Source organism: Sinohyriopsis cumingii, chromosome 2 (assembly GCF_028554795.1).
Source record: "Sinohyriopsis cumingii isolate HCF-2022 chromosome 2, ASM2855479v2, whole genome shotgun sequence".
Lineage (NCBI taxonomy): Eukaryota > Metazoa > Mollusca > Bivalvia > Unionida > Unionidae > Sinohyriopsis > Sinohyriopsis cumingii.
In genome coordinates, this window is record NC_142962.1 from 129826851 (window position 1) to 129963348 (window position 136498).

General features: G+C 38.8%; 1 protein-coding gene across 1 annotated transcript; it reads right to left on the reverse strand.

The window, feature by feature from the left end:
* Nucleotides 1-48351: 48351 nt before the first annotated feature.
* Nucleotides 48352-97933, reverse strand: LOC149805827 (glutamate dehydrogenase, mitochondrial-like). Its single transcript, XM_089950541.1, has 12 exons — nt 97440-97933; nt 93122-93322; nt 89677-89763; nt 87346-87434; nt 85657-85755; nt 81326-81463; nt 72612-72749; nt 68403-68483; nt 64812-64935; nt 61595-61686; nt 59935-59997; nt 48352-52491 (listed from the first exon to the last, which is right to left on the reverse strand). The coding sequence occupies exons 1-12, from the start codon at nt 97834-97836 to the stop codon at nt 52372-52374; spliced, it is 1629 nt and encodes a 542-aa protein (XP_089806667.1). The 5' UTR covers nt 97837-97933; the 3' UTR covers nt 48352-52371.
* Between the last annotated feature and the right edge of the window lie 38565 nt (nt 97934-136498).

The following is a 136498-nucleotide window of genomic DNA, read 5'->3' on the forward strand; positions in this document are numbered from 1 at the left end:
ATATATATGTTATTAAAAAAATGGTTGATATTGGTGGCAATATTGTACATTACTTTTACAACTTAAGCACAGACTTATTAATATGAAACTTTATGTATATATTTAAAAGTGTACTTACCAGTGCTGCACGTGCAATTTTGTCAAAACCCACACACGTCACAAGCAATCGCGTGCTGTCTTGGCCTAACTTCCCGAGCACAATGAATACAGTGAACATACGCCATTATACTGTTTGCTTATCTTTTTTATAAGTCGTAATAAACTGATAGACGGGTATGGAATACAGGTTATGGTGAAACAAGATGAAACAATTAGTACCAAAATCTTAATTGTGCGTCGGTGAGATAAATTGTACACAGCAGGTAATTTAGTAAAACAATGCTAAAATTAAAATACATAGATTGTAATAAAGTTAGCATACAAATAAGTCCCTAAGCACCTGAATTAGTGATCACCAGTAAAGACTTTGCCGTTTATATATGTAATACATGTTGTAATTATCTTATTACTTGTTGCTGCGCATGCGCATGCACCTTAAGGAAGTAGATGTTTTCTGGTCCCATATGAAGTTTACAGATAATCGCCTGCGGTAGTTCAGTAAGGAGTGTCTCAGTAATCGTTACAAAAACTGTTAAAATCGTATGACACATCAAGCGCTGTTGAGACTAGAGGCATGGGAAAGAGTTGTGATTGTAGAGACTTGTATTTGCGTCTTATTTGTGATTTACGAAGTTTCCTAACTTATTAAATAAATCTGAGACAGAAAACAGGTAAAGGAAGTGTGAAAGTACAATGCGATCGCTGATTCTTTCGTAATATCGGTACTACAATCAACGTAATCGGTAAAGGTCTGTTGTTAGTAGTATATGGGGACACCCTAGGGACAATGGGACTTACCATTAAAAAACACCTTGGGACACTCTGGGGACAATGGAAATTTAACATGGGAGAAATTGCTGGGACACTCTAGGGACAAGGGGAATTAACATGGGAATCTATTTTGGGTCAGTCTAGGGACAAGGGAAATTTAACATGGGAGAAAAAAGCAATTCTAGGGACAAGGGGAATTGAACATGGGATTTTTTTTTAAAATAAAAAAAATAAATAAAATAAAATAAAATAAAAATAAAAAAAAATATAAAAAGGGGTAGGCAATTGAAAGTCTATCTCTTTTCGAGAAATGTGGGTGGCCCTGAAAAGGGCCTTTGGGTTTATATATGCCCTTAACATAAAGGGCATCTGTGACTTCTTCTTGTCCTTAGGCTTCGTCTCACTGTAGGACCGTAAATCAGGACTCTTTTGAGGCATCCTTGCCTCTCCACGTAAATCCTACGTATCCATAGGTTGCCGGCGGTTCTATGGACAACTGTTCATTCGGATCGGACATACATCGGTATGTCCGTCCTGAACATCATCGAAGACACAAGGGTTGATGATTCGACTGTGGTCCACATCTTGAGGCGTCGAGAACAGGTAAATCATGCAGTGAACTGCGCTTATTTATAGGTAGAGGAAGGATTGAAACGGATTGAGTTCATTGACCAATCCAAACACGCGTTACAAAATTCAGTCAGCTCGCATCCAATCCGAAGAGAACAGTCTGTGACGTCATGTGGTCTATATAGATTCGCTACCGCCTGTGTGCAGTCAATCGATGCGAGACAGTGATTCAACATGACGCAAACTCAGAAAACTATCCATTGGGGGTGCACCAGCAGTGGAGACTACACAAGGGAACCCGGACTTACTTTCAGAAGAGGTAAATTGGGATTTTGTGGATTTTCTTACCTCGCAAGGTTCCGGAACCTTCGTCGCCTTCATTACCACACGTCGAGAATTTTAGACAGAGACAGAAAGAAGAATTGGAGAAATTTATACAACGACAAAAGGAAGCGGAACAAGCTTTTCTTTTACAGCAACAACAGCAAGAAGAGGTAAGAAAAAAAACAACAACAACAACAACAAGAAGCAGCAGCAAAGAAACAAGAGGGTGAAAATCAAACGGTCACGGTACTGTTAGACATTTTAGCGGAGTTAAGAAGTCTGAAACAAATGTATCAGACTTCTTTATCACGACCGAAGAGAATACGACCTTCCCGAGCTAAACACGCCAACCCTGTGACTAAGCCTACCGTACCACCCTTAGTGATTTCAACCAAATCATCATCATCAGAAGTAGGCCTCGGCCGTGGCAAAGGCTTAAGGCAGTTAAAGTTGATTGCTTAAACTCACCCCTACACCAAAAACCAAAGGCCCTTTTCAGGGCCACCCACTTCTCTCGAAAAGAGATAGACTTTCAATTGGCAATAACTCAAAAAAAACCCCCAAACATTTTACCCCTATAGTACGTGTATATGAGTGCGTGAGTGTAGCTTCTTATTTAAAATCAAAACTCAAAGACACTTACCTTTTTATACTTAATTTATTCTTTTATCAATAGTTACAATCCAATTCACAATTCACAACAGAGCACTTTAAAAAGTACATTCACTTCTTCTGTCTCACTGTTTAGTCTCTCTGTTTTTTAAATTTCTTCACCGTCACAGTCTTTTCCTCCTCTTCCTCCTCACTTTCTTCCCTTCTTCTTGTCTTCTCCTGTTTCTTTTTCTTCACCTGTCTGCTATCTTCCTCCTCTTCTTCTTCCTCTGAAGAATCCCTCTCTTCTTCTGACTCTTCTTGTTTCTTTTTTGGGCAATCTGGAGACCAATGTCCTTTTTCTTGACAATAATAACAGGTATCTTGACTTTTGTCTCTTTTAACCCTTGTTTTTCTTTTTTGACGGTCTGGACACTCTGAAGACCAATGCCCTTTCTTCTGACAGATATAGCAAGTATCTTCACTTTTATCTCGAAAAGAAGGAGAGTAGTCCGAAGGCTGGTCTGAAGAAAATTTTCTAATGACCCCTCGCAAAGCTCTGATGAAACGTTCGATTTGGCTAGTCTCTTCCATCGTTGTGCTCGGTTAGAGAGTGAAATGAATAGTGAAAGGACAAGACACACACCCTTTTATATACGCTGGTCTGCCATGACTATAAATTAGTCCATGCTGTTTAAAATTTAGTCATTTGACGTTTTTCACTCAAGATGAAACGAGCCAATTCATATGAGAAGAAAGAAGAAGAAAGTAAGAGGCAGAAACGTGATCTATCGCCTCGTACCAAAGCTGAAGTCTTGGCACAAATTCATGCCAGTTTTTTGAAGAGGAGATGAGTGAACCAGAATCCAAACCCTCTAAACAAAGTTCACCACCCTTAGTTAACCCTGAAAAGTACTATGACATTCGAGAGACGGAAAAGCGCTCCTCTAGAAAATTTAGAACCACGGCTTACAAATACACGGTGAAGTTTAAAGATTTCAAGGCCCAAGTACCCTTAGAGAAAGCAGAAGGGTTCATCACCGGGGTGTGGGATTCTTTACTCACCACACTCAAGCGACAATGTCAACCCAAAGAAGACGATCGCTTGAGACTTTCCATACAACACGACGGTTTGAAATCCCCTGTTTGGATCGAGTTTAGCACCCCTGCAGAATTGACCGCTTCCAAAGTCATGGACAAGATTCAACATGTGCAACAATCTAATGACCAGTTTGACATCACCGATGGAAAAGCCACACTGGACATGACCCACGTCTCTCCTCCTCAAAGGACTGGACGCAAAAAGATGTTATTGGTGGACGAGCTTCGCAGCACCAAAACAAGTCTCGTCCGAATTCACAACCCTCAAGACCAGATGTGTTTAGCCAGGGCTATCGTGGTGGGACGAACCTATGCCAACAAAAACAACACGGTAGAATGGAAAAGAGCCTGTGAGAATATTCGAAAATCGGACCGAGCCAAACAACGAAGTGAAGCAGAACTCCTGTTGCAACAAGCCGACTTGCCCAAAGACACACCCTGCGGCATTCCTGAAATGCAAAAGTTGCAAGACGTCTTAGCTCCACGCTACACCTTGAAAGTGTACCCTCAAGAAATGCGTGGCCCTCTGTTGTTTCGAGGGAAAGACTTTAAGGATGGAAAATACATTCACGTCTATCATCACGATGACCATTTTGATACCATTACCAGTATCACCGGATTCCTGGGCTACGGTTATTATTGTGAGAAATGTGACTATGGTTATAAAAATCGAGAGCAACACAAACATTGCGGATTGAAATGCTCAGGATGTTTGGCCTCTCCACCCTGTCTGAGCGAAGGGCAAAAACCAGTGCATTGTCCAGCTTGTCAGCGCACGTTTGTCAGTCCTACCTGTTACCAACAACATCTGAAGATGCAAGGTTCACAGCAGAAATGTGCTTGTCAACTGCTGAGATTGTGCCCTACGTGTGGACAAGGTCTACGTACCAATAGTACCAAGGCACACGTATGTTCAGGAAAGAAAAAATGTCACATTTGTTACCACATCGTGGATTTGGAACACCAATGCTACGTGCAAAAATACCAACCCCCACCAGAGAAAGAGGATGGACACAAGAAGAAAGGCAATTTCATCTTTTTCGATTTCGAATGCATGCAAGAGACCGGTATTCACATTCCTAATTTCTGCGTGGCTCATCGAGCGTGCGAGAAGTGCATTCAGGAACCTATCTTCAGTCATTGCCCTCACTGCAGTAAGATTCCCGGAGGGCGTGAAAAAGTCTTTCGAGGACCGAACACGTTAGCCGATTTTGCACAATGGGTCTTAGACTCCATCGACAAGACGTGGAGCCAAGAGGACATCGAACGTTACAGAGATTGTCATCGTCATGCCACGGTGATGGCTCACAATTTCTCCGGATACGATGGACAGTTTCTTTTGAGGTACTATACGGAACATGGTACCCAGCGTCCTAAAGTGATTTTGAACGGAGCCAAAATCATTTCCATGCAAGTGGGACAAGTACAGTTTAAAGATTCGATGAGATATTTTGCCATGCCTTTGAGTCGAATGCCTAAAACATTTGGAATGACAGAAATGGCTAAAGGGTACTTTCCACACTTTTTCAATACGGAAGCCAATCAACACGCCGTTCTACCCCATTTGCCTGAGGCTCACTATTACGACCCTGACAACATGCATGCCGAACAACGAGACGCTTTCTACGCTTGGTACCAGGCTCACGCCTCCGACCCTTTCGACTTTCAGGAAGAAATGTTAAAGTATTGTCGTTCCGACGTGGACATTTTACGACGTTGCTGTGGAAAATTTCGAGAACTGTTCATGGAACACGGAGGGGTCGATCCTTTGAAAGAAGCTTGCACCATTGCCAAAGCGTGTTCCTTAGTGTACCGGCAACGATTCATGCCTGAAAACACCGTAGCTGTCATCAGTCCTCAAACGACCAACTATGTCAAACGTCAATACTCGGTCAAAGCCCTACGCTGGTTACATTACTTGTGCGACAAGGAAGACAAATGGATTCAGCATGCCCGCAACGGAGGGGGCGAAAAGACCATTGGAACGCATTCGGTCGATGGCTGGGACTTAGAAAACCCCAAGATCGTGTACGAGTTTAACGGTTGCTCATTTCACGGATGTCCTGTCTGTTACCCTGACCTTGACACTAAAATTCAGTTTTTACAACGAACCATGGAAGGCTTGTACCAGGCCACTTGTCAGCGACGCCTAAAGTTAGAACAGGAAGGATACCAAGTGGTGGAAATGTGGGAACACGAATACGATCACCGTTTGAAAACCGATCCCGAATTTAAACGCCTCGTGGAAAGTTACCAGTTCATGGACCCCCTGAACCCGAGGGATAGTTTGTACGGAGGAAGGACCAATGCCACCTGTTTGCTGTACCAAGCCGACGAAGAGAAAGGAGAAGAAATCAAATACTTGGACGTGTGTTCGCTGTATCCCTACGTGTGCAAATATTGTCGCTTTCCTGCAGGGCACCCACAATTGTTCACGGAACACATCGACCTGAAAAACATTCGACAATACGAAGGCTTGATCAAGTGCAAAGTTTTGCCTCCCGCGGACTTGTACCATCCCGTCTTACCTCACCATTGTCAAGGCAAACTGATGTTTCCTTTGTGCCGTACTTGTGCCGAAACGTGCAACCAAGACCAACCTTGTCAGCACACCCAGGAAGAACGGGCTTTGACGGAAACCTGGGTCAGCGTAGAATTGTTCAAAGCTCTGGACATGGGATACCAACTGTTAGAAGTGTACGAAATTTGTCACTTTCCCAAGACACAACAATATCACAAGGGTGACCCCACTCAGAAAGGCATTTTCGCCGACTACGTGGATGCCTTTTTGAACTGAAGCAAGAAGCCAGCGGCTATCCTTCCTGGTGTCACACTCCCGAAGACCAAATACATTTCAAAGAGAAATACTGGGCACAAGAAGGCATTACTTTAGATCACATCGAGAAAAACGAAGGCAGGCGATCGTTTGCCAAAGTGATGTTAAATTGCTTGTGGGGTAAAATGGCACAACGACCGTGTTTACCCAAGACGGAATATTTGACAGAACCTTCCCGCTACTTTCAGATGATTCACGACAAAACCAAATACATGAAACATGTGGACGTCGTTCGTGAGGATTTGATCTTGGTCAATTACGAAGAAGATCTGGACTTTGTACAAGACGACCCTTTTGGAAATGTCATCATTGCAGCTTACGTGACAGCCCATGCTCGCTTAAAATTGTACGAAGCTTTAGAACTGTTAGGGGAACGCGTCCTGTACTTTGACACGGACAGTTGCATTTACATCCATCACCCGAGTCAACAGCACCCTGACATCGAAGGAGACCGTTTAGGAGCCTGGACAGACGAGCATCCCGACGACAAAATTCTAAGTTTCGTCAGTGGCGGTCCCAAAAATTACGGCTACGAATACCGGGACAAACAATGAGAAGTGCACACGAAGTGTAAAGTGAAAGGATTGACTCTGAATTATCGTACCAGTCGAGTGGTGAACTTTGGGGTATTGAAAGAAGCCTTGCAATCTGGAGAGGATGAACACTTTAAAGTGACCACCTGTCAACCCAACAAGATTGTACGTTTACCCACTCACCACATCGTCAGTCGACCCTTGGAAAAAGTCTATCAAATCGTGTACCAGAAGCGAGTGCGACTTCCCAATCATTTCACCTTACCGTATGGACACGTCGGTATTGGTCTGTATATAAAAAGGAACCCTAGGCAAGATCGATAGTTCATTGTGACTACCAAGACCAAGCGAACAGGATGAATACTTTCAGAGAAACACAAAACAAGTTTAGAAAGGCACAATTCAAGTGTGGGGTTTCTGAAGTGGAATGCGATTGTGAGCCTTGCGACTTTTCAACCTGTGTTAGTGACAGTACCAGAAGAACCCGTCACCCAGGACATCCCTGAAAGACCCTTTGGGAGGACACCTGTGTGACCTTACCCCCTATAGAACTGGTCAGAACACTACCCAAAACATGTTGTACAGACACTTGTTTTTATTCCACGTTGATGGTTATCATGTGCCTTTTATCGTTGTTCTTAAGCCTTTGGCTTTTATGTATTTTTGTCTTTCGTATTCATCTTTAAAACATTCAATAAACGTGTCCTGAAAAAAGTATATAAACTCTCGTCTTCTTTGTTTTCGTGTCACAAGTGACATTCCTCACACTATGGCTACCTCTGCTGTCTCTGCTCCCTCTTCCTCCACTGTCAAAGTCATCGACGAACACTTAGATCGTGCCATTTGGGAGGCTTTGTATCTTCGCCATCCCTTTAACATGCTCATTGCCGGACCTACCGGTTCAGGCAAAACCGAATTCGTCAAACGTTTGATCGAACATAAACATCATTTGATCGATCGTCCACCTCAACGCATCGTGTGGTGTTACAAAGAGTGGCAATCGGCGTACAGCCTCTTGCGAGAAAGTCAAGGCGATTCCATCGTGTTTGTGGAAGGCATTCCTAAAGAAGACGACGGCATCGTCTCTGACTCCCGTCAAACCCATTTGGTCATTTTTGACGACATGTTAGGAGAAGACGAAGAAGAAATTAAACTGTGATTCACGCGCAAAGGGCATCATCGTAATGCCAGTGTCGTTTACATCACTCAAAATTTGTTTCAACAAAGTAAAGCCCATCGCACCATCAGTCTCAATGCGCATTACGTGGTCTTGTTTAAAAGCCCTCGAGATAAATCGCAAGTGCAAGTCTTAGCCAAACAGTTAGGAACACCTTGGCTGACTCAGGCGTACGACGATGCCACTCAAACTCCACACGCCTATTTACTTGTCGATTTCAAACCTACGACCCCCGATGATTTGCGATTTCGTACCCACTTGTTTCACCACTGGTGCCAAGACGGAGGGCCTGTCCTGTACACGTCTCCGTCCTCGACTTAACTTCATTCCACACAAAAAATCTATAAAAACCTCAGACCCTTTTCGTCTGTCTCACACACATTTTGAACATGACGTCCCTTCAGTCGCATCTTCCCGTCAAATTGATTCGTGCCTTGTATGGCATCAGTCGAGAAAAAAATCCACAAACACAAGCTCGTGTCTTAGAAGCTAGTCTCAGAGAAGTCTTACGATGGTTCACGGTGACGGCACGTCAATTACTACAAGGGATCATTCAGATTCCTCATCAAACCAAACGCTTTTTTGATCGAAACAAAGTCGCTTTGACCCAACTGGCCGATCCCCGCATCGACACTCAAACCAAAAAACAAATCATTTTGAAACCTGGAGGGAACGGTACTCTAGGAGGGGTCATCATTCGCTCTCTCTTAAGATGGGATCCTAATGCCCCCAAGATTCTCTCCAAGAAAAAAGTCAAACGAAGCTCCAAGAAGAAGAAAAAGACCAGGTCCCCAAGAAGACCCGTGTCTGCAAGAACTTCTCCAGTGGCGGGACCCTCCTCTTACCAGACACCACCCCGGAAAAAGAAAAGAAGCCCCCAGAAAAATAAACAGAGAAAAAGCCCCCAGAAAAAGAAAAGTCCACAGAAGAAAACTAGTCGCAAGAGAGGTACTTCGGCCAGGACGCAACCTTACACTCGCAAACCACGACCTGCCACGGCGGTGACTGCGCCTTCGGCAGCCTCAAGTTCATCCACTTCTCCGTTGATGACACCAAGAACTGAAGAGTACTTGGAGACGTTGATCACACCAAGAACTTCTCCGTTGATGACCCCAAGAACTTCCCCAGTGGCAGGACCTTCCAATTTAGTGGCAGTGGCTGCTGCTCACAAAGTACCTTCTCCCAAAATCAAGTCCAAGAAAGATCGGGCATGTTACAAAGTTTACTGGATTTGTCCAAGCAAGAACTGGCTCGATTTAGTCCGTTACGTACCCCTGCACGACGTGTCATGCCTGTCCTCAAGTTGATACGACGTAAAGACAATCAGTGGCGACGCGTTCCAGTATAAAAAAGGTGTGTGACCACGTAGGGTATCAGTGTTTTGGTGCTCCTGAAGATGTCACCCTCCAGAAAACATCCCTCTTCTAAACAACCCCAAGGAAAGAAAAGGAAAGGACTGCCACCACGTTTAGTCAAACATGGGGACATGTTATCTGTCCTGTCCAAAGCTTCTCCACCCCTACGAAAAAAACTCATTCAATCAGCTTCCAAAGAGGTCATCGATACCGTGTGCGAATGTTGTTTGAACGTCTTGAAAGGTACGATCCCTTTGTCCAAACACCAGAAACAATGCTTAGGCAAACATCGTCACGTTCTTCGCCAAATGGTTCAAAAGAAAATTCCCCTTCGTCAAAAGAAGAAGATGTTGGTCCAACGTGGAGGCATTTTACCCCTCTTGTTAGGCCCATTGCTGAAAGGAGTCTTGGGAACCATGTTGGGAAGACTGGTGGGAGCAAGATAAAAAGGCCCTCTGAAGTCCCAAGATCTCAGAATCGACCCTTGACAATCCCATGGAAGGACGAAAACTAGCTTCAGTGCCTTACAAACGATGGATGGAATACCATTCTTGGCAAGAACAACGCACCCCGCATTTACCTCCCAATCCCCATTTGAGCGAGATGTCCCAGGTACAACACGAATTGCAGTCCTTGATGGATCGCCAAGATTTGTCCGAAACAGAAAAATCGCAAACGTACGGTCAACTCTTGCAACGACTGCAACTCTTTCACCAGGAAGCTTTAGACGAAACAGCTCTACCCACTCTGAAAGATTTTAAGACCTTGATGAAAAGTCCAGCACCATCACCAGTACCACCACTACCAGTGACCAAGACAGAAAAAGAAGAAGAAGAAGAAGGGTTTCAAACTCCACCAGAAAAAGTACGCAAGTTAACAACACCACCTACCTCCAGAATTGGATGGATTAAAAAGATGATGACCACCCCTTCTTTATCACAAGAGAAAAGGAAGGTGAAGACAGAAGTGAAACAAGAACCGATATCCCCTGTTCAGACATCCTCCTCTGCGACACCTATTGCCGGTCGCACACGCAAAGCATTGCAATCCAAGAAAGTACCCCAAGAGAAAAAGAGTAGCATCCTCCAAGAGTGGGTGCCTTATTAACACACAAACCAACAAATGGAAAAAGTCTTAGCCAGCATTTACTACTATCCGTCCCATCCTGCAGGTTATGCAGGAGTTCAAAAATTGTATCGTGCTGCCAAAACGCGACTGAAAAGTCTCCGTTTACCTCAAGTGCAACGATGGTTACAAGAACAAGCTACCTACACTTTACACAAACCCATTCGACGCAAGTTTTCCAGAAGTCGCACCCAAGTGGAAGGCATCGATCATCAATGGCAAGCCGATTTAGCCGATGTCTCTCATTTGGCCAGCTACAATCGTGGCTACAAATATTTGTTTTGTGTCATCGACGTCTTTTCCAAATTTGCCTGGGTCGTACCCTTGACTTCCAAATCCAGCAGCGAGTTAGTGCGAGCCCTGCAACGAGTGTTGAAACAAAGCGGTCGTCACCCTCTTCGATGGCAAACGGACAAAGGCACCGAATTTCTGAACCAAGCTTTCCAAAAAGAATTAAAGAAACGTGACATTCATTTTTTTACCACCGAGAATCCCGAAACCAAAGCCAGCATCGTGGAACGTTTTCAACGCACTTTGAAAAAAATATTTTACGCATCACCACACTCTGAAGTACATCGACATCTTACCGCACCTGGTGCAAGCGTACAACCAATCTTACCATCGAAACATCGGACGTGCCCCGCAAGAGGTGACTCCCGAAAACGAAGTGTTGGTGTTTGAGCGCCTGTTTGGTACGTCCCCGACGAGGGCTTCCCCCAAGAAAAGTGGAGTGTTGACCGTAGGAGATTGGGTGTGCATTGGCAAAACCAAACGCACTTTCGACAAAGGTTACTTACCTAACTGGACGACCGAATTGTTTCGTGTCACTGAACGAGTGCATGGCCGTCATCCTGCCGTCTATAAATTGGAAGACATGAACGGAGAAGTGCTCAAAGGAACGTTTTACTTACCCGAGTTACAACGTGTCACCAAAAAAGAAGACGACGTGTACGACATCGAAAGCATTCTCGAACGCAGAACCCGTAAAGTGGGCAAACGACGTGTCAAAGAAGTCAAAGTACGTTGGAAAGGATATCCACCCAGTTTTGATTCTTGGATCGACGCTTCGCAAGTCATCGACTATAAAAAGAAGTGACCATCATGCCCTTTCACACAGACGCAGCTACTACTGCTACCACTCCTTCACCCAGTTCTTCTCTGCAAGATTTGCAAAAACAACCCTTGTGGGTGTGGTGTGGAGAACGTGTGCCTAAAACGCAAATCGTCTTTTTCTGCCAAATCTTCGTGGTGTATTGTGTCATCGGGGCAGCCATCGCCAATTTAAGTTTGCAACAAGGAGACAAACAATTGTGGACCATTTTATTGAGCAGCTGCATCGGTTACCTGCTTCCCAATCCCTCCCTGAAATTCTCTTCCAACGGGAACCACGGGAACCTTGTGTCCAGTGCCAGTGTCAGTCACCACTCCAATAACAACAACAACAACCCTATTCTGGGCGGAGACACGCCTCTGACGTCCAGTAACCCCTCGGACAGCCACATAACTCTGGAATTATGAGTCACCAAAACCAATTTTACTTAACCTTACCCAGTGACAGTTCCATGGAGGTGTTTCCCAAGAACACGTTGTGCTGTTACACGGCCAAATTACCTCAGATCATCCCATTAGACCACGAAGCCCATTGGGAAGTGGCTTTAGTAGAAATCATTCACCCGACTCAAGTCCTCAATGTCCTTCCCAATCAAAATTTATTTGATGTGGAAGTTCATGACGAACAATTGCAACAATACTTGGATACCTATGGCAAATATGACAAGAAAACCCCTGGCACAAAAAATCAAAAGTACACCACCTATCACTTGTTCGTTCCCCCAGGCTATTATTTTAGTGGTCAACATTTGGTGAGCACCATAACCTCCAGGTTTAATGTCGTGTTTCTGAAAGCTTTGGAAAGTGTCAAAAAAAGTGTCACCATGGAATACCACAAAGCAGCTCGTCGCTTCTTAATGAAATTTGACGGGGGTAAAATCGTGTCCATTTTATTTTGTCCTGAATTGTTTGACATGTTGGGCGGAGACATGGACATGAGAAAGGCCATGCTCAAGAAAAACGAATTACCAATCATTTACGACAACGAGTCTTTTAGCAAGTTATTTAGTGCCCCGGTAGAACTGAACCAAGGACTGAATTTGATGTTTGTGTACTCCGATGTGGTGGAGAATAACGTGGTGGGACACACCTCCGTGCCGTTACTGCGTGTCATTCTTTTCAAAGTGGATTCTGCCACGGTCACTGACGAGGAAGGTGGAAACACTTACCACGTTCACCGCGAATTTGTACATCCTCACTATTTGCCTGTCAGCAAGTCGTATTTGGACACGGTCAACATTGCTATAAAAGGAGATTTGGGACAAAATATTTCATTCACCAAAGGAAAAGTCACTGTGAAACTCCATTTTCGAAAACGGTTCTCTCATGACTCGTAAGTCATGTATCCAGTGTACCGAGGGATTGCTCGACAGCGAGGACACGGTTTAGGAGATATGTTGAAATCGGCCTTTCGTTCGGTGGCTCCGGTGTTGAAACCGATGGTGACACGCGGATTGCACGCCTTGAAAGATGCGGCACTGACACAAGGCAAAGAATTTCTCCAAAATGTCATCATCGACAAACAAAATCCTAAAGAAGCCTTCATGAGGGCAGGCAAAAATGTCTTGCTGCAAAAGGGCAAAGACGAGACACACCTATAAATGCCCTGCACGCTACCGAGTCAAGCATTCAGCAAGGACAAGGCAGAAAGAGACCTTTCAACAGACTTCACACGTCTAAAGCTAGAAAGGCCAAGAAAAGAAGAACCGTTCGAGACTTAGACGTTTTCAATTATTGAGAAAGAGAAAAAAATGATGCACCGAGAGTCTTGCGCTTGTTCCAAGTCAGAACTGGATCTGTTTGCTATGCCTCCCACCATGATGACCATGCAAGAATCCCAGTGGGTGGAATTTCATCCCGTCTCCTCTTTGACGGATTCCGCTCCCATCGAGTTTGAAATCAAAGGACAACCCGAAGATTACATCGATCTGAATAGCAGTTACCTGTGCTTGAAAGTGAAAGTGATCAAAACGGACAACACCAATCCAGGAGGCGATGCTAGAGTAGCTCCTGTCAACAATTTCATGCATTCCTTGTTCAGTGAAGTGGACTTGTACTTGAATAACAAACTGGTCAGCAGCAGCATGGATACTTACCCATATCGTGCCTACCTGGAAAATCTCTTGACGTACGGAAAAGAAGCCAAGAATACTCATCTGGATGCTTGCGTGGTATGGAAACCTGACACGGCAGGTGTAGGCACGTTTAACGACACAGTCCTAACAGAAGATGAAAATCCTCACAATGTGGGGTTTAACGACCGTCGTAAGAAAATTCTGCAAGGGCGAAGTTTAGAACTGATGGATCGTTTGCATTTGGACATGTGGTTACAAGAAAAGTATTTGCTGAACGGGGTGGATATCCGTCTGAGATTGAATCGTAGCAGTGCCGCTTTCCATTTGATGGCCCATGCCAGTGAATACAAAACTATTATTCAAGAAGCCCGACTTTACGTGCGTCGTGTGGAAGTGTTACCTAAAGTGGGAAACGATGTCAGTCAGACGTTGAGCAGAACGACCGCCAAGTATCCGTTACGACGCGTAGAAGTGAAAACGTTCACCATTCCCGCTGGACAGCGATCTATGATCGAAGATCATCTGTTCCAAGGACAGTTACCCAAGCATTTGATTGTTGGTATCGTCAGGAATTCAGCCTTCAACGGAACCCACGATCAAAATCCTTTTGAGTTTCAACATTACAATGTGTCCAAGATCGAAGTCAGTCGCGACGGCAAGACCTTGTGTACCCGACCCTTTGAGCCCAACTTTGTTGTCGCGATTATTTGAGATCGTACTTGTCCCTGTACGAAGCCACCGGACAGTTAGGAACCAACACCAGTCACGGTATTTCGTACGACGATTATGCAGGAGGCTACGCTTTGTGGGGTTTTGATTTCACTCCAGACCAAGGCAGCGACGAGGGACATTTCCACCCTATAAAATCGGGTCAGATTCGTGTGGAACTTGCAAATCCACCTCCAGATCACACAGTGAACGTCCTCCTGTATGCAGAATTTGACAATACCATAGAAATCAACAGTTTGAGAGAAGTCATTCTAGACTATTAGAAGCCATGGAAGACTGTTATCCCTCTTTACCTAGTGGAGAAACTTTGAAGATGGAATGTGAGGAGACCGGGGAAGAAGAATCTCAAGACAAAGACGAAGAAGTTATCATGATGAAGTCAAGATGGCCAGAACAAGAAGCCCATTTAGTCTCCTGTTTTGCCAAACACTTGGTCGAAAAAATGACGGAATTGATCAAGAAAGATTGCTATGGATGTCAAAACGATCATCCCAGTCAAATTCAACACGATAAATGCCTAATGCTGAGTCAAGAAGAAAAATTGAACGAGTATCTGGACGAAGCTTGGAGTCTCATCTCGGACGAAGTCGTGTTGCATCAGTGGTATAAAGACTTGCGTGAACATTCTTGTCCACTATTAACCACTCAAGAGATCCATCGTATCGAAGCTCTCCTGAATCAGAGTGGGGAGACGAAACGAAAAAACGGTTATTTGTCAGACATTTTCAAGCAAAAAGTCAGGATCGAATTGATGACTTATTATTACCTGTGAAGAAGAAGAAAAAAAAACCACACAAAACATGGATACCTGGGAACTTTAGTACCTTTTGAACCACAGTTCGTACACGGCTTCTTGGAATCCTGTCGTATGTGCTAAAGATGAACTCCCTCATCGCAAAGCTCAAGACTATCTAGCTTATGTCATCAACACGGACGACAGTCATCTCCCAGGAACCCACTGGGTAGCCGTCTACTTTCCTCAAGAAGGATGTGTGGAATATTTTGATTCGTATGGATTGCCCCCTTTGGAAGACGATATCATTTACTTTATGAGAAGAAATGCTCAGACCACCCGATTCAATAATGTGAAATTACAAGGAACAGATTCCTTGGTGTGTGGACAGTACTGTGTGTATTTTCTTCATCATCGCAGTCTGGGTTATTCCTTAGAACATTTAGTGACTCATTTTGATCCTCGTTCTTCTTCTAGAAACGATGTGAAAGTAAATCAATGGTTTTGTGACCATTATGCTTATCTTTTGTCTCAAGCTATGAAACGTAGTGTCCATCAATGGCCTAATGACTTCCAACAGTGGAAATCACAATTTCATTCACAACGTTGTCAGCCCTGTCCAAAATATTGTGTTAGTTGGAAAAAAATGTTTGTCATTTGAAACAAAATGTTTGATGTTATATTGTTGGATTATTGTTAAAAATGTTAGAGTTGTTTGTTAGTGTTAAGTGATTTTGAATAAAAAATGTGGTGTTTTGAAAAAAATGCCTTTGTGGTTTGTTTGACTATAGAAATCTTGATTCATGCTCTTTGACTTCTTACTATCCCTCTCATGACACTCATTGAACGTTCCGGCTCGAAAACCGTGGAGGGATGTTTTCCTTCACGTCCGCGCTTTGACTTTAAAGCAGGGGTAGCAACCAAAACACAAGCTAATCCAACCACTAAATCAAAACCTAACGTGTGGGATGGCAAGGGTAAAGGGAAGGGATCCATGTTTACCAAGAACAAACCTGCCCCCCAAAATAATTCAAACTCACCCCCCCCCCCAAAGAACCAAAGAAACAGGCCAAATTTTCATACCACCCCATAGAACACACACTTTATATCAGTAGCAACTCCAATAAACTGATAAATTTAACTGTTAACAGTCTCACACAGGCCCTCCTTAGGGTTCATCAAGGACAATTCAAAATATTTAGGCCAAACACAAGATACATAATAGTACACTGCAGCACTCGCAGTCAAATGGCCAAATTCCTAGAAATTGAAATTATTAACAACATTAGGGTTAACGTCGAAAGACACAAACAAATAGGGACAAAGAACATAATAACCAAAACACACAATAGCAACCAGACCCTCATGGCAATAAACAATAACACACGAACAAATGACTTAGCCACACACTCCCGCACGAACAACCCCACATTTAAAGCAGTTCTAAAACTCACAGGACAAAATAAAGGGATAAACAATGAAACCCTCACTGCCAAACTCAAAGACAGTGGTACCCCCATAAATAGGGCGCATAAACTCAAAAATCATTTAGGACAGGAAACCAATACAGCGATACTAGAATCAAATTCTCCACTCTCAACCATGATAAGACTAGATCACTCTGGGGCACGCCACCGCCTTGAGACCTACATAAACAAACCCAGGTTCTGCAGCAACTGCCAACACTGGGGACATTTCTCTAACAGATGTAGATATACCCAACTATGCTACAAATGCGGGGGAAACCACAAAGGTGTATGTCGTAGAACCACACCCAAATGTACCAACTGCAGGGGCCCCCACCTACCTAAATCCCACGAATGCCCCAACACTATCAAGGAATATCAAACCATAGATATCATGAACAACAAGCAAATCCCGTATCATGCGGCGAAAAAACTAACCCCCAGTAATAAAAATCACCACATCATGACCCCAAACAAACCAGCAACTGAAGCAACCACAGCCCAAACGCCCAACCAACCAAGGTCAAACAAGGTCAAACAAGATCAAACAAGATTAAATAAACAAGATACATTCTTAATCAAATCCCACAAAGACTCACAACTAAACCACGAGGAATCAGATAACACTAACACCAAAAACAAATCACTGTCAAACCCGACAATAGAAAAGTTACTCATAGAGATCAAAGCCGAACTTATCAACAACCACCACTCCATCGTGGATAAAATAACACAGATAATAAGCGGGCCACTTCGTCAATGCCACAAGACCAGGTGTCCTAATGTGACGTCAACGCTGCCGACCAATCGTAGCGGGAGTCACATACTGCTTGGTTTGACACCTGGGGCATTTCGATCCTACTAAGAAACACGAATGTGTGGTGTGACTATTCCCACTCATGCTTATTAGCCTTTCAGTCAGGTTGTTAAGGACTAGTTAGTCCTACACCTGAGTGGCTAAATTAAAAAGTACTCTTTGAGTACATAAAAGCCTGGGGGATGAGGCTCCTTTTCCTTCCCCCAGGAGTAATTAAAAATCACGCAGTGCGTGAATAAACAAGTGGTACATGTTCAAAAGAACGAAAACCACTATAATCCAACTAACTAACTAAGTCTAACCATACATTGTCGACTCATCCTCCTACGAAGATGTGCTCCAAACTAGCTAAGCTAAACGAAGCCTACGTGAATTTGCACAGGGTCAGACACAGTCTGATACCGAAGCCAGAAGAGACAGAGAATGTGAGAATGCTAAAAGTCACTGAAGACCTGATAGAAGAGCTCTTCAGAGAAGCAGTGAACAGGGAGAAAGAAGAATGGACAGAGAAGTACAGACTTCAGAAACAGCAGAGAGAGCAGCAACAGCAGCAGCAGCAACCTGAACCTGACAGAGGCTTTGTCGATTGTCGTATCGACACCAAAGAGTTCTTCTTCTCTTTCCGAAGAAGCAGACCTATCGTCAGAAAGTCTATCGTCAGAGGACATCGCATTCTTAGAAACGAAAAGATTGCCATAGCAAACAAAAAGAACAGCCCTTTTCAGGGCTACCCAATACTCTAGAAAAGAAATAGTAATCCATTTGCCAATGTGTGTAGGTAGAGTAGTGTGAATATAAACACTGACTCTTTTTTTATAGTGTGAGTGTATGTGTTTGTGTATATGATTGTGTGTTTGTAAGTGCTCACGTACGTTTGTGTGGATAGTAGATTATGATGATGGGTTTTTTTTTTTGCTGTTTGACGTGTGGGGAGAGTAGATTTGGGGTTTGATTGGATTGCTTTGCGTATGTGGATAGTATATTATTTGTTTAATAAAATTTTTAGAATAGTGATGGGTAGTATAAAAAGTGAGTGTTTCTTTTAGGTCCGCGCGTTTGTTTGATTATGATCTAGGTAAGATCAATTTTGTTTTAGGGGATGTTTTCCATCACGTCCGCGCTTTCAGTATAAATTAAAAATCGTTCGGCAGTCTAGCTACCCTTGTTGATTGATCAACACCACCAGAATGAACGCCAGACTAGCTAAACTGCTTGAACTTCATGTACACCTGGAATATGCCAGGCGTATAGTGAATGAGCTGGCTACGGAGGCCATCGTAGAAGAGGGAAGGATGAAAGAGGAGGAGAGAAGAAACAAAGAAGAGGAGGAGAGAAGAAACAAAGAAGAGGAAGAAAAGGAGAGAGGAAATTTCAGAATCCCAGAGACAGATTGGGGTTCTGAAGCCACTTATCCCGCCTCTGCTCTCCCCCAAAAAAGAGTGAAAAGAGACTGGGGAAGAAGATGTGTGTGTGGTGCCAGGCCAGGAAGGTGCCAGCATTAGATAGGTGCATCTGGAGTTAAAAACAAACAGCCCTTTTCAGGGCTACCCAAACCTTTAGAAAAGAAATAGTAATCGATTTGCCAATGTGTGTATGTAGAGTAGTGTGAATATAAACACTGACTCTTTTTTTTACTTCGTCTCAAGACAAGTAACCAGCCTCCACTTAGCCATCGATATTGTGAAAGAAATGATAGAGGATGAGGAGAAGAGAATCAGAGGTTTCATTAACCCACCGTATGTGAAAGTGGGCAAGTTGAAAGAAGCCATAGTTTATGTGACGAGTGTAAGGTGTTTTTTAGAAGACATTGTAGAATGGATAGATTGGTCTTTTGTGAAGTGGGGCTTAGACAAGCTTAAGAAAGCGGAAGAAGTACTGAGGAAAGTGCTGACCGAAGAGGTCAAGAACATCAAAGAAAAGTGGTCTAAGGAAAGAAATGAAGAAGAAAATGGAAAGAGAAAAGAAAACTTCGACAAACTCAACCATAGCTGGATAAGAATACAGGAGAAATTCAGAGCGCTGGGTCACCCGGACTGGATACCGGAAACAGAAAAGAAGAAGAAGAAAGGAATGATGGAAAAAATAAGGGGATGGATAAAGAAGTTAAAGAGTTAGAAGAAGAAGAAGAAACCCAAAGGTCCTTTTCAGGGCCACTCCAATTTCTCGAAAAGAGATAGACTTTCAATTGCCTACCCCTTTTTATATTTTTTTTATTTTTATTTTATTTTATTTTATTTATTTTTTTATTTTTAAAAAAAAAATCCCATGTTCAATTCCCCTTGTCCCTAGAATTGCTTTTTTCTCCCATGTTAAATTGTCCCTAGACTGACCCAAAATAGATTCCCATGTTAATTCCCCTTGTCCCTAGAGTGTCCCAGCAATTTCTCCCATGTTAAATTTCCATTGTCCCCAGAGTGTCCCAAGGTGTTTTTTAATGTAAGTCCCATTGTCCCTAGGGTGTCCCCATACACTACTGCTGTTTGCTATCCGTGCTTTATTTTTGTCTAAGTGTTAATCCTCACTACACCAGTGCTTCAGTTTTGGCAGCTCAGTGTTTTAGCAATATATGTAAAAAGGTCATTGATTTAGAAGTGAATAGATATGGATATTGTAGAAAAGCTGTCTTTCTTTTTCATTTTCTTCTTCTTCTTCTTCTTCTTCTTCTTCTTATTATTATTATTATTATTATTATTATTATTATTATTATTATTATTATCATTATTATTATTATTAATCAATCTTTAAAACTGTCTTTTTTAACCCGGGCCTTTTCCGTCCAGGTCCTTTGTGACCCAATACTTGCCTCTCTGGACCGGGCCTTTTTAACCCGGACCTTTCTGACCCGTTACCCACATGACTATCTTCTTGAATGTTCGTCTTTTGATAGCTTTAACACAAGCAGCAGAGAGGGCGAACAGACCATAGAATTCCGACAAAAAAATAAACAAAAATAAAATCATCTCGTAGAAAGGTCCAGATTTTTACAAATAAACGTTTCATTGAGATGTTTTATTTTTTTGTTGAAACCAACCCCATCAATAAAACCTTAGTTCGAAAAGGTAGCTGAAAAATAAAGTATTCTACGTGTTTATTTATTTTTTGTTTATTTACTGGACGACCAACTTTGGTAGGCGCCCTGTCTGCTGCTATTAATTAAAAATTGTTATATTAAAAATAATGGTACATCCAGAATCTCATACTGCAAGAATAGCACGAGAGAGACTAGAAGCAATTAAAAAATTTCTTCCCGTGCGAGATTCATTTAGAAAAAATCTACAAGCGCAGCAAGAAGCACAAGTTGAGTATGAAGAAGACACTAAAAAACTGTTTAAGCCCGTCACTGCAGCTACTGAGAGAGTTACAACAGTCATCAAAGAAGATCTTCTTCCGGTATCAAAACAAACAGCAGAACAAACCGAAAAAATAGCAAGAAGAACGAAACAGACAAAGAAGATTTTACGAGATCTTCCACCTGGCATAGCCAGGGAAATAGCTGCGGCTCAACCTCCACCTGTTGGTGAGGAAATACTTGAAGAAATTGGAAAACTTCGTGCTGAAGTCGCCGACGTGCAAAAAGAACATACACCTGAACCCGAACTAGTAGAAAAAAATGAAGAATTGATTGCAAAATTTAGGAAAGGGTTTGTTGAAGAAATTAGAAATATTTAAAAAGAACAATTACCCGAGGTAATATTAAATAGTATATTTTATAAATCTAGTATTTTAAAACCCCGTCATGAAAAAGTAAATAATGATAATCTTATTAAATATATATATCGCGTATATTACAACAAAAAACAAGCTAGAGGTCAAGAATATAAAATTATTGAAGAAGAAGTAAAAAGACTTTATAGAGAGAGACTGAAACAACAAGAACAACTATCCCAGTATCAACTTCCTCCACCTTTACAACGTAAAAAAATTTCTGCGCCGGCAATGACATATTCACCGGTAGAATCACCAAATGGATTTCAAAGAAGCGACTCACCGGTCACCACTGAATCAATGCAACCACCAGTATTTAAAACACCTCAAGATGAACCTAAAACAGGATCTGGTTTATGTCCTGATAATATTATTAATGATGTGTCACGGTTAGAAGTTCTCATAGGAGGAAAAAGTGCCGGAAATAATTCACCAGAAATAATTAATGAAGCATCTGATATTTGTCGGCGATTATTTCAAGGTGGTATCATGGATATCGGCGTTTACCGAGAACTTATCGATGAACTTGTTGATGACTAGTTGTTAGATAAATAACAAATAAAAATAAGATGATCATACATAATAATCATCGTAAACCCGTACAGGTCAGAGCGGTAAACTCACGATTACCAATCTACAGGGCTACTTAAGGAGATGGACTTGGTGATGTTATTCAGGGATTATTTACAAGGATAGCTCCAAAAGCAGTACCTGTTGCAAAACAATTATCGATGAAAGCCATTGATATTGTTGGTGATAAAGCTCCTGGAGCAATTGTCAATGTTGCTGGTAAGGCGTTCTCGGCGATCAAAGAAAGACTAGCACGATTATTGCGACGAAAACAACAACCGGTAAAATTACCAAGTACTGAGGTGATGCCAGCAGACGTAAGTAAAATAATAAATCAGGCTGCAAATAAAAAACTGGCGGAATTATCTGAAGAGGCAGAAAGAAATTTGATAGCAGATCAAAGACTCAGTGAACCAGGGAATAATATTTCAAGTTTGATATCAGGAAGTGGAATTTCCCGAACGCGATAATCAACATGTTAAACGAAAATAATTATAATAAAATGTTCAAGCGTGAATCAGACACAGCATTTGATATGGAGGCACCTGTCCTTAAAGATGAATCGGTACGTGATTATCAGTTTTACTCTTATGAAGCACGAATACCAGGTCAACGTGGAAGAATTGAACTACAAGTTCATGACACAAGTAGATACTTTTTACCCGCTGAGGCTTTTCTTGAGGTAGAAGGTACAATTGTAAAACGGATGATACTAATTATGCAGATGCAGTAAAAATTGGTTTTGTCACCAACGGGATCATGGCACTGTTTGATAGCGCCACTTATATGATCGATGGAAAAAATATCGAATCGATTCAGAAAGATGTCGACGTTGCTACAACAATAATAGGATTAGCAAGATATTCTGATGATTATACAAGATCAGCAGGTCCTACAATGATGTTTGTAAAAGATAATTCCAATCACCCTGAAAGCGATCCGTATAATATAAGACGACCAAGAAATTTTGCCAATAACGCGGATGCTGATGTGTGGCCAGTGGTTCATGGTTCTGGTGAAAATTTCAACTTGGGATTTGCAGCACGTAGAAGTATGTTGATAGGAGACAATAGAAGATTTTCATGTGCAATTCCACTATCGCATATTTTTGGATTTTGTAGAAATTTTAGAAAGGTTATTTTTGGAGCTAGACACACGGTTGTTCTTGTAAGAAAGGGCAATGATGACGATGCTCTGTGGAGACCTGCTGGTGATGCTGGTAAAGTAGTACTATCGAAACTTTCACTATGGATGCCGGTAATGACTCCAACGATCGCAGTAGAACAAAAATTAATTTCTTTCATGGACACTGGTGGTAAATCCTTATTGTCATGGTTAACAACAAGCACAGATAGTATGCAAACTAACGTTAACGGCCAGTTTACATGGCATATAGCATCGCAACAGGGTGTTTCTGCACCGCGACATATTTTTGTTGCGTTTCAGGAAACTAATCGATTAAACTCACAAACTCACTCTCACATGATATTTGACAAACTAGGTATCACAGATATTTCTTTACGGATAAACGGACAACAAGAACCAACAGAAAATATACAACTAAATTATGAATAGAATCGTATAGGACGTGCATATCATCGTTTAATGTCATTCATGGGACGTGATCAAAATGTTGATACTGGATTGCAAATATCGCAACATGATTTCAGAACTTTATATCCGATTTATTATTTTTCATTGGAGCATCTTGATCTATCAAAACAATCTGTCGTTGATATACATCTTAAAGCAACATTGAATACAGGTGGTGTTGATTATAGAGCAATCGCGGTCATACTCAGCGATAAAGCCATGTTACTTGAAGGCGGTAGTGGTCGAATGAGAGTCGTTGATGCACCAGTGGAAAATATTTAATCATGTTATTTAGAAAAATATATTTTATATAAAAATGTCGTATGGTCATGTTAATGTTACTCTGACTCCTGGTCAGGTAAAAAAGCTTCAATCAAAAACCGCCAACAAATGCGGAACTAAAATATCACTAAAACGAGATCAGATTAGTGGTGGTCCAAACAAATTATCGTTGACAAATAATCAGATTAAACATTTCAAAAAAAGCCCTGGAATCAAAAACCGGAGTTCAATTTCATCTTTCTCCGAGCGCCATCAAAGACATGGTTAAAACGGGTGGTATATTTCCACTTCTTGCGGTATTCCAGCGTTAATAGCTGCTGCTGCTCCAGCCGTAGCAAAAGCAGCCGCATTAGGTGCTATTGGAACAGCTACTGGAATGGCTCTAAAGAAAGCAACTGGAAATGGATACAAAAAAAGGGACGCGGTCTAAGATTACCCGGATCTCGCTGGGGAAGAGGTCTGAGGCTTCCTCGTTAGATACTCCAGCATCAAATTTTGATTTACTTGATGCTGCTAAAAAATTAAAAATAAAAGCCTTTAGATGTGTTTTTATGCAAGATCAATTACCGGACCGACCAAACAAACTTGAAACAGGTATTATTAATCTAGACTCGAATTCAGGACCCGGTACTCATTGGGTATCATACGCGGTTGATCCACGTGGAATCCTTTATTTTGATTCGTACGGGTTAGCTCCACCCGTTGAATTTATCAAGTATGTCGCACCATTCCACGCGCAAGTTTGGTATTCAACGCTACCCACACAAACAATGACAGATCCGCCAATATGTGGCCGTGGAGTAATTAATGTGCTCGACGCTATATCAAAATCATCCAAGCCGCCACATAAAGTCGTGCATGATTATACAAGCAACCGATTCATTGCGCGTAAAGCGTTTTAAATAACAGGTCTTCTTATAATGGTTGATATTTACGGAAGAAGATCCTCACGCGTTAAGAGAAAATCCGGCGACGTTGATCTGTCGAAGTATGCGACTAAACATGAACGTGCTGATATGATGAACCTGGCTGGAGTTGACCCAGATGAAGTTGTTATTTTTCAAGATCGATATGGTAAACTAAAAACGAGCAATATCAGATGGAATGAGATAGTTCGACGAGTACTCGGTGCAGTTACAGATAATATTCCCGTATTTGCTGACGGCGGCAGAATCAGGGATTCAAGTATGTCGTTTGCAACCATCAGAGATGAAATTGCAAGAAGCGTTGCTAATTGTGTGAGAAACACCGGCGACACAATGACGGGTGAACTCAACATGAACGGAAATAAAATAGTAGTTTTAAGAGATCCAACCTCCGGTGAAGATGCTGCAACGAAAAAGTATGTTGACATTAGCTATGGTACCGTAGATAATAAATTATCCACGTTACGGGCTGAGTATGATGTTCACGTAGGTACATTTTCAAGATTTCGCAGAAACCATCAAAAAACCGCTGAAGATTTTTTTGGTTCTCCACAAACTGTTGTCATAAAACTTTCTGATATCAAGACCAACATTGACACGATCAAACAAACACAGCAAGATATCAAAACTAACCTAGACACGATCAAACAAACACAGCAAAACATCGTAGCAGGGATTCCTGATATCGTTAACAAAACCAGCCTGATTAAAATTGCAGCCGGAATAACTCCCGGACATATCACAAACATTGTATACACGGTATCATCGGGATTTGCAACATGGTCGCAGCAAAATAAAACTATCAAATATACCGCAACAGTCACTGGCGTGTACAGGCTATCTGTGTTCAGTGCTGTAAAATTTGAAATATTTACAACGTTTCCATGGCGTCATTCAACCGATAGGTTTTCCGGGGTTGTATCTGTTATATTAAATAGCGGAACCGAAGAAATATTTATTCTGGAAGCAGCTGATAAGAAATTAACCTCAACATCTTACTGGTGGTGTTTGGAATTTGTAGCTGAAACACCTCAATTGGTTACTGCATAAAAATATATGGATGGTGCACAATACAGGTACAATCAAGCGCGTGAATGGCAGGCAGCGTTGAAAGATCAAGTCGAACAATATACAGTAAAAGTAACAAAATATCGACGACGATTGGTTATCGTTGATGTGATTGTTTATTAAGTATCCGCTGTTGTTGCTGGAACCGGTGTTATATTATCGGCGGTGACAATGATGGCATCAGTAGCCGTAACTATTTGTATTTCAGCAGCAACAACGATTGCAGGTGTGCTTAATATCATCGCAAAAAAAATATGTACTTGCACGAACGAAAAATTATCCGATTACATAATAAAATTACACACAACGACGGTAGCATACTCGAAATTATCCTCGTTGTTATCAGCGACTCTCAGTGATGGAATTATATCTGATTTCGAGTTTTCAATGATAACTAAAATATATCATGAAGGTATCGGTATTAAAGATACAAGTATTAATAATGACAGAACTACTTCAGCAGATCGTGACTAACACAACTCCGCCAAAGATAACGATGATCTCGGTAAGTTCATCTGATCCTGAATTTAGTATTAACTTTCCTACTGCAATTCCAGTAAAAGAAATAGCGTTAGCTCAATTACGGGTAGATTACAGCTGGCCAAATATCAGATCAAAATCATTTAATGGTACACCAGCAAATAATTCGCTTGTATTTGCTAACAAGAACAAACCAGATGGTATTCCTGACTGGATAGATGTTGGAATACCCACTGGTAGTTATGAGATTGAAGATATCAATGAGGAATTTCAACGTAGAATAAAATCAATAACCGGAAAAGAAGCAAAAATATCAATTAACGTTCATGAGCCCAAGCTATCTTCGACGGTTGAGATACATTCTCCCGATTATGCCGTTGATATTTATCATTCCACGATAAGATCCGTACTAGGTTGGCCGGATGTTCCCCCGGTGTATGAAGCACCACCAGAACCAACTCGGGCTGATTTTACGTCAACAAAAAGTTTTCATCATAATATTAAAATGAATTATACAAGTTTCTGGTGGAACATAGAAAAACGGGTATGGGATAAACGGGATCAATTTCGTGTCAATAATATTGGTGAGTACTATTGGCTCTTACACAACGCTGATGGCGGTAATAACCTGTATAATTCATTTTACGATATAAATATCAGTAATATCATTAGTATCATAAATTCAGATCACGAAGAACAACTGGTTGATTTACGTATTCTTTAACATGAATATTTGTCCGATTTGACATCTACGCGTGAAGAAATTATTAAACGAGTAGAAATTTTAAATAATATAGCTGATACTATTGAATATTTTCATAATAGAATCATAAACCTGGTTTTTGAATCATCAGGCGATCATAGAAGATTTTTCGCAACCAAGTACAAAATATCCGAAGCTGACATTGTAACGTTTAAGTTTCCTGATTATAATCTGGATAAATTAAGAAAATCTGTCAATGATGTCATTGATGAGTTTTATCCTAAAATACTCGACGCATGGAAAAAACTAGCACCATTAGCAACTGTTCTTAGACATGATAACGATCCACATGGCGGCGGCAGACACGTATCTCCGGGAATCGTTAATATAACCAACACGATCGTGGTCAATCTGGTTTGTGACGTAGTCGATGGTAGCTATCAAATAGATCTCGGAAAATCAAATCAGGCTCAACAAGGATATATTTTATATACATTTACACCACAAGTTTCCCCTGGAAGTTTAATCGTGCAAGAACCAACTAATCCTGTGTATCTGCGGTGTCACAATAATATGTTAACACGAATAAATTTTAAGCTCACAGACCACCTTAATCGCTTAATTGACATACGTGGAGAAGAGCTTGTGATACATCTGTATGTGAAATCTTAATTAATCAAGTAAATATTATATAATGTACCAGCACGTGAGGGTTTTTATACATGACAAAGAAACACTTGAAAACGCCATCAGAACAACGTTTTCACAAAAACACAGAACTATTTAAAGTTAATTTAGTTATTGATGAATACGGAAGTGAGGATTTCTTATTAACACAAGAACAGTTAGATGAGCTCCGTCAAAAACATAGTATCGAGATCATTTGTAGCAGAGATCAGATTCTAAATTATGCACATTCCTGTATTAAAGTCGATCAACTTAAAAAAATAATATTTCAGAATAAATAAAATAAGGGGTGGATCAGAAATATTTTATTTTATCAGAAATATTTTATTTTATTTTATTTTATTTTATCAGAAATATTTTATTTTATTTTATTTTATTTTATCAGAAATATTTTATTATATCAGAAATATTTTATTTTATTTTATTTTATTTTATCAGAAATATTTTATTTTATTTTATCAGAAATATTTTATTTTATTTTATCAGAAATATTTTTTTTTACATATTTTTTGAGCTAATTTTACTGATATTTGAGTTAATTTTACTGATATTTGAGCTAATTTTACTGATATTTGAGCTAATTTTACTGATATTTGAGCTAATTTTACTGATTTTTTGTAATTTTTACTGGTTTTGATATTTTATTCAATTAAAATCAATTAGAGAATCAGGCAACTTTACCCGACGATCTAATAGACAATTCAGAAAATAAAATAAAATATTCAGAATAAATAAATCTGAGCACCAACTAATCCGAATTTGATTGGTTTGCATGATTCTGAGTACCAACTAATCCGAATTTGATTGGTTTGTATGATTCTAACCCATCAAATTCAGAAAAAATAATAATAATTCAGAAAAAATAAATAATAATTCAGAAAAAAAAAATAATTCAGAAAAAAATAAATAATTCAGAATAAATCTGAGTATCAACTAACCCATCAGAATTATAAATTTGATCATTTTTTATAAATCTGAGTACCAACTAACCCATCAGAATTATAAATTTGATAATTCAGAATAAATCTGAGTACCAACTAACCCATCAATTTCAGAAATAAATAATAATTCAGAATAAATATGATACTTCAGAATAATTCTGAGTACCAACTAACCCGTCAAAATTATGAATTTGATCATTTCACATAATTCTGAGTACCAACTAACCCGTCAAAATTATGAATTTGATCATTTCACATAATTCTGAGTACCAACTAACCCATCAAAATTATGAATTCGATCATTTCACATAATTCTGAGTACCAACTAACCCATCAATTTCAGAATAAATAAAATAATTAAGAATAAATATAATCCCAGAATAAATATAATATTTCAGAATAAATAAATAATAATTCAGAATAAATAAATAATAATTCAGAATAAATAAAATATTTCAGAATAAATAAATATAATCTCAGAATAAATAAATATAATCTCAGAATAAATAAATATAATCCCAGAATAAATAAATAATAATTCATACAGGGTTGCTTTGGTCGTTACCTGCTGACATAATTTTTCTTAAGTATCTTATGCGGGTACTGATTGTTTTTTTCGTTTGATACTCGCTGGATAATCCCGATCTGACCTTTTCTACTGCGACAGAAAGAGGAACAAATTCATTTACTTGATCGTCGCTCACCATAGCTAGTGATTGAAACAGCTGCCTGAATCCGCTTTATGAACTTATATTGAGATGATAGAACATACTTATTTTCATTCTTAAGTTCTTCTAACGTTTCAAAATCAGATATTATTTTTTCAGGATTTAGTTCATCAGATATATTAATTCCGTTTACTTCCAGTTTTTTGATAGCAGAAATAATGTCTTTGATATTTTCATGGTTCGTTATATAATATATAAATCTTTAAAATAAATTTTTTTATTCCCTATAGCGAGTTCGTCGGGATGGCACAACACGTATTTACAGCCTCATTAAACTCGCAGATTGCCACCGCATTCTACTAAGTTTAGAGGATACACAAAACAAACATACAATGAATGAAGGACAACACAACCCAGAACTCGTAGCTTGCCACCGCATTCTACCAAGTTCAACGGGTATACGAAACACTACCCCCCCATGAGAGCCCCTAACCCGTCAAACAACGGTCTAGAGGCCCAAGAGGGTAAAGACAATCCTCATGAAACTCGCAGATTGCCACCGCATTCTACTAAGTTTAGAGGATACACAGAACACAACATAGATTTACAACCCAGAACTCGTAGCTTGCCACTGCATTCTACCAAAATTCAACGGGCATATAAATCCCATAACTCCTAGTCTGCCACCGCAGCCTAGCAAGTTCAAGGATACATATAAAGACAGTACAACCCCATAACTCCTAGTCTGCCACCGCAGCCTAGCAAGTTTAGAGGCGGTCCCATAACTCCAAGTCTGCCACCGCACACTAGCAAGTTTAGGGGCAAAACATAGCGTATGAGGCCAGTATATATAGTGGAGAAACCTGGAAAAACTCATGATTGGGGGAATTTTTCTTGGTTTTTTCTCCTGCAACGGATCTACTATTACACAATGAACACGGTCAAGGGGAAGTAACTCAGTTACATGAATATGCTCAACGGAGTTATCCCCCTTCAGGTAAGTAGCAATTTCTGACCAAAAAAATAATTCAATGTGGTGATGATAATTATTGATATCGGAAGGTGATTTTCTGCTTATATTGTTTTGAGAAAGCAGTTTTATATATATTTTCTGCTACTTTTTGTACTGAATGCGGGTGAATATCAAAATATTTCGCAGCAGAACATATCGAACGAAATATAATTACTTCACCAGTTTCTGTGTTTGTGGCCTTGATCACCCTTCTAGAAACTGTCTTACATCTTCCAGTATTACCACATGCAGAGTTCACGCTTTGTGTGACAACTCGAAGGTTGGATAAACTATTATTTTGAGGATCTCCGTCAACATGATCAATAACAAGACCGTCTTTGATCAACCCCTTGTGACATTCGAATTCGAAACGATGACAGAGATACCTTTTCTTCCCAACAGTAAATCTGAGATACCCAGCATTATCAACAAGACCAACCGGTCTTTTTAACCTGCAGTGTCTGATGACACCATTACGATCTGATTCATAGTTTGTTATTGTGGGATGTGGGACAAATATATTTTGCTCCATTTATACAATAATATTATTTGTTTAAATCATTGTTTGTCTGAAATCTTGATATATAATCCTCCACGGATTTTATAGCATTTTCACCATTATTATTTTTTTTGTCATAATATCTTTTACGTTCTCTGAACCGTTTTCCACCGCACTTTCCACATAATTCTGTTTTTCCTCGCACCCCAATATCACATCGCAGACACGGTATTGGTCCTAGACTCCCCCGCCGTATGCCCTGCAAGTGCATCCAACAAAATTCACCTCTACAAGATTTATTGCATCGATTTACTGAACCGATCATCAACCATCTGCATTGAGACATTGTATATATAATATTTTTTATTTAAATATTTGTTTTAATTATATGAAAGAGTTTGAGAAATTATCCCAAACTAGGCCTGTTAAATATAAATTTAATCTCGACAGATTATCTCCTAACTTACCAGTACGATATCTGGTTGATCCGAAAAATAAAAGTTTGATCTCGAAAATTCACGACGCCAAGAAAGAATTTTACACGGATGGTGCATCTCATGTATGGTCAACGTTCAAGATTATTCGCAATACTGTCAAGGACGCCACAATGAATGACAAGCGAGCGGCAACTATCATTAACTACATCGCTGAATACGAGGGCAATCAAAAATATTTCTTCAGAGTAAAATTTATTGTATTAACAGAAACAGGTAGTTGGATTATCCGTGACAAATATGATCCTGTCCTTGGTAATAATAAAATTGCCATATTAAGTAAAAATTCCAGACCGGGTCTATTGACGGGTATTGACAAACCGTAGTATGAGCGAGCGTATCCTGTAACAGCGGTTATTTATGGAATCTATGAGATAAATAAAAAAAACCAACGTTGATAAACTGGCACCAATGAAATTTTCAAAAATAAATTGTGTAGCCGAACGAGTAATAGAACACTTTACAAACGCGATGCGTGGAAATGGATTAACTGATTTAAGACGTAAAAAAATAAACTCATGGGCTGATTCAGTTAAGGATACAGGTGCTACAATAAAAGATGTTGCTGAGTTAGGAAAAATATTAAAATTTCCAATAACCGTAGCGACAATAACGGGAGAAGTATTGTACGAATCAAAATATAAATCGAAAGGAGCTTCAATAAATATTATTGATCATAACGCGCATGCATGGACCAGCGCAGTAACAATATTTCCACGTGATCGAACTGTTAGATTTTACCCCTCAGATATGAATATGTTTGATTTTATTAACGAAATAAGTAAAAATGATCCTGTATCAGTATGGTTATTTAAAAGTAATGAAGAAGGTGGATTTGAACAGTTTGTCAGACCAAATGGTGAAATATATCGAACAGAATCCCTCCATGACGAGATGAAAAATCTCGCGGAGAAGTTTTTCGCGGAAAATACTGACAGATTACTAACTAATTGTTTTACCGTTCCATCTGTTGCGGCTCATTTCGCTAGAGAAAGAAATTCATGGAAACCAACACGATTTGATTTACTTGAAGATGTACGCGCAAGTTGCGTCGAATACGGACATGGCGGATTGTGGAATACCAAATGTAATTACAATGATGTTATTTCGGTTGATATGGTTGCATGTTATCCAGGAAGTTTTCTAGGATACAGAGATTGTTCTGTGTACTTTAAAAGATCTGGTCACCCTACAAACGAGATGACGCGAGTGGCAATTAATGGACCATTACCTGATTTTGATCTGACTGGATTCGCCTGTGTTGAATCATTCGAGTTTAATGAAAATCTTCACAAGATTTGTTATGTTTGGTTTGACAGACATTTTTGTGAAAAACGCTGGGTTCCTATAGTTTTATTACGATATATGCTAGATTGTGCGATACTGACATCGTTGGTGGTTAGTGAGGCGATTATATCATATCATACGCAGACCGAAGTTTGGTTGCCCATGCCAGATTCTATCAGTTTTGATGAAGTTATTAAGGAATTTAAGGAAAAATGTCCTGATGTTTCCGAAGATGATATTATCTAAAATTCTCGAGATTAAACTCAAAACCGCAAAAGATCTCGGTAGAAAAATTATAGGTAAATTTACTCAAGGTGGTGCATATGATCATAAAAGACATCACGCACGGTTAATTTTAGATGATGCCGAGTACGATTTTATAACACTGGTCAACAGTGAAATCATTACTGACTTGAAAAGGCCCTAATCTGTAGTATTTTGGTGTGCCGAACACAAATATAACCGTGAAAAATTTGTATTGGCTCTCGTTTTGAAGATATTCATATACCTCATTTTCTATGTTTCACTGTGTAAATTTCTCCAGTAGGACTGCAGCAACATCCGGAATAATGATGTAACATTGCATAATACCATCATGCTCACATCATCCACAGTTGATTGCATCATTTTCTGATGCAATGCAATACTAATGCCATGCGGCTGCTGAAGTAAGTTGACGTCAGCAGTGTACTATACATGTGTAGGCCTATTATACTAATGCCAGGCGGCTGCTGAAGCTGACGTAAGCAGTGTACTATATAAAGCCCAATCAGATAGGTTCAGCATTTAAAATATTTTAGACGTTGTGCGAGACAGTTCAAGCTACTGTTACATAAAACTTATTATTTTATCCATTTACGTACAATAAAGAACAGTAATGCCTCGAAAGTGTGTTAATACCGCGGACAATTTTTGCTATATTTGTGGGGAAGTGACATTTGCCAACCAGAAGAAAAGTATCAATTCTCAAGTGAAGAAGGCATATCATCTTTACTTCGGATGCAAGGTTGGTGACCAAGACAAGCCTTGGGCTCCGCATATATGCTGTGCTACATGTACAACACAGCTTTCACAGTGGTTGAATTGCAAAAGGTCATCAATGCCGTTTGCAGTCCCAATGGTGTGGAGAGAGCCAAGCAACCACCTAAATGACTGTTACTTCTGCTTGGTTCCTCCTCTTTCCGGCGGAATAACGAAGCGAAAGAAGTCGAGAATAGTCTACCCAAACATTCCGTCTGCATTGAGACCAGTTCCACATGGTGAGGGACTTCCTATTCCAGAACCTCCAGCAGAATATTCTCTTGATTCATCTGACGAAGACAAAGGTGAGTCGACCTGTTCTTCTCCTGGTCCATCAGCATGCAGTGATCCAGATTTTCACTGTGGTGCATCATCAACCCCACACAGAATAACACAGGAAGAACTAAATGACCTGATTCGTGATTTGGACTTATCAAAGAACAAGGCAGAATTGCTAGGATCAAGACTCCAACAATGGAATCTTCTAGAAGAAGATGTCACAATTACTGCATATCGAAAGCGCCACCAGCAATTGGAGCCTTTCTTCAGAAAGGAAAGTAATCTGATATTCTGTTCCGATATTGAGGGCCTCATGAATGCTTTAAAAATCACTCATGACCCACAAGAATGGAGACTATTTGTGGACTCTTCGAAACTGAGTCTCAAGGCTGTGCTTTTGCACAATGGAAACATTCTTCCATCTATTCCAGTAGCGTATGCTGTCCACATGAAAGAGACATACGATAACTTAAGGCAGCTACTGAATTCCATTGAGTATAACAAGTACAGCTGGCACCTCTGTGGTGATTTGAAGGTAGTTGCCCTTTTAATGGGACTGCAGCAAGGATATACAAAATACATGTGTTTCTTATGCGAGTGGGATAGCCGAGCAAGGGAAATGCACTACATGAGGAAGGAATGGACTCACAGGCAGAATGTAGCCATTGGAGAGAAGAATATCCAACACTCAGCTCTGGTTGAGGCTCAGAAAATCTTGCTACCACCCCTTCACATCAAACTAGGTTTGATGAAGAACTTCGTGAAAGCCATTGACCGGACTTTGCCAGCATTCCGATACCTGCATGAAAAATTCCCTCGACTCAGCGAAGCAAAGATTAAAGAGGGAGTTTTTGTGGGTCCTCAGATTCGAGAGCTTTTCAAAGATGACCGGTTCAACAACTTGCTGGAAGGTGACGCGAAACAAGCATGGAATGCTTTTCGCCTAGTTTCTACAAACTTCCTCGGAAATGTTAGGGCAGAAAACTATAAGGAACTAGTAGAAGACATGTTGATGAAGTATAAGAAACTTGGCTGCAATATGTCTCTAAAGATTCACTTCCTTCATTCCCATTTGGATTTCTTTCCTAGCAACTGTGGTATTGTTAGTGATGAACACGGCGAACGTTTTCATCAAGATATCGCAACAATGGAACAAAGATACCAGGGAAAATGGTCCACTACAATGCTGGCTGACTACTGCTGGACACTCCTCAGAGATGCTCCCGAACAGCTGTACAAGAGACAGGCGAAGAAATCTAAGATGTAGTCAATGACTTGATTTTTTATAGGTAGGCTATTACAGTTGACCTTTTACTATTGGAATGCATTTCGTTATGTAAACATTAATTTCTTGCAGATTACAAAAAAACTAGAGCCAATTTTGCAATTTGACTGTCATATTCGTGTTCAGCACATAAAAATTGATAAGAATTGACTAATTTTATTTCAGTAACATGACTTTTGTAAAAATTTGTTGTCCAGTGTAATTGCTGATACAACAGCGAGAAATATATTTGTAAATCGAGAAGGTGTTTATTTATCCGACGGAACAAAATTGGGTACGATCGTTAGTTACATAAATGACGTCTCCCCACAGTATACTCATCTAAGATCTTCCATGTTGGCTTATGTTTCTATAAATTTATTATCGATGATTAATAGATTTCCTGAGACCGCAGTCAGAGTCGCAACAGATTCGTTTCATATTTCGAGTAAATATTTAGAATCTGTTATGAAATTTATAAGCAATGATGAACGATGGAGTTCGTGGAGAATAAAAAAGGAAATATTACACAATTATACAGAATCAGCAGATGTTCCAATGAGAGATTTTTATCGTGAGGGTAATAAAATATCAGAAATGTCGAAAGCACCATCGTTGAGTGATCCAATAACTAGATATAAGACAGTATATCTCAATGGACCTGGTGGATGCGGCAAAACGACTCGAGCAATTAATGTTTTTAGAAATTCAGATATGATCGTGCTGACACCCACACATAGACTTGCACGCGAGATGAAACAACGGCAAGTACAATCGTGCACGTATCATAGTTTCTTTCGATGGCGCGGGGATACATGGACTCCTGAACGAATGGGAGAAAAATATATACCTAAAATAATTATTTGGGACGAGATATGTACGGTGTCATTGGATACATTAAAAACGTTTCTTGATTGGTTGCTGACGAAAAATACCGCTATAATAATGTGTGGCGATCATGGTCAACCGCCACCTTTTGTTGGACCATCTCCACATGATTGGTTAAAAAATTTCGTTGATTATTACGAAGAAATAGATGATGAGCATAGAGCTCAAGATTGAAAATTTAAAGGAATTTAAAAAATTAATCAGATTACAATCAAACAAAATTCAGTTTGAAATAATACGCGGAGTAATCTCAGAGACCTCAATGAACGATTTTTTAAATTTATGGAGACCCACCGATTTGATAGTAGCAAGCAGAAAAATAATCAGAGACGCTTTACAGCAGCAGTTATTTCAGCTACATAAAGAAAAATACTCAGAATTACCCGTACCGTTGTGTTATAGACCATCAGATACACGAAAACAGAATATTAATGTTGATATTCCAGGACAGACTGAAAAACAGAATCTCGTATTAAATGATATTGTCGCCGTTGATATCAGTGTGGTCGAAGATGCATTACACGCTGACAAATCTTCATGGGTATTGGGATACGCTATGGCGATCCACTCGTCTCAGGGATTAACTATTTCTGACACACGAGTTTGGATTGTAGACGATCGTATCGAGTGGTCAAATTTAGTCTATTTAGCGGTATCGAGGGTCAGAAAAATATCTCAATTACGGAGAATTATAATTCCTGAAATTGTTGATAAATTTAACATCATCGATGATGATATAATAAGAAAAAAATTAATCGGATACAAACAATCTGATAAAAAAAATAAACGCGACTTTGATCTTGATGCTGAATTTATTATTGAGTTAAAACAGCAGCAGAATAATCATTGCGCAAGTTGCAATTGTATAATGTTATGGCGGTATTCGAGTAATGATTTAAGACAATTTACCGTAGATAGAAAAGATAATAGTCGCGGTCATACACGAGAAAATGTGATGTTGACCTGTCTCGAGTGTAATCGACGTCGGGGTGCTAGTTAAGTGATCGCGGTGGTAGTTGTGTATCCTCGGGAATTATTTGTAATTGTTCACGTGTAAATCCACGTTGAGGAGCAGCCGAATCTAATCTGTAGATTGCAGGTCTACCTGAGGATCTTGTCACGGTGGATATTTTGTGTGTGGTAACACTCCAAATAAGATCAGTCGCTCTTGCGCTACCACCTTCAAGTTCACCCGGTTCATATAAATATCTAACTGTAACATCATCCAATATTTTTTGTTTTTCAACATCTTTTCGTTGTGTTGGTATATTTTTTTTTGTAATTGCATTAATGGGTTTCATGTTGGTTGTTCGTGTGATCTCATTATTTAATGCAGCTATCACGCTTGGTAATCTTGCAACCCATTCGCGAGATCTTTTATCTTGAATAAATTCCTTCGCGTATTGATATCCAAATAACCGCTCAGCAAGTGTTCGATTAAATCGCTCAACAATTGCCTGATCAAGGTGAATTGCAGTATGACCTCGTCGTATTTTGGTATTATGTCGTTTCATCAACGATGATACTGGACCAAGAAATTCCTTACCAGGATCAACCTGTAATAGATTTGGCCATCGCAGACCACCTCGTTGATAAATTCGTTCAAACGCATCGGCTACTTCAGATGATGTTTTCGTTGATAGCGGCTCTGCCTCTTTATATCTACTTGCAACATCAACTACAGTTAACGCGTATTTGTATGTTTTTCTGCGTACAGTATCATGCGGTAAAAACAGAATATCTGCTTGATGAACTTCATTAGGAACACTAACATCGAAATAAGCGTACTGAATTCGTTTCGGTGGTGGTAGGTAAATTTGCCATATTGCTTGTTTAGATAACCACGTTTTAGCAGTAGAATATTTAACCGCTGCAGCATCAGCAAGTTTACCAATTGCTGCTCTGCCTCTCCAGTATCCTCTTGTTGAATAATAAATTAATTCCATTATATATTACCAGACCCTAATACGAGTTTACTTTTCATCGCGGATCTTACTAACCAATTAGCTAATTTTTCTTTGATATTTTTATTTTTTATAGAATCTAGTGCGTGAATTAATTTTACATCTGCAATATGTCTATCTTGTAGATTTTTACTTTTATAAGCTACATCATGGGCGTGACAAGCTCGGTCAATAGCGTTTACTGGTTCCTCGCCTGGTTTTGGTTGATCTTGATTATCGAGCCTGATATCAAGTCTGGTACCAGGACCGCAATAATTATATCCTGGTAGATGTTTTTCTCCGCTGTATTTAGCCCATGGAGTACCTGGAAACTCTGACATCAAATTAGCAATATCACCACCGCGCCTATTAGGTAAAAACGAAAATTTCTTCCTACCGCATACAGAACATTTTCCACCATACGCTATTTTTTTATTTTTTGTTGTAACCGTAGCTAAATCAGTAGTTGGAGTTTTAGATCTACAGCGTAAGCAATATAAATTCATGTTATAATATATATGGATATAATTGATTTCTCAGCGACAAGAAAACGAGAACCTGTTAAGCATCATCCTGCGCTACCGAATTCCATCAGAATGATTATCATAGGACCATCTGGATCGGGTAAGACGCAATTATTACTTAATTTGATAATGAGATGGTTAAAATGGGATAAATTATATTTAGTAGCACCATCCACTGATGATCAATGATGTTATGATGTACTTAAAGATTTCAATGAAAACGCAAGATTACTGGACGAAGGTAATGATGTTATAGAGTTTATAACCGATATTGATGAAGCACCATCCGTAGATGTTTTAGACGGATTTATTAATAATTTAGTTGTGTATGATGATGTGATGCTGGATAAACAATCAAATCCAGCCAGAATATTTTCTCGCGGCAGACATAAAAATACAGATGTGATCTATGTTACTCAACGATATACACAAATACCAAAATGATTAGAGACAACTGCAATATTTTAGTTGTGTTTAATGGTGTAGACACACACACACTTAGAAATATTCATCAAACTTGGTGCAGCGGTGACATGGATATAATTAAATTCAGAAATTTCTTCTCACGAGCGCAAGCTACTCCGCATGGATTTATAACAATAAATTTACATGATCCAAGAACAAGATATCGTGTGGGTCTTGATAAAATCTTTTAACGTTTCTGATTTTTTAATTAATAGCAGCAGAGAGGGCGCCTACCAACGTTGGTCGTCCAGTAAATAAACAAAAAATAAATAAACACGTAGAATACTTTATTTTTCAGCTACCTTTTCGAACTAAGGTTTTATTGATGGGGTTGGTTTCAACAAAATATAAAACATCTCAATGAAACGTTTATTTGTAAAAATCTGGACCTTTCTACGAGATGATTTTATTTTTGTTTATTTTTTTGTCGGAATTCTATGGTCTGTTCGCCCTCTCTGCTGCTACACATGAGTGTGCGCGTGTGATGTGATGACAGAATCAAGGTGGATGAAGGCGTTTGACCTTGATGAGTAACAAAAATACAAAACCATATTATTATGCTACTTATTTAATCACCAGCCTCTGCAAGGGTATGCAAAAGAATGCATTTGATCTGTTACAATCAAGCTACTTTCTAAGTGAGCAGTGTCTGCATCATTGGTATAGTGCATTTTTAAGGTCCCTCTCAAATGCTAAATTTTCAAGTACCACGATTATATATTTTATCAAACTGAATTAATGTGGTTATAAGATTTCAATAGCATTTATGTTTCAGTTTGTTTTATGCTGTAGTTGCTAGTAGTGTTTCGGTAGTAAAGTTTCAGAAGCATAAGCGTGGGTGCACTGGAGTAGATAAATAACAGGAGTTACATCACATACAATTTAAGACCTTGTCATTTTTTAAATTTTATTTGTGCAATTTTAAGACTAGTGCTTCAGGAATATGATGACTGATTTTATGGTCCATCTTTACCTGGTTTTCATGGCTATTTTTCAGCAGCCTGAATACATTAAGAACCCCACTAACAGCCATATCTCCTGTCTCCTATGACACAACTGCATCAGTTAATCTTCAACTTGTGGTAACAGTAGACTAGTGTGCACTAGAGTAGATAAATAATAGACACTTAAATTGCAGATTTTATCATTTTTTATAATTTTAATTGTGTTTGGGCAATAACCAAAAGATTGCACAACTTTAAAACGAGTACTTCCGGAACGTGCTTATTTATATACTGATTCACCTGTACGTGATTTTCATGCCTATTTTTTAGCAGTTAGAGTACAGTCTCTATCATGCCATTAGCAACCCCACTTGGGAGTTTTGAAATTTAGAATTTTCTGTATTTAATATGTATCTGTTACCGTAAAAACAACTTGTAGCATAAAATCTTTTATGATATAAAACAAACAAAATGGTCCTTAAAATACTAAGCTGTGACCTTGACAATGAGAACAAGACCTTGAATATGCAAAGCAACCCATCCTCTTGTAACAACATACAAATATAAGCTTCATCCATTTGTCTTAAACAGCTGTAAAGTTTGACAGCAGAAGGGCAAATGTCACTGAAATTAAAATATTGACCTGTCACCTCACCTTGAAGACAGGACACCCATTCCATATGTAACATACCTTTTTATGACGATACTCCAAGTTTCATCCCTTCATTTAAATGGCTTCAGTCTCTTTATAGAGGGGAAAGAAAATGCAAAAGATAAATTCAAAACACAGAACCACGAGAATGACATTGAAGACAAAACACTAATGCCTTGTGTGACACCCGAATGCCTTACTAGACACATCTTAGAGTTTTTGTTTATTTCAGTATACTATGTTTTATGCTTTAATATAAAATGGTTTAAACTTTTAATGGAAGGAACAATATGCTAATTAGGTGTTGTTGGACTGCAAAGTATAAAGCCACTATCTGCATGTAAGAAGCATAAATATGAAGGCATAACTAATATGCAGATTCTCTTGTTTATAATCAATGATGATAAGTCCAACAAATCAAAAATATGGTTTCAAGAGTGGTAAATAACCCAGTCAATCTGAGGCAACAACACCACATTAGTCTGCGCCATTCTTGTACCAAGATCCTGATAACAGAAGCATATATTTCCAGTTTGATCAAAATCAGACACACAATATGGCTTCCAGATCGGTGACAAGCCCAGCAATTACACTACGAGATTGTATCATTCCTATGCATGGATTTCACTCATAGCCATTCCTATCAAAGATCTTGATGATATAAACCAATATTTCAAATTTTATCAAATTCGAGCAATAATATGGCTTCCAAAGTGGTAACAAGCTCAGCCAATGAGACGCAAGATCAAAAATATGTGTGCATCTCACACATGATCAAACTTGTACAACATCTTGATCATATAAGTATATATTCCAAGCAATGCTGGATTACCAAAGAGGCAGAGTAGGCACCGGCCTATGGGCCCCACGCCTTTTAGGGGAACTGCAACAACGGATCAAAATAATATTCATTTGATCTTGAAAGAAGTTACAATTAATCATAGTTTAATAATATTTAATAATTTTTATTAAAGAACATAAAATGTAAATTTGTTTAATAACAATAATTGTTAATAATTCTTTTGTGTAATAAAATTGTTTTATTAAAATTGTTGGTTTGTAAAATTAAAAATGTATTAGGAGATAATGTGCGAGGGGGTCTCCAAGATTTCAACTGCCTAAGGGGCTCCACAGTGTTTAATCTGGTACCGGTTCTAAGCTTTATCAAAACTGGATACGTAGTACGAGTCCAGAGGGGTTAAAAGGTCAGACAATCAGATGCAAGATTATTTTAATAATATTCATGTGTCTCACTCAATATTAAATCCACACAGCATCTTGATGATGGAAGATTATATTTTAAGTTTGATCAAAATCGAATCAGTTAACAAGCTAACCAAATGCATGATGACATTATTAGTGTGTGTGGATGTGATCTTTTTGCATCCAGTTGGCTCATCTTATTAAAATTTCTTGGGTATATTCATCTTGGAGAGTACTACTCACCTTCGGGCAAATGTATGTCACTGTGACTTACTTCAGTCACTACATTGTGCATTCATCTAAGTTTCTCTGACAGTATCATATGTAAAGCCATCAAACTTGATGGATGGCTTATCTTGGAGAGCACTGCTTGTTTTGAATAAAAGTTGATCACATTTAACCTCCTTTAATTGCTGTAACGATTTGTAATTTTTTTAAAATTATGCCACCACTGAGCAGGTCAAACCTTGAATACTACCGACTTATTTTGTATTTATATTATATTTTACGCATTTATCTGCCAAACAGTGATGAGGGAATTTCAAATTCCGTAATCACAATTATTAAATTACATGGAACGATCTTAGTCGTCATTTTGAGTAAAGCTGCTTTAAGATCCTGACATTTTTATCTCTGATAACTTTTCTACAAACTGGCAATTTCATGATTAATCATCTCAGGAAAGAACTAATGTTCAATTTTTAGCTCACGTGGTTGTTAAACTAGGACTCGCATTCATCATACTCATCGGTCATCCGTCGAGCATCCATCCATCAACAGCTGGTACTATTATGGAGTCCATATTTCTAATTGAACTGTAATCAGACTTGGAATATGGGTTTATATTATCAAGATACTGCAGAAGTTCGGTAATGACCAAGATATGTTTATAATAATGATATGATCTTTCACTTGATTGGCTAACTCTGTTACCACTCGGAAAGCCATATTCTGTTCCATTTGTATAAAACTTGGAACTATGTATGTATCGTTAAGACCTCGGATTAGTTCTATAATGAGCTTAATACATACGTATGCATTAGGTGAGCCAGTATATGACAGGCAGAGCTTGTTACCACTTTGGAGGCCATATTTCTGGTCCGTTTTTTTTCTTCTTCGATTTGGAATATAAGCATAATTTATATCGTTAAGGTCTCAGGCAAGTTCGATAACAGCATTAGAAAAATATCCATACATACTAATGAGTTTATCTTGCATTTGATTAGTTGAACTTGTTACCTTCTTGGAAGTAATATTTTTTATCTGATTTTGATCAAACTTGCAATATGACTTTACTTAAACAGTGTCACAGAAACAAAGTAAATGTAACAATTTAAATCTTGAAACCAACAATGACAATGCTGTTGGAAAATTGATTTTTATATCTCTCCTATGCTTTGAAGACAACAGAAAAGAGCTTTATAATCTTGGAAACTATAAATGTGATTGCAGAATACAAATGCCTTCGGTATGACCCTGCACTAAAATGTGTATGAGAAAGCAAATTATTTAGCAAAATTATGTTTCTCCTATACTACATAGCACAACATGGTACAATTTTTTTTTTACACGTATGCGGGAGAACCCCATGGGATTCCACACACAATTATTTCACCATCAAAAATTTCCCAGGCAAATCCAGCGAAAAGTGGCGAAGTCTTGTCAAGGGCCAGGCTGTGCTTTTATAACTAGGGAGTGGTTACCGTCTCTGAGGTTACCATTAATCCAACGAGATTCAGTCCTCTCCTTAGCAAATAAAAGCTACAGAATTAAGATTGGTATGTCTGTAATTGATAAACTACGTTCAAAACCACTTGTATTTCGTGAGCTGAAATGTTCATTAGTGTACCATATCCTACGAGAGTTAAGATAACACTGAGTTAACAACTCCCTTTAGCCAAGCAGCCAGCGCTCGTATTCCTGCTTTCAGTGGTAATAAATTTCAGTTGATGCAGATGTTGTCCGTGCATTTCAGGTAAAAGACACAACGATCAAGGAAACGGAACGAAGTTTTCATTGGTTGACTAGTGACAGCAAGCTATTGTTAGGAAGGAATTAGGTTGTGTCCTTATAATGACTGAACCATTAGAACAGAAATGCTTATAGTTCCGATCAACGGATATCGCATGTAGCACAGTTACTCTGTATGCTGAAGTTATCATAAACTGCAAGTCACGCATGATATTTGCTTCAGGGAGGGGTAACGACGAGGGCTCAAACTTAAATGATTCTGGTGATGTCAAAACCCGGAAAGGATTCCATTAAGGAACAGTGTGAGTGAGCGTGGTATATGTCAGAATTGGACTTCAAGTTGAAGATTACCTTGGTGTGGTAAAAACTGCCTCTTCCACAAAGTCTGAACTTGTATGAGGTCATGGAACCGTAGCCCTAGATTGTGATTGGGGCTAGCTGCTTGTCTTCGAGAGAAAGAGTAAGAAGTTCGTTTTCGGGGAATAGGTGCTAAGCAGTGCGATGTCATAGATGTGACACCAGTTATTGAAAATATAAGACTTCACCTTGTATGTCCTCAAAGTCGATTATCTCCAGCTGTTGTGATCCTCTCTATGATTCAAGTTCCAGACTCCTTTTTGACTAGGACATCCCTGAAAGGAGTTAGAAGTGAATGAGTTTTCTGGACAAGGATGATATTGACTGCTTGAACAGATTGTGGGTCGATATCAATCGTTTGGATACATCTGTTGCTAAATTGTGCAGATCGTTGATCCAGGATGTTTCATCTTTGGGGAGGGAGCAATCGGAGCTATTGCAGCCAGTGCCCCACCATCTCTATTATCTTCCTAATCAAAACTGAATGAGGAAGGGTGAATACCCACTTTACCTCCTAGCTGATTAAAACAGCAAGTATCGCCCATGGTTCTGAGGTCAGGGAAAAAATATATGTATTTCGTGTATTTCTGCATGAGGCAGTTGTCCTCCCTTTATAATAAGCCAGCCATGAAATTGAACTGACCAGTAATTTGAATATTACTTGATACTGAGAGTGACCATGAAGTTAATCCTCAACCATAAGGCAAAGGTCTCCTGATTCTTCCGTTTTGCTAAAACATCACTAAAACAGAATTGTCTGTCAATATCAGGACCACATTTCCATGAATATGTTCTGTCCACATGTGGAAGCTATAGAGAATGGCTTTCATTTCCATGAGGTTAATATGAAGAGGCTTCTCTTAAAGAATCCATACATCACTGACCATCGCAGGTGTAGCAGAAAAACTGCACTGTAACCGGTCCACCACTGCAGTGAGAAGGCTGCAGAGCCATAAGAAACCTCCTTGCCTAACAATGTCTTATTTGATGATTTCTCTGAAGCACGAGCTATAATTTTGATGCGTGTGGGAGAAATACACCACGTCTCTATGTGTGTTTAGAGTTCCATATCTCGATGGACAACATGCTGAAATGGGATATGGTCTTCTCTACACTGCTTATCCATCCTGAACTGCGAATAAAGTAAGGTTGTTCATGTTGTGAACCATAAGCCATAGATACTGAATGTTTTGTAATGTGTCGTCCAGGAGAGCCTGCCTTTTCTGTGGAGGACATATAGAACTGGGATACGACTTGGTGTAACGTTTTCCTGAACGTACAACTTCAACCTCTTGGTTGATACTTTCTCCACTGCATGAACGATTTTTTGATGTGTTGGGATGAAGTCACCAAGTTGATATGTGTTAGAGGTTCCATATCTAGATGAGCCAAACTTTTTACAAGGGACAAGGTCCAACTTCTCTACACTAATTATTCACCATACAGTGAGGGAAGTAAGGTTGTTCATGTTGTGAACCAGAAACCAAACTTACTGTTTATTGTTTTCATTTTTCTGGGGGTGGGGGTGGTGGGGATATGTCGTGCATGAATGTCGTCGTCACTTTTAGTAAAGGCCCAAAGGCTTAGGCTGAGACCAGACGAATCGGTATATAGAAGTACGCGTCGGGAATGTTAAGACTTATCGTGTACCAGATGCATCTCAATCGCAGGTCCCAACTGCCGTTCGACTTTGCATTCAAACATGTACTGGACCCTGTTTGTGGGGATTTTATAGATCTACACTGCCCTTTATAAGCAGAAAGAAACTAAAGTTTATTACGTAAATAAACTTCCGGTCGTGGGACTGCTTGGGAGTTCTTTCATGAAGGAGGACGAAAGTGGAGGGATAGCTAAATCTGGAGATCTTCCGACACGGTATCGATCGTCCGTCGATTTGCAAGAATGGTTGGTATAAATCTGACGAAAAAATAGTAGTGTGGTGCATGGATGACTGTAACACTGACTACTGAAAGAAGACATGGGGAAGGAGAAACCATGTTCCTCTCTTTGCCTGCCTGCGAAAATAGGATCATATGACTTGTCTCTACTTAGAACCGCCACCGGCAGTTGTCTTGCCATAATCGCCCCGTTCTCACTTACGTTCCCTCGCTGGCTCATATGGAGATAGTAGATTGTGCTTAGTATAAAAGGCAGCTCTCGTGTCTTGCTTTCTCACCTCAGTTTAATGCTCTAACAGAAGTGAAGAAGCGAAAGGAAAGGAACACATAGAAAAACTAATTATCATTAGCAGTCTTTTTGGCTGAAAAGATTGTCATATGCACAAAGTCAAGTAGGAAGTCGACAAAGCGTTCCTGGCTAACTTTGACACAGTGTTAAAGACTTGTATGTGCACTTTATCATCATCTCGATGAGGTACATGTGGAGAAAATATCTCTGTATATCTACTTTTATCAAATTGGGTGAGAAAGTTGTATGCAACTGACTTGCAATAAAGAAGCTCTTGCTTTATGTGGATCGCAAATGCTCCAAGAGATGCCTGATAATTTTTGCAATCTTTAACCATTATGGCAAGATTCTAAATAATGAAATGTTTTCATCATCTATTTTTTAGGTAGAATGGATGAAATATGGAATTCTGATGGAGACAAAATCCTAAAGGTTGGATTTATGCCATCAGTAGTGATCACATAATAAAAGTCCTGTCCTGTGTGGCTTCATAAGTAGTCCTGCTTAACTATGAATTCCATAGGACTGGTCAGTCCGGTAGATCAGTCAGCTGGCCAGCCAGTCTGAGATAACTGACTAATGACAACTGTAAATGTACCTAACTCATTCATGTGGCTTTAATGATCTGGTTGACAGTCTTAACGGCTAACCTAAGGCCAGTAGTTGTATGTTCGGTATTGCTAGTCAACAATGTTGTCTATCTGGACAGATAGCTGGTTTACATTTGTGTGCCAAGAAGCAATTTTATATATAGAAACGTCTTACATCCTCCCTCCATGACTTTAAATCATTTACACTTCTTGCACTTGGTTGTCATTTCTGTAATGATGAGGAACCAAAACGTGCATACAACATTAAACGCTCCAGCGGCCTAGTAGTTAGAGCATCTGCCTCAGATGCAGGAGGTCTTAGGTTTGACCAAAGACTTGCAAAAATGGTACTAACAGCTGCCTCGCTTGGTGCTCACCATTAAGAGGTTAGTGTTAGGACTGATCGGCCTGGTGTCAGGATAATGTGATAATTATCCTGGTGTCAGGATAATGTGATTGAGTGGGACATCATGCTACATGTCTGTGACATGATGCCCCAGTGCTAGACATCACTACAGACTATCAAACTGCAGACATTGTAGCGATATGACTGAAAAATTGTTAAAGCTACGTTGAAAATCCAAGTCACACACACACGCATACAGCGACTGAAAATTTCACATGTAACAATAACATTATGTTAATTGCAAAGATATTAAATCACCCGATTTTGCAAAAATTTTGTATGGATCATATAAATATTTTGCTTAATGTATAACTGAAAAATAAATCTGGATGATTAAATTCATTATAAATTTATAGAATTTAACTGGATTGTGTGGAGTAAAATCTTAGCAAATGGCAGCAAAAGTAAAATTGGTTTAAACATGATATGCCTGTAGCCAGCCAGTGGGTTTGAAGAGAGTTAACATGAAAGAGTTTTCAACGTTTCCAGACAAGCTTTGTAGGTAGCAAAGAAAGTTATTAATAATGTAATGTACTCAGGTAATGTATCTGCCACAGAAATATACTTTAAACAAAACTTAATCAAATGATGCACAAAACTTAGGTACTGGTGACCTACATTTTGTATTACAGATTGTGTTGTACTCACCAATATGCATCTCCATACCAAGTTGTATGTCTCTGTGACCAATAATGCCCGAGAAACAGACCAATGCAAAACTTAACCAAAGTCACTTAAGTGTTACAACAGCCTGCTTTTGATAAGCTGGTGCTGTACGCACCAAAATATGTCTTCTGAAAGAGTTACATTACTTTGTGGCTGATAATGCCTGAGAAAGCTACCTAAATACAAATATTAACCAAAGCCACAAAAAATATAAAATTTTGATCAAAGTGGCTTTCTTTGGTGCACTGTGTTGTACTCACCAAGACACATATATACCATGTTGCATGAACTGGGGCTAAAAATGCCAGAGAAACTGACTTGTACACACTGTCCACATTCATGTTTTTAGGCAGTGAATGACAGACTGACCTCAAAGCTAAGCTACGATCAGTTCTTGATTTTTGTTAAACTTAATATATAATTCTACTAACCAATTATAATAAACCATCAATCCATTTGGCACAAGACATTAAGGTCAATCATCAATTTTTAAAATGAAGCAATAAGCAATGCCAAAATCCAACATGTGCATAATCCAGGCTTCCAGATGCTGACATCTATTTCAACAGTGGTGACAAAGAGCACACTGCTAAGTCTTCTAATATTGTATTTCTTGTTTCTTGTGACATAGGAATTAGTCATTAGATAAGAAAGCTGACAATAAATGCTCTACTAGTGTGTTTATTGAAAACTGTTACAATAGCAAATAAAGCACATCAGAAAAAAAAATTTCAAATTATCAACCATGGGAAGAAAAATGGGATTTGCAGTCAAGAAAAGCTAGAACATTCATTTAGTTATTATTTGGAATATAAAAGTCTGTTTGCAACCATGCTGGTTTTTATCTAATAACAATTTTAGTTACTCTAACACACTGAAATCCAATGACATCATTTGACACTTCTGTGTAACCAACCTTTTCAAGAATTTTGTAAAATATCAACAGTATTTTCCACAGAATCATATCAAAATCCCATTTCAGTATTCAAGGAATGTAATCACTTGTATTTTGATCAGTTTTTCACTTATTTTAAAGTTTGCTATGTTTTGTTCCCACTTGCAAAGCATACATACTAGGCTAAAAAAACTTTTTTGCATTTGCCAATGGTTTCAACTATACATGGAGAGACAGAGTACAAACATTCCTTCTTATTGTGTAATTAAAAACAAATGGGGATGCAAAATGACTAACATTAGCTTGTCAAAACATTAGCACCGTCATATTTACAGTTATTTAAGTGTAGAATTAATTCATGCAAACAGTCAAAGTAAAATGTCATATAAATACGTTGGTGCAAATTTATATTTGTTTTCCATGTGCTAATTTGGACATTTTTATGTCTGCAAGGTCTCTTCATGGTTACCCGATTTGTGGTTCATCCCTGGATAGAATACAATTGCTCAACAGGTAAAATACACCTGCATGTCTAATTCTAACTTCTGTATGTATGAGGTAGTCTGGCAAGTTTTTCTTTAGATTTCCTTTCATTTCATCATTTTGAAAGAAGCACAGATAGCTGCTTGATAACAATGCAATGGTATAGTTAAGTAAAGCAAAAACAAAACCAAATAGTTTGCCACATTCCTCAGGAAAGTATAAGACATATAAAATACTAATTGCATATTTTTACACTCTCTAAAATAGTCATATGTAAGAGAGATAACTGTTTACATTCATACTAAATTTCTTCTCTTGATATGTGACAACTACATGCATCTAAAACTTCATTGACAAGCTTTAAGACAGCACTGGGGATACTGTCCATTATCCATATGTCTGATGGGTGGAAACGTTTTTGGTACACAGGTTTTCCATCTATCGAAGGGGTATGAGGTAAACATTTCAAAAATTGAATTAACAGTAACATTTTTAAATATTTACAGAAGGGTGGCATATAGAACATTTAATGGGTTTTGGATTATGATCCATTACTTCAAGTGTTCTATATTGCAAAGTACTAAAATTACTAAAGACACAGGCTGTCAACGTTTCCATGGTGATATGTCTTAACAATTAAATATCATTTGGGCATTATATTAAATCAAATATTATAGCATAAACTGTCAGAAAAATATATACACTGAAGATATATTATACTATGATCTGATGGCACAATGCTGTTAAATAATAATAACAGTAATGTTTTTACTGACAGGGACCCTGGTTATAAATGTAAACATAAATCTCAGTCACATACAACTGCATTTTCAGAGCCTTCATGCTTAGTTAGCCAAATACTGTCAACACATTCATCTTAGAATCATGCATAATGCAATGTTAAATATATTCCAGCGGATGGCTTAACTTTCTGGATCAGTCAATGTGTTGTGTAGATAAATATTTACATGGAACCTGTATTTGCCATCATATCTGTACACACCCACAGTAGACAGGAACATTAAATCAAGTAGTCAGGTTACAAAAAGATAGGCATCACTGAGGTTTGTACTCTTGGATCAGTCAAAACAGTAACAACAGTACAATCAAATAGCACAAATATTATCTGATGAACAAGTTTTGCATAATATCTAGTCTAACAAGATATGCTCATTCAAAGTGACTTAATGATAATCTGAAAGAACTATACTAACTGGTAAATCCGATCAAAATATATTCATCAATACAATATTCAGCCAGATCTATTCAGTCATGTGGAGATAAAGCAAACATGGTGAAGATACAAGGGAGTACTATGCGACCTATTGTAATAAAAATATTTGATAAAAGATACTATTCAAACAATCACATTTTTCTTTAGAAAAATTAATAAAAAACAAATATTCTACTCTTGAGTCTTTTTTCTGTTATAGTACTGGTACAAAGTATTGTCACAGTAGAAGTAACAAAACACCTTGGTCTCTTTTCAATTATCTATTGCCTTTTTGTTAATTCATATTTTGACAATATACCATCTGCTACTGTTGACAACTTTAATAACTACAAATATACCATATGACAACTATTAATGTCTGCAATCTGTGATGAGAGATAAGGGTCAAAATGTTCATGCTTAAGTAAGTTAAAATACAGAGCTGTGCATACTTTTATAAAATTATGATTACTTTGTATGGCCAACAATCATTACATGTAAAGATTTTTCAAATTAATTTAATTTAAAGACACATTTAAATCTTATTCAAAGAAAATATCACTAAAAATGCATGGCATTTAAATAAGCATTTCCAACACCACAACAACTTTATTGTAACTGATGCTGCAGTCTGTCAACAATTTCCAACAATGGAATTCTAAATATTCCTGAGTTTTATGAGATGCATGTGCAAAACATCAGAGTGTAAATATTTCAATCACAAAGCATTAGTATATAGAAAAGATAAGAATGCGTGTAATGAAAAAATCACATGTACAAGAAAGGTTTTATAGTCTGATATCTATCATCAGGCAGCCTAGAAACTCTGTACTGCACTCCTATAAACTGGAGTGAAAATCTATACCAACACAGAACTATTTGATATGATTGCAGGGTCAAAGGTTATTTGGAAATGTCTGTATTTCTATATTTTCCAATTTAAGTATGCTTACATTCTACAAGGTTTCTTCATCAGATTTAGACTGTTGTCTGTTTTTAGGTCCTAGTAATAGTAATGGGGAAAATTGCCTGACTTTAAGTATCAATGGTCTCACCAACAATATTATAATCACAATACATTCAGGTTTCCACACAGATGTGATCTTTATCCATGACTTTTCAATGTCAAATCTGAGATTTTCCATTACTAAATTCTTTAATGTTTATGAAGAAAAGGCAGGAAAGATGGACCTGTACACAGGAAACAATCAAAATATTGATCAACATGATGCAAAAGATAACCATATAATCAGTTTTTGACAAGGCTTCCTTCTCCTACCCTTACAGTCATCCAATCAACACACTTTAACACTAGAGAATGCCAAGCAAGTAAATGATGATTTTCAATTTCTGTCCATTTTCTATGAATTTTCCATTACTTTCCCTGACAAACTTTTTCAAAAACTTTTCCATTATTTAACATGACAAAAGTTATTTCCAGAATTTTCGATGACATTTGGGAACCCTGAATACAACGTAGCTCTGTTTGAATACGTTCTAAATAGTTTTAAATAATACACATATCAACTAATTTAACCCATAAAATTAAGTGGCAAGGCAACACCAGGCATGTCAAATGGGAAGTTCAGAGATAATTAAAATGTTTTGCAACTGATTCCCTTCAATGAGCCATGCTGGGGATAAAAAAAAACCATGTACTTAAGAAAAGAACATTTCCTCTTAATGTGACCAAAACTGAGGGTAAAGCATGCCAGTATTGTTATACATAGACCCTTCCTATACACAGCTATATGCATACAATAGACTCAGCCACTTAATCTTTGACCTCACAATCACTAGTGATCTGGGAGGATAACTTGAAACAGACAAACCTAAATATCATATACATTTAGCACAAAACCATTGATTTCAAAACCCAAAATGAGGTTGGTTATTATGAAAGAAGAAAGTCCAGACTAATCTTCAATCATCCAAAAAAAGAAAAAAAGATGACATCGTCTTCATTCTTTTTTTTTATATGAAAAATATATGTAATTAAAACCTATATGGTAATAAAATTATGTAGTTAAGTTTCATTGATGGGTATACTAAATTCTACAGTAAGCAAATCATGGTGATGATGGAAGTCACTGTCTAGGTGAAGGTTAGGCCAGCCTCCATGTACACCTTGAATATCTTTTCAATTGCTGTGATGTATGCAGCTGTCCTCAAATCCAGGCCAAGATTGTACTTCATGGCTGTCTTCATGATGTTCTAAAAGCAAACATCAAACATACTCATTATGAAAAAACACATACAGTCTGCTGTTAAAACAACATATCTAATTTGGACAACCACAGAGTATTCTCCAGTTCTGTAATAAGCATCCAAACTGCAAGGAAACCAGCAACTCCTGGATGTTTCTTTTTTGTTGTTTTTTGGAAAGGGTGTGTGAACAACTTGGGGTTTTTGTAGTCTTTCTTAAAGAAATTTTACCCATGTTCAGTGATCTTTTTTGACCAATAAACATCAGTTTGGGCTGATCTGATCTGTCAATATTCACTTAACTGTTACAAAATCACTGCGTCTGCACAATGCTAAAGAGTTTAAGGCAAAAAATGCAAACAATTTAGAATACTGTGAAACATTTCTATATATGCATCTAGATCTAATAAGGTTAAGAGCATTGGCATACATACAAAATAACTTTTCCTCAAGTGTTTTTTTACTCAAGTATGCATTTATATATAAAAACCAGTTTTCGACTGGTTGTATATCAATAAAATAGACACCAAAATTGAATTACTTTAAAATAGTTTACAAAAAAATATTACGTACAGGAATAAGGAAATGAATAAATAATATCTTTATTAAAGTTATTTTTAAGTTAAGCAAGCCATTTTACAACATGTCAAAAAAGAGTCTAAAATTAGCATGACATTTAGACAAGAAAGTTGTCTTGACAGAAGACTGCTAGAGCCTGTATTTCCAATCCAGGATCAATGAGTGTGTGTATGTGATTTAGATTTTTAATGTATCGCTATGATGTCTGCAGTGTGGCAGCTTAAAGTGATGTCTAGCACTGGGGCATCATGCAGCAGACATGTAGCATGATGTCCCACCCAGTCATATTATCCTGACACAAGGCAGAACAGTCCTAACACTAACCTCTTAATGCTGAGCGCCTAGCTAGGCACCTGTTAGTACCATTTTTAAAGTCTTTGGTATGACTCTGCAGGGGTTCGAACCCATGACCTCCCGCATCTCGGGCAGATGCTCTAACCCCTAGGCCACTGGAGCGGTCCAAGATCAATGAATTATGGAAAAAATGTCAACTAAAACCTTAACAAAACCACTGACGATGATGATGATGCCAATGGAGAAGTTACTGCTATGGTCTGCTTGCCACTAACATGGCCAGGACAAAAATCCATCTAATTTAGACCATCTGTAAATCTGATTATTAAACTGAATTATTTTCAAAATGTTCCAGACTACATCATGGTATATCCACCACATTCAGGATAATCCACTTTTAACATTAAACAAGTTGTTCTGAATTTATTTCTATTGCGGTTAGTCATAAATTTTCTTTTGTTTTTCAAGAGCTGTTATCATTCAAGATATCTCTGTAAAGTATTTAATAAACCTTGATGTGAGAAACAGATCAAATATTTTTCAAATGTCTAACAAAAAAACTCAATCGTCCCATGTAAAATCTGATCAAGTCATGTCAAAATGACACTCTATATTAAACCGATAAAATGGGAACTAAGTGTCTTTCTCGTGGCTGTACAGAGGCAGCAGATCCAGACTGGCCTGGGTGGGTATTGAACATGTAGCCTGTGAATTATGGTCCAGATGCTCTACTAAGTGAGCTACTGCAGCCCCCCCCCCCGCTAACAAGAATTTCATCATGAAATGTTCGAATAATATTGGAAAAAATGTTGTAATTGTGTACAGCAGGGAATTATACTTTTGGGAGATAAAATTCTTCTTTTTTTCTTTTTTTTTTATAATGATTAGGAGTTTTGTGTGTTTAGGATTCTATTTTATTCATTAAAATTCACTCTATAGTATAAGTCACATGGGTCATGTTGGCATTCAACACGGACTATTTCAGTAATGGGTGTGATTTTTTCAAATTTGATTCTCCATACCTTTCAGTGGCAAGTATTCACTTCATTTGGATTCGTATACATCCTTATTCCTTTTGGAAGATCATTATTTAGATGCCCCGAGAGGTGCATATGGTAAAATTAATGTTAATGTAGAATATTTTTGACAAAATGAACCTGAAGGTGTGATCCAGTACAATGGATTGTATATCGCGTGCTGTGATGTCACAATGAAAGCTACGTATATTGGTAAACAAATTCATACTACCCTTGATTGTGATGATTCCACTTGACTTGCTCTTATTTTGACTCAAGTTTAGCACATGGCCATCATTGTAAAAGTCCATAGCGATAGATAATTTTCATCTGGAAGTTTCTTGGTGACAGTTAGGGTGCAGAGCATTCAATATTCAGGATTGAATAGAATTTTGTTAAAGAAAATTAGTGTTAAATTTTAAAAGAACAATTTATATTTAATTTAAAATGAGTAAATGTGCATACATGACCCATGTGACTTGTACTATGCTACTGTTTTTTTTAATACTACTTATGTATTTATTATGCATAAGGCACTGTTTATACCCTACAGACTATAATGTTTATTGATTTTAAGTCATATTCAAGTATGCAATGCAAGTACATTGAATACACGATGCTTTTATGTTGTAATCTACGTGTATAGATTAGTTACAACATAAATATTTAATATTTTCATTGTCTTTCATTCATAAAATGTTAGCTTTGCTTTCATTTAGCATAGAAAGAGATACGAAAGTAATTGTAGATGTGACATAAAGAGTACTTGTATAGAACAGAGCGTGAAGACACTATGTTACAGACACTCAGTGTAATGTACACATTAACGTTTCGTTTTGTAGCCGCTTCCAATCATGGAGAGATAAGGCTTGGTTGAGACTGCTAATGGGGGACTGCTAGCCAGGGAATCCTGCCACAAGGGCAAAGAAACCTGGGATGTCCTAAGAACATCAGGACATGGGAGTCCTAGTCACAAGAAGTACCCTTTAACTCATTACACAGTGGAGATGCCATTGGAGGGGCACCTACACAACGAAGGAGTCACTGAATGGTTTACCTATACAGTGAAGAAGCCATTGGAGGACATATATACTCAGTGACTAATAATTCAGTGCAGAAGTTTCAGTGAACTTAAAGTGCTCTTAAGAAATTTAAGATCAGCCAATAATATTTAAGAACAGTTGTTGTTGTTGTTGTTCTAGGGTTTAACGCCATTTTTCAGCACAAGATACGCTATATATGGAGGAAGAACCCTAGAAAACCCAGGGAAGAACCACCGACCCTCGAGAAGCTACCGGCAGGCTTTCCCACGTACCAACATTAGCGAGCCTTGGACTCGAACCCACGCAGACAGAGGTGAGATGGCAGTGATCCGTAACGGAGAGCGCTTTAGACCATTCGGCTACTCGGGGCCCCTTAAGAACAGTTAACTGCAGTTATTTGTTTTCTTTTTGCTATTGTGCAATATATTTTTTATCTGTCGTAATTATCTAATTAAATCATCTTAATGTTTTGTGTGTGGTCTCTATGTTCTCCATAAGCAGCATTCCAACCATTCATTCGTCCATTCATCAATTTACAATAGCAGTAAACTAAACAGCACATCAGGCACTTGTTCAACATATATACCATGGTTTTATTTCTTCATCAACTGAAGATATCAGTTTTGATACGTTTATTGTGGTTTATTATTATATATCAACTGGTTCTCCAGAACAGATAGTATGAAAGAAAAAAAAACTCACAGGAAGGCAAATGTATTTGTTCCAGTGCAAAATGATCCTGCTACCCATGATCTTATCACTTACATCACTACTGCATAGCTGCCAACCTTCCAGGCTCACAATTAGTGAAAACAGGGATAAAAAGTCGTGAATTTGGACATGAATTAGTGAAAAATACTATGATAATAACTCCATCCACTCTGACCGTCAATACTACACTATATCAAGATCACAATATAAAACTAAAACACTACATATATGTAGAAATATTTATTTATCAAGACATGATACTGTGGCAGACTTGAACTTCCTCAACTGCTTGAACGTAAATTTGTTTTCTAAACAGTTCAGACTTCTTGCCTGCTGATTGATCTTGGTGACTAAAATTGCTGACAAATTTTCTGTAGCTAAGGAGGCTCTAAAGTCTGTCTTAATTTTCCTCACTAGAGAAAATACTCTTTCACTGTCACTGTTCCTGTGAGGAATGAACAGGAGCTGCAACACTTTTGGTTCTTCCACAGGAAAATTTGGAAGCAATTTTCGAGTCCAGGAACATTTGTCGGAACAAATGTTTAGCGTGGTCTCCAGCTGATAAAGGTAGATTGTGTTCTACAAGAAAACTCACAAATAATGCTTCAGCATTGGTAGCTTGCAGGTCTTCCACCGATGGCTTAAAATATTCCAGAGTTGAAATCTGCGAATTCTTAATTTTCCCAACTTCTACGTTTTTTTGCAACCGATGTGCTTCCTCACATCGTCTCTGCGATGGCACACTGAGTGCATAAAGTATGATGAATTTCAATGTTTAATGGCAGAATGCACCGCCAATTTTTGATATATTCCAAATTAAACTTCACTTTTTGAGCAATACATTTCTTTTTCCTCGGTGGTGAAGACATTTTCAAGATCTTGCATGCGATGCTGAACGGTAAATCAAATCAGTGTTGGTGACGCATGCGCAGAGCAAAATTCCGGTTAGGCCCCAGTTTCTCTCAAAAGCATTTGTAAAACTACTCTTTATACATATAGATTAAAACAGGCTAAAATGCTTGCTACCGGGCCAAATGTACTAATCGGCTGCAGATATACTAATATCGCGACCAGCAGTATCGGACCATTTCGGCAAATGCGAATATCACAACTAGCGCTTAATGGGAAATCGGGCATTTTATTAAAGATTTAAAATAATTGAGAATTGGAGAATTCATGCATTTTGCAGCGTGAATCCATGAATCGCTGAAAAAGTCGTGAAATTCACGCCAAATTTGTGAGGGTTGGCAGCTATGTTACTGGGGCATACCCAATCAGATTTCAAGATTAGCTCATCATTGTTTTTATAAATACACTGTATTTATCCCTTGAGCACCTGTATAGTCAGTGGTTAATATAACCAGGAAATGGCTCTAGATTTTGTTTTTGTAGAAAATCATACCATATTACTGCATTTACTTGCCCAAGTTTGTAAAATTTGATATTAAATGACATGGAAATTAACGATGGTTCATTTAAATATCCAGATAACACCACAGCATTTTCTCTTTATGAAGATTGTATTCTCAAACCCCTGTACTTCAAATAAATACGGTCATATGGGATTGAATTTCAGTTTGACAATGGTAACATCTGCCTTCTTGTAGGCACATAAACACTGAACTAAACCCTGAAAAGAAGTAAACCACTTTTATATTTATGTTAGCGTAAACAATTAGATAGAAAATCAGCAAAATATCTGGCGTGAAAAATGTCTAAAATGTTTTATATTGGCATCAATATGGAATTCTAGTCAGGACCTTCCTCTAACCATTTCCACCCCATTTTAGATATCTGGACAACACACCCCAGGATAATGTCCAAATATCAAAAATGGGGAGGGAAAGGTCAGAGGAAACTTGCACTAAATGGAGTTCATGCATAAGAATTTATATACATTCATGTGTGTGTATGTACCCAGCCAAGAGTGCACACACACATACATACATGGTCATGAATAAAAGACTTGCAGTATTTCAGTAATGTGGTGGAAAGAAAAACAATGATGTGCAAGATAGTGGCAAATGTAAGCTAACAGTTGAAAAAGAAATATTTAAAAATGAATTGCTTTCTGGGTTATTTTTAAGCTAACTGAAATCTGTGACTGATGACATGAGAAAGAAAGAAAGAAAAAGTACAAGAGGAACAAACTTAAATCACTTAAGGAAAGAAAATTAACAAAAATATTGTCTTTATGCAAAAATCTAAAAAGAAAAAAATTATGCTCCCTGGGAGGTTTGACCTGATGATTTACAAGTTACTGGTAGTTAGAAGTAGTCATACACTTTATCACTACACAACATGGAGTCCTTAGAATTGTGACTGGCAAAATTATATATAGATAGCTTGCTTGCATTACAAAAGTAAAGTAAAATTCACAACACTTCTGTAGAATCCCTTTCTTCAATAAACACTTCTTCAAAAACTATTGCATTCATCTTAATGTTTTTTCACATTTTATTGTCATCTGGAGACTGAACAGTTGTCAGCAGAGGATACTGTGAAATGGTGTACTGAAGTAATTCATCAAATGGGAAACAATGAATAATAATACTAACACGTAATGCATTTTAAATTTGTTCAATGTTGATTTCAGTACTTTCCTAGCTTGCATGTGTATGATTCACATTATTTCAAACAGTGAAGAGGTTTGTCAGAGTTCACAATTGTGAATTCATACAAGGGTTAAATGAAAAAAAAGTGTTATTTAAAATGGTCATAGTAAGGAAAATATACACTGTATTATTTCTATCATCATACCATTATCTCTAATACCACATTAATAAAATAATGCACTAAGCTCTTTTCTTGCAGGTGACGTTTTTGTGGGTAAACCTCCTTCTAGCACCTCTTCTATATTTAAGTACCCTCCCTTAGCCCAATATTCAGAATGTCTCCAAATGTGATAAAATAATGGGCAAAAATAATATAAATGACAGGCAACAATTGAATGTAAATGTTTTTTAAAAGGAGAAAAAAGGCAGTTGGTGATAATTTGTACTTGAATTGTGTGGTCCATATGGCCAGGACATAAGGGGTGAGATAAGAACACAGCTTGTCTTATTTGTCTTTCATTATTAAGTAGCAAAAACAGTAATGAAATTTACATGCATGTAAGACGGTTTAAAAAAGCATCTTCTGTCCAAAAGGAAAACTGGTAGTTTACGAGGTCTTTTGAAGATGCTGAAATATGGTAAAATTCGCATTTTTTGATGAAAGGATGCCATTTACGCAGAAAATACAAAATTAAATGTTTCACAGTGTTTCACTTATCATATGTATACAAAAAAAAATTTCTCTTGCACTAAAATGGATTCAAGATGGAAGTGGGATATTTTGATGTACAGCATCTATTGTTGGTACTTAATAGTGCCTGAAATATGTGACATTTGATTGTAAGCATCTTTCCCCATGCCGAGTTGTCATTTATTTTCCCTAAGGTTTTTTTTATCATCAATTTTTACAATACAACACATGGTCAACTATTTTCCTAAAGGTTTTTATGATCAATTTGTATAATACAGTGTTGCACAAGTTATCATTTATTTTCCCTATGGGCTTTCGTCATCAATTCATGCAATGTTGTATTGTACAAGTGCTACAAGAACAACTAAAGACAAATTAAATCTGCACTTCACTGGCTTATACAAAACATATTAATATCTACCAAATATCTAGATTTAGGATACCCCCACATGGTTCAACAACATACTTTTATCAGAATATATATGACCTTGATTCCAAATAGGTAATCTTCACTGAATCCAAAATTACATCAAACTTTATTTTTGATATTTGGCATTACTTACCCTGGCAGATCTTTCCATGGTGTACTCCAAACCTGAGTGGACAATATCCTTTTCTGAGGCACCCTAAAACAAGGAAAGGGAAATATGATGGTAAACTATTTTCTCTGAGAATACATAGCCGATCACATTACCAATAGGAAAATAAACTCCACTACTTCCTGAATCCAACCCTCCCGAAAAGAAGAATAACTTCACATTTCCTACCCATACACCATATACACAAAAGGAAGAAACTCTTACTTATTACCTCTCCTTACCACCACTAGGTGCCTACCCATTAAGTTGGAGTTTAACAGTTTTAACCTGAGCAATTCATTAACTAGGATGTTTGAATCTGTGGAGAGGTGTGGGCAGGTTTTATTGTAATCTCATGATGCAAGTATTCTTCGAGAACATAATTTGCCAAAAAATTCACATGTTCAATACAGTATGTACTTGCTTACGAGTCCAACTGCAAACTGCACAGACCCAGAATAAAACCTGATCTGCAGGTGCATTATGTGATGGCAGATCAGGATCTTTGTTGTTTGCAGTTGGAATCAACTTATGAGTATATATGGTAAGTTCAAAAGGCTTTTTTTAATCTTTGAACGCATTTTTCGATCACAGTAGCATTAGGAGAATAGGAGAAGGGAATACCGGGCATCCTATCTCTACCATGGGCACCTTTCAAGGGAAGAATTCCCTACACAAAGGATAACTTGCTCTCCTAATGTGAGTGCAGCATAACCACTGGTCATGTACAGTACATGCAATGTGGATTATGGAAAAACCATGTTCCCATGGTGGAACCAGATAAAGTGGTCATCTTGGATCATCAATATCATGGCTCAGAGTGGACAGATTAAGTTTCATTTTCCCAATTAAAACGTCACAGCAATATAATTAAATAAAAGTCAATGTTCACTATATTGCTTGGAACTTACTAGTCAGCTCAGCTACAGTACACAGTGCAGAATGTATGTTGTACAATCCTGTTAATTATTCAAAGATTCACCCACTAAAATGTATTCACATAGGTGTACTGTGAAAGATGAAAAATAAATTTACAAGCAAAGAATCCTGAAACTATTTAGGTGCTTCACAAAATACACACAGTATAATGATAGTAATTTTATTGAGAGAGAGTTTGTAATTTTTAAATTTGTGTGTGTGTGTGTTTGGACTTTTAACGTAGATTTAACAATTTTTCAGTCATATCGCTACGATGTCTGCAGTGTGGCAGTTTATAGTGATGTCTAGCACTGGGGCATCATACCATAGACATGTAGCATGATGTCCCACCCAGTCACATTATCCTGACACCAGGCCAACCACTAGGCCACCGGAACTGAGAGAAAAAGATTCTGTTTTTAAACAAACAAAAGGAAAAAATATCACAAGTATTAGCATGTTTCATTCATCTATTTAAACAAGAAAAAAAACCCAAGGAATGCTGTGATTTATTTGTACATTCCCTGTGTCACTTTTAAACTGTTGCTTAACACAGTGAAATATACATAGCACTATGCAATATACAACCTCTACTAGTCCTGCCCCTGGACAATATACTTTTAGAAGCATTACAGAATAACGCTTTATTTTTATTGCCAAATTAGTATTATCAAGAAAATATAGTAATCCTCTGTTTGTGTCTAAAACAGTATGATAAAGAACATACAGCAATTCTTGCTTCAAATTCTGGGGTTGGTGTGATTGGAATAACACCACCATTTCTTCCAAACTTCCGCTCTAGAGACTTCTGGACACTGTCTGTAAACAAAACATGAGAAATTTATTACCTCAATGATCAACTTGGATGGATACTTAATCAAGCAATGAGACTTATCCTACTGATTTAATGAGCAAACTATAGCTTCAAGATACAACTTTTTGGTTCTGACTGTATCTGAATATTTAATGTTAACTTTTTTATCTATCCTCCTGCAATTTTGAAATAGTAAAGGCCCAAGTAAATCTAGGATTTTTCTAAACAGCCACGAGCTGGGTAATTTACCTGGCTACTTTAAAGACAAAAAATGTATCCTTCTTGGAGGAGGTCCCCCAAAAAAACCACCTACTTTGGCAACTCACCCTAACTTTAAATCTAATGGAAGGCCCTGACGAATGATATTGCTCACATGACTTACCTATCTGTCAAAGCTGACCATTTCACTAACCAGGTTCAGGTATTACTGTAATAATATAACCCACTGTAAACTATCATTTATTGATGCAGCTGAATTTTTTAAAATCATTTTCATATGAACTCTTAGATTAATCAGAATAGCCTGGCATACAAAAACTGCTTTCCCTGAGTAGATGTTTAAATGGAACAGTCCTTGCAGACAGGTGAGCTAAAAACCTTTAAATTCATCAAATGTTACAATTTCCATTACGGAAGACACATTTGTTTCTTCCAATATGCAATTATATGTACAAACTGCTAAGCTATACCATTTTAAATGTAAATAGCAGTAAAAGGATAGCCAGGTAAAATGACATCTGATCAAATTTTGCAAGCTTAAAACAAGTTGCTCAAAACTTCTGCCTGAATAATATTTCATAATAATGACCCTGACTTAATACCTGATGCTAGGTTAGCACTGAAATAAAAATTTTAGTAGCCACTTTTCACTCAGCAATTTTAATTTTCAACTATTTAAATTCATGTCCAGGAAAGGTTGTTTTTTTATATGAGCTTCAATTACCTTATAATATATATCTTTGCATTTTTAATATATAAAAAAGATAACATCTGCTTGCCAATCAGAGTGTTATTCAACTTTGTGTTGAAGCAGTTTGATAAAACAAGCTATATGATACAAACAAGGTCTTTAGAAACAATTTCAAGCCAATGATATTTTGGGATGGGTGAGTGGGTTATGATTGAATTAATTTGCTAACATAATATAGTAACCTAATTATGACCAGCATCTTTAGAGTAAAGTATGAAGAAAAAAATCTACTTGTTTAAGGGCTTTTAATCTCGGCCTAAATAAATACAAATTGCAACAATGGACATTTTCTGTGATTAAAACTAATCATAAATGCAGAAACCTGTATTAATGAATTGGTTATGTATTCTTCTATTGTTATCTGGGACTGAATCTAATCCTGGTTTGCAAACCTGTATTAATGTATTGGTTTGGTTTCTTCTCCAGCTACAAAGGATTGAACCTAATCTTAATGTTATACACCATAATGTCTTAGACCTAAAATTGATCTGACATGGGTAAACGTCAAGGAGTTTGATGTATTAAAATTTAATGAGATATGACTTAAACAGAGTTTCTAAATGAAGAAATAGCTCTTTTGAACTAATTTAAACCTTCAAGGAATGATGGGGCTGCACTGGGAAGATGTTAGGTTTTATATATATATAACAACAAATTCTAGTAATTCTAAGTCTCACTTGGGCCTTTCTGACTTTGAACGTATGTGGATAGATACAAACATTACAGGGAGGAATCTATTACTCAAAGAAAATGGATACCAACCAATTGCAACATGGTCATTAGGGAGCATGTCAAATTAAGTAAGATAATTAAGATAAGTCCAATAATTCGGACTATTCTTGATGGGAGATTTTAATGAAAACTGTACTACTTCAAATCTGGAGACCCCGACTGATCTTATTTTTATGTCAAAGCCAGATTTCATGCACTCTGCTGTGTTCTAGAGCCATTTCATGCTGAAGGTTTTTAGCATCACTGTCTTGTACATTTCTTTAAATTTATCTTCCCTAAATGAACTTAGTCTCCAAGTCCATCACTGGAACAGTGTAATTAATGAAAAGAATAACAAAGTCTGTGTTGAGAATTTGGTAGAATACATGATGCATAATTGGACAATGAAGTAAAATGTAATCAAAACCCCAGGCAATTATTTCTTATCAGACAAAAGAAAAATCTAGTTATTATTGAGATTAGGAGGTCAACATTGATATAGAGTTGAGAGCACCAAAACATTATCAATAAGATCACTATATCCATGTTTGGCAGCACCACACCTTTGTATTTGCTACAATTTGCCAATATGATTAATCATGTTTGACTGAAACATGAGCAACAAAAATAAGAACCAGTATTACAAAATAAAAACACAAACTCCAGGTTTTTTGGTTGAAAACCTGTGATATTAGCAGGATTTTCCAGAGGTATGTAGTAAGACAGTTCTATAATGAAGCAAATGCTTAAAACTAGCAACCAAGAGTGAAGGCAAAGGGAGGTAATCTGTAGAGTTAATGCCCATTGTCTATAATAATATAGACATAAAAGATGATTTTCATCTTTTTAGGAGGGTCAGATTTGGCAGGTAGCAAGCTTATATTCCCAATGTCAATGTGATCAGGGAATGTATTTGAAGGATAACCATGATTTATATCTCAAAATTTGGATGATTCAATGATTTATCAGCCTCAAAATGAAGTGATTGTGTGTGTGATTTAGATTTTTAACGTAGCTTTAACAATTTTTCAGCCATATCGCTACGATGTCTGCAGTGTGACAATTCATACTGATGTCTAGCTCTGGGGCATCATGCCGCAGACATGTAGCATGATGTCCCCACCCAGTCACATTATCCTGACACCAGGCCGACCAGTCCTAACACTAACCTCTTAACGCGAAGCGCCAACGGAGGCAGCGGTTAGAACCATTTTTGTACGTCTTTGGTATGACTCGGCCAGGGATTGAACCCATGACCTCCTGCAGTTTCCACTAGGCCACCGGAGTGGTTGCAATAAAATTAATTGCTATTGCTACATAAGCTAAGTAATTACAATTAAAACAATTTGCAATAAAAAGTGTTGACCTAGCAAATGATGTGTAAAAAGAGGACTTTCCAATAAACTACTACATATATCAAAAAGCTGTCAATGAGTAAAACTGTCTTACCCAGCAGGTAGTAGTTAGCATCTTTGTCATACTTGAAGGTCAGGCGACCGTAGCTAACGTGGTTTAGGTTCTTTAACCACTCAAAATAGGACACAGTCACACCACCAGCATTGATAAATAGGTCCTAAAAGGTAGAAACATGTGATTTTATAGCCACCAAAAAACTATCGTAAAAATATATTTTTCATTTTAAAACATTGGTAACTCAAACATACATCCTTGAAATACCAAGCCACATTTTAAGGGATTTAGTTGGGTATCATAATTTAACAGGAGGATAATAAGCCAGTAGATCAACTGAAATCAAATGAGGATAATGACTGCTGTTCTCCAAATATGGTAGTGACTGGGGGAGTAAATTATATTTCTGAGAATACTTATCTGATTATATTAACATTTGCTAATCAGATAAGCTAGTTGTTAAAATGATCCAATCAGGAAAAAATATTTTTTTTCCTGCCCATAGAAAATTGAAGGAACCTCATATCCATCATCTCCCCTGACCACCAGTTAGTGGCTACCCATCAACTGGATGTTTGTCAATATAATCTGAGTGATACATCAGTGAAGATACTCACATTTATGAGAAAGTGGAAGAGGGTTTATGAGCAACATGTTAGAGAAAGAGTTCTTGAAGAAATGAAATTTTTAATTAAATTATGTTTTTCTGAGAATACTTACCCAATCACATGATCATTATGAAGATGCTCCATTACCTATTGAATCCAGCAATCATGCAAAGAAGCAAAATTGGCCTTTCTCATCTAAAGTTGATTTTAACAAAGAGAAAAACTCTTCTCAAACCTTGCACATACTTTTCTTTACCTTTGCCTGGTTGCTACTTCTATTTATTAATTTTGTTCCAGCAATACCATTATGAGTAGCATGGGAGTTTAATAGTAATGTGATTAGGTTAGTATTCTTGGAGAAATATAGTTTAATTTAAAATTTGCTTTTTCTTTTCAATCTATCCCCCTATCACATTAATGTCAGGTGAGTAAGTAATAGGGGTTCTGTGCTCCTAATAACAAAACAGTACAATTAATGATCACCTATAAATCCAGCAAAAGTGCTGTCCCACGTCCATGATAAAACTGTGCTAACTTTGTACAGATCTGGTTGCTATATTTAAGAGCAGATCAGCATCATGTCAAAATTTTAAAGGGCTTTGAGCCATAATGATCTGTCAAATATGGCCAATTTCTTTTTGGCAGATTGAAGGTTTTTCTGTCTTCAGCAATGGTGGCCATATTTGACAGCGGATTGACATCATTTGCACAACTTGAAAGGCCTATATAACTGAATGATTTCTGTCGTAGTTAATCAAACTCGGTTCTGTTGTTTTTCTTAGATGAAGTCACAATTTTTTTAAATAATTTTTGGTAACTGTTGACATATCTGACAACAGTTCAGTATACTTGGTGAAAATTCCAACGTCCTCATGCCAAGATGCTCTCTGCCAAGTTTGAATGAAACTGGTCCAATGGTTTTAAGAAGTAAATAGCAGTTGTTGCTGGACAGATGATGCACAATGGACAAAGACCACAAACCATAGACTGTATTTTAGTGCAATTTTCCATAAGACCAATATTTAGCATAAATGTGTTATACCCATCATGACACAATGACATCAATTTTCACGACTCAGTGGCCGGTAGTACCCAAGAAACTGACCAATATGCAAATATGAAACAGTCATTTCAGTGTACAATCAATACAAATATTTCTTCCAAAATACTTATCCAGTTATAAACCATGAGGTGTAAGATCCAACATATGGTGCCCTAATGTATGTGAAGCGGCTTCGTATTTTGTGAAAATTCCTGGATGTATCCAGTTGGGAAACAAAAACCAACCAACAAATCCAAGCAAATCCAATGGAAGGTGATAGGCCACAACCTTACGAAGTTCCTAATGACCCAGTAAGGTAGCCCTCTTGTACTGCCGCTGCAGGTCCCACAAAGTTTATATTGGCTCTTTGGGGTAAAAGGTCGATGAGGCAAAAGCTAAAGAAAGTCAACTCTGACTATTTGTGTTTACACCAGCTAGAAAACAGCTATGCTCAAACACAACAGTAATACTACAGCCCTAACTTCACAGAGGTAAAGAAAAATAACTATCAAAAGTCAATGAGTGTGAAATGCCAAGTCACACTGACTTAATTTGATATACTAGTATTGTACACATCAAGATGTATCCACATACAAAGTAACAACTGTAATGACCATGTTCCTGTAATATAAGCAAATTAAATGATTTTAACATGAAGGATAATCTCATGCTTTCTGTGCCATCACTTACAAAATTGGAAAATCCTCACCCTATGGGATGACCCATGAACTAAGATCCCCACCCTACTAGATGACCCACGAACTAAAATTATGCAGTGCAAAGATAAGTGGTATTGGAGTTCTTACAAATCCAAAGGATGGGTGAAATGGTACTAACATGTGTGTATATATATACAAGAAAGATTAATCAATATAAATTTTTATCTATTAGGGGGCTTTGTTCCCCTGTCACCTAAATAAGGGAGGGAGAAGAAACAAGGAGGTGGGAGCAGGAAATGGCTATAGTTCACTATTTACCTAACACCTAAATACCCATCTGTCTTTCTTACTGTTCACCTCTGCTAAGGTTGTATTGAAATCTCTTCAAAAGATGTCCCATCTAGCTGTATAAGTATTAATCTGCCGATCTTTTCTGAGTTCAATCTGTTATTTATTTTTAATCTCATTCCAAATAAATCAAAGTTAACACATGTGAATAAAATACCTTATGTGAACAAATCCTCAAGGACACTAAAGTTGATATAAAAAAAAATACATGGATTTCCAAACATCCTCTTGTATTAATGTACAAATGCCAACTTTAGAATGGATAGAGGTACTTTGATCAAATAAGTATCCTTACTTTTTAATTTCTTTTATATTCTTATTTATTCATCTTAATAGTTAAGTAAATATAATATACTGTGCAGCATACATTTTTATATGTGCAACTTTGAACTCATTTATTGTAGTTCTCAAACATTGCTGATTTCAAAGTGCACGAGTTCATAAAAATTTTGTATGATTCATGCTCTCACATGTCCTGGCAGCATCTCTGAATCTAAGGTGTGGAAAGACATGCAGACTGACTCAAAGTTAATACTGTCTCAACAATGAGAAAAATCAGGCTCAACAATAGCAACATTCAGCTTCTTTGCACAACATACTGCTGATCCTGTACTGTACAGCCCCTCAATATACCATATATACTCACTTATCAGTCAAACTACAAACAACAAAGATCCTGATCTGCCGTTGCATCATTCTATTAATTAGTTCTAATAAACTGCACAGACCCAGATCTGCTAGTGCATTATGGGTCTGTGCTGTTGGCAGTTGGACTCATAAGTGAGTATATATGGTAGGATAACCACTTCTATGACAATGTGAGAGCTTTTATATAGTTTCAAGTCTTTAATGAACTATTTATGGTTCAAGATACTTGCGTCATTTTATCCATGTGTTGCAATGGAGACAAAATAAATTTATTTTCAAATAATGTATAGAATAGGGTAGTGATGCAAAATACAGAGTGACTTACAGGAATAACTAAAATGTTTCTCTCCTGGAAAATCTTATCAGCTTCCATGGTGGTAGGGCCATTGGCTCCCTCTGCAATGATCTGAAAGAAACAAACACTAAAATGTTGATTATATGGACAAATAAGGAAATGTGAATTTTGCAACATTCTATATTTAGCAGATACATATTTATATAAAAAAAATTATCTGGGGGCAATCTACTGGTACACATGATCAAAGCATCTGGAGAACTGATATCTGTATAATCAATGAATTACTCTAAATATAAAATTCTGAATTATTTTGTTGACCAGGAAATATGACAGAAACCTGCTACTGCTGGTGTTCATATCACTAAAAGAGTTCACTTTTACATTTAACTTAACACTGTTCACTTGCTGGTGTCTTTATCACATTTTTACACACAAGTTTTCTTCTTCTTCACCAGTTACCACATTTTCATCAGAAGGATTTTTGCTTTTCATTTTTTTAACCTGTGTGCATCTATTGCAGTGCACTTCTTTAATAAATTTAATAGAATCGTTATAATTGTTTAAATTACAATTTATTCCTCGTTTCTTCAAATTGTTGTACATTTTGTTGACATCCATTACTTACAGAGCTTCTAATCAGTAACTCTAAAATAAGTGACACTTGAAAGTCACTATCACATCACATAAATCTTGACATTCATATCAGTGAGTTATACTTTACATAGATAAGAGGCACAAGTAGGGCCGATATTGCTTACCTGGCTTACATATATTAACAATTGACATTTAATTATGCAGAATTAAGCATTACTGTAAGAAAATCTAATGTAAATTATCTCCAAGACTTTATATGATGTCCATTGTACCTACTTTTCTATAGTCTGATAAAATTCTTTTCAAAGATAATGGCATAAATAATATGTGTAATTGCTCTTTGACAGACCAAGATAAACCTTAAATGTTTTAATTGCCAAATATGATTATATTAATTTCCTTGATACAGTTTTTATCACCTATAGCAACTTTGGTCATTGCTAGCAGAAACATAGACATGAATGGATGGATGATCACTAAAGAAAGCAAAAGGCATATTTTCTCAAGATTTTCCTGATGAAAAAGTACAATCAGGTGTGTGTTTGTGTGTGTGATTTGGATTTTTAACTTAGCTTTAATACATTTTCAGTCACACTGCTATGATGTCTGCAGTGTGGCAGTTTTTAGTGATCTGTAGCTAGCACTGGAACATCATGCTGCAGACACATGGCATCATGTCCCACCCATTCACATTATCCTGACATCAGGCCGACCAGTCCCAACTCTAAATCTCTTAATGCTGAATCCCACAATATTTTGCTCCTAAATGAACTCATTTAAGAGTGTGATTATAAAAATCTAATACACAAAGACACTGCTCTCAACTTATATATAGACAAAAGTTAGTGTATGATGACTCTGATTGTCCACTGATGATAACCAGTTCATGGCTACAAGGTATGGTTGTGTAATGAGCTCTGATTACTGAAGCATACGATCTGAATTGTAGATAGTTTGGGTTGACTAAAAGGGAATGTGATTCACTCAGCTTCTGTGAGGTCCTGGCTAATGGCACCAAATTCTCTGACTTGAGCCATGTAATGACAATGGACAGATTCCATTTTGGAAATGTTGTGGGAGATTTTAGTCTATTCCAATCAAAATTAGCTAGTAGACCTGATATATATTTATCAGGAGTGGTAGCCTTAGATGGTAATTGGTTCCCACTTCTCTTGGCAGAGCTAGATAAAAAAAAGTTGGCCAGCTGAGAGACTGAGGTACTCAAGAGTCAATGGTACTGACTCTACCCTGTTTCAGAAAATATGCCACTTTCCCTAATAAGCCTTCAGAGTGGAAGGCCTTTTTGTTCTCAAGATTCTCTCCATAATCAAAGGTCTGAATTCTTTGTCTCACCTGGAAGTCCTGACTATAGCCAAGCCTGAAGGAGAAGACACCTAGTTGTTTGAGATAATCTTCTTGAGAAGGTCTATCACCAACTTAAGTAGATCATTTAACAAGGACTTGTCCCATCTGAGAGGGACTATCAGAATTATCTTGCAATTCTAACCCCAATATTTTCATTATTAATTTTGGTAATAGAGTTGGGGTGGGGGGCAGGTATGCAAGGTCAATAACCCTTAAGTATGGGACCAGCAAGACAATGTTGGGCCATAATAGTGAGTCTGCTGACAGATCTTAAGATGGAAACACCAAAGAAGAAACTGACAAACCAGCGAGCACAGGTCAGGCTAACTGGTGCCCCCTTTTGAGGAGGCAATTCAGCACTAAAGAGTTGTCTGACATAATCAGGACTGACTCCCAGCACAGTATATCCTTCCAGAGCTTATGACAGCTCTCATTCCAAGAAAGATGACGTGAAGAGGCTATTTCCCTTGTCCCTGTTTGCTGCTTACAGTATCAAACCCTTGCAGCCTGTGGGATCCCCAGCAGTATGTGCTGTTGTCTGATGATGTTTACGGAAGCAAAGCTTACAAACTGGGGGCACCTAGCAGTGGCAAAGGGAGGTAATGGGTAGGAGTGACAGCCCTATGTATATATAGACAGAAAAGTTAAATTTTCATCTTTTAGCAGGGCTTGATTTGGGAGGTAGCAGGCTTATATTCCCTAATATGATCAGGAAATTTATTCAAAGGAGAAATAGAGTCTCCATATTCTAAGAGGCGACAAGCTCAGCCAATCAGATGCAAGATCATCTCCTTAATACAAGCAGAACTTACTTATTACAGAACTTATCTAAGATGATAAGGAAACAAAGATATAAGTTTATTTACCAAGTTGTAGCAAAATCTGAAGAAAAAATGGTCTCAAGAGAAGTAATAAGCTCTGCAAATCTGACACAGGATAATCTGAAAAATATTGACAGGTCTAGCCCACAGTCAATCTCAATGTATGTATTGAGTTTAATGGCACATTAGTACAACTGTGGCTATATAGTGGACTGCCATGCCATAAGCTGATCAATCTTGTAGCCTTTTGAGCTACAAATATGCAGTTTACTAGTATGCCCAAGACCTTTCCTTATGGCTCAAATGGTTGATAAATTAATATTTTTCCAAAGCTCACTACCAAAGGTGACTTGGTACAATGTTCTGACTGGGACATTTGTTGTCTCCACTTACATATTATATATTGTGCTGATGGTGTCTCTTGGTTGCATTCTATAATCACAAACATTCTGAGCTATGCAGTATTCAGTAGTGTCTTAACAGCTGCATATATCAGCTTTAAATATACTTATCAAAACATGAAATATTCATTTGCAATTTCTCTTCAACAGTAGCTCTTGTAGTTGTAGCCAACTATTATCCCAGTCCTACACCCACAAAGAGGTATTATCCCAATCCTTGCCCATCAAAGAGATATTATCTCAATCCAAGCCCTACAATGCATTATTTTCTCAATCCTAGCCCTACTAAGAGACATTAACCCAACTAAAGTCCTACAGAGATATTTTCTCAATCCCAGCCCGACAAAGAGATATTTTTCTGAATCCTAGTCCTACAGACATTTTTCAATCCTAGTCCTACAGAGATATTTTCTAAATCCTAACCCTACAAAGAGATATTATCCCAATCCTTGCCAAACAAATTATCTCAATCCTAGCCCCACAAAGAGACATTATCCCAAATTAGAGTAGCAACACAAACAGATATTATCTCAATCCAAGCCAAACAAAGTGAAATTATCCCAATTCCAGCTCCATAAAGATATATTATCTCAATTCTAGCCCCACAAAAAGATATTATCCCAATTCTAGCCCCAAAAAGAGGAGACAAATATGCACAGGACATGCAATACAGGTCAGCTGATTATAAAATCCTACTAAATTTGTCATACCCTAATCACTCCTTCAATTAGGGGAAACATTACAATTTAAAAATAAAGGATGTGAATGATAGCTAGCCAAAAACCAAACATTTTGCTAAATGAAGATCTTCCTTTGAAAAGATTTTTAGATATGTAATGTTATTAACATATAAGGGATCTGAAAAATTGTCTTTTGTATACCACATTGCAGTCATTTTAACTGTTCACTATGCAAATGTGACTGTATAGATGATTCTGATGCTATATAATATATCTTTCTTAATATACTGTCAGCATAATTTTTTCGTCAATCATTATGGACAATTCTGTCATGGGTTGATTGTCCACAATGGGAATTAAACCTGGCTTACTGACCTTGGCCTGAATGTTGGGTGCATTCTGCTTGTTCAGCTGTCTTTCACTGGCGGCTGGCACTAAGATGTCACACTTTTCACACAACAAATCTCCCTCATATGGCTTGGCACCTGGGAACCCAACAATTGTTCCATTCTCCTGTAATTGATTTAAACAGGAACAGTAAAACATCATTTATCAAAAGTTTCATCTGAAATACAACAGAACCTAAACTGAACGACTCAACCACACCCATTTTCTGCCCCCAAAAATGATGGTCTCTCAAGACAGGTGCTCTTGTATGACAGGTCATAACACTATATAATCAATAACAGGGTTCTCAATAGAATTCAAAACTGAAGAGTAAGTTGACCCTTGACTTCAAAATCTCACAATTCAAAATGGAAATCTCGAGTCAATTCTTTTGAACAGATATGAGCCCATAACTGATTCCTCGTTAGTGGTGGAAACAAATAATGTTTAAGATTTATTGTATTGTGTTGAATAATGAGAATACTTGTACAGTATTTTATAAGAAACATACAACCTGATTTTTGTGAAAGTGTTTCTATTTCTTACTGTGTGTGTATTTTGTATATGAAACTGATTATCTAAAATTTTATTATATTTTCAACTTCTCAACATATTCTGTTATGATCTGCTCATATAATTTTATATGCAAACATATACCCACACAACCATGAAGGTTATCTATGAATCTGATATCAAGTATGTACATCACAGAATTGTCAGTTCACTTTTCCACTTGTTCTTAAGTTTTCTAACAAATGCTGGATATTGACTCTAATCCTTCGCCACAGAGCTGACACAACTTTTCTGTTTCTCTGTAGTCAGAAAATTCATCAGGTCATTTCTGAGAATGAGACAGAAATGAAAATGTACTTCTTTGCACCACTGTGAATTTAAAGTTCAGTCACTGAAAAAGGGTCTTTCAAAGTCAAGTTGGACATCAACAAGTTTAATTTATACACATGGTTTACGTAGCAGCCATTTATTTATCCCATATGGCTTTAATATCTTGCGAATTTGTAACTATAACTTTTCTTGTCTTGGCCTAGCTGTCTCAGGATGGTTGTCTTATGACATCATTTACAGTATGTCACACTTTAATGACTTATAATTCAAAAATTTGACTTAAGTGTTTGTAAGTATAGCAAGTCAATGATGTGATGGAATAAAATTGAATTTGTTCTGTATCCGCTTTGGAAACAAAAAGTCAGCAAAAAATGATCGATGTAAGGGTTGGCACTGAGACAAGGAAATCCCATTCTATGAGTTACATTATTCTTTCTTTTCTTGGCAGAGCCTCACAAAAACCGGATAATGTAATCCTTCCACTAGGGCTTCTCTGTCCGGCTGCCAACACCTACACAGATTTTATTAATCTGCCAATTACACTTAATTAAGATATCATTTGTTGACAGAGGTTCCTTCCAGGGGAAGATCAATCTTTCACAGAGATCAAAGATGGCTATTTAAACAAAGGTTCAGAATAAAACAGCACTGTATGAGATTGACACAGTGTACTTTATTCAGAAAGCATGTCTGCCTGAACAGTTCATTTACAGTGTAAACATTTTGTAAATGGAAGTCCTGTATTCAATCAATTTATATTCCAGTAGAAATATATGGTCTCCTATGAAGAAGAAAGCAAATTTTTCAGTAAATTATGTTTCTCCAAAAATATTACATTAGGAATATTAGCCTGCTACCTCATGAATCAAGCCTTATTAAACATTTGAAAATTGACTTTTCCTGTCTATCTCTTGCCCATTACCTCTCCTTGCCACTGCCAGGTGTTTCTAATTTTTAGCTGAGCAATATACTAAGGGATACTAATGAGGATGCTCACATTGTGGGGTGGTTGGCAGTGTCTTTAATTAATGTGATTGGGTAAATATTTTCAGAGAAACATAATTCAACCAAAAATTTGCTTTCTCCCTCAAATACAATCCCAATCGCATTCTGTTAGGAGAATATATAACAGGAAGAGGGGCTGCTGAGCATCTGACCTCTACATTGGGTATCTTTTTAGGCAATGATGGCTGGATTCCCTATGCAAATGATAACCTGTTCTCCTAATTACAAAAGCAACACAGCTATGGTCACTTGATCTGTGACCCTTACATATGGTTAAGAAGACAAATGTTTAAATCTTCTTACCTACAACAGGTCACTGGTGAATCCAGCAAAGCTGTTAGGCTGTGTTGTTTCAATTGGGTCTGGTGGCCATCTCTACTACTGCCACCAGACCAACTAGATACAAGGTTTGCCTCAGGTCAGGTGAAAGGCATTGATGACAGTCTACTTTTCTAGAAGGCTGATTTGTAGAGGCTGCTTCCATGTGCTGCTTATGGCAATGAAGTCCAGCAACAGGTGGGCACCCCAACCATACATATTGGCATTGCAACAAACTATTATTTCCGCCTGGGGCTCCTCCAGTGGGGTCCCCATGGTCAGCCAGCCTGGGCTGCACCACTGATGCAGCAATGATCATATCTTGGGCATGACCATGACTGTTTCATAGAAGGGACTTGAAAAGGGATACCATCATGTGAGGAACTTCAGTAGTAAGAGGAACATAAAAAAGATGGCTGAGTGTGTGTGTGTGATTTGGATTTTTAACGTAGCTTTAACAATTTTTCAGTCATAATGTTATGATGTCTGCAGTGTGACAGTTTCTAGTGATGCCTAGCACTGGGGCATCATGCCGCAGACATGTAGCATGATGTCCCACCCAGTCACATTATCCTGACACCAGGCCGACCAGTCGTAACACTAGCCTCTTAATGCTGAGCGCCAAGCAAGGCAGCTGTTATTACCATTTTTTTAAAGTCTTTGGTATGACTCGGCTGGGGATCAAACCCATGACCTCCCGCATCCAAGGCGGATGCTCTAACCACTAGGCCACAGGAGCGGTCGGATGGCTGAGTGGGATAAAGTCCGCTGCAGCATTGAATAATCAGAGGAGTTGCAAGAACTCTTGCTGAAATCCAAGTCCTGTTGGAGTAGGACTTAACAAGTCTGACAATTTGGAACGCATGAACACGAGGAAGCAGCACCAGATTCAGGTTGGTGAAAAACTCCATACCCAGATGGACAAGATTTTGGGCTGGATGGAGTTCAGAGTTTTCCCAGTTCATTAGAAAGCCTAAATGATCTAAGAAAAAGAGGACAATGGGCCTGCTTTGGAGTAGGACAGAACTTATGTATTTCTGAAGGATGTCAACCAGGTATGATGCCATCGTTGTTGATGACATTGATCAGAACAGGGAGACAATGCAATCCATAACCTTGGAAAATGCCCAAGAGCTGATATTGAGGCAAAAAGGGAAGGCCTTTGAACTGATAAACCTTGTCAGAGAAAGAAAAATGGAGAAATTCTGGTATGTGAGGTGCACAGGGATGTGAAAATATGCATCGGCCAGATGAAGACTAACAGCATATTCATCCTGTCTGATGGACAGAAAGATTGATTTCACCGGCTCCATCTTGAATTTTGGAGGTGCAATTAACTGGTTGAGGCGACTCAAGTTGATGACGGGTCTAAACTTTCCATTCATGTTCCAAATAAGAAAAAGCCTTGAATAAGACCCTGGAGATTATGGTCTTTGCACTGACCATATCTCCTGTGGTAGAAAGGCATCCTTCTTCCTGATAAAATGGCATATCCTGAAGACTGGAGAGGAGCAAAGGGAAGGGGTGGGTAAATGAAACCCAAAGCCCCTACAAAATAACCTGGATCACCCAATTATCCAAAGGGAACAGGGAGTTCTAGTACACTTGAAATTGCAAGAGTCAGCTGCACATTGGTAGGCTGTGTGGAGGATATAGGGAGGGTAGGTCAGTGTTTAAAGTTAGAAGGCTTGAAGGCAGAGAAATCTGCTTTCTTACTGCCTCTATGATTGCTACCTAGGTTGATTAGATTGTGGTCTCCTGGCATTGGGTTGATATTGCTGCACATCTGACTGAAAAGATCCCTTGTCCTGAGGTCACTTAATGTCCCTTATCTATTCAAGGGCTGAGTGATTCCAAACACCTGTGTGGGTTGAGCACTGAGTCAGAGGGGCAGTTCCTGAGCTGCCTGCCTCTGAACTTCTTGAATTCCTTCTCCAAAAAGCAAAGGTGATCCATATGAGGTCATCAGTAAAGCAAGGGAATGATGAGGTTTGAGCAATATGGACCACAGACATCCGTCATGTTGTATCAGGTCTAAGTTGGCCAAAGCTGTCAAGGCACTGGCCATGGTATGGTGAGCTGCAAAGTTAATGACCAGTGCAATCCTAGCTGTCACCTCTGAAGCATGACTATGGTTGGATGTCTCCACAAGTCAGAAGATTGCTAATGAGGCCAACTCTAACACTGAGAACATATAGTTTTATACCAACAAATGAGAATGTCACTGGGATATGGCTTCCTGAGAAGAAAAAAGCTGCAATTTCCTGGGTCACTAATTCTACCTGAAAGCTGGTCAATAATCTCTTTAGTTTTTGCCACTGCATTCTGTAATCTGTTGCAGTGAGATAGATGTTCATCTTCATACTATAGCTAAAATACAAATAAGATCAATTAAAATAATTAAGTCTCACTTCCGATGAAATTAGATTTAAAAGCAAGCTTGGTCTTCTCAGTATTTACGAGCAAGTTAAGACATAAAATGCCACAATGAAGATGCCCAGGAAAAGGAAAGCTTATTTTGTTAATAGGATTATGACTTTAGGGAATTCATGAGGAAGATGCTGAAAGGCTAAAGCTGTGCTACAGGGACACTGTAACTAATTTTTTATGATGCTCAGCACTGCATCAAAATTTTTGAGGACTACCCCACTGCTGAATGCAAGACTGATGCTGACATTGTCCAGTTCTTCCAAAGCCATATTAGCATTTGAGAAAGGATTTACATGAATAGAAACCCAGGACACTGAGTCCTTGAAAATTACATAGCTGACAAATATCGTAGACTTTGCTAAAAAGAAATATAAAAAAAAAATAAAACAAGAACGCTTTGGTCTAAAAAAATTATCTAAAACATGAAATACTTATTGATTAAAAAGGTGCCTTGACATTACTCAGTGCACTTGTTACAGATGGATATTCATTTATTTAACTGCAAAATGGGTGTTGAAGTTGTAAATATGTGATTTTGAACTCTTAATTAAAAAGGAACGAAGCTTTTAACGTCAGGCTGCATTGGCTTGAAGAGCAGCTTAAAATTAATCATTTTTTGCAAGTGATTACAACATTTTTAATCACATTAAACTTGATGTAGCAGTATATAGAAATTATAACTAGCAAGTACATTTGTTATAATGAGGTATTTATATCATTGTTTTTATTTATATGTACAACAATATGGTTGAAAGAAAGCAATTTAAAGCTTGGTATGTTTTTATTTACCTCATAAAATATTTTTATTGGACATAATTAAATATATAAATACCATGCTGTGAAAAAGCAACATAATTTACATAAACTAGGAGTATTACGATGTATTTGACTGGCATTCTTTTTACCCCTTTCATCCTAGACACAAGTATGCTTAACATTTTTGATCATTTTCACTATACTGCTGTTCAGTATACAAAGTGGTTGGCAGTTATGGACCCTGACTACTGTGCTATAACGGAAGAAAGCTGTATTAAGTTTGCAACAGTTTTAGTTTTGCCTGTCAATAGGGTGTGAAATTATATTTTAACATTGCACCATTTCTATGACCTCTAGGGCTTTAATGGGTGCTTTTGTGGAGTGTAAAATCTCCAGAAAGGTCTGGATTACTGGCCATAATCGAACACGGCAGCCTGAATTTAGTACCAAATCAGTGAAGGAGGAAACAGTTTTTTAAGGGGAGTGGTTTTGGTACCATAATCACTGTAACAAAGTGATAAAATGAAAATCAAAAGAATTCATTTATTTAAAGGAGACCAGAAACCAATGGAAATATAGAATAATAATAAAAGTACTATAGCAGAAAACCTTATTCTGAAGTTTCATCTGCGACCGTAATGCCAATATTTAAATATTGGCCTATCTTCTAGGAGCTGAATTTCCGTGACCTCGTATGCAAAATTTCCGCGCCTATTCAGTTACTTTCGGGATGTGACGTCATAGTAGCGACTCCAGCAACCCAATTGGGAGTTGCCAGAGTAAAAGACAATACTGGTTTGCGGTGCTTACGGGTGTAATAAAACACTAAGAAAAGCCTGTTGACATTTTTAAAAAAAATTATTTTCCGAAAGATAAAGGCATAATGAAAGAATGGGTACATTATTACAAACGAGTCGATTTTAAAGCAACACCATACAGCACTATGTGCTTGTTATATTTCTCAAAGGAATGTTACGAGAGGGATCAAGAAAAAATAGCAGCTCAAAGATACGCAAATGCTAGGCCTAGACTAAAAGTTGACTCTGTTCCAGACATACCTTTGGACATTTTAAATCCTGGGAAAAGTGTTAAATGTGTGAGTTACGAAAACAGGCAGAAGGACGAGTAAGTGACCATAAAATGCAACAATCAATCCACACATCTTTTATCTAAAAACAGCAGTGCTAAAAACAAATCTGATAGCCCGACACCCTGGGCCCCTTCTGGTTTTAGTTCCAGCCCATCCTGTATTCAAAGTGAGGTGCCCGTCAGGCTTGTCAAAACAAAAATTGTTTGCCTGAGGAAACTTTGATTGCGCTGGTGAAAGGAGTAAATGTATTTTCAAGATGTTGACATACATGCCTTAATACGGCACAATCTAAATCAAATCACCACTGTCCTAGGTGAAATTTAGATTTGATTTTAATCAAATGGAAACTTTTTTAAAAATAAGATTCTAAACCTGTCGTGTTTCGAGAAAACACAATTTTCAGTAATCTTATAAAAATTTTTAAAAAAATGCATTGTATACATGTGGTATGCATAAATGGTAATCTGTAATAATTGGAACTGATATAAACTATTCCTTGGGCAGTCTGAAAAGCAGCGATAAAAAAAAAGAGGTCAAAGTTTCACATTAACTGTCTGACAATAGAACGGGGAGGGGGGACTATTACCCCCCCCCTTGCCCCAATGTGCGACCGCCCATTTGACGTGCCTTTTCTCCCTGTGATACGCCTTATTATTCCCCCATGACAAGTCCCTTTTGCATATTCTGGTCAGTTCTGGCTAAATTGCAAAATAGCTGAAGTTTTGATTTAAGTACGCAAACGATAAAGCCGGTCTGACTAATGAACATAATCCTTATCCTTGCAATTGATCTTGTGAAAAAGACTGCCCTTCGGACATACTTCAAAGAAACCATGTTCGACAGTGTGTGTATGCGTAAGCACCAGCACTTGATTACCAAATAAACGATGCCTATTTTGTTGTTACTTACGATGCCATGGACTTAATTTTAACAGTTCAAATCTGCAGTCACAAGTTACCGTACTTGTGGCAACTGTTTTTCTCACGTTTTATGCCCCACCTTATTTCCTTAGGTATAAGTCTTAATGCATGTAAAACCGTTTGCTGAATAAAATATTTATTCAGAATTAGTTCTTTAGGGCCACATATACTGCATGGTATATTTTGTTTTATTCCTTGTAATTTAATCATGATAATTAAACTTTTCATATACGGTAGAGGAATGTCAGGTGTTAACTGGCCGAGTTTCTTTGGCGGAAATGGAGAAGCGATTTTGTTTGCAGAGAAAATTTCAAAGTGATCATTCATATAAGCTAATTGGTGACAATTTTATTCTTTTAATATTTTTTAATACTATAGTACTGTTGTAGTTGTTTAAAAAAATCTGAAATTTACTTGAATAATGTTTAATCTTCACGTTCTATTTAATGAAGAAGAAAAAAAGAAGAAGAAAAAAAACTGTTGTATGATATTAATTATTTCGTCCAGTGCCGGTTTAGACGTGTGTGCGTGTGATTTGAATTTTTAACGTAGCTTTAACAATTTTTCAGTCATATCGCTACGATGTCTGCAGTGTGGCAGTTTAGACTGTGGATTGCATACGTTATATTTAAAAATGGTTTGGGGTTGGGTTTTTTTCTTCTGACAAATGAAAATTGACAGACATAATGTAATAATCGGGACTTCGCTGCGCAAAATTGAGAGATATAACGAGATCGGGAGGTAGAAGAGGAAATACCCCCAAAAATCGGGAGGTTTTTCTTCCGGCTTGAGAGTTGACAGGTATGAACTGTCCGGGCTTGTGGAATTTCATTCAGGACTTTAGTTTATTTAAGTCACCAGCACGGGGCCTGTGCCTAACAAATTTCTTTTAGTACTTATAAGTACAGTACATAAACTATTATATCAGATTGCAGATTCAACTGTTGAATGTGCAACCCAAATGTGGTCTCCTGTCTGCCTCGCTCGCCAATGTTTATGTTTGTATTTGAGGACTGGCTAGTATATAGTCACGGTACCACGTGATCTGTCGTCTCATCAAAACTCAGAACAACTCGGCAATTTACGGAATCATGGTATCTTTCACGCAATATAATCACTACCCGCTTGCAATATTTAATTTATAAACATTGCAGTCGCATTAAAATCTGTAGAGAATTACATATGTAAAAGGAAAATTTTGATTTCTAGTCTCCTTTAAGTTGTTATTTAGACATTGTGTCAAACTGAAAAGCCCAAAAACTGTTTTCTATCTGCATTTTTTAAACACTCACAGAGGTAAGGAGAGAGAGAGAGAGAGAGAGAGACTGAGAGTGACTAACAATCTTATAGTCTTCCAGCTCCCTGGGATGAATGCCCTCGGTATTGTAGATGCTTCCATCCTTCTCAACGATGCCAATACACTTGGCACCAGCTCGGTGCAAGTAGCGCATGGTGTGCATTCCCACGTTACCAAAGCCCTGTCAGAAAAAAAAAAGATTTCGGTATCTGAATCACAAAATATGGCCAACAATTCTAAGAATGCATTAAATAAGTCAACACCACCTTGTGACTAATCAGAATATATGTATTAAAATTGATCTGCAACTCAGCACAATGATCAATATCAGGTGTCAATTAAAAGTTCTAAAATACAAATATAATCAATTACACACAAAATAAAGTGATTGATAAGACTTGCAAGAAAAACACCAGGATGAACAAAGAATGAAAATTCAGACATATTATCTTCTCCATATAATAACTAAATATCTGTGCCATTTTACGGTGCTAGCACATGCCTCACCCACAAGAACCACTCCGAAGGTTTATTCATACCCTATGTCAGACCAACTCATTATCAAGCTGCATCCACACCCTATGTGTGGCCAACTAAAGTTCAAAATACACAGTAGCAAGCTGCATTCACACCCTATTTGTGGCCAACTTAAGTTCAAAATACACAGTAGCAAGCTGCATTCACACCCTATGTCTGACCAACTAAAGTTCAAAATACATAGTAACAAGCTGCATTCACACCTTGTCTGACCAACTCATTAGAAAGCTGCTTCCACACCCTTTGTCTGACCAATTCAAGTTCAAAATACATAGTAGCAAGCTGTTTTTACACTCTATGTGTGGCCAACTGAAGTTCAAAATAGACAATAGCAAGTAGCAAATCTAATACTTGTTTTCTGATTAAAACTCTAACAGAAAATTGTAGCTACCAAGAAAAGAAAACTCTCAGTGGCACAAAGTTTTAATTTTACTGATTAAAAAAGAGTTTTTCTGACACCTTTCTTTCACTGAAGGTAAATGTCAAATGGTGGATATTCACAATAACCAACATACTCTGTGCTTTCAGTATTCCACGTAAATTTTCCAGCAAGCACCTTCACAATAAAGATGATGACTTGTTGGTACTGAAAATACAGTCCTTTCACCATTTTTCACAGGGCAAACATCTTCCTGGATTGTGTGGTTGCAATGTAAATTCAGGTTCATGATAACATGACTTTTGTCCTCTCCCAAAAAATTTGTTCAACATGCCAATTTATATTTAATATGAAGGAAAAATGGATTAAAGTGAAATAAAAGTTTCCATTCTAATCTTGCCAGAAAGAAAATGTCAATTATGTTGCAAAGGAGTAAAGCTGGAAGATAATTATCCGTGTGTCAACAGACAAATGGCATGCTGTAAATAAGAAAATACAGTGAATTCTTTACTATAAATGGGGGAACCAATTTCAATGAAAGAATAGGAACAAATGGAAAAGGACTGATCATGATTTAATTTGCATGCAGAATTTCAAGAACTTGGTAGCTATGTGCTAATGTAATGACATTCTGATGCTACATGTATAAATGCAAAATTTCATGTCCTTCTACACTTCTCAAAGCACATACTAGTACAATATTCATTCATAATAATTAATACTGACTATGAAATCTGGAAACGGAGAAAGTGACAGCGTAAATGATCTTGAAAATCAAATGTCAATCACAATCTGATCCTCTTTTAGGTACAAGCATATCTGAATAATGTTAACCACTAAAAATGAACAGCAAAAAATATGGACCGTGAAAGTACTGTATTATCCTCAATTAGACACTCATACATGATGTTGATGTGAAAGCAGTTTCCACATCTGATTCAAACATAAATAAAAGTGTTCACAGCATATTTTTATTCCGTACTAATCAATATTTCACTGAGCAAACAGAACATAAGAGTACATAAATGCAGAGCTACCAACCCTCTAGACTCCCAATTTGTGAAAAGAGGGAAAACAATGAATTTCAGACACAATTAGTGAAAAATTATACCATGACACTAGCTCTATTAACTTTGATGGTCAGTACCTCATTACATGTAAATCAAAAAAAAAAAAACTAAAATATATTATTCACACTGATTACATGTACAAATTTATTTGCAGCCAAATTTACTGATAAACACAAACTTCATGCTATTTGTCATACTATGATGCTGTGGCAGACTTCAATTTCCTCAATTAGGCTATCGTAAATTATGAACTCAAGCAAATTATGATGCATGCTATCTTTCAATATCTCAAAATTATGGGGCTGTTATTGGCATCAGTGACCATTGCTTCTATTTTGACTCGCACTTAATGAGATAAAGTTATTTTGTTCCCAATTTAAGCTAATAGAAAATTCGTGATTTACTTGCATGCAGCATGAATCCATGAATAGCTATCGAGAGTCGTGAAATTCACGCCAAAATCGTGAGGGTTGGCAGGTCTGCAAATGTCCTCTACATATCACTACTGAATAATCAATTGGCAAATCAATCCCATTTTAAAGCCCATTTTCATTACATTCATCCAAAGTGACATTTTTCCAGGTTTGATAATATTCCATTTTGTTTAAACTGGCTTAAGAATGTTTTCAGGTCAGTCAAGGATCTGACAATATATCCTCCTGTTGACTGAACTGATCAACCACCTGGACCATAATAGAAAAATCTAGTTTGCAGCTTAATTTGGCATGCAGTTAGTACAAACTGTGGTATGATGCAGTTTTCTTTTAAATGAGACATAATTTCAGCAATGTAATTTGAAAAGACTTAAGTGTGCTACCAACGTCTGACATAGCTGCCAACCCTCCAGGCTTGCAATTAGTGAAAATACAGATAAAAATTAGTGAATTTTGACAAGAATTCGTGAAGCAATCTTCGAGTCTGGGAATATTTGTCAGTACAAATGTTTAGTATCATCTCCAGCTGATAAAAGTAGATTGTGTTCAACAAGAAAACTCACAAACAATGCTTCAGCATTGGTAGCTTGCAGGTCTTCCGTCTATGGCTTAAAATATTCCAGAACTGAAATCTGCTGCGAGTTCTTAATTCTCCCAACCTCTATGTGCTTTTTGCTACCAATGTGCTTCCTCACATTGTCTCTGCCACTATGCCCAATGCTAAAATTTGTGGCACACTACGTGCAAAAAGCATGAATGTATATCAATGTTTGATGGCTGAATGCATGGCCAATTTTTGGTATATTCCCAACTAAACTTCATCTTTTGTCCAATACATTTCTTTTTCCTTGTTGGTGAAGACATTTTCAAGATGCAATGCCAAATCAGTGTTTGCAGCACATGTGTGGAGCAAAATTCCGGTTAGGCCCCAGTTTCTCTCAAAAGCATTTGTAAAACTACTCTTATACATATAGATTAAAAATACACTAAAATGCTTGCTACTGGGCCAACTGTACCAATCAGCTATAGTTCCACTAATACCGTGACCAGCAGTACCGGATCATTTCAGCAACTGCCAATATTACAACTAGTGCTTAATGGGAAATCGGTTATTTTATTAAAGATTTAAAATAATTGAGAATTGGGGAATTTGTTATATTTTTGCATGCGGTGTGAATCTTTGAATCGCTGAAAAAGTCATGAAATTCACACCAAAATCGTAAGGGTTGGCAGCTATGGTCTGATCACTCTATGGGGAAGTTGGAGTTCATGTGTCATAATCCAGTCAGGAAACTGATAACTCCTTAGGATCAGCTAGGCCAAAAATTATATGAAATGGTATTTCCAGTTTGCTGCTTTGTGATCAGTAAGTGACACTACAATAATGGGGATAGTGAAACTCTCTACAGACAGAAGAGTTTTCATTTGGAAAAAATAGACGCTTTGTTGCTAAAAGCTTACTCTGCTGTCAATGGGTTTACTACAGTGCCTAATCCCTAAACCTTGACAGCTGTCTTTAAAAGCAGTGAAAAACCTAATCACTAATTTACAGCAGCAGAATTAAACCTATTTCTAATATATCAATGGAGCAGGATGTCTGCATCTTCACTGATTAACACCTCTGTCTTCATGCTACGAGTTGGCAATGAATAAGTTACCAAATCAACCTAATTACTGCAAAGTGATAAGGCTTGTTTGTTCAAAACTTCATAGAAGTAAATGCGAGAGTAATTTTTTTATAGAGATATATACACTTAATTTTAATTTTTTGTTCAAATGACAAATCCACAAAATCTGATACCTGCAATTAAAATTATTCAGAGAACTGATGGCAATTAAGAAGAAAGTAAAGTACATAAAATAAATTGTTTATCTCTAAAACAAAAATGTCATTTAATAAATGGATTTTATTTATATGAAAGCCATGAAACACTATGTCTGTCAGAACTGTTACCTGCACAATGAAGGTTTTATCTCCAAAGCCTGGAGTTAGTCCGACCATACTCATATAACTGGCTTCCATCACAAAGTTTTGAAGGCCATGGAAAACTCCCTGCAAAAAAAGCATGCCAGTAACAATAAATTCATTCAGTTGGTCTGAGATTGCAAGTATAACTACTGAAATTTATGTAAATCTGCATGTAAATATTTAAATGTACTGAATAAAGTGTTAACTTTCCTCTGCTCAACTGCTGGTTGAAAAATATTTGTTCTTTTAATAAAAAGGGGTCTTTTAAACTCTGACAAAATACCCTTAAATTTATTTACCTTTGTGTATAAAAGACATTTTTTGTTTTAAAAATCCACTAATTTCTGGTTGGTGCTCCAACATTTATTTTCAATGTAATATGACTATGGATTATTTAATATCATAAACTTAAGATTTTGTTATCAGCTAAACATGAAATGAAAATACAATGTATCAAATCATCAAATGCTTAGGCCACATAAATAAGTATTCATATTATTATAATACATGCATATTATTATAATACATGCATTTTTCCCCACTCCCTCCAAAAACCTATATAAACATGGAGTGGGTTTGCATCACCTTAATATCACGAAAATAAACTGCCAAAACGTTAATTTCATTATCAGTTAAATATCAACTGAAAATGCCTTCTAATAAGAACTTTTACCACTTGGCTACGAACCTATTCTTTGTCCCATCAATTTCCCGGGTACTGTGGGAACTCTTGAGTGTTTCCTTTTTTTGGTCAGTTATTGTAACGTTTAACCTTTTGACCCCAAAAGCAATGGGCTTCTTTTTTTCCCTACGTGAAAACCATCCACAAAATAAGGTCAAAGTCTATGATGAGGAACTAATGTTATTGTGGTTTCTTCTTTCAGCTACCCCAACTGCAAGCTATTTACAGAGTTTGATTAAAACAGCTAATCGACGGCTTAAGTTTATGTGCAGAAACCATTTTTTTCCTTTCAGTCACCTTGACATCAACAGGGTTCTTTTTTACCATTAGCACAAGCCATCCACAAAGTCTGATAAACACAGCTGAAGATATTGCCCAAAACTCCACATTGTTCTACCTCATCCCAAGTTCATGCCATCCACAAAGTTTGGTAACTGTAGATGGTGGAGGTTTATTATGAAGAAACCTAGGTCTTGTTTACATCAGTGACCTTGACCAATACCCCAAATCAACAGGGTTCTTCCTTACCCAAAGTGCAAGCCATCAAAACCTTTAGTAGCTGTAGATGGTATACTACTCAAGTCATTGTTCAGGTGGACAAACAACAATATAACTTAATACTTGGCCTTTTGGCTGATGTAAGAAAAATGAGAAATGGGGATGGAAAAATGTATACTTGCACAAAATAAGAAATTTTCCTATAACTTTCATGTATTTCTAAGCTGTCTCTTGTTTGAAAGTTTGGAAAATTAACATAAGATTCCAAATGATCCTTGTTTGCCAAAAACTGATTTTTTCATGTCACAGGCTAATTAAAAATGTGCAATGAATGATGGAAACTTACAAAATTATAAAATTTTATGTCTTTCCTCATATATGGAAGAGACAGTGTAAGAGCCAATTATGTTCCTCAATTGAAGTAGCATTTTTCTTGTAACAATAAGGTTGTGTAGGTAGGAGTTAGGTAGACAGCATTCTGCATAAGCACTTACCCTACCAGTGGCAGAGACACGCCCATGAATACCTCCTTGGGTAATGGGTTTTCCAGTGACACAAGCATGGGCATTTATGTCCAAGTGACCTGAAATTTATGTAAAACACATTTTAGAATCTGAATTGTCAGTTTCTTCTGTTGTTTCCCTCTACATTAAAACATACAATTACAATCAATACATCAGCAGTTGCTGATACTTACAGAAAAGGACACAATTATGAGCATCTCTGACCTTTCAGAGTGTTCATAATGCGACAACATCTGTTGTTATGTCCATGTTATAAAATTTGAAGGTTGATTGCACAATATGTTAGTAAAAGATATTATGATAATGAAAGAACCCACAAAAAGACCTTCAACTGGTAGGACAATTACTATGTGTCTTACATACTTATTGGGGCACCTGAGTGGCCGAGTGATCTAAAGTGCTCTCCGTTACAGATCATTGCCATGTCACCTCTGTCTGTGTGGGATCGAGTCTCCGATTTGGCCAATGTGGGTATGTGAGAAAGCTTGCCAGTAGCTTCTCGTGGGTCAGTGGTTCTTTCCGGGGTCATCCCAGGTTCCTCCTCCACCATTAATACTGGCTGCCATGTATAGCCTATTGTGTGCTGAAAAATGGCATTAAACCATACAACAACATGGTTATTATTACTCTTAAAAAGTAACAATTAAAAATGATTAAATATTGTGTTTAAATTACCATTTCTTCTTCTTTCAATTTATTGAGTTCCTCTTCCAAAATGCTACATTTATGATTCATGTTAGTTTTGTATTCTTTGCATTAGCCACTTCATAATTCTTGTATCATTTAATACGTTTAAAAACCATCATCAATGTTAATATTACAAACATGCATCTGAATAATTTTATGTGCTAATGAATACAAAATTTCCAGAATATTTTGTCCAAAAATGTAATAATTCTACTGACAGGGCTGTGTGTCGATGCACCCAGAAAAATCAATGGTAAGCAGAAGTGGCCTAATCATGCTAACATATTTATTCCAAATAATGGTATTTTCATATTTTTTCCATGCCACATTTAAAAATAAAGAAACAATAATAACAATAATAATAATAATAGTGATTAATTTCAAATGACACACAAAATTGATAGACACTATGCAATTATTTTTAAAAAAGCTGAAAAACAATAAATAAAATATTCAAGTCAGAATGTAAACTATAGACTGTTTTACATGTACTAAAACAACTGATGACAGAGTAGTTGACTGGTCACAAAACCGCTTTCAATACCCAAGTGTCATGTGGATTAACTTAAAATGTTGTCCATTAGCAACAATTAAAAAAATCTGACATGCTTCAAACTTGTGATGAAGAAATTCAATAAATAGGTTGAGCAGAAAACATATTCAACATGATGACGAAGGAAAAGCATTCATTCATCTTGAGACAGTTAAAGGAAAAACATCATGTCTTCTTGAGACAGCTGGTTTAATTAGTTAATGCATCACCTGGATAACTGTAAAATCAATGATAATCAGCATTATGTTGAGCCAACATGTGATTGCTGGCTTCTTATATATTTACTGCTGGAGAGCATACAAAGGGAGACAAAGCAATCCTGCAATTCCTATTCTTACAAAAGTGGAGTAACTTGTGTAATATCAAGTGATAAAAGCCTAATTGACAAAATAATGAAGTAAACACTGTCAACAAAGAAACTGCAAGCATCATTAGGATTAGTTCATGATTTTTATCAATGCGCTTTAATTGTGAGTTATTATCAGTATACCTAGTCAAGTAAAACTCACCGTTATTGTTCTGCCAATTTCAGGAGATTCTAGCCAGATTCTTAACTCAGACCTTAAAACAGCATTGTCTATTCATAGTAACCCAAAATATTTGACATTACTCTTGGGTTGTCATTGTTATAATTGATTTTTTTTATCATCTTCAGCTGGAGGTTAGTGTTTGGAGAAACATTTTAATTGGTTATATGCAAGAGTTAGCAATATTGCATAATTTTAGCACTGTGTGCAAAAATGAGCGCTCAGTGAAAGTAACTGAGTTCTGTGTGCAGATTCATCATGATTTTGTGAATTTACTATACATACATGTCTGTAGGTTTCTCCAGTTATATTCTTTATTCACACATTCATTTAAATCACACTAACTGGCATGATAAAGAGATGACACTATTTTTTCATATTTCTGTAAATATATTTTCAAAACATAATCATATATCCTTAAGTTTTCTTACGAAAATGTCCATGCAATACTCACATAAAAATTGTATGGTCACTGTATAAATGTACAATACTAAATAAAAATTATATATGTAAAGTCGTAGTGTACGTATATACCTAGCGTCATAGAGTAGGTGTCAGCCAACCAGCTCATCTCTCTTTCTCCAGTTCCCATATCTGGGGCAGGCACATCAATACCAGGACCTAAAAAGCCACAAAATACAACACATATCAACAGCCAAAAATATTATGCAACAAGGAATTGTCAAATGTTGAAAAACACTAAAAAAAAAAAGAAGTATGACAAATTATGAAATCTTAAAAAGTACCAAAAGCCCCTTGGAGAGATTGATGTTCAACTAGCAGAAATGAATTTCTAGAAATTCGAGATATGTCGATTCTTTTCCTTTTTCCTGCAGTGTTGAAACATGATATTCTTCAGTAATAAGATTTTCAATTCAGAAGCTGTGGTGGACATACTGGACATCAGATTGACACCATTTTCAAGCAAGTACAAGAAGACATCATTAGAAGTCTTTCATAAAAAGCCTATGTAAATAAGACCATCAATTTAGGAATAGCAGCACCAAGACTTTCAAGATGGCAATCATATTGGATTTATGATTGCCACTGCTGCATTTAGAACCAACTATGCCATGGATCATAAGAAGACTTTTGGAGGAAATCTTTTGATGAGATGGCCATTCATTTGAAGAAGTAGAAATAATATTTTCAAGATGTCCAACAAAGAGGTCATACAGAGGGTCAGATTGCATCATTTTCATTTATGACCAACATGACACCATAAGAAATCTTCTGTGAAAACCCAATGTTGAATACCTATCCATTAAGAAGTAGTGATAAGAAGATTATCAAGCTGACTGCCATGTGGCCATATAGGATGCAAGATCAACATCATTTTAAATTAGGACCAAACTGACTTCTGAAGAAGTCTTCTGGTGAAAAACCCATGTTGATATGACTTTCCATTTAGGAGTAGTGGTAACAAGATTGGCCCCATTTTTATTTAGGACCAATAAGACCACATAATTTTTTTTTTTGGTGAAATCACTACGTCAATATGATGATTATCAAGGATGAGTAGCATTAACCAGTTTTTAAGACAGCCACTGTGATACCCATCTTGGTCATATCAATCCCATTTCCTGGCAGGATCAACTAGACATCATAAGAAGCCTACCCGTAAAAACTACATGTTAATATTTCTGTTCAGGGCTAGTAGTAGAGCAAGATTTAGAAGATGAAACCACAATGTCGATATGAAGGAGTAGCAATGATAAGATTTTCAAGAATGTCCACTGTGATAGCCATATTGGAGGTCAGACCAGGCTTATTTTCAGGTATGACCAACTAAATATCATAGGAAGTCTTCCTGTGCAAACTGCATTATTATATGTCTTTCTTTTCCTGAGAAATAGCTACAGTGCTAGAAGTGAAATTAGATTAAAAATTGAAGGGTTTCTTTAAAAGCTTTTTTTCTAGGCCTTAAACTTTTTGGGAGGTTCAAGACACAAAGCAGTTGCAAGATTATCTCCATGATGAGCATAACATTTTTAAAAAATTTGATAAAGTATGCTTTGAGATCGTGTCTAAAGAAAATGAAAATAACGTTAAAGTTAAAAAACAAATACCTGCAAGTGCTAATAAAGTTGCACACTTTCTCAAACACTAGGCTAGTGTAGCAAAAAAAGCATTTTTGTGGTATCGGGGTAGAGCCATTCATTTGATTTAAAATTTATGGGGCTTTTTTTATATATACTTATTTATGTTTCGTTCAGTTTTTTAGGGCATTTTTAAAAAAAGTTTAATATGGTCAAAAATTAAATAATAGGTTTTTCTAGGTTTCTGAGGTGTGTTTTTATGCCTGAACAACAAGATGGTTGGTGTCATGGCTATAATGCATGTAAGAGTGCCACCATTTTCATCTAGGACCAACTAGGCATCCTAGCTAGCCTTCTGGTGAAAATCCCATGTCAAAATGACTTTCTATTTATGTGGAGTTGCGATAACACAATTTTTTAGATTTCTGCTGTGGTGACCATTTTGGAAATTAGCTTGACAACATCTTTATTTATGACCTACTAGACATCTTAAGTAGTTTAATTAGAACCCATGCTGATATGACCATCCATTCAGAAGTAACAATGATAACAAGAGGTTCAAAATAGTCACCATGGTGACTGTACTAAATGTCAGATCATCACCATTTTCACTAAAGTTTGCTACAAGAAAATGTAGATGATATGCCTGTAAAAGGTATTAGACACGATGGCAGACTGCCAGCTAAAAGGATGCTTCAAAATATATTCATTATTAAAACCATGTCTTCATTATACTTAAAAATACCATATATACTCCCTTATATGTTGAGCCCCACCCCAAACAAATAAGACCCTGATCTGCCATGCATTATGTGCAGGCAGATCAGGGTATATGTTGTTTGTTCTTCTGATATATCCTAACAAACTCCATAGACTCAAATCAACTGAGACATTATGCAGCAACAGAGTTGGGTCTATGCAGCTTTCATTGGTATCTGACTTGTATGCAAGTACATATGGTAGTCCATTTCCTTCAAGAGTTTAAAAAAAAAACAACATTTTTAAGCCTTGGCTTGCCTAAAACAAGAAAATCAACAACTGGTAAATTAGTTGTCAAGTCACTTAGTACTTATATGAAGAAAAAAAAGCTTATATAATTATTGAAAAGTGTTTTACCTGTTGTGAAAAGTAGTTCCAACTTAATCTTGGATACAAAGCTATTTGAATTTCACAGTACATGGTGCATATATACCTGTTGAGTTTGTTTTCAGTGATTTTCCAAAGAGTATTTTGTCTTATGGAATTTACTCATCATGCTACCTTGTTTTTCACTGCATAAAAAGGTCTTGTTATCCTACCTTGTTTATCACTATATAAACAGGTACAAAAGAAATAGAAAAGCATACAACTGTCACTACAGCAAGGGGATGCTACTCCATCTGATAACAACCAGTGTTAAACATCTTCACATTCACCTAATTTTATCCCATTTTATTTATGTATTCATCAGTTTTTGGAAAATACAATCAACACTAAATTTCTCCAATTAGAAAGTGATCATTCAAAATTTTGCATTCCTCCAGATAAATGCAGAGTTTTTAACAAAATTTAAAATTTTTTTGTTTAAAAAAAAATCAACTTTTAAATTTAATTTTCATGGTATATACTAAAATTCAAGGATTTTTCAAGGTTGTAGGAACACAAATTTGTGATGGTGATTGCTGGATGGGTGGGTGGAGTCTAGTAATAACCTGACCAATTCATGGATCATCACCTCTATAAGTCCTCTATCTACAAGTACTCTTGGCTACTAAAACATTTTAATTTCAAGCCCTAATTCAGTCTTGATTTTCTGTTATTCCTAAATTCCAAATTTTGTTCATCTATCTGTAAATCTCTCGAAGGATCCAACTTCAAAAATTGAAGGAAAATTCTAATTTTATCTGCATTTAGTTGGAAGAAGTAGATGTCTTCCCTATGTTAGCATCAGAGCTGCCTACCAATAAATCCTTTCTTGCCCAATTCCACTGCCAATCTTCTGGTAATTTTCTCCAGTTCTGCTTCTGAATATTTGGATGGGTCAATCTTTACACCAGCCTTCGCTCCACCAAAAGGAACATCCACAACAGCACATTTGTATGTCATCAGTGCAGCCAAAGCCTTCACCTCATCAGCATCAACCATTGGGCTGTATCGGATACCTGTGGAACAGCAGAGACATATAAAGCAACAGTGTTGACCCAGATTTGATAAACCTTACAAGTATTTCATTTATACAGGTTAGTCCTATGACTTGAAATGCTTGTCATAATCAAGATGGTCATCAAATGATAACTCTGACAAAGTGATCACTACATTCCCTCTTATACATTGTATGATGAAGAAAAGAAGATATGCAGTCATAAGACAAACCTGGAGATACTGTCTGTTCAACTGAAAAAGTAATAAAGTAAAGGTACCAATCCAAAAATTCGACTTCCATTTCTGCCGGGTAAAAACATTTGGTTTAGTTTACTCTTCAGACTGCTTTACAAATCTCAGACTTTTGTTACTACACATCTTCTTAATATTAAGAACCCATGACACACACACACCCCATCCGAGGCAGATATTCTAACCACTTGGCTACCAGGGTCTGCTTCAGATAGGACTTATTCTGGAGAAGTGAATTCCAAAGTTTCTAGCAAGTTTAAAATTCACGAACTGTCACTCAGTGGTTTGCTCAAGGATAAACAGAAACTTCGCTACAGCTTGCAATGAAATCACATTATCTATATTTGTCTAATATAATACATCAAACATTAAAAATCATGTTTTGACATTACTGTTTCTTTAATTAATGTCACACTTTTGTACAACAAAGAATCTTGTTTCATTCTGAATTTACAATGACACTATAATATATCCACATTCACAAGCAAAACACAGTTATGGACATGTAACATCCAAAGTTATTCCTGGTATACAAGAAACCATGCTTAAAAGAGTTTTCCAGAGATGGGATCTACTGAAAATAAAGGTAATTTATATAGAACAATGGAGAACTTTATTAAAGAAAGTTATTTATTGACAATTTTTCCCCAATGCCATTATTAAATGAACATTAAACCACTTAATCCCCACCCCTTTTCACTGCTGATGTCCATCCCTTTCATAACATTTTTCAGAGGTCCCTCAAGCCTTCACTTAAACTATAGTCTATGTTTCTGGACCCCATTGTGCACCAGGTAGACTGTAGTGAGAAAGACCATATCTAGGATTTTACTCCTGCAACTTTGTCAGTGGAATACATATGAAATATAAAAAATTTAAAATTTTACAAGTTGGCTTTCCCTTTTATTTTGCAAATTTAAAAAAAAAAAAGAAGAAGAAGAATTTATGATGAAATAAGACACTCTCTGAATCATGAAAAACATGTTTATAGTGCCCCTTTGGGAGTTGAAAGTGCCATTTTGTAAGAATAAGTACCATGCTCTTTTTAAATTCTGGGGAAACCAATATTTATATATTTCCAAACAGATATAAGCCACAGATTTTGTGACCATAAATGACTTTGTAAACAGCATTAGGATGTTTGATATTCAAAATAATTGTCTAAATAAAACAAAAGTAGGATCTACTCAACTATTTGTGCATTTGAACACTAAATTATCAAAAGATTCAAAAAATGTCTCTAATGTAGCAAGATAGTATCAGCTTAACTAATTGCAACTGTTAATTGTGCATCTAAGGTTTTAACATTTATTAGCAACTTGTTCTTCCACAAGATGTACACTAGAATACTGTTGCTGACTGCCTCGAATCCAACCCGGAGAATAGACCAATTCGACTAAATGTGTGTGAGGAATATTGGGGCTCAATTAATACAGGAACTGCTAACACAGTGATGAACTTTGGCAAGAAAAGGAATGCCAAAGAGTAACTTGAATGAATGAAGCCAACTGCAGTGTTTCTTGATAAGGTGCAAAGAAACTGCATGATCAGTGAGCTTGAAGATATATGGCACAGGACTGAAATGGATCTAGCAGCTTTACAACTGGAGCTGACCATATTTCTGATATACTGGTTTACAACTGTATTTTTTGTGGTATGTACCACAAAACAGCTTCACTGTACAGTGTACAGAAATTCACAATGAATCTTTTAATGGCTTTAATGCTATGAAAAAAATATTTCAAGATAATGTATCTTTAAAAAAAAAAACAGCTCTATCTGTCACAAATTAACGGTGACAAATATAATTCTATTTATGACCCTTTAGTCATATCTTTGACAACTTCATGTTTTCCAACATACTGTCCAAATGAATTGCTGTGAAACATATTCTTGCAAAATCCAACTTTCAGAATGTTTTAGGATTAAAACAAAAATAAAACAAAAACACATGTCTTTTTTTTAACTAGAACATATGAATGCACTAAGTATATACATTCCTTTGAAAGATTGAATCATCCTATGATTTTCAAAAGCTCACTTGTTTTCTGAACTATATGTAATTTCTCAAGTCCACTAAATATTTTCTTGTTTGTTGAGTTAGTATGTTTAATGTTTATTGGCCATGTCTAATATCCTGCCCTGGTGATGGCATCCCACTCAAAGTTTCCTTCATAATATATTGTATAAACAGTGTAGCTGGAAAATCGTAGGTTTCAGTATCAATACTTCATATTTGCATCAATAGGCTTACTAATGACAGCACAACGTCTTTTACAGTAACAGCTATAGTGTAAGTTTAATCATCCCACTTTAGTTACAGCTTTTAAGATTGCAATTTATATAGGAATTAAGAGACACATTGCAAATTCATCCAGCATCAGGTACTGAACATTTAATTATTTGGGCAGGGAGGTGGGGGTTGCAAATTTTGTTTGCACTGAAATATTGTCTGGGTTTTTTATCTCAAGAAATTATTTTACCATGGATGGAATATGATGCTAGTTATGTTTTCAATCAGAGAAAGATATTTTATTTCAGTTATTGACAGATTGAAACTAGAGCAAAAAGTTGTCTGACTCCTGCCCCTAGAACTCTGAATTGTTGGTCCCTAATATAATTGCAGTATATCATGGTCAATATCATATTACATTAGGCAATACTGCAGTATACCACAGTACAAAACTTTTTGTGGTACTGAGTTCTGGTTACAACAGTTCATTGTGATCAACAAGTTCAAGACTTGTGCCAAGTAGGCCCTCACTTCTGTTCATTTCCTGCCAATATTCTTGATAAAAGGTACATGGGTAAGAATCTCACCAGTGAGACCTGCTTGTCAAAAGTGTAAAGCCCAAGAGCTGAAGCAAAACCCTTCAAACTATACATATTAGAGTCTGCACTTTCAATGGATAGCTCCCCCCACCCACACACACACACAATGCCTTGTGGAAATCTCAATCAAAAGACTTGGACAATAATATCATAAAACTGAAAAACCAACTTTTGTGGGCAGTTGCCACTATTGCTGGCATTGATTTTTCTGTATTTGGATTTATTCATTCCAAGGTCAAGAACAGGCCTAGTACTGTGAAAGCTGAAAAACTTGTATCATGTATCTGAAACATGCTAAGAAAATGTAGTATTTACATGCAGCAATTTCAAATGTTTTAACTTACTGTACTGACTGGCTTACTCTTGCATTTTAACTACTTTAAAATATAACATTAAAAACTATGCATATATTCTGCAAATAAATTGGAAACCTAAACCTATTCTTCTATTTACTAAATTTCATTAAAATAAAACTCTGATTACACATCAAAGGTCCAATTTTTAATAAATCTTAATTTTAAATCATGATTTTTTGTGTAACCCATTTCCAATACAACAAACTAATGATCAACTATGCACCAGATTTTTGTTTACTACACTTTGAAACATATATAAGAATATGGGCTTTTCTTTTTCAAAAGAAAGCAAATAATGAACATTACGGCAATTGTTTGTAAAAATTTTGACATTTGACCTTCCTCTAATTCAAGGACTTTCGTGTGCTTTTAACCAAGTTATTATTTTTTTCAACACTTTCAAGTCATTGAATTTGCCATCTTAAAATTCAAGCACTTTCAAGGCTTTCATACCCCTAAATAAAACTGATGACATCACACGTGACATTATGGATATTTCACCAGATATCTTCTGCAGTTGGGGGGGGGGGATAATAACCTGGGGTATAGTATGATAAATAGGTCAAATCCCTGACCATGTCATGTACACAAGTAACACCACTGCATCATCCAATTGTAAGCAACATAAAAAAATATTAAAAAACATCTAAAAATATTTTTTTTAAAATGCGCTTGCTACAGTATCCGAGCTTCTCACCTCCTTTGCATGGTGTCCTGTGTTGGCTATGCTGGGCTCTCCATGCCTCGATGAGTTCAATCTCCCCCGTGTCTCTCCGGATTGGAAACGTAATCTTAAGCAAGTGGTTGCATGGTTTTATCATCCTCAAGATTCCGTTCACTTTTTGCCTCTTTCTTTCTATCGAGTCCTTGCCTTTCACTTCAGAAATTAGTTGGTTTTCCATGAGCGCTGAAGCTTTGTCAAAAAATTTGTCCACTGTTTGGGCGAAGCTCAAGTTCTCGGGATCGTAATGATGACTACTACTAAATCTTGGCGAAATAGGATTAAATCTTGCTGCAGACAACACACACCACCCATTTTGATTGACTGTTTGATGAAAAGTTCTTACAACTCCAGTAGTAATGTTTCGCAACATTCTGTTGTGTTTGGAGGCCACAAAATTAAATGTAGTTTCAGACAAGATGGTACAGGACGGCTCGACCTTGACTGCGACTGGAGGAGTGTCACATCATTGTGCTTTTCCACAAATCAGAATGTGCGTTTCACCTCATCGGTGGAAGTGCCCAAATGGCCTTCCAAACGAATAAACATGTAACATATATTTAAAAATAAGAAACGGAATATTATTATGCATTAACAAATCGACAGTATCATTTACCTTTGTATTTTCCTTTTGTGCTTACAGACCGAGCAATGCTTCTTATCCTTTGCACACGAAAACTAAGACATTTAAAACAACCCTGGAAATGTAGGATGTAACTTATTAAATAAAATTCATGGTTTAAAAAAATCAAGTAAACCCTGACCAATTACAGGCAATAACGACTGAGCAGGAGACATACACAAGAAATCTAGTTTTCATTTTGAGCTGTAAATAACTACAAAAAAAAGTGATACAATTAATTAATGTCTAAATTGATTACTGACTAAATTTCTGGTTTACGTGCCAACAATATTTCAAAAAGGAAGCAAAACTTTTTATACAATGATTTTGACAGCGCTTTACACTAGGCTCTAGAAACGTACAAAATAGTTTACGATTTCGACCCAGATCGTAGTAAAGATTTGGTAAATATAAGATTATCGAAAGACTCTTTCAAATTTATTTTTTAAAAATGCATTGCACACCAAGAGTCTGGACAACAAGGTATGACGTAAACAGTTTTAGCTGTTTACGGGCTAAGCTGCGGAATTTCATTCCAGCTGAGTCCAGACGTACCATCAAGTTCTACGTGTAATGAACTGAAAATTGAATTACTGTCTGACAAAGTGAATGCCGCAGATACTGTGTTTGTCAAAATATTTAGGAGAGTAAAATTACCTCGACGCATTGGTGGCGCGAGGGTTCCATACGCCAAGGGACAATGTTCTTTTAGGGGCTCCCCTACTTTGCAACAGAGCACAGATTCTTCATGCATGTTGCCAACTTCCATCCACCTAACTTAAATGTAAGTTTTATGAAGAATTGGCCCCGTTACAATAAGATGAGGTGAAATACCTTGAAAATTTCATACGAAAAGAAGCTCACGATGGCATCCCCACCCTTTCTCCTGCGCCTGGGGCAATTGCGCGGATACTGCTATATGTCGGCTTGCTTATGTTGGATTCTAGTTTACTATAGCCGTTTACTTTCAAAATCACTTGCTGATCTAATCTGATACCTCTGGATTTTTCATGCCGTATTGTTTCCTTGTTTTATCTACTTGCTTTGAAGCTTTAAATTATCTTGGTAATTACTTCTGGTAGAATTTAGTTTATGCGTATGATTTTTATATATGGTTGAATACATAGCTTATTGTAAAGTTAGAACTCATATATACATAAGAACTCGAAAAACTAGAATGTGGGTATAGTTCAATCAGAATGAAAGCAGAAGATGAATTTACCATTTACCAAAAGTATTTGAAAGATACAATGACAAGTGTCATATATCAATAAACACTATTGCTATTGAAGCAAACAAGAATTAAAAAATAGAAAACATATGGATAAAGTATTCAGTTACCTGGCAAATGATGGGTTAGGAACTCCCATGTTCAGAATATCTGAAACAGAATTTAAAAACACAAAATGTTTTTGAAAAGCTACCTTCGTAACTTTACAGATGACATATTTAATATGAACAATTAATAGTAAGCGAATCGGCTGTCACATACTGAAGATTTTATAAGATACAGAGAGGCATAATTTACGAACAAAACTTATTTCTACATAGAAAGCCAGACGACATGTACAAAGTTGAAGAAGGCTTATCTTGTAAATGGTATGCACATGTAAAATGGAAAAGATACGGTAATTCGTTTCAGAGTTAGGAAGCGACTGAAAATATTCCACCATTAAATCAATGACGTGCAAAAAGCACGTCCCTCCATCTGAGACGGTGCATCGTTTGGAGATGATTGAAAATGAGTACATAAGGAGACGCCTAAATCTGATTGATACTAAATAGATAGACATTTTCGATTCCATGGTTATTATCTGAAACATCTTTTTCTTCAACTAGATTTACCATATAACACGGTCATTCAATGATGAAAACGTGATCGTGATAAATCCTGTGAATAATTTGAATTGTTACGTACTTGGGTTTGAACTACATAAGAAGAAAAAGAAAACCCCAACAAGGATTCTTTACTCCAAAATATAAACTTATTTCCCTAAAATATAAAGTCAAACAAAGCGAAAGAATTAAAAATGACTTACAGCATAGTATTAATTTCTACAATTTCCTGACTGAGCTATAAATTTCACAGTAATCCTGATACTCTCCAAAAGTATTCCAAATGAACGTTATACTGTGCTTATGTGCTAGCACCACATAAGAAACACAGTTCTAATATCCAAAAGTATTTACTTCGAGGTAAATCCAGTGCAAGTTGAATGTCACAATTATCCTCGAATGTTTCAAGGTAATCCAACGAAATTAATACATATCCAAGTCCTTGAATGTTTCACAATAATCCTGCAAAGTACTATCTGCTTAGAATAAATGGTTATAGCAAGATAATTTCAATGATTAATAAATCAATAAATCTAGATCCCCTCATACTTTCAAAAGACTGAATTATTGCTGCAGAATAATAAAGCAGTGCTTTAATTCCTTTATATAGTCACCTAATGCGCACCAAATAAATAAATCTGAATTACTAGAAAAGATTTCTAAACATCTAAATTATTTTATATAACAGTCAACACTTGACCCATTTTATAATTGACCCAATCACCAGGTAGGTAGAGTACAGATGTTCTCATAGAATCACGTAATGATATCCTGGCCTGAATTCAACACATTCGTGGCCCATTTCGACCAAATTATTTGTTGAAATGAACTTGGCAATTCGACATTGAATTTTTAATGGAAATATTAAAAGATATTGTACATGTAGTCTGCACACGCGACGTGATCTCACCTTTAAAGCGCATTCTATAGTTTCGGAATACCTATCATAAGAATAGTGTCATTAACCCAAATGACCCAAATATAACTATTATTATAAAAAATAATTTATTTGATATAGATATCCGTGACAGGATGGTTATTAGTATTATGGGTGGATGTGTACCGAAGTACAAATACGTTGTTAATTCTTGATAAATGTGACACTCCTGACTATTTCATAATAAGAAGCTACTAAACTAATCAAGTTAACGTTTAGTGCCGGACATTCTGAACTGTCAGAATGGCCATAATTATCATAATTAAAACACTGCACTTTCATAAGGTGACTGGAATTTTTAAAGAAGGACAATTCACCCTTGACGTCCACGTATGCAGAAAGTGTAACAATGTACATCACACAGCCTGTTAATATACTATATTTTTGCATGTTACACTATTATTAATACTAAATATAGTATAATCTATTAGTAACACATATATGCTCAGGAAATCTGTTTTTACGTACCGTAATAGTTTATACAGGCTTTACATGCCTTCGAAGAGTATTCCACAAAACTGTACCAAAGTATTATAATCTTTTGTTAAATGTATCTGTTCTTCATTTCAGAGGATGATGATGTATGTTGACCTCAACTTTATGATGAAAAATCTTGACCTTAACTGATAAAGTGCTAAATAAAGATTGAACAAATCATGTAGGTATCCTGGTACAGCTTTGTGTATACATTTGTGTATAAGAACTGCTATTGTTAAATAATCGTTTGATACTTTTCAAGCCATTTTAGCTATATAACGTAAGCTTTTGATAAATCAATAGGCACTTCGAAGATAGCACGTGCTGGCTATTCCTGAATTTATAAACCATATCGATCTGAGATTTAACACAGGTTCTGCACAAAGTAGAATAATAATCAAGAACTGGAAAAGTATGTGCATTGTAATATACAAGTTTATGAAGATATATATTTCTTGATTCTACTTTTCAGATTCCAGTGCTTTACAAATATTACCAATATAGTCATATCATTGTACATTAAAAGCTTCAGATATACCTACACGCTATTCATCTTTGACATTTTCCAAATGACTACTGGCTGTTTTTGAAAAATAATTTTGGGTTCCCTGATTTATGTAGACTTTGTGATGTCCCAATAGCATAAATTTTGTTGTATCTTCATTTGTCACTGTCTTATTTTGCTGTGCCCTCCTATAAAGTATAATAAAGTCTCTGCCTATTCTTACTTGGACAATCTCGTCTTGTCATCTAGATATATACAAAGCTGCATCATATGCACACAAAAAATTGTGTTAATGAATTCATTTCTTAATGGGAATACGATGTTCGTGCTTCGAATTCGAAGATGACTATGCCATTACTAACTGGTTTGGTTTCAATGAGTACGTGAATGGCTGATCAAGCCAGTTTGTGCTCCAAACTGCTTCTGACACACTTGACAGGAGATACCGCTTTGGATTCTTTGATCAATAGAGGACGAAAGGCAATTGTGATAATTCCGCTTCTTGCGCTTTAGCACTTCTCCTGCAATTCGTTTCCGTTGAAAGTCAGTATATCCATCAGTTGGAGCTATCATATGTGCGATCTTTCTAAGGCTCAGGGTCAATGTTGAAGTATTTCGGGGATGACGAGGAAATCGTTAATGCGTTTCTTCTTTCCATCCTGAAATCGCATTCCTTCCTTCAGCGCGCCGTAGAAGATCTTCTTTGGAAATGGCTTTTCTGATATTATTGTTATGTAGCTTGCACATCTCAGCTGTGACTTCATCCGCACAGTGTGGATGCTTGGAATGCCTACCTGTAAGTAGTAAATGGGGTGAGATTAGCGACAATGGGAATTAGCATTACAGAGACCCCTGGGTCAGATTAGCGACAATGGAAATTTAACATGGCGAAAAATCGTGGGTCAGATTAGCGACAAGGGAAATTAACATGGGAATAAATCGTGGGTCACTCTAGCGACAAGGGGAATTTAACATGGAACTATAGTGTGGGTCTGTCTAGCGACAAGGGGAAATTAACATGGGGAATAGAGTTCGGGCTTTTGGGATTTTTTTTTTTAAATTTAAATTTAAATTTAAATTTAAGTTTAAAAAAGGGGTAGGCAATGGAAAGGCTATCTCTTTTCGAGAAATATGGCTGGCCCTGAAAAGGGCCTTTGGGTTTTCTTCTTCTGCTTCTAATTTCTTCTTTTTCTCCACCAAGTTCTTATTTTATCTCCAACGCTCTTTCTCTTCTTCTCTTTCTTTTTCTCCTACTCTTCTTTCTTCTTCTTCTCTTCCTCCTCTTCTTTCTTCCTCTTCTCATTTTCTTCTTCTTTTTCAATCTTTTCGTTCCATTTGCTTATTCTTATTCTTTCCTCTTCATCCTCCTTCTCCTCCTTTATCTCTTTCATGACACCACTAATCTTGTCCTTTACCTTTTTTAAGTTATTAATTTCCATCTTTACACGATGGGGACTATAGGAATAATGGTCTTCAACCAGTCTTATTAACATTTGCTCCATCATTCCTAAGTTGTCTAAAACGTCTTGTAATGTTTGTATTTTGTCCATTTGGTTAGAAGCCATCTTCTTTTTTTATTCTTTGCAGAATGGTTTGAACGACGAATACTATGGGTTCTTATACTTAAAGCGCGTTAAGGAAAACATCCCCCTAAAACGTAAAATTGATCTTACCTAGATCATGACCAAACAACGCGCGAACGTGAAGGAAAACATCCCCCTACTTTTTCATTTCATATAATAAAACCCAAACTATACTTTTTCATTTCATATAATAAAAACCCAAACTATACTCTCCACATACGCTAAGAAACAATAAACAAAATCCATAATCTACTATCCACACAATCTTACGTGAGCGCTTACAAAACCCAAACTATACTCTTCACATACGCTAAGAACAATAAACAAATCCATAATCTACTATTCACACAATCGTACGTGAGCGGGTACAAACACAAACACAAACACACAAACACAAACACACAAACATATACGCTAAGAACAATAAACTAATCCATAATCTACTATCCACACAATCGTACGTGAGCGCTTACAGAACCCTAACTATACTCTTCACGTACACTAAGAAACAATAAAGAAACCCATAATCTACTATTCCCACAAACATACCTGAGCTCTTACAAGCACCAACACACAAACACATACCCTCACACTATCTTAAAAAAGAGTTAGTGTTTATAATCACACTACTCTACCTACACACATTGGCAAATCGATCGTTATTTCTTTTCTAGAGTATTGGGTAGCCCTGAAAAGGGCTGTTTTTTTTTTGTTTGGAACTTCATGGACACCTGGTTAATGGTGGCACCTTCCAGGCCTGGCGCCGCATACACATCTTATCCCCCAATTACTTTTTACCTTTTGGGGGGAGAGAGCAGAGGCAGGATATGTCGCTTCAGAATCCCAATTTTCGCTCTCTGGGATTCTGAAATTTCTTCTTCTTCTCTCCTTTTCCTCCTCCTCCTCTTCTTTGCATCTTCTCTCCTCCTCTTTGTATCTTCTTTCCTCTTCTTTATATCTTCTCTCCTCCTCTTCTTTGTTTCTTCTTTCCTCCTCCTCTCTTATGCTTCCCTCCTCCACAATGGCTTCCGCGGCCAGTTCATTTAATATGCGCCTGGCATATTCCAGATGCACATGAAGTTTCTCCAGTCTCGTGTTCATTTTTGGTGTTGATCAATCAACAAGGGTAGCTGGACTGCCGAACGAGTTTCAATTTATAGTGAAAGCGCGGACGTGAACGAAAACATCCCCTAAAAACATAAAATTGATCTTACCTACATCATGACCATAAAACAACGCGCGGACCTAAAAGAAATACTCACTCACTTTTTATGCTACCGAATCACTATTTTAAAATTTTTTATAAATCACTTCAATAGACTATCCACATACGCAAAGCAATCCAATCTAACCCCCAAATTTACACCTCAAACACCAAAAAAAAAAGACATCATTTTAATCTACTATCCATACCAACTTACTTAACCACTTACAAACACAAACACACAAACACATACCCTCACATACCCTCACATTTTTTTAAAAAAAGTTAGTGTTTATTTTCACACTACTCTACCTACACACATTGGTAAATCGATTGTTATTTCTTTTCTAGAGTATTGGGTAGCCCTGAAAAGGGCTGTTTTTTTTTTTTGTTTGCTATGGTATTCTTTTTAGTTTCTAAGAATGCGATGTCCTCTGAGGATAGACTTTCTGGCGATAGGTCTGCTTCTTCGGAAAGAGAAGAAGAACTCTTTGGTGTCGATACGACAATCGACAAAGCCTCTGTCAGCTTCAGGTTGCTGCTGCTGCTCTTGTTGTTGTTGTTGCTGTTGTCTCTGAAGTCTGTACTTCTCTGTCCATTCTTCTTTTTCCCTGTTCATTTCTTCTCTGAAGAGCTCTTCTATCAGGTCTTCAGTGATTTTTAACATTCTCACATTCTCTATTTCTTCTGGCTTCGGTATCAGACTGTGTCTGACCCTATGCAAATTCACGTAGGCTTCGTTGAGTTTAGCTAGTTTGGAGCACATCTTCTTAGGAGGATGAGTCGACAATGGATGGTTAGACTGGAAACTGCCCCGGTTCTTAAAGTCAAAGCGCGAACGTGAAGGAAAACATCCCCCACACGGTTTTTGAGTCGCAACGTTCAGTGAGTGTCATGAGAGGGATAGTAAGAAATGAAAGAGCATCAATCCAACATTCTTATAGCTAAACAAAAGACAAAGGCATTTTTTTCAAAACACAACATTTTTTATTCAAAAATCACTTAACACTAAACAACAACTCTAACATTTTTAACAATAATCCAACAATATAACATCAAACAATTTTTTCAAAACACAACATTTTTTATTCAAAAATCACTTAACACTAAACAACAACAACTCTAACATTTTTTAACAACAATGCAACACTAAAAGTTTCTCCACTAGGTAAAGAGGGATAACAGTCTTCCATGGTTTCTAGTAATCTAGGATGACTTCTCTCAAACTGTTGATTTCTATGGTATTATCGAATTCTGCATACAGGATGACGTTCACCGTTTCATCAGGGTCTCGGTCTTTAAACTGAATTTCCACACGAATCTGGCCGGATTTTATAGGGTGGAAATGTCCCTCGTCGCTGCCTTGGTCTGGAGTGAAATCGAAAGGCCACAAAGCGTAGCCTCCTGCATAATCCTCGTACGTAATACCGTGACTGGTATTGGTTCCTAACTGTCCGGTGGCTTCGTACAAGGACAAGTACGATCTCAAGTAATTCTTCTTTTTAAAGTCAGGTTCGAAAGGTCGGGTACACAAGGTCTTGCCATCGCGACTGACTTCGATTTTGGACACGCCAAAGTGTTGAAAGTAGAAAGGATTTTTTTCGGCAGCTCCGTTGAAGGCTGTATTCTCGACGATACCAACGATCAAACGTTTCGGTAACTGTCCTTGGAACAGATGATCTTCGATCATGGATCGCTGTCCCATTGGGAATGGTGAAGGTTTTCACTTCCACGCGTCGTATGGGATACTTGGCGGTCGTTCTGCTCAACGTCTGACTGATGTCGTTTCCCACTTTAGGTAACACTTCCACACGGCGTACGTAGAGTCTGGCTTCTAGGATTTTGGTTTTCTAACCGTCACTATCAGCCATCAAATGGAAAGCGGCACTGCTACGATTCAGTCTCAGGCGGACATCCACCCCGTTCAGCAAATACTTTTCTTGCAACCACATGTCCAAATGCAAACGATCCATCAGTTCTAAACTTGTGTCGGCTCCCGTGATTCTCTTTCTTCGTTCTACAAATCCATCATTGTTGTCTTTCTTTTCATCAGTTTCCAATATTTCAAACTTGGTAGGTTCGTCAGCTTCCCATACCACACAGGCATTGAGATGAGTGTTCTTGGCATCTATTCCGTACGTCAAGAGATTTTCCAGGTAGGCACGATAAGGGTAAGTATCCATGCTGCTACTGACCAGTTTGTTATTCAAATACAAGTCCACTCCACTGAACAAGGAATGCATGAAATTGTTGACGGGAGCTACTGCTTCATCGTCTATAGCACCTCCAGTCTTATCTAGAATTTTGACTTTCAGGTACAAGTAACTGATATTCAGATCGATGTAATCTTCGGGCTGTCCTTTGATTTCAAACTCGATGGGAGCGGAATCGGTCAGTGAGGAGACGGGGTGAAATTCCACCCACTGGGATTCTTGCATCGTCATCATCGTGGGGGGCATGGCAAACAGATCCAGTTCCGTCTTGGAACAAGCGCAAGATTCTCGGTGCATCATTTTTTTGTCTCTTTTCTCAATAATCGAAAACGTCTAAGTCTCGAACGGTTCTTCTTTTCTTGGCCTTTCTCGCTTGAAGTCTGGTGAAAGGGTGTTTTCTTCGTCGTCTCTTTCTGCCTTGTCCTTGCTGAATGCCTGACTCGGTAGCGTGCAGGGCATTTATAGGTGTTTCTCGTTGGCCTAAAATGTCTTTGCCCGTTTGCAGCAAGACATTTTTGCCTGCCCTCATGAAGGCTTCTTTAGGGTTTTGTTTGTCGATGATGACATTTTGGAGAAATTCTTTGCCTTGTGTCAGTGCCGCATCTTTCAAGGCGTGCAATCCGCGTGTCACCATCGGTTTCAACACCGGGGCCACCGAACGAAAGGCCGATTTTAACATATCTCCTAAGCCGTGTCCTCGCTGTCGAGCAACCCCTCGGTACACTGGATACATGACTTAAGAGTCGTGAGAGAACCGTTTTCGAAAATGGAGTTTCACCGTGACTTTTCCTTTGGTGAATGGAATATTTTGTCCCAGATCTCCTTTTATAGCAATGTTGACCGTGTCCAAATACGACTTACTGACAGGCAAATAGTGAGGATGGACAAATTCGCGGTGGACGTGGTAAGTGTTTCCACCTTCCTCGTCAGTGTTCGTGGCAGAATCCACTTTGAAAGGAATGACACGCAGTAACGGTACGGAGGTGTGTCCCACCACGTTGTACTCCACCACATCGGAATACACGAACATCAAATTCAGTCCTTGGTTCAGTTCTACCGGGGCACGAAATAACTTGCTAAAAGACTCGTTGTCGTAAACGATGGGTAATTCGCTTTTCTTGATCATGGTCTTTCTCATGTCCATGTCTCCGCCCAACATGTCAAACAGTTCAGGACAAAATAAAATGGACAGGATTTTACTCCGTTCAAATTTCATCAAGAAGCGACGAGCTGCTTTGTGGTACTCCATGGTGACATTTTTGTTGACATGCTCCAAAGCTTTCAGAAACACGACATTAAACCTGGAGGTTATGGTGCTGACCAAATGTTGACCACTAAAATAATAGCCTGGGGGAATGAACAAGTGATAGGTGGTGTACTTTTGTGTACGGGTTTTCTTGTCATATTTGACATTGCTATCCATCCACTGTTGCATTTGCTCGTCATGAACTTCCACATCAAAAAAATTTTGATTGGGAAGGACATTGAGGACTTGGGTCGGGTGAATCATTTCTACTAAAGCCACTTCCCAATGGGCTTCGTGATCTAACTGGATGGCTTGAGGTAATTTGGCCGTGTAACAGCACAACGTGTTCTTGGGAAACACCTCCATGGAACTGTCACTGGGTAAGGTTAAGTAAAATTGGTTTTGGTGACTCATAATTCCAGAGTTCTGTGGCTGTCCGAGGGGTTACTGGACGTCAGAGGCGTGTCTCCGTCTAAAATGGGGTTCTGGTTGTGATTGAAGTGGTGACTGGCACTGGCACTGGACACAAGGTTCCCGTGGTTCCCGTTCGAGGTGAATTTCAGGGAGGGATTAGGAAGCAGGTAACCGATGCAACTGCTCAATAAAATGGTCCACAATTGTTTGTCTCCTTGTTGCAAACTCAAATTGGCGATGGCTGCCCCGATGACACAATACACCACGAAGATTTGGCAGAAAAAGACGATTTGCGTTTTAGGCACACGTTCTCCACACCACGCCCACAAGGGTTGTTTTTGTAAATCTTGCACAGAAGAACTAGGTGAAGGAGGAGTGGTCGACGTAGCTGCGTCTGCTGTGTGAAAGGGCATGATGGTCACTTCTTTTTATAGTCGATGACTTGCGAAGCGTCGATCCAAGAATCAAAACTGGGTGGATATCCTTTCCAACGTACTTTGACTTCTTTGACACGTCGTTTGCCCACTTTACGGGTTCTGCGTTCGAGAATGCTTTCGATGTCGTACACGTTGTCTTCTTTTTTGGTGACACGTTGTAACTCGGGCAAATAAAACGTTCCTTTGAGCACTTCTCCGTTCATGTCTTCCAATTTATAGACGGCAGGATGACGGCCATGCACTCGTCCAGTGACGCGAAACAATTCGGTCGTCCAGATAGGTAAGTAACCTTTGTCGAAAGTGCGTTTGGTTTTGCCAATGCGCACCCAATCTCCTACGGCCAACTCTCCACTTTTCTTGGGGACAGCCCTCGTCGGGGACGTACCAAACAGGTGCTCAAACACCAACACTTCGTTGTCGGGAGTCACGTCTTGCGGGGCACGTCCGATGCTTCGATGGTAAGATTGGTTGTACGCTTTCACCAGGTGCGGTAAGATGTCGATGTACTTCAGAGTGTGGTGATGCGTAAAATATTTCCACATGCGTTCTTTCAAAGTGCGTTGAAAACGTTCCACGATGCTGGCTTTGGTTTCGGGATTCTCGGTGGTAAAAAAATGAATGTCACGTTTCTTTAATTCTTTTTGGAAAGCTTGGTTCAGAAATTCGGTGCCTTTGTCCGTTTGCCATCGAAGAAGGTGACGACCGCTTTGTTTCAACACCCGTTGCAGGGCTCGCACTAACTCGCTGCTCGATTTGGAAGTCAAGGGCACGACCCAGGCAAATTTGGAAAAGACGTCGATGACACAAAACAAATATTTGTAGCCACGATTGTAGCTGGCCAAATGAGAGACATCGGCTAAATCGGCTTGCCATTGATGATCGATGCCTTCCACTCGGGTGCGACTTCTGGCAAACTTGCGTCGAATGGGTTTGTGTAAAGTGTAGGTAGCTTGTTCTTGTAACCATCGTTGCACTTGAGGTAAACGGAGACTTTTCAGTCGCGTTTTGGCAGCACGATACAATTTTTGAACTCCTGCGTAACCTGCAGGATGGGAGGGATCGTAGTAAATGCTGGCTAAGACTTTTTCCATTTTTTTGTGTTGGTTGGTGTGTTAATAAGACACCCACTCTTGGAGGATGCTACTATTTTTCTCTTGGGGTATTTTCTTGGATTGCAATGCTTTGCGTGTGCGGCCAGCAATAGGTGTCGAAGAGGAGAAGGATGTCTGAGCGGGGGATATCGGTTCTTGTTTCACTTCTGTCTTCACTTCTGTCTTCACTTTCTTTTTCTCTTGTGAGGAAGAAGGGGTGGCCATCATCTTTTTAATCCATCCAATTCTGGAGGTAGGTGGTGTTGTTAACTTGCGTACTTTTTCTGGTGGAGTTTGAAACCCTTCCTCTTCTTCTCCTTTTTCTGTCTTGGTCACGGGTACTGGTGGTACTGGTACTGGTACTGGTGATGGTGCTGGACTTTTCATCAAGGTCTTAAAATCTTTCAGAGTGGGTAGAGCTGTTTCGTCTAAAGCTTTCTGGTGAAAGAGTTGCAGTCGTTGCAAGAGTTGACCGTACTTTTGCGATTTTTCTGTTTCGGACAAATCTTGGCGATCCATCAAGGACTGCAATTCGTGTTGTAACTGGGACATCTCGCTCAAATGGGGATTGGGAGGTAATTGCGGGGTGTGTTGTTCTTGCCACCGATGGTATTCCATCCATCGTTTGTAAGGCACTAAAGCTAGTTTTCGTCCTTCCATGGGGTTGTCAGGGGTCGATTCTGAGATCTTGGAACTTCCGAGGCCTTTTTATCTTGCTCCCACCAGTCCTCCCAACATGGTTCCCAAGACTCCTTTCAGTTTGGGGCCTAACAAGAGAGGTAAAATACCTCCACGTTGCACTAACATCTTCTTTTTTTGACGAATGGGAATTTTCTTTTCAACCATTTGGCGAAGAACGTGACGATGTTTGCCTAAGCATTGTTTCTGGTGTTTGGACAAAGGGATCGTGCCTTTCAAAACGTTCAAACAACATTCGAACACGGTATCGATGACCTCTTTGGAGGCTGTTTGAATGAGTTTTTTTTCGTAGGGGTGGAGAAGCTTTGGACAGGACAGATAACATGTCCCCATGTTTGGCTAAACGTGGTGGCAGTCCTTTCCTTTTTTTTCCTTGGGGTTTTCTGGAGGGTGACATCTTTGAGTCTTCAGGAGCACCAAAAAACACTGATACCCGACTTGGTCACAGGCCTTTTTTATACTGGAACGCGTCGCCACTGATTGTCTTTACGTCGGATTAGTTTGAGGACAGACATGACACGTCGTGCAGGGGTACGTAACGGACTAAATCGAGCCAGCTCTTGCTTGGACAAATCCAGTAAACTTTGTAACATGCCCGATCTTTCTTGAACTTTGATTTTGGGAGAAGGTACTTTGTGAGCAGCAGCCACTGCCACTAAATTGGAAGGTCCTGCCACTGGGGAAGTTCTTTTGGGGGTCATCAACGGAGAAGTTCTTGGTGTGATCAACGTCTCCAAGTACTCTTCAGTTCTGGGTGTCATTAACGGAGAAGTGGACAAACGTGAAGCTGCCGGAGACGCAGTCACTGCCGTGGCAGGTCGTGGTTTGCGAGTGTAAGGTTGCCTCCTGGCCGAAGTGCCTGTCTTGCGACTAGTTTTCTGTGGACTTTTCTTTTTCTGGGGGCTTGTTTTCTTTTTCCGGGGTGGTGGTGGTGTCTGGTCAGAGGAGGATCCTGCCACTGGAGAAGTTCTCCTTGGGGACCTGGTCTTTTTCTTCTTGGGGCTTCGTTGGACTTTTGTCTTGGGTATAACTTTGGGGGGCATTAGGATCCCATCTTAAGAGTGAGCGAATGATGACCCCTCCTAGAGTACCGCTCCCTCCAGGTTTCAAAATGATTTGTTTTTTGGTTTGAGTGTCGATGCGGGGATCGGCCAGTTGGACCAAAGCGACTTTGTTTCGATCGAAAAAGCGTTTGGTTTGATGAGGAATCTGAATGATTCCTTGGAGTAATTGACGTGCCGTCACCGTGAACCATCGTAAGACTTCTTTGAGACTAGCTTCTAAGACACGAGCTCGTGCTTGTGGATTTTTTTCTCGACTGATGCCATACAAGGCACGAATCAATTTGACGGGAAGATGCGACTGAAGGGACGTCATGTTCACACTGTGTGAGACAGACAAAAAAGGGTCTGAGGTTTTTATAGATTTTTTTATGGGGAGTGAAATGAAGTCGAGGACGGAGACGTGTACAGGACAGGCCCTCCGTCTTGGCACCAGTGGTGAAACAAGTGGGTACGAAATCGCAAATCCTCGGGAGTCGTAGGTTTCAAATCGACGAGTAAATAGGCGTGTGGCGTTTGAGTGGCATCGTCGTACGCCTGAGTCAGCCAAGGCGTTCCTAACTGTTTGGCTAAGACTTGCACTTGCGATTTATCTCGGGGGCTTTTAAACAAGACCACGTAATGCGCATTGAGACTGATGGTGCGATGGGCTTTACTTTGTTGAAACAAATTTTGGGTGATGTAAACGACACTGGCATTACGGTGATGCCCTTTGCGCGTGAACCACAGTTTAATTTCTTCTTCGTCTTCTCCTAACATGTCGTCGAAAATGACCAAATGGGTTTGACGGGAGGCAGAGACCATGCCGTCGTCTTCTTTAGGAATGCCTTCCACAAACACGATGGAATCGCCTTGACTTTCTCGCAAGAGGCTGTACGCCGATTGCCACTCTTTGTAACACCACACGATTCGTTGAGGGGGTCGATCGATCAAATGATGTTTATGTTCGATCAAACGTTTGACGAATTCGGTTTTGCCTGAACCGCTAGGTCCAGCAATGAGCATGTTAAAGGGATGGCGAAGATACAAAGCCTCCCAACTGGCACGATCTAAGTGTTCGTCGATGACTTTGACAGTAGAGGAAGAGGGAGCAGAGACAGCAGAGGTAGCCATGGTGTGAGAAATGTCACTTGTGACACGAAAAACAAACAAGACAAGAGTTTATATACTTTTTCAGAACACGTTTATTGAATGTTTCAAACATAAATACGAAAGACAAAAATGCATAAAAGCCAAAGGCTTAAGTACAAGAATAAAAGGCACATGATAACCATGAACGTGGAATAAACATAAGTGTCTGTATAACATGTTTTGGGTAAAGTTCTAACCAGTTCTATAGTAGGGGTAAGGTCACACAAGTGTCCTCCCGAAAGGGTCTTTCAGGCCTGTCCACGACAGTTCTGTCCTGGGTGACGGGTTCTTCTGGCACCGTCACTAACACAGGTTGAAAAGTAACTTTTTTCCTTGAATAACTCTCGTGCATACTGGGTCACCTCTTGTGTCCAAGCCTCAAAACCCTGGTCTCGGTGATGTCCAACATTTGACTCCTAACCAATCTGGTTTCTTCTTCGTCAACGACATGGTAAGTTTCTTCAATGAACAATGAACTATCGATCTTGCCTAGGGTTCCTTTTCATATACAGACCAATACCGACGTGACCGTACGGTAAGGTGAAGTGATTGGGAAGTCGCACTCGCTTCTGGTATACAATTTGATAGACTTTTTCCAAGGGTCGACTGACGATGTGGTGAGTGGGTAAACGTACAATCTTGTTCGGTTGATAGGTGGTCACTTTAAAGTTTCCATCCTCTCCCGATTGCAAGGCTTCTTTCAATACCCCAAAGTTGACCACTCGACTGGTACGATGATTCAGAGTCAGTCCTTTCACTTTGCACGTCGTGTGCACTTCTCCTTGTTTGTCCCGGTATTCGTAGCCGTAATTTTTGGGACCACCACTGACGAAACTTAGAATCTTGTCGTCGGGATGCTCGTCTGTCCAGGCTCCTAAACGGTCTCCTTCGATGTCAGGGTGCTGTTGAATCGGGCGATGGATGTAAATGCAACTGTCCGTGTCAAAGTACAGGACGCGTTCTTCTAACAGTTCTAAAGCTTCGTACAATTTTAAGCGAGCATGAGCTGTCACGTAAGCCGCAATGATGACATTTCCAAAAGGGTCGTCTTGTACAAAGTCCAGATCGTCTTCGTAATTGACCAAGATCAAATCCTCTCGAACGACGTCCACGTGTTTCATGTATTTGGTTTTGTCGTGAATCATCTGGAAGTAGCGGGAAGGTTCTGTCAAATATTCCGTCTTGGGTAAACAAGGTCGTTGTGCCATTTTACCCCATAAGCAATTTAACATCACTTTGGCAAACGATCGCCTGCCTTCGTTTTTTTCGATGTGGTCTAAAGAGATGCCTTCTTGTGCGTAGTATTTCTCTTTGAATTGTATTTGGTCTTCGGGAGTGTGACACCAGGAAGGATAGCCGCTGGCTTCTTGTTTCAGTTTCAAAAAGGCATCCACATAGTCGGCGAAAATGCCTTTCTGAGTAGGGTCACCCTTGTGGTACTGTTGTGTCTTGGGAAAGTGGCAAATTTCGTACACTTCTAACAGTTGGTATCCCATGTCCAGAGCTTTGAACAATTCCACGCTGACCCAGGTTCCCGTCAAGGCACGTTCTTCCTGGCTGTGATGGCAAGGTTGGTCCTGGTTGCACGTTTCGGCACAAGTACGGCACAAGGGAAACATCAGTTTGCCTTGACAATGGTGAGGTAAGACGGGATGGTATAGGTTCGTGGGAGGCAAAACTTTGCACTTGATCAAGCCTTCGTATTGTCGAATGTTTTTCAGGTCAATGTGTTCCGTTAACAATTGCGGGTGCCCTACAGGAAAGCGACAATATTTGCACACGTAGGGATACAGCGAACACACGTCCAAGTATTTTATTTCTTCTCCTTTCTCTTCGTCGGCTTGGTACAGCAAACAGGTGGCATTGGTCCTTCCTCCGTACAAACTATCCCTCGGGTTCAGCGGGTCCATGAACTGGTAACTTTCCACGAGGCGTTTAAACTCGGGATCGGTTTTCAAACGGTGATCGTACTCGTGTTCCCACATTTCCACCACTTGGTATCCTTGCTGTTCTAACTTTAGGCGTCGCTGACAAGTGTCCTGGTACAAGTCTTCCATGGTTCGTTGCAAAAACTGATTTTTAGTGTCACGGTCAGGGTCACAGACGGGACATCCGTGAAATAAGCAACCGTTAAACTCGTACACGATCTTGGGGTTTTCTAAGTCCCAGCCATCTACCGAATACGTTCCGATGGTCTTTTCGCCTCCTCCGTTGCGGGCATGCTGAATCCATTTGTCTTCCTTGTCGCACAAGTAATGTAACCAACGTAGGGCTTTGACCGAGTATTGACGCTTGACATAGTGGGTCGTTTGAGGACTGATGACAGCCACGGTATTTTCAGGCATGAATCGTTGGCGGTACACTAAGGAACACGCTTTGGCAATGGTGCAAGCTTCTTTCAAAGGATCGACCCCTCCGTGTTCCATGAACAGTTCTCGAAATTTTCCACAGCAACGTCGTAAAATGTCCACGTCGGAACGACAATACTTTAGCATTTCTTCCTGAAAGTCGAAAGGGTCGGAGGCATGAGCCTGGTACCAAGCGTAGAAAGCTTCTCGTTGTTCGGTACGCATGTTGTCGGGGTCGTAATAGTGAGCCTCAGGCAAATGGGGTAGAACGGCATGCTGATTGGCTTCCGTATTGAAAAAGTGTGGAAAGTACCCTTTAGCCATTTCTGTCATTCCAAACGTTTTAGGCATTCGACTCAAGGGCATGGCCAAGTAACTCATCGAATCTTTAAACTGTACTTGTCCCACTTGCATGAAAATGATTTTGGCTCCGTTCAAAGTGACTTTAGGACGCTCGGTGCCTTGTTCCGCATAGTACCTCAAAAGAAACTGTCCATCGTATCCGGAGAAATTGTGAGCCATCACCGTGGCATGACGATGACAATCTCCGTAACGTTCGATGTCCTCTTGGCTCCACGTCTTGTCGATGGGGTCTAAGACCCATTGGGCAAAATCGGCTAACGTGTTTGGTCCCCGAAAGATTTTTTCACGCCCTCCGGGAATCTTGCTGCAGTGAGGGCAATGACTGAAGATAGGTTCTTGAATGCACTTCTCGCACGCTCGATGAGCCACGCAGAAATTAGGAATGTGAATGCCGGTCTCTTGCATACATTCGAAATCGAAAAAGATGAAATTGCCTTTCTTCTTGTGACCGTCCTCTTTCTCTGGTGGGGGTTGGTATTTTTGCACGTAGCATTGGTGTTCCAAGTCCACGATGCGGTGACAAATGTGACATTTTTTTTTCCTGAACATACGTGTGCCTTGGTACTATTGGTACGTATGCCTTGTCTACACGTAGGGCACAATCTCAAGAGTTGACAAGCACATTTCTGCTGTGAACCTTGCGTCTTCAGATGTTGTTGGTAACATGTAGGACTGACAAACGTGCGCAAACAAGTCGAACAAGGCACTGGTCCTTCGCTCAGACAGGGTGGAGAGGCCAAACATCCTGGGCATTTCATTCCACAATGCTTGTGTTGCTCTCGATTGTTATAACCATAGTCACATTTCTCACAATAATAACTGTATCCCAGGAATCCAGTGATACTGGTAATGGTATCGAAATCGTCATCGTGATGATAGACATGAATGTATTTTCCGTCCTTAAAATCTTGGCCTCGAAACAACAGAGTTCCACGCATTTCTTGAGGGTGCACTTTCAAGGTGTAGCGTGGAGCTAGGGCATCTTGCAATTTTTGCATCTCAGGAATGCCACAGGGTGTGTCTTTGGACAGTCCGGCTTGTTGTAACAGGAGTTCTGCTTCGTTTCGTTGTTTGGCTCGATCGCATCGTTGAATAGTTTTCCAGGTTCTTTTCCATTCTACCGTGTCGTTCTTGTTGGCATAGGTTCGTCCCACCACGATGGCACGGGCTAAACACATCTGGTCTTGAGGGTTGTTAATTCGGACGAGACTCTTTTTGGTGTTGCGAAGGTCGTCCACCAATAACATCTTTTTGCATCCAGTTCCTTGAGGAGGAGAGACGTGGGCTATTTTCAGTGTGGCTTTACCATCGGTGATGTCAAACTGGTCATTAGATTGTTGCACCTGTTGTATCTTGTCCATGACTTTGGAAGGGGTCAGTTCTGCGGGTCTGCTAAACTCGATCCAAACAGGGGATTTCAAACCGTCGTGATCTATGGACAGTGTCAAGCGATCGTCTTCTTTGGCTTGACATTGTCGCTTGAGTGCGGTGAGCAAAGAATCCCACATCTCGGTGATAAACCCTTCTGCTTTCTCCAAGGGTACGTCGGCCTTGAAATCTTTAAACTTCACCGTGTAGGTGTAAGCCGTGGTTCTAAATTTTCTAGAGGAGCGCTTTTACGTCTCTCGAATGGAATAGTACTTTTCAGGGTTGACTAAGGGTGGTGAACTTGGTTTAGAGGGTTCGGATTCTGGTTCACTCATGTCCTCTTCAAAATCACTGGCATGAATTTGTGCCAAGATTTCAGCCCTGGTACGAGGCGATAGATCACGTTTCTGCCTCTTACTTTCTTCTTCTTCTTCTTTCTTCTCGAATGAATGGGATCGTTTCATCTTGAGTGCAAAACGTCAAATGACTCAAGTTTAAGCACCATAGACTAATTTATAGTCTTGGCAAACCAGCGTATATAAAAAGGGTGTGTGTCTTGTCCTTTCACTATTCATTTCACTCTCAAGCCGAGCACAACCATGGAAGAGACTACCCAGATGGAACGTTTCGTCAGAGCTTTGCGAGGGGTCATTAGAAAATTCTCTTCAGACCAGCCGACGGACTACTCTCCTTCCTTTCGAGATAAAAGTCAAGATACTTGCTATATCTGTCAGAAGAAAGGGCATTGGTCTTCAGAGTGTCCAGACCGTCAAAAAAAAAAAAACAGGGGCTAAAAAAGACAAAAGTCAAGATACCTGTTATTATTGTAAAGAAAAAGGACATTGGTCTCCAGATTGCCCAAAAAAGAAACAAGAGGAGTCAGAAGAAAAGAAGGATTCTTCAGAAGAAGAGAGGGATTCTTCGAAAGAAGAGAGGGATTCTTCAGAGGAAGAAGAGGAAGAAAGAAGACAATTCTATTTAAAAGAAGCAAAGAAACAGGAGAAGAAAAGAAGAAGGGAAGAAAATGAGGAAAAAACGGTGAAGAAATTGAAAAAACAGAGAGACTAAATAAGGAGAAAGAAGAAGTGTAAGAACTTTTTAAAGTGTTCTGTGGTGAATTGTGAATTGGATTGTAAAAAATGGATAAAAGAATACATGAATGATATAAGGTAAGTGTCTTTGAGTTTTGATTTTAAAATAAGAAGCTACACTCAAGCACTCATACACAGACACGTACTATAAGGGTAAAATGGATGGGGTTTATTTTTGAGTTATTGGCAAATTGAAATTGTATTTCTTTTCGAGAAATGTGGGTGGCCCTGAAAAGGGCCTTTTTTCTTTATGGTGTAGGAGTGAGTTTAACCAATCAACTTTAACTGCCTTAAGCCTTTGCCACGGCCAAGGCCTACTTCTGATGATTGGGTTGAAATCACTAAGGGTGGTACGACAGGCTTAGTCACAGGGTTGGCGTGTTTAGCTCGGGAAGGTCGTATTCTCTTCGGTCGTGATAAAGAAGTCAGATACATTTGTTTCAGACTTCTTAACTCCGCTAAAATGTCCAACAGTACCGTAGCCGTTTGATTTTCACCCTCTTGTTTCTTTGCTGCTACTTCTTCTTGCTGTTGTTGCTGTTGTTTTTTTCTTACCTCTTCTTGTTGCTGTTGCTGTTGCTGTAGGAGAAAAGCTTGTTCCGCTTCCTTTTGACGTTGCATAAATTTCTCCAGTTCTTCTTTCTGTCTCTGTCTAAAATTCTCCACTTGCGGTAATGAAGAAGGTAACGAAGGTTCCGGAACAAATTCTTGCGAGGTAAGAAAATCCACAAAATCCCAATGTACCTCTTCTGAAAGTAAGTCCGGGTTCCCTTGGGCAGTCTCCCCTGTTGGTGCACCCCAATGGATCGTTTTCTGAGTTTCCGTCATGTTGAATCACTGTCGCATAGATTGACTGCACACAAGCGCTAACGAATCTATATAGACCACGTGACGTCACAGACTGCTCTCTTCGGATTGGATGCGAGCTGACTGAATTTTGTAACGCGTGTTCGGATTGGTGAATGAATTCAATCCGTTTCAATCCTTCCTGTACCTATAAATAAGCGCAGTTCACTGCATTGATTCACTTGTTCTCGTCGCTTCAAGATGTGGACCGATGTGCAATCTTCTACGCTTGTGTCTTCCATGATGTTTAGGACGGACATGCTCATGTATGTCCGATCCAAGTGGACCATTGTCCACAGGACAAACACCAGCCTGTGGATACGTAGGATCTACGTTGAAAGACAAGGATGCCTGAAAAGAGTGCTGATTTACGGACCAACAGTGAGACGTAGCCTAAGGACAAGAAGAAGACCAATGCGGTACCATTTATGTTAATGAATACATTAACATAAACCCAAAGGCCCTTTTCAGGGCCAGCCATATTTCTCGAAAAGAGATAGCCTTTCCATTGCCTACCCCTTTTTTAAATTTAAATTTAAATTTAAATTTAAATTTAAATTTTAAAAAAAAAATTCCAAAAGCCCGAACTCTATTCCCCATGTTAATTTCCCCTTGTCGCTAGACAGACCCACACTATAGTTCCATGTTAAATTCCTCTTGTCGCTAGAGTGACCCACGATTTATTCCCATGTTAATTTCCCTTGTCGCTAATCTGACGCACGATTTTTCGCCATGTTAAATTTCCATTGTCGCTAATCTGACCCAGGGGTCTCTGTAATGCTAATTCCCATTGTCGCTAATCTCACCCCATTTACTACTCCTGTATGAGAACCTGAGTGTATGAGATCTTATGTCATCTTCTCCTCATCATTTTTCTCGGGCAGTCAGTGAAAATGGTGCATGGTTTATGTACATTGTCCAGATTTCGCAAACATACAGCGGTGTCGGCAACACAACAACTTTGTAGACCTTAAGTTTTGTTTTGAGGACTGGTCGTCGCTCTTGTCTCCCATAAGTAGTGAAGGGGGTAGGATTAGCCTCAATGGGAATTAGCATTAAAAACACCCTTGGGTCAGATTAGCCTCAGTGGAAATTTAACATGGAGAAAAATCGTGGGTAGGATTAGCCTCAAGGGAAATTAACATGGAGAAAATTGTGGGTCAGATTAGCCTCAAGGGAAATTTAACATGAAGAAAAATTGTGGGTCAGATTAGCCTCAAGGGAAATTTAACATGGGAATAAATTGTGGGTTAATATACGTACAAGGGGAATTGAACATGGGATTTTTTTTTTTTTTAATAAAAGGGGTAGGCAATTGAAAGGCTATCTCTTCTCGAGATATATGGCTGGCCCTGAAAAGGGCCTTTGGGTTTTTCTTCTTCTTTTAACTTCTTAACTTTTTCCACCATCTTCTTATTTTGTTCATCATTCCTTTCTTCTTTTTCTTTTCTGTTTCCGGCAGCCAGTCCGGGTGACCCATGGCTCGGAACTTGGCCTGTATTTTCATCCAGTTGTTATTCAGTTGGTCGAATTCTAATTTCTTCTTCTTATTCTGTTCTTCCTTTCTTTCTTTAGTCCACCTTTTCTTTATCTTCTCTACTTCTTGGGTCAGCACTCGTTTCATAAGTTCCTCGGCTTTTATAAGTTGGTTAACACCCCATTTCACAAAAGACCACTCACTCCATACTAATATATCTTGTAGGAAGCATCTTACTAATGTTGTATTATCCAGAGCTTCCTTTAAGCTACCTACTCTTACATAGGGAGGGTTAATCAATCCTCTTATTTTCTTCACTTCTTCTTCCAACATACCGTCAAGGAGATCCATAGCTAGTTTCAGACTCCTCACTTGTCTGGTCACAAAATCCCTTGTAACTTGATATTTCCATTCCTTTTCTACTCTTTCCACAACATATACTCCATCAACTATCCAAAAATAACTGTGTCTCAAGTTGTTGAACAGGTCAAATACAGCTACCATTTTCTTTCCGTTATTCCGTAGAATGGTGCGAACGACGAACACTGTGGGTTCTTATAGTGAAAGCGCGGACGTGATGGAAAACATCCCCCTAAAAAACATAAAATTGATCTTACCTAGATCATAACCAAAAAACAACAACGCACGGACGTGAAGGAAAACATCCCCCTACTTTCTCATTTCATATAATACAACTCTAACTATACTCTTCACATACGCTAAGAAACCCATAATCAACTATTCACACAAACATACCTGAGTTTTTACAAACACAAACACACCAACACATACCCTCACACGATCTTATAAAAGAGTTAGTGTTTATATTCACACTACTCTACCTACACATTGGCAAATTAATAGTTATTTCTTTTCTAGAGTATTGGGTAGCCCTGAAAAGGGCTGTTTTTTTGAACTCCAGATGCAACTATCTAATGATTGCACCTTCCTGGCCTGGCGCCGCACACGCATCTTCTTCCCCAGTCTCCTTTCACCTTTCTTCTGGGGAGCGAAGAGGGAGGATGATTCGCTTCAGCACCCCAATCCTCTGTCTCGGGAATATTGAACGACATCATCTCTTCTCTTTTCTTTTCCTCCTCTTCCCTCTGTCTTCTGTCCTCCTCTTCCTTCTTTATTCTTTCTTCTTCTATTATAGCCGCCGCAGCCAGTTCATTTACCAGGCGCCTGACATATTCCAGATGTATCTGGAGTTCAAGAAGTTTGCTTATTCTGCTACTATTCATTCTTGTGTTGATCAATCAACAAGGGTAGCTAGACTGCCGAGCGAGTTTCAATTTATACTGAAAGCGCGGACGTGATGGAAAACATCCCCTTAAAACATAAAATTGATCTTACCTAGATCATAACCGAAGAAACAACAACAACGCGCGGACCTAAAAGAAACACTCACTCACTTTTTTATGCTACCCATCACTATTTTAAAATTTTTTATGAATCACTTCAATAGACTATCCACATACGCAAAGCAATTCAATCTAACTCCAAATATACACCTCAAACACCAAAAAAACATGATTTTAATCTACTATCCACACCAACTTATGTGAGCGCTTACAAACACAAACACACAAACACATACCCTCACATTTTTTAAAGCAAGAGTTAGTGTTTATTTTCACACTACTCTACCTACACACATTGGCAAATGGATCGTTATTTCTTTTCTAGAGTATTGGGTAGCCCTGAAAAGGGCTGGTTTTTTTTTGTTTGCTATGGCATTCTTTTTTAGTTTCTAAGAATGCGATGTCCTCTGAGGATAGACTTTCTGGCAATAGGTCTGCTTCTTCGGAAAGAGAAGAAGAACTCTTTGGTGTCGATACGGCAATCGACAAAGCCTCTGTCAGGTTCAGGTTGCTGCTGCTGTTGTTGTTGTTGTTGTTGCTGTTGTTGTTGCTGTTGCTGCTGTCTCTGAAGTCTGTACTTCTCTGTCCATTCTTCTTTTTCCCTGTTCAGTTCTTCTCTGAAGAGCTCTTCTATCAGGTCTTCAGTGATTTTTAGCATTCTCACATTCTCTATTTCTTCTGGCTTCGGTATCAGACTGTGTCTGACCCTATGCAAATTCACGTAGGCTTCGTTGAGCTTAGCTAGTTTGGAGCACATCTTCGTAGGAGGATGAGTCGACAATGGATGGTTAGACTGGAAACAACACCGGTTCTTAAAGTCAAAGCGCGGACGTGAAGGAAAACATCCCCACACGGTTTTCGAGCCGCAACGTTCAGTGAGTGTCATGAGAGGGATAGTAAGAAATGAAAGAGCATCAATCCAACATTCTTATAGCTACACAAACCACAAAGGCATTTTTTTTCAAAACACAACATTTTTTATTCAAAAATCACTTAACACTAAACAACAACTCTAACATTTTTAACAATAATAACATCAAACAATTTTCTTCAAAGCATCAAACATTTTTTCTTCAAATACAATCTACTTTAAACAGGGCTGACAACGTTGTGAATGAAATTGTGATTTCCACTGTTGGAAATCATTAGGCCATTGATGGACACTACGTTTCCTAGCTTGAGACAAAAGATAAGCATAATGGTCACAAAACCATCGATCTACTTTCACATCGTTTCTAGAAGAAGAACGGGGATCGAAATGAGTCACTAAATGTTCTAAGGAATAGCCCAGGCTGCGATGATGCAGAAAATACACACAGTACTGTCCACACACCAAGGAATCTGTGCCTTGTAATTTCACATTATTGAATCGGGTGGTTTGAGCATTTCTTCTCATAAAGTCGATGATATCGTCTTCCAAAGGGGGCAATCCGTACGAATCGAAATATTCCACACATCCTTCTTGAGGAAAGTAGACGGCTACCCAGTGGGTTCCTGGGAGATGACTGTCGTCCGTGTTGATCACGTAAGCTTGATGGTCTTTAGGTTTGCGATGAGGGAGTTCATCTTTAGCACAGACGACAGGATTCCAAGAAGACGTATACGAACTGTGGTTCAAAAGGTAATAAAGTTCCCAGGTATCCATTTGTGTGGTTTTTTTCTTCTTCACAGGTAATAATACGTCGTCAATTCGATCCTGACTTTTTGCTTGAAAATGTCTGACGAATAAACGGTTATTCGTTCTGTTTCCTCACTCTGATTCAGGAGAGCTTCGATACGATGGATCTCTTGAGCGGTTAATGGTGGACAAGAATGTTCACGCAAGTCTTTATACCACTGGTGTAACACGTCTTTGTTCGAGATGAGACTCCAAGCTTCGTCCAGATACTCGTCCAATTTTTCTTCTTGACTTAACATCAGGCATTTATCGTGTTGAATTTGACTGGGATGATCGTTTTGGCATCCATAACAATTTTTCTTGATCAATTCCGTCATTTTGTCGACCAAGTGTTTGGCAAAACAGGAGACTAAATGGGCTTCTTGTTCTGGCCATCTCGATTTCATCATGATCACTTCTTCTTCTTTTTCCACGGTCTCCTCACATTCCATGTCTAAAGTTTCTCCACTAGGTAAAGAGGGATAACAGTCTTCCATGGTTTCTAGTAATCTAGGATGACTTCTCTTAAACTGTTGATTTCAATGGTATTGTCGAATTCTGCATACAGGATGACGTTCACTGTCTCTGTCAGAGCATTAGTAAACTGAAGTTCCACACGAATTTGGCCAGATTTTATAGGGTGGAAATGTCCCTCGTCGCTGCCTTGGTCTGGAGTGAAATCGAAAGCCCACAAAGCATAGCCTCCGTCATAATCGTCGTACGTAATGCCGTGACTGGTGTTGGTTCCTAACTGTTCCGTGGCTTCGTACAGGGACAAGTACGATCTCAAGTAATTTTTGTTGGCAAAGTCGGGCTCGAAAGGTCGGGTACACAAGGTCTTGCCATCGCGACTGACTTCAATCTTGGACACATTGTAATGATGAAAGTTGAAAGGATTTTCAGCGAAGGCTCCGTTGAAGGCTGAATTCGAGACCATACCAAGGATTAAACGTTTGGGTAACTGTCCTTGAAACAGATGATCTTGGATCATGGATCGCTGTCCAGTGGAAATGGTGAACGTTTTCACTTCCACACGTCGGATGGGATACTTGGCGGTCGTTCTGCTCAACGTTTGACTGATCTCGTTTCCCACTTTAGGTAACACTTCCACGCGTCGTACGTAGAGTTTGGCCTCCTCGATTTTGCTTTTGGGATTGCCACCAGTAGTAGCATCACTATTAGCCAACAAATGGAAAGCGGCATTACTGCCATTCAGTCTCAAGCGGACATTCACCCCGTTCAGCAAATATTTCTCTTGCAACCACATGTCCAAATGCAAACGATCCATCAGTTCTAAACTCTTTCCATCTTCGATTTTGTTTCTTCGTTCTACAAATCCCTCATTGGTGGTTGTTTTTGTTTTGGGGTCAGGTTCAAGACCTGTTTCATTAAATTCGCCCGCTTCGTCAGTTACCCATAGCACGCAGGCATTGAGATGAGTATCCTTGGCATCTATTCCGTACGTCAAGAGATTTTCCAGGTAGGCACGGTAAGGGTAAGTATCCATGCTGCTGCTGACCAGTTTGTTATTCAAGTACAAGTCCACTGAGCTGAACAAGGAATGCATGAAATTGTTGACGGGAGCTACTTTCTCTTCGCCGGTTATAGTATCTTCTCCCTTATCTAGAACTTTGACTTTCAAGTACAAGTAACTGCTATTCAGATCGATGTAATCTTCGGGCTGTCCTTTGATTTCAAACTCGATGGGAGCGGAATCGGTCAATGAGGAGATGGGATGAAATTCCACCCACTGGGATTCTTGCATGGTCATCATGGTAGGGGGCATGGCAAACAGATCCAGTTCCGTCTTGGAACAGGCGCAAGACTCTCGGTGCATCATTTTTTTTTCTGTGTTTCAATAATCGAAAACGTCTAAGTCTCGAACGGTTCTTCTTTTCTTGATCTTTCTCGCTTGAAGTCTGGTGAAAGGGTGTTTTCTTCGTCGTCTCTTTCTGCCTTGTCCTTGCTGAATGCCTGATTCGGTAGCGTGCAGGGCATTTATAGGTGTGTCTCGTCGGCCCAAAATGTCTTTGCCCGTTTGCAGCAAGACATTTTTGCCTGCCCTCATGAAGGCTTCTTTAGGGTTTTGTTTGTCGATGATGACATTTTGGAGAAATTCTTTGCCTTGCGTCAGTGCCGCATCTTTCAAGGCGTGCAATCCGCGTGTCACCATCGGTTTCAACACCGGGGCCACCGAACGAAAGGCCGATTTTAACATGTCTCCTAAACCGTGTCCTCGCTGTCGAGCAACCCCTCGGTACACTGGATACATGACTTACTTACTTACGAGTCGTGAGAGAACCGTTTTCGAAAATGGAGTTTCACCGTGACTTTTCCTTTGGTGAATGGAATATTTTGTCCCAAATCTCCTTTTATAGTAATGTTGACCGTGTCCAAATACGACTTGCTGACCGGCAAATAGTGAGGATGGACAAATTCGCGGTGGACGTGATAAGTGTTTCCACCTTCCTCGTCAGCGTTCGTGGCAGAATCCACTTTGAAAGGAATGACACGCAGTAACGGCACGGAGGTGTGTCCCACCCGGTTATACTCCACAACATCGGAATACACGAACATCAAATTCAGTCCTTGATTCAGTTCTACTGGGGTACGAAAGAACGTGCCAAAAGACTCGTTGTCGAAAATGACTGATAATTGGGGGGGGGGGGTTTTGTTGTTCTACTTTCTTCCTCATGTTTATGTCACCGCCCAACATGTCAAACAATTCATCACAAAAATAGAAACCCATGATTTTATTCCCCTCAGGAAATTTCATCAGGAAGCGACGAGCTGTTTTGTGGTACTCCAGGGTGACACTTTTTTTGACACTCTCCAAAGCTTTCAAAAACACACCATTAAACCTGGTGGCTATGGTGTTGACCAAATGTTGACCACTAAAATAATAGCCTGGGGGAATGAACAAGTGATAGTCGGTCCACTTTGGATTTTCTTTGTTAGGGGCTTTATTGCTATATTTGCTATGGGTATTCAAGTACTGTTGCATTTGCTCGTCATAAACTTCCACCGTAAAAATATTTTGATTGGGAAGGACATTGAGGACTTGGGTCGGGTGAATCATTTCTACCAAAGCCACTTCCCAATGGGCTTCGTGATCTAATGGGATGGCCTGAGGTAATTTGGCCGTGTAACAGCACAACGTGTTGTGGGGAAACACCTCCATGGAACTGTCACTGGGTAAGGTCAAGTAAAATTGGTTTTGGTGACTCATAATTCCAGAGTTCTGTGGCTGTCCGAGGGGATATTACTGGATGTCAGAGGCGTGTCTCGGTCCAAAATGGGGTTCTGGTTGTGATTGTGGTTGGAGTGGTGACTGACACTGGCACTCGACACAAGGTTCCCGTTCGAGGAGAATTTCAGGGAGGGATTGGGAAGCAGGTAACCGATGCAACTGCTCAATAAAATGGTCCACAATTGTTTGTCTCCTTGTTGCAAACTCAAATTGGCAATGGCTGCCCCGATGACACAATACACCACGAAGATTTGGCAGAAAAAGACGATTTGCGTTTTAGGCACACGTTCTCCACACCACACCCACAAGGGTTGTTTTTGTAAATCTTGCACAGAAGAACTAGGTGAAGAAGGAGTGGTCGACGTAGCTGCGTCTGCTGTGTGAAAGGGCATGATGGTCACTTCTTTTTATAGTCGATGACTTGCGAAGCGTCGATCCAAGAATCAAAACTGGGTGGATATCCTTTCCAACGTACTTTGACTTCTTTGACACGTCGTTTGCCCACTTTACGGGTTCTGCGTTCGAGAATGCTTTCGATGTCGTACACGTCGTCTTCTTTTTTGGTGACACGTTGTAACTCGGGCAAATAAAACGTTCCTTTGAGTACTTCTCCTTTCATGTCTTCCAATTTATAGACGGCAGGATGACGGCCATGCACTCGTCCAGTGACGCGAAACAATTCGGTCGTCCAGTTAGGTAAGTAACCTTTGTCAAAAGTGCGTTTGGTTTTGCCAATGCGCACCCAATCTCCTACGGTCAACTCTCCACTTTTCTTGGGGACAGCCCTCGTCGGGGACGTACCGAACAGACGCTCGAACACCAGCACTTCGTTGTCAGGAGTCACGTCTTGCGGGGCACGTCCGATGCTTCGATGGTAAGATTGGTTATACGCTTGCACCAGGTGCGGTAAGATATCGATGTACTTCAGAGTGTGGTGATGCGTAAAATATTTCCACATGCGTTCTTTCAAAGTACGTTGAAAACGTTCCACGATGCTGGCTTTGGTTTCTGGATTTTCGGTGGTAAAAAAATGAATGTCACGTTTCTTTAATTCTTTTTGTAAAGCTTGGTTCAGAAATTCGGTGCCTTTGTCCGTTTGCAATCGAAGAGGGTGACGACCGCTTTGTTTCAACACCCGTTGCAGGGCTCGCACTAACTCGCTGCTCGATTTGGAAGTCAAGGGCACGACCCAGGCAAATTTGGAAAAGACGTCGATGACACAAAACAAATATTTGTAGCCACGATTGTAGCTGGCCAAATGAGAGACATCGGCTAAATCGGCTTGCCATTGATGATCGATGCCTTCCACTCGGGTGCGACTTCTGGCAAACTTGCGTCGAATGGGTTTGTGTAAAGTGTAGGTAGCTTGTTCTTGTAACCATCGTTGCACTTGAGGTAAACGGAGTCTTTTCAGTCGAGTTTTGGCAGCACGATACAATTTTTGAACTCCTGCGTAACCTGCAGGATGGGAGGGATCGTAGTAAATGCTGGCTAAGACTTTTTCCATTTTTTTTTTGGTGTGTTAATAAGTCACCCACTCTTCGGTGATGCTACTTTGGGTGGGTCGAAAGGGTGGTTTGGAAACGGATTTACGTGTCCGATGGGCTACGGGAGTAGAAGTCGAAGGTAGTGGTGGTGGAGGTAGAGGTGGCAATGGAATGGCTTTGGTCTTCTTTTCTTTTTTCACTTCTGGTTTCCCTTCTTTCTTTTTCACTTCTGTCGAAGGAGGCGTGGACATCATCTTTTTAACCCAAGCTTTCATTTCTTCTCTTTGGGGTGTGGGGGACGGGGTCGACAAGGATGCTGCAATCTTACTCGAAATGGGAGCTGCTGACGGTGTTTGAAATACTTCTCGCATCTCTTCTTCCTCAGGTCTTCGTGGGGTAGCATCTCTGGTGACCCCTGGGGATGGTAGTAGTGGTGGTGGTGGTGGTGGTAGTGATGATGGAGCTGGACTTTTCATTAAGGTCTTAAAATCTTTCAGAGTGGGTAAAGCTGTTTCGTCTAAAGCTTTCTGGTGAAAGAGTCGCAGTCGTTGCAAGAGTTGACCGTACTTTTGCGATTTTTCTGTTTCGGACAAATCTTGGCGATCCATCAAGGATTGCAATTCGTGTTGTAACTGGGACATCTCGCTCAAATTGGGATTGGGAGGTAAATGCGGGGTGCGTTGTTCTTGCCACCGATGGTATTCCATCCATCGTTTGTAAGGCACTAAAGCTAGTTTTCGTCCTTCCATGGGGTTGTCAGGGGTCGATTCTGAGATCTTGGGACTTTTGAAGGCCTTTTTATCTTGCTCCCACTAGTCCTCCCAACATGGTTCCCAAAGACTCCTTTCAGTATGGGGCCTAACAAGAGAGGCAAAATGCCTCCACGTTGGACCAACATCTTCATTTTTTGACGAATGGGAATTTTCTTTCGAACCATTTGGCGAAGAACGTGACGATGTTTGCTTAAGCATTGTTTCTGGTGTTTGGACAAAGGAATCGTGCCTTTCAAAACGTTCAAACAACATTCGCACACGGTATCGATGACCTCTTTGGAGGCCGTTTGAATGAGTTTTTTTCGTAGGGGTGGAGAAGCTTTGGACAGGACAGATAACATGTCCCCATGTTTGGCTAAACGTGGTGGCAGTCCTTTCCTTTTCTTTCCTTGGGGTTTTCTGGAGGGTGACATCTTTGAGTCTTTAGGAGCACCAAAAAACACTGATACCCTACTCGGTCACAGGCCTTTTTTATACTGGAACGCGTCGCCACTGATTGTCTTTACGGCGTATCAGTTTGAGGACAGGCATGACACGTCGTGCAGGGGTACGTAACGGACTAAATCGAGCCAGTTCTTGCTTGGACAAATCCAGTAAACTTTGTAACATGCCCGATCTTTCATGGACTTTGATTTTGGGAGAAGGTACTTTGTGAGCAGCAGCTACTGCCGCTAAATTGGAAGGTCCTGCCACTGGGGAAGTTCTTTTGGGGGTCATCAACGGAGAAGTTCTTGGTGTGATCAACGTCTCCAAGTACTCTTCAGTTCCTGGTGACATCAACGGAGAAGTGGATAAACGTGAGGCTGCCGGAGACGCAGTCACCGCTGTGGCAGGTCGTTTTTTGCGAGCGTAAGGTTGCGTCCTGGCCGAAGTGCCTCTCTTGCGACTAGTTTTCTTTTGTAGACTTTTCTTTTTCTGAGGACTTTTTCTCTGTTTCTTTTTCTGGGGGCTTCTTTTCTTTTTTCGGGGTGGTGTCTGGTAAGAGGAGGGTCCTGCCACTGGAGAAGTTATTCTTCTTGGGGACCTGGTCTTTTTCTTCTTGGGGCTTCGTTGAACTTTTGTCTTGGGTATAACTTTGGGGGCATTAGGATCCCATCTTAAGAGTGAGCGAATGATGACCCCTCCTAGAGTACCGCTCCCTCCAGGTTTCAAAATGATTTGCTTTTTGGTTTGAGTGTCGATGCGGGGATCGGCCAGTTGGACCAAAGCGACTTTGTTTCGATCGAAAAAGCGTTTGGTTTGATGAGGAATCTGAATGATTCCTTGGAGTAATTGACGTGCCGTCACCGTAAACCATCGTAAGACTTCTTTGAGACTAGCCTCTAAGACACGAGCTCGTGTTTGTGGATCTTTTTCTCGACTGATGCCATACAAGGCACGAATCAATTTGACGGGAAGATGCGACTGAAGGGACGTCATGTTCACACTGTGTGAGACAGACGAAAATGGGTCTGCGGTTTTTATAGATTTTTTTTATGGGGAGTGAAATGAAGTCGAGGACGGAGACGTGTACAGGACAGGCCCTCCGTCTTGGCACCAGTGGTGAAACAAGTGGGTACGAAATCGCAAATCCTCGGGAGTGGTAGGTTTCAAATCGACGAGTAAATAGGCGTGTGGCGTTTGAGTGGCATCGTCGTACGCCTGAGTCAGCCAAGGCGTTCCTAACTGTTTGGCTAAGACTTGCACTTGCGATTTATCTCGAGGGCTTTTAAACAAGACCACGTAATGTGCATTGAGACTGATGGTGCGATGGGCTTTACTTTGTTGAAACAAATTTTGGGTGATGTAAACGACACTGGCATTACGGTGATGCCCTTTGCGCGTGAACCACAATTTAATTTCTTCTTCGTCTTCTCCTAACATGTCGTCGAAAATGGCCAAATGGGTTAGACGGGAGGCAGAGACGATGCCGTCGTCTTCTTTAGGAATGCCTTCCACAAACACGATGGAATCGCCTTGACTTTCTCGCAAGAGGCTGTACGCCGATTGCCACTCTTTGTAACACCACACGATCCGTTGAGGTGGCCGATCGATCAAATGATGTTTATGTTCGATCAAACGTTTGACGAATTCGGTTTTGCCTGAACCGCTAGGTCCAGCAATGAGCATGTTAAAGGGATGGCGAAGATACAAAGCCTCCCAACTGGCACGATCTAAGTGTTCGTCGATGACTTTGACAGTAGAGGAAGAGGGAGCAGAGACAGCAGAGGTAGCCATGGTGTGAGAAATGTCACTTGTGACACGAAAAACAAACAAGACAAGAGTTTATATACTTTTTCAGAACACGTTTATTGAATGTTTTTTTTTTCAAACATGAATACGAAAGACAAAAATACATAAAAGCCAAAGGCTTAAGTACAAGGATAAAAGGCACATGATAACTATGAACGTGGAATAAACACAAGTGTCTGTACAACATGTTTTGGGTAATGTTCTAACCAGTTCTATAGTAGGGGGTAAAGTCACACAAATGTCCTCCCGAAAGGGTCTTTCAGGCCTGTTCACGACAGTCCTGTCCTGGGTGACGAGTTCTTCTGGCACCGTCACTAACACGGGTTGAAAAGTAACTTTTTTCCTTGAACAACTCTCGTGCATACTGAGCCACTTCTTGGGTCCAAGCCTCAAAACCCCATTCTTTCCAGGCACGGACATCTGTCCAATGGGGATGTAAGTCACAAGCTACACACACATCGTCATACACGTCTTGGGTAGCTAAAAGTTGACGAATCTTTTTTTCCTGTTGAGGTCGAGAAGTATCCAGATGAAACCGCAAGGCTTTGAGCAAAAGGAGTTTTTCGTGACCATTTAAGGCCATTGAGGTGGTAAGTACTGATCGTAAAGAGTCCACAAAGAATCGGCTGGTAAACGAAATCCCAGAAAACAAGTCACTAAGACACACACCACTTGTCGTCCCAAATTGAATGGATACAGTTCTTGTAATAATCGATGGTAATGATCCACAGTTTGAATATGGTCATTGAGTTCCTTCCACGGAATCTGTTGGATTACATACGACATAAGTCGTGGCATAGCAGCCTGTTTTTATAGTCTCTTTGTTTCGAAAAGAATACACGTACTTTCTAGCCAGTGATCTTCGTTCTCCAGTTGGGAATGTAAATCTTGCATACTGTAACCGAAACGTCAGAGTTCGATTAGAAGTTTCCTCTTCCGCTAAGTAGATTCCACGTAACAAATGTTGGTAATCCTTTAACTCGTCTTCCTTAAGGGGTTGCTCTAGGTGAATCTCGAAGTAACCAAAATGATCAACACGTGAATCATCGGGGGCCTGGAAGTATTGAACAAGGTCTGACCATTGAAACAATTTCTGACGAATCAGTTCTCTTATACCATTCAGGTACCAGTGGTTAAAGATCTGGTGACGTAACGGATGCAATTGTTCTTTACGTTTCACTTGTATTTTCACCAGCTCTCGGTAAATCCTTTCTCTCAACTCCTCAGGCAAGCCCAAAATGTTCTCTTGTAAAGTATCCATAAGTATATACACTGTTTTTGGAATCGTTGGGTGGTGGCCAATAGCCTCGTTTACCTTTGTGCCTAATGTAATATCCACTCATAATCAGTCTTCTTGTACTTTGGAACATAGCATAATTTAAAAACGGACGAATCACTTTGAGTTTGCGTTTCACTTGTATTTTGATCAGTTCTCGGTAAATGCGTTCTCTCAACTCCACAGGCAAAGCACGAATGTTCTCTAGCAAAGTATCCATGAATAGGTCATACTAAATCCTCTTTGGTCTGACACAAGAAATGTACTCTTTGCACAAACATGGTTTTACTTCAGTGTCGAATTTAAATCGTTGAGTCACTAATCTACACATTACAATTCGTTCAGAAGTTTCCTCTTTCACTAAGTTGACATTGTGTTCAAGATGTTGGTAATTCGTTAACTCTTCCTCTGGAATTCGATGCAGTACGTTTACAATGATGTAGGTAGAATCGTCCATACCAAACCAATCCTTTTTAAAACTAGAGGATCGTTGATCAATGTCTGTCCGATGGAACACTTTCAATTGAATCAATCCTTGTATAGCCTTCAGGTACCAGTGGTTCAAACACCGGTGACGTAACGGATGCAATTGTTCTTTACGTTTCACTTGTATTTTGACCAGCTCTCGGTAAATGCGTTCTATCAACTCCACAGGCAAAGCACGAATGTTCTCTTGTAAAGTATCCATGAACAGATTATTATGGTAAGAAGTTACTTCAATGTCTCGGTCCCACTAAGGATAAGTAATGACAATTCGGTGACCATCGAGCATGTTCTACGTAGGCCGAATCTTGCGGTTCCCAGTGGTGAAGTGACACACCGCAACTGAAGCACTTGACTTTATCTCCTTCACCCAAGTAGAAAAATCCGGCTCTGGCTAATTCTTCGGGGGTCGGTCCTCCCAGATACTTTGGCCATTTTCCTTTGAACGATTGAAGACGATTTTCAAAGTCGCAGTATTCCGACAAACGCACAGGAAACGAATATTCGTTTTTCACAGGTTCGTTTCGATGAGGGTTGGGTGACAGGAACAGGAGTTTGCTCAGGGCTGGATGACATCCGTATGGGGGTAGACGTGAAGGTGAACATTCCCCTTTAAACCCGGTAGAATGTCTAAGAGGACGAGCGGCATCGCTTTCGCATCCCTCAGGTTTGACACGCACAGCGTCACTTTCCATGACAGGGGTAGTGAGAACAAAGTTCCCATGATGCTTTACGGCATCGCTCAGGTCACAACGTACAGCATCGTACCCATCGCAAGGCTCACAATCGCACTCGTCTGCAAACTCCGTTACGCAATTACAATGGTAACCACATGGACAATCGCAGTTTCCTTCCGGACATTTTCCGTCGCAATGCATGGGTCTTATCCATCCAATATTAGTCACACTAGAGGAAGATACAACTTTTTTACAATCCCCAAACTGGAACGATGTCTCTTTCAAAGTATTCATCTTGTTCGCTCGGTCTTGGTAGTCCCAATGAACTATCGATCTTGCCTAGGGTTCCTTTTTTATATACAGACCAATACCGACGTGACCGTACGGCAACGTAAAGTGATTGGGAAGTCTCACTCGCTTCTGGTACACGATTTGATAGACTTTTTCCAAGGGTCGACTGACGATGTGGTGAGTGGGTAAACGTACAATCTTGTTCGGTTCATAGGTGGTCACTTTAAAGTTTCCATCCTCTCCCGATTGCAAGGCTTCTTTCAATACCCCAAAGTTGACCACTCGACTGGTACGATAATTCAGAGTCAGTCCTTTCACTTTGCACGTCGTGTGCACTTCTCCTTGTTTGTCCCGGTATTCGTAGCCGTAATTTTTGGGACCGCCACTGACGAAACTTAGAATCTTGTCGTCGGGATGCTCGTCTGTCCAGGCTCCTAAACGGTCTCCTTCGATGCCAGGGTGATGTTGAATCGGGTGATGGATGTAAATGCAACTGTCCGTGTCAAAGTACAGGACGCGTTCTCCTAACAGTTCTAAAGCTTCGTACAATTTTAAGCGAGCATGAGCTGTCACGTAAGCCGCAATGATGACATTTCCAAAAGGGTCGTCTTGTACAAAGTCCAGATCGTCTTCGTAATTGACCAAGATTAAATTCTCTCGAACGACGTCCACGTGTTTCATGTATTTGGTTTTGTCGTGAATCATCTGGAAGTAGCGGGAAGGTTCTGTCAAATATTCCGTCTTGGGTAAACAAGGTCGTTGTGCCATTTTACCCCACAAGCAATTTAACATCACTTTGGCAAACGATCGCCTGCCTTCGTTTTTCTCGATGTGGTCTAAAGAGATACCTTCTTGTTCATAGTATTTCTCTTTGAATTGTATTTGGTCTTCGGGAGTGTGACACCAGGAAGGATAGCCGCTGGCTTCTTGCTTCAGTTTCAAAAAGGCATCCACGTAGTCGGCGAAAATACCTTTCTGACTGGTCTCACCCTTGTGGTATTGTTGTGTCTTGGGAAAGTGGCAAATTTCGTACACTTCTAACAGTTGGTATCCCATGTCCAGAGCTTTGAACAATTCTACGCTGACCCAGGTTCCCGTCAAGGCACGTTCTTCCTGGGTGTGCTGACAAGGTTGGTCTTGGTTGCACGTTTCGGCACAAGTACGGCACAAGGGAAACATCAGTTTGCCTTGACAATGGTGAGGTAAGACGGGATGGTATAGGTTCGTGGGAGGCAAAACTTTGCACTTGATCAAGCCTTCGTATTGTCGAATGTTTTTCAGGTCGATGTGTTCCGTTAACAATTGCGGGTGCCCTACAGGAAAGCGACAATATTTGCACACGTAGGGATACAGCGAACACACGTCCAAGTATTTTATTTCTTCTCCTTTCTCTTCGTCGGCTTGGTACAGCAAACAGGTGGCATTGGTCCTTCCTCCGTACAAACTATCCCTCGGGTTCAGCGGGTCCATGAACTGGTAACTTTCCACGAGGCGTTTAAACTCGGGATCGGTTTTCATACGGTGATCGTACTCGTGTTCCCACATTTCCACCACTTGGTATCCTTGCTGTTCTAACTTTAGGCGCCGCTGACAAGTGTCCTAGTACAAGTCTTCCATGGTTCGTTGCAAAAACTGATTTTTAGTGCCACGGTCAGGGTAACAGACGGGACATCCGTGAAATAAGCAACCGTTAAACTCGTACACGATCTTGGGGTTTTCTAAGTCCCAGCCATCGACAGAATACGTTCCGATGGTCTTTTCGCCCCCTCCGTTGCGGGCATGTTGAATCCACTTGTCTTCCTTGTCGCACAAGTAATGTAACCAACGTAGGGCTTTGACCGAGTATTGACGCTTGACATAGTGGGTCGTTTGAGGACTGATGACAGCCACGGTCTTTTCAGGCATGAATCGTTGTCGATATACTAAGGAACACGCTTTGGCAATGGTGCAAGCTTCTTTCAAAGGATCGACCCCTCCGTGTTCCATGAACAGTTCTCGAAATTTTCCACAGCAACGCCGTAAAATGTCCACGTCGGAACGACAATACTTTAACATTTCTTCCTGAAAGTCGAAAGGGTCCGAAGCATGAGCCTGGTACCAAGCGTAGAAAGCTTCTCGTTGTTCGGTACGCATGTTGTCGGGGTCGTAATAGTGAGCCTCAGGTAAATGGGGTAGAACGGCGTGTTGATTGGCTTCCGTATTGAAAAAGTGTGGAAAGTACCCTTTAGCCATTTCTGTCATTCCAAACGTTTTAGGCATTCGACTCAAAGGCATGGCCAAGTAACTCATCGAATCTTTAAACTGTACTTGTCCCACTTGCATGAAAATGATTTTGGCTCCGTTCAAAGTCACTTTAGGACGCTCGGTGCCTTGTTCCGTATAGTACCTCAAAAGAAACTGTCCATCGTATCCGGAGAAATTGTGAGCCATCACCGTGGCATGACGATGACAATCTCCGTAACGTTCGATGTCCTCTTGGCTCCACGTCTTGTCGACGGGGTCTAAGACCCATTGGGCAAAATCGGCTAACGTGTTCGGTCCTCGAAAGATTTTTTCACGCCCTCCGGGAATCTTGCTGCAGTGAGGGCAATGACTG

Excerpts from the sequence above, each read along its gene's own strand:
- LOC149805827 (XM_089950541.1), bottom strand. The coding sequence starts at position 97,836 with ATGTTGCGAAACATTACTACTGGAGTTGTAAGAACTTTTCATCAAACA. Across the intron at positions 93,323-97,439 it reads CAGGACACCATGCAAAGGAG|GTATCCGATACAGCCCAATG; the intron begins GTGAGAAGCTCG and ends GCTGTTCCACAG. Across the intron at positions 81,464-85,656 it reads ATAAAACCTTCATTGTGCAG|GGCTTTGGTAACGTGGGAAT; the intron begins GTAACAGTTCTG and ends TTTTTCTGACAG.